At 48.1% G+C, this 113,578-nt stretch overlaps 2 protein-coding genes across 3 annotated transcripts in view; both read left to right on the top strand.

The window, feature by feature from the left end:
* CYP4F22 (cytochrome P450 family 4 subfamily F member 22) overlaps positions 1-41,518 on the top strand; it is an 84,616-nt gene extending 43,098 nt beyond the window's left edge. The window contains exons 1-13 of one of the 2 annotated variants that reach the window (XM_080799045.1): positions 10,811-10,864; positions 22,455-22,677; positions 25,214-25,358; positions 30,508-30,561; positions 30,675-30,802; positions 31,011-31,132; positions 34,368-34,635; positions 35,635-35,701; positions 35,812-35,941; positions 37,428-37,561; positions 38,469-38,533; positions 39,161-39,243; positions 39,632-41,518. In XM_080799045.1, the coding sequence (XP_080655171.1) occupies positions 22,456-22,677; positions 25,214-25,358; positions 30,508-30,561; positions 30,675-30,802; positions 31,011-31,132; positions 34,368-34,635; positions 35,635-35,701; positions 35,812-35,941; positions 37,428-37,561; positions 38,469-38,533; positions 39,161-39,243; positions 39,632-39,809 (1,596 nt within the window). In that variant the 5' untranslated portion in view covers positions 10,811-10,864; position 22,455 and the 3' untranslated portion in view covers positions 39,810-41,518. Of the gene's footprint in view, positions 1-10,810; positions 10,865-22,454; positions 22,678-25,213; positions 25,359-30,507; positions 30,562-30,674; positions 30,803-31,010; positions 31,133-34,367; positions 34,636-35,634; positions 35,702-35,811; positions 35,942-37,427; positions 37,562-38,468; positions 38,534-39,160; positions 39,244-39,631 lie in introns of those variants that run through there. The other variant, XM_080799046.1, reaches the window with a different exon arrangement.
* Positions 41,519-51,159: 9,641 nt separating this feature from the next.
* Positions 51,160-103,019, top strand: LOC308351025 (uncharacterized protein). Its single transcript, XM_080816497.1, has 25 exons — positions 51,160-51,217; positions 51,534-51,732; positions 56,082-56,226; positions 57,890-57,943; positions 58,047-58,174; positions 59,606-59,727; positions 60,513-60,783; positions 61,123-61,189; positions 61,388-61,517; positions 67,347-67,480; positions 67,562-67,626; positions 67,792-67,874; positions 68,278-68,451; positions 84,146-84,344; positions 86,251-86,395; positions 89,661-89,714; positions 89,807-89,934; positions 91,774-91,895; positions 92,681-92,951; positions 94,576-94,642; positions 94,841-94,970; positions 101,587-101,720; positions 101,818-101,882; positions 102,073-102,155; positions 102,559-103,019. The coding sequence occupies exons 1-25, from the start codon at positions 51,204-51,206 to the stop codon at positions 102,734-102,736; spliced, it is 3,162 nt and encodes a 1,053-aa protein (XP_080672623.1). The 5' UTR covers positions 51,160-51,203; the 3' UTR covers positions 102,737-103,019.
* The last annotated feature ends 10,559 nt before the right edge of the window (positions 103,020-113,578 follow it).

Below are 113,578 nucleotides of genomic sequence, written 5' to 3'. Positions count from 1 at the left end.
AGGAGGAAGGACCAGGATCCTGGGATCATGACCTGAGCCAAAGGCAGAGGCTTAACCCAATGAGCCACTCAGGCACCCCTGTGTTTAACATTTTGAGGGACCACCAAACACTTTCTATCTCTGTTGTCTCACAAAGCCAGTGAAGAGAGAATTCAAAGTGAAGAATTCTAAGTCCCCATTTGGCAGCCAAGGAAACTGAGGCTGGGAGAGGTGGCCCCATACCATCCTGAGGCTAATGGCCATCAGATTATTCCCTGTATGCTTAGTGACCACTGGGTGCTGGACTCTTGCTAAGGAAGGGGTTAGGATTGGGCCCCTCATAGTCTTTGCATCTCTGGACTCTGACAGATCTGGGTTTACCTCCCAACTTGGGCAAGTTGCTTCCTTCCTCTGAGCCTCCACCTCTCTACCTATAAATAATCCTAATCCTTCCTTTATTGTGGAGACTTAACATGGTACTGTAGGCAGAGAAAGGTACCTATATTATGCCTTTGATTTACGAAGGCTTGAACAAATAAGAACGTGGTCGACTGAGGCTTGGGGGTGTGAAGTAACTTGCCAAAAGTTGGCGATTGGCTCCACCCTAAAAGCATTTTTGAGAAATTTTCTGAAGCTTAATCTTTCTGGAAGCTAGTGAGGAGAAATTTCTAAGGGAAGTCCTCTTGGGTGGGGGGCAATTTGCTGCTAGGTTGCTTTGCTGTTTGGGGAGCTAACCTTTGATAACACAGAATCTTGCTGAATCAGCCTGGGGTAGCCTGTGGTCATGAACCACAACTGGTTCCCTGGTGGAGGTCACCTTTGCCCCAACCCACTCACTCCTCCTTTCTGGTCTATAGTTTATATCAGCACAGCAGGAGGCAGGGTGACTTCCGGTGCCCCAAACAGGCACAGGCCAGGCACTTCCTTGCTTCCAGGCATGGTCTCCTACTGGTCCTTCTGTTGTGGGGCACCCTTCTTCCTTCCCTCTCCTTTCTGCGGTGCATACACTAGAACTTTCAGGCTCTGGCTTCTACCAGCCCTTCTAATCTCCTCTCCTCACGGGTTCCTTAGTCCAGCTCACTGGCCTCTTGCTTCTTGACGATGCTACCCTCATTCCACCCTACGGCCTTTGTACTTGCTGCTCACTTTGCTTGGAATGTTCCAGTTCATGTCTTCCTATCATTCAGGATCACTCAAACATTACTTCCTCCTAGAAGCCTAGCCCTGACCACCCTGCGTAATCTTGTGAACTAGGTTCCCAGTCCCTCCTTGTGAGCTCATTCTATTTACCACGACCCTTACCTGACAATATCTTAGTCATTTGTTTATTTATCTTATGTATGCATTTGTTTATTTATTGTTGCCTCCCCCACTTGGAGGGAAACTCCATGGGAGCAGGGACCTGTCTTGCTCAGGGCTGCATCCCCAGGGCTGAGACCAGTGCCTGGCACATAGCATTCAGGTGTCTGTCAACATTCAGTGTCTGTCAACTGACTGACTATTGTTCTTCTTCTCATAAACATGAATTTTCTTCCCCTTAAACTGGTTCATGAGGTTAAATACCTTTTTATACTCAGCCTCCAAGTCTTGGGAGTCTCCTCCGATGGGCCCCAAGGGCTAAATTCCTGACTCTGTTCCTACCAAGCTGTGTGACTTTGGGCAAGCTACTGCCTATCTCTGGGACTCCAATTTTATTTTATTTTATTTAATTTATTTATTTATTTATTTAGAGAGTGAGTGAGAAAGAGCATGAGAAGGGAGAATGTCAGAGGGAGAAGCAGACTCCCTGTGGAGCTGGGAGCCTGATGCGGGACTCCATCCCGCCACCCCAGAATCATGACTTGAGCCGAAGGCAGTCGCTCAACCAACTGAGCCACCCAGGCATCCTGGGACTCCAATTTTCAAAGAAAGTTCTTAACCCCCCCCCCCCAATCTAGTGAAAGCTCTGGCTCCAAGTCTCTCCTGAAAAGATAAACGCACGATTTTGCCCATGATTTTAAGGGATTTAATGATTCCACCAAGTCCAGTGCTGGACTTCCCCTCCAGCTGATCCATATTGAGTCTGATTTATTCATTGACGCGGTTGGTCAGCAGGTATTCAAACAACACCAGTATTTTGGGCCTACCCTCATGGTGGGAGATTCTGGGGCCCCCAAATTTCCAAGCTCTGGACTCTGAGGTTTCCAACAGCAGGGAGGTGGGGGTGGGGGGTGGGCAGAAGGGACAATTTCAGCTAGACTCTCTGGTCTACATGGTCATGACTAGGTTAGCTAGAGGAGCCAGAGGGGCAGCTGGGGTACAGCTTGGGAAGGGGGCATAGACAAGCTCCTGGAAGAGGGATTGGGTTTTGAAGGATAAATGGGATGGTCTGGCAGGGAAGGGCGTTCCAGCGTAGGAAACAGCTTTGGGGGATTTGAGGGAGGGAGGAGAAATAATAACACACATTTACACAACATATTTTTAGGAAAAGATCGCTTGCAGGTGGCAGTCTCAGGCCCACCCCAAGAGGGAAGGAAGATGATTTTACGGTTGAGAAGAAAGAGGCGCAGAGATGCTAAGAGCCGCCCTCCAGGCCATATAGCAGGTAAGTGGTGGACTCGGGTCTAGACACCCCCAGGCTTCTTCTAACGGGGCTTTCTTATTGGCCGACAGACAAAAGAGTTGTTTCTGATAGGGTGAGGTATGTGGGGAGGGCCGAGCCTGATTAGTGGAGGGAGGAGTAGTTCAGTCGGCCAGGGAGCCCGAACGTGGAATTTAGTTGTCTGTGAAGCGGGAGAGGAGTGTCTGATTGACCGAAAGAAGGGAAGGCAGAGTCTGATTGGCCGAGGGCTAGAGAACATTTAATTGACTGAGGCGTAGGAGGGTGGAATCTGATGGGCTGAGGGGAAGTCGGAACGAGGTATCATTGATGCCCGCAGTACCTTTTAGCTTCCAATCCGCAAATCCCGCAAATCCCGTGTCCCTGGGCCCTGGTAGAGGGAGGTGGAGATTAATCCCCCACCAACTGTGGGGAAATGGAGACAGGTGTTTGTGGAGGAAGGGAGGGGGCTGGGTCGCTCCAGGCAGAGTCCAGGAAGGACACCTTCCTAGCCATACCTGGTGAGAAGCAATCTTGTTCGCATTCCCCTTCACGACCCCCTCCCCCAGCATTGTCTTTGCCCCCTCGGTGCTCCTGCTCTCCCCCGGAAGCAATCCCCAATGCCGGGAGCAAGCTGTCATCTCTCTAGCTTCTGAAGACCAGGGCCTCTCCTCCTGCCGCCCGCCCCGAGGGGTGTCCTGCACCCGCCTGGCTCCTTATTGCCACCATCTCCCCTTTTCCCTCTCTTCCCATTTTCCGTCTTTCTCTCCATCCCCTCCTTTCTTCTCCCCAAGTTAGTCTCCATTTCTCCATCGAAAACGCCAGCCTAGATGTGGCCCAGGCCCAAACCCTTGGCGTCACCCCTGACTTCCCTCCTCTCACACCCACATTCCGTCTGTCGGCAAGTCCCGTCACCTCTAAAGCAACCCCTAATCCTACCACCTTTCACAGCGCCATCCCTCCAGCGCGGCTCCTCCTCCGGCTCCTCCCGCCGCTCTGGCGCCCCCTTTCGTCGGTGCATCAGAGCCGGAGGGAACCGGGAAAATCCGTCAGGCCTCTGCGCAGTCAGCATCCTCCCCAGCTGGGAACCGTCCGTGGCGCCCTTTCCCCAGAGGAAAACTTGAAGTGCCTCCTAGGGGCACAATCCGTCCGGTCACCTCCCAGCCCCTGTGTCCTCCCACTCTCTCCATCGCTCACTCGGCTCCAGCCTCACTGGGCTCTTGGCTCTTTCTTCAGGCATGGTCCAGCCTCTGGTCCCTGCTCAAAGAGCACCTCAGGGGTCTTCCTCATCCCCTTGCCTCCCTGGATCGTCCTCCACGGCGCACATCCCATAAAATAAGCTTTTTGCTTATGTGTTTCCAGTTATGCTTTATTGCATCTCCACGGCAGAACAACAACTGGTACTTCCTGGGAGCTTGGCGTTTGCTGAATGAGCATGTGCTCTGTGCTCGCTGGGGCTGGGGGAAAAAGGCAGGGAGTGAGCAAGAGGCTGTCTACACGCACAGAGCTCCCAGCTAAACACACCGTTCCAAGAGCGAGTTTGCTGTGACTGAGGATGCACGGGGGCTGTGGCTGCATGGAGCGTGAGCTTGAACTGAGCTCAGAATTTAGGGAAGCCCTCAGAGAACATGGCCTTTGAGCTGATACCTGAAGGAGAAGTAGGAGTTAGCGGAGCAGGGGAGAGGGAAGAGAATTCCAGGCAGAGGGAACTGCATGTGCAAAGGCTTTGAGGGGGAGAGAGATGGCCTTGGAGGGTTTGGCAAGATGGTTGCAAGTGGCAGTGAGCAAGAGTGTGGTGAGTGATGAGTTGAAGGAGGTGTTTGCTGCTCCATTCACCCCACATCCCTGAACTGCTCTGGTCTTTGCTCCAAACCATGAATTACCTCCTGCCTTGTCTCCACCCTTCTGCCCCCTATTTTGTGTCCTGGGAGGCTGACTTGAATGGACCACTCAACCTTTGCCTTATGGCTTCCAGTTGGGTTCAACCAATAGGGAGCCACAGCAAGCACTGGAGGGAGGGAGGAGACTGAGGTCAGGGTATTAGTATCTCATCTCTTCTCCTGTGTGGTCCATGCAGGCTGCCTGTGCCCCTCAACCAACAGCTCTTGCCAGGCAGTCCTCTCTCTGCGCATAGCCCTATCAAGTCCAGGTTCTAGCAACTGCTTTTGCCCTGTAGCCCCAGGTCCCAGGGCTCTGGGGTGGTAATGGCTCCTGGATGTACTATCTTTTTGAAATAGTGCTTTTATTAAACTCTTTTCAAATTAGTGTTCTGTTTCTTGCTGGCTCTCTTTTTTACTGAGGTGAAATTCACATAATATAAAGTTAACCCTCTTGAAGTGTATAATTCGGTGGCATTAGTACATTCACAAATATTGTGCAACCATATCACCGCTGTCTAGTTCCAAAATTTTTCCATCATCCCAAGAGGAGCTCCTGCACTCATTCTCCTTGGATATGGGCTCTACTCCTCACGGCCCCTGTCCCCCTGTCACTGGTCATCCCTGATGTGCTCTGTCTCTAGATTTACTTCTTCTGGTCATTTCACAGAAATGCAGTTATACAATGCGTGACCTTTTGTGTCTGGCTTCCTTCACTCAGCATGATGCTTTCGAGGCTCACCCATGGGGTAGCATGAGTCAGAGCCTCATTCTTTTTTATGACTGAGTAATATTCCACCATATGGATGGACCACATTTGTTTATTTCTCCGTTGATGGATACTTGGGTTGTTTCCACCTTTTGGCGACTGTAAATCGTGCCGCTCTGAATCTGTGTGGACATATGCACATGCAGGGACACTGAGTCCCTGTTTTCACTTCTTTTGGTTATATACTTAGGAGCGGAATCGCTGGCTCATATGGTAATTCTATGTTTAGCTTTTTGAGGAACTGCTAAACTGTTTTTCATCGCGGCTGCACCATTTTACGTCTTCACCAACAGTGTTGGAGGAAACTGCTCTTCTTTTTGTCTCTGCCCCCAAAAAGTCTGCTGTGAGCTTCTGGAGGCCCAGGAAAAACTCTTCCCCTCACTCCTGCCATGCTCCTCCTTTGTCCACTTGCACACGTTTTTCTGGGACCATCTCCATAACCTGGCCACCACTTCTGTCTCACCCTCCCACTTCGATTATAGTTTGTTTGTTGCTACCAGGCTGAGGACTCTGATGCCTGGGAACCACGGAGCCCTGTCCCTTCCCAGGCCCTGGGCCCCTTGCCCTCTGGGCACAGGCCACTCTTCCTCAACCTCCCAGATGTGGCTCATCTCTCCCTCCAGCTTCATGCCTCTGCCTGCCCTCTCTCTAAACACAGCTGTGATCCATGCTTCTGTCAACGAATTCTCTGTCCACCTCCTCCCAGGTGACCTCACTGACCTACTCGCTGGGCATCCATGTACTCCCAGGACAGGTGACTCAGAGATGCTCTTCTCCTGATGGGCCCAGCTGCCTCCCCAGTGCCTCTCCTTGGCAGACAGGGTGTCAGCACTGCTGACGCCTGGGGCGGGATCATTCTCCTGGTGGGGGCTGTGCTGTGCATTGTAGGATGTCCAGCTGCACCCCTGGCCTCTGCTGACTGGATGCCAGTAGGTCCTCCCCCTCTACAGTGTGACAGCCAGAAGTATCTCTGGGCATTGCCAAATGTCCCCTAGGGGGATAATCTGCCCCAGTTGAGAACTGCTGGGATCGCCCAAATCCAACCACATGCCCCAAGTGTTGATGTCCGTCCAGCCCATGGTCTGTGCCAAGCCTGGGGCCGAGCACCCCGCAAACCCCATTTCATCTTGCGATCATCGCCTCCGTTTTATCTGTACAAATATGGGGGCTTACAGCAGCCACGTGACCTGCCCAAGCTAACAGCCAGGAAGCCTACTGGGCCCTTCAACTTGCTCCTCCTTCCCTGTCCCTATCTCTCTGAGGGCAGAGACACTGAGCTGTTACCCACTCCTCTCTTCTTCTCCATCTCTGCCACCTGAAACCCCACATCCAGCCAGGCACCAAAGCAGATGTCCTTCACATCCCTAAAAAGTCCACATCCCTGGGGTGCCTGGGCGGCTCAGTCCGTTGAACATCCAACTCTTGATTTTGGCTCACCTCAGGGTCCAGGGATCCAGCTCCGAGTGAACTCCGCAGCCAGCAGGGAGTCTACTTCTCTTCTCCCTCTGCCCCTCCCCCCTACTCATGCACTCTCTCGCTCTCTCTGAAATAAATAAATAAATCTTTAAAAAAACCCCACATCCCTGACAAAATCAATAAGCTCCACTGTGCTTTAAAACACCAATTAGGGGCGCCTGGGTGGCTCAGTGGGTTAAAGCCTCTGCCTTCGGCTCAGGTCATGATCCCAGAGTTCTGGGATCAAGCCCCGCGTCGCGTCGCGTTGGGCTCTCTGCTCAGCAGGGAGCCTGCTTCCTTCTCTCTCTCTGCCTGCCTCTCTGCCTACTTGTGGTCTCCGTCAAATAAATAAATAAAATCTTTAGAAAAAAAATAAAAATAAATAAAACACCAATTAAAGGGGGCTCCTCTCCTGCTCACGCACCATCCAGGGCTCCCCATTGCCTGCCAGATCAACCCTCAGCCACTTGGGCTGATTTTCAAGGCCTTTCACATCCTCTCCTGCACCCCCTCCTCGTCTCTCACGCCCCAGGGCTAGAGAGAGTCACCTGCCCAGCCACACCCTCGGGTTTCTCTGAGCCCAAGCCCCACCCCCTCTCCTGCATCTGTTGAAATCCAACCTCTCCCTCCAGTCCCAGCTCAGATGTCACATCCTTCACGTAGCCTTCCCGTCTGCCTCCTCCAAACACCACAGCTTCAATTATTTGTATTGCCTCTTCTTCCCTTAGAAATGCCGCCTCCTCTCACCCTCAAACAGGGCCCAGCACCCAGTGAGGGAATATGCCTGAGACGGAAAAGGGATAAAGACATCAGCCAAGTTTATCACCTGCCAGGACAAGTGGGCGTCTAACGCTGGCTTTAAAATTCCCTCAAAGTTTCGAGCCCCGCTGTGTCTTCTTTTCTGGAATTTGGAAGAGATTGCTGCCTAAGAGTTCCCAAACTTGAATTTGGGACTCTTTGGCTTTGTCCTTCATCTTTGTCTTAATCCAGACAGATGGCTTCTGATACCGAAATTTTAGTCATTCCCAATCTTCTGCCACCGGTTTTGATCTATCTACGTACTACCTTTTATTACTTAATAGTTTTCTTTCAGTGGTCTTCCTCTAAAGCCTTATTTTATTTTTTGAAAAGATTTTATTTATTTATTTGAGTGAGAGCACAGGCACAAGGGGCTGGGAGGGGCAGAGGAAGAGGGAGAAGCAGACTCCCCACTGAGCAGCAGCCACCCCCCTTAATCCCGGGCTCAATCCCAGGACCCCAGGATCATGACCTGAGCCAAAGGCAGACGCTTAATCAACTGAGCCACCCATATACCCCAAGCCTTATTTATTTTATTTTATTTTTAAAAAGATTTTATTTATTTATTTATTTGGCAGGGATAGAGAGAGAGAGAGGGGGATCACAAGCAGGGCATAGGAAGAGGGAGAAGCAGGCTTCCCCCTGAGCAGGGAGCCTGATGCTGGGCTCCATCCCGGGATGTTGGGATCATGACCTGAGCTGAAGGTAGATGCTTAACGACTGAGCCATCCAGGCGCCCCCAAACCTTATTTATTTTAAAGCAAAATTTGTATAACTATTATTATATCCACAGGCAATAGATTTGATATCTAGGGTGAGTCTATTTTTTTCTTCTACGGGTCAAAGCAAATGTTTCATTTAACAAAAATACATAAAATAGAAAATGAATCGAAAATATTCCTCCATGTGCCATCTAAAATTACCAGGCCAACATAATTTACATCAGACTTTGGACACTTGTGTCAGACTTTGGGGACCAGCTGGAGTATTTTCTGTGTGGTTCGGACTTGTGAAAATACATTTCTTCATTTCACTCGTCCCATCTTTTCTTCCCCCAGCTTCATTAAGGTGTAACTGACAAAAATTTAAGGTGTACAATGTGACACAACATTTATTCTTGTGTTTCAGGTTTCAGCTGGCCACCTGACACCCAACTCAGATAGCAGCTTCCCCTCTACCCCGTTGCAAAACCCTGTTACATCCTGCTTAAGCCTCCAATCCACAAGGGCAAGGATTGGGTCTGTTTTTATTCTCTGTCATGTTCCCAGTACCTAGAAACATGCTTGGGTCTTTCCACAGCAGGTCCTTTCAACTGCAGGGATTTATTCTAAACCAAGTGCTGCCTAGCCCTGATAAGCTGAGCCTGGGGTCTCACCCTCAAGGAGACCCTGGTCTCAGGGGGAGACAGAGTCAGCTAAAGCAGGACTTGCCTGATTGAAACTTGGGCATGGACGGGGCTGCGAAGCCACTGCTTTCTCAACTAGGGCATGCAGAGCATAGAGCTAGCTGTCAGGATTTGCTGGTGAGGCAGAAGGCTGGAAACTCCATGGTGGTTAGTAATAGTCCGCACGTACCTAGCACTTACTGTGTGCTCAAATACAAAAGTGCTCCCTATACCTCGAAGCAGGGTTTCTCAGCCTCACTGTTGTGGACATTGGGGCTGGGTCATTCTCTTTTGTGAGGGGCACATTCTCAGTGTGTGCATTGTAGGACTTTTCGCAGCATCCCTGGCTCTACCCATTAGATGCCAGCAGTACCCCAGCATCCAGGTGTGGTGGCCAAAGTGTCTCTAGACATTGTCAAACTGTCTCCTGGGGGACAGAATTGCCATGGGTGGCAACTGTTCCCCTAAAACATTACAGCCATCATCTAAGATGGACACACAGAGAGTAGCTGAGGGAGTCATTTGAACCCCCTGTCTCCAGAGTGCATGTCTAACCACTAGCTGCGTGGTTTTGTGTGTGGTCCCGGCCCCTGGCCCTGTCCTTTGAGACACTAGCACTGCTCAGGGTCTGCTCCGCCGCTTGGCCCCATCCCCCAGGCTAACCAGCCCCAAGATTAGACTTCCCAACTGGTTGGCCCCCGAAGTGAAGGATGGCTCATCTGTAGTCTATAATCAGTAATTTATTTGTGACCAATCAAAAGGCTTTGGAATGATCATCCTGGGGAAAAAAAAATCTGAATTTCCTTGTCCTTCCTTCGGCTTCTTTATGGTTTGCTGTGGTTTTGGCTTTGGAACTCACTGGGAGGAGGGTGATGTTTCTCAGGGGTTCAGGCTTCTCAGTGTCCGACCTGATCCTTGACTGACCCCAGCCAGTCACGCCTCTCCTCCAGCCCACAGCATGTGCCTTAGTTTCTCCAGATGAGCTGGCAGTTATGGCTGGAGCCTTTGATCTCTTTAGTCTCCCGTGGGTTGGGTTTTTTTTTTTTTTTCCCCTTTGACAGCTATTTCCTGGGTATCTAGTATGTGCAAGATCTTTTGGCCCCGGGGAGGCAGTGGAGAGCCAAAGACCAGCTGTGAATCCTTCCAACTGTCGGCCCATTTGCCCAGATCAGCCACCCGTCCAACCATCCACCCACCAAACCAGGAATGGTATCTCTGTTTCACATCCAGGGGTGGGGCTGACCCTGTCTGGACCCATCTGGAGCAGATAAACTGGCCAAGGACAACATTCTAGCGGGATGGTCAAGTTGGCTGACAGTGGGTGGGTGGGGTGGGAGGAGCAGGACCAGAGTCTGGTGCTCCTTGTTGAGGCTGGAGGTCTTCCTGGAGGAAGCAGCCCCAGGTGGTGGTGGAGCCCCAGGAGGGTGGGTTGCATCCAGAGGGAACAGAAGGGCTGGCTCCCAAGGGCCAATGGAGTCTAAGGATTCCTGGGAGCCCAGTGGGGCCTCGGGGTAGCTGACCTAGGGACCCCTTTCCAAGCTTGGAAGCAGGTCCTGAGATGGGGGCTTTGCGGGGTACTGGTGTAGAAGGGGGGGGTGTTAAGGAGCGGGCCACCGGGGGATCTGGGCAATAACTAGAGCTAGGCACCAGCAGAGGGGCAGGGAATGTGGTGGTTTCGGGCTGCTGGGTGTCCAAGTCTTTGTATCTCCACAAGTCTCTTCTGCTGTCTCTGCCTGTGTCTTTCTCTCCATCTCTCCACCTGTCAGTCTCTCCATCTCTGGATCCGTTCCTTTCCCTGTCTGACGTTCTCCATGCCTCCACGTCTCTGTCTCTGGTTCTCTCCATCTCTGGGGGCCCAGCCTTGGTCCCCGCCCAGAGGCTGGCCAGGCCGGGGGCGGGCCGGGGGCGGGCCTCGCGACTCGACCGGGCGGGGTTAAAGGGCCAGACCGCGGGACGGCGCGGTCAGAGCCGAGGTTGCGGTGCGGGCGGATCTGGACCGAGGGCGGGAGGCCGAGACCCGCGAGGTGAGTGAGCGCGAGGGGCCGTAACCGGAGCCCGGCCGCACCGCTGCGCGGTAACCCGAGGCGCCTGGCGCGGGTGCCCGCAGTGTGCCAGAGAAAGTCTGTCTGCGCCCGGCCGCGGCCAGGAAGCCCCGGGACCCCAGCGGCGGCTGCGGGTTCAGGACGTCAGTCTAGGGGGGACGTGGGCGTGTCTCTGACGGTCGCCGCGTGTGAGCGCTTTTTTTTCAGTGCTCGCCTCGGAGTCCTGGGAGTATCCTTTTTGGGTATCGGTGGTGGGAAGGGACCTCAAGAAGAAGCCCCTCCCCATCAGGACCGCTGAGGCCGTCTCCTAGGGCTGATTGGAGTCACTGGACATCGTCTCACTCATGGACTTTACGCTTGTGTTCCGGCTGCCTTCATGGCCTCTCTATCCACCCATGGTAGGCACAGAGCCTCCAAATGCCCCTTTATGAGAAGAGGAGATGCCCTCGCGGGCCCTCAGAGTTGGCAGTGAGGGTTGTGTTAAGCCCCGTAGTTAAGCCCCGTACTGGCTGATGTTTTTGCTGGATGCGGGAGAGATCCATGGTCCTTGGTGTCCCAGGGCTTCACCCTCTCTGCTTGGACCAGGGGGTGGCTAGCCAGCCCAGACCATGCCTGGTGGCTGAGGCCCGCCAGCTGGGGAGTCTCAGGCTGGAGGTGGGAAGGAGACAGGGAGACAGTGGGGGAGCTGGGATTTGAACAAACCCGTCCTGTCTGACCCCAAAGTCCTGTGCACTTTCCGATGGCCCCAGTCTGTCTGTACAGCCCAGCTTGGGTTTCTGAAAGGTAACATTAGCTCTGGGCTGGTGTCCAGTGGTGACCTGGGTTGGTATCCACAGAGGGGCTCGGATGATTCCGTAGATAGAGAGTGGGACCCCATTTCTTCTCCCTGGCAAGTGTTGGGCTCCATTCTCCAAATCCCAGATGGCTGGGCAACAGTAGTGAACATGGTGGCAGCCTCAACAGCAGTAAGAGGCATATTTGATCAAGGGCTTGCTGTGTGCCAAGTGCTGAGCTGAGTACTCTAAAAACATGGCATTATCATCAAAGCCCCGTGAAGTGGGTAATATAGTTCCTGTCTTACATACGAGGAAATTGAGGCTCAGAGAGATGCAGACCTTCCTCTGAGGTCACACAGCTAAAAGGCAGAGCCTACGGAATCCTTTCTGAGGCTCATGTCCAAGTGTGGCCACACTTGGTTGGGATGGTGGGCTGAGACAATTGCAGTTCTGGAATGATCTAGATTACTGGTAGTTTTTTTTTTTTTTAAACTTCGTTTTCTGTTAGGATCTCCTTTGGGCCAAGGAAGCTGCAGGCAAAAGCCTACATATGCCCAAAGCTGTAGTAAAACTCTCCTTCCCACCTCCATTGGCCAACTTGGCTCTGCCCTTAGAAATGCCCCTTGAAATTCTTTCTCAGAACCCCAGAAATTTGGAGTAAGCCTCCTCTCAGCTCAGACTTCTAGGCAGTTTGGGAGTCTCTGGTGTCAGGCAGCCCTTTGGCATAGAAGGGGGGTGCTGTGAGCAGGGATGGGGGTAGGTCGTCTCAACTACAGGTTTCCGGAGTGAGTGCAGGGCAGGGCAAGGGTATGGGGCAGTGGAGTCAGTGTTGGGGGTCTTGGCTGCCAGGCTGCCAGTGGGCTCCAGGACCTGTGGTTCAAGGAGAGGCAGATATGTGGTTTCTGGCGGGCGGGGGGGGGGCGCAGTTGTGTCCTGCATTCCTTCTCAGGAGCCCACACACCTTGTATGACAAGTCCCCGACAGGAGGCCGGGCTAACCTGACAAACCAGCGCTCCATGGGCGTGGGCCACTGAGCGAGTCGCTGGCACCTCAGTTTTCAGATAATGCCGGCCCCAGGAGGACAGGTGGGGCCACTTCTGCCAGGGTGCGTCCTTGCCTGGTGTCTGATGCACCAGAGGAGCGGGTTTGCCAGCCTCTTGGAGCATCCTGAGAGTGTCAGCTTTGAATTTCTCTCCCTCCAATAAAAGAGTGATAATGGAAATAGGAATGATGGCTAAAATTTGCATGCCTCCTGCCAAACCTCATCTCGCTGAAGTGTCCCAAACAACCTTAAGAAGTATCGGACCTGCTGTTATTAACCCATTTCACAGACTGGCAAACAGAGGCTGTGGGGAGGGGATCAGACTCTACTAAAGGCTGCTTACTTGGGGAGGGGGAGGGCTGTGATTTGAATCCAGGCTTGTCTGAATAAAAAAATGCACATTTTAAGAGAGATGCAGTCCCAAAACAACATTTTATTTTTAATTTTTTAAGTTGAAGTGTAAGGAGTTTTTGCAAGTTGAACCCATACATGTCACAGAACCCATATCAAGAAAGAAACAGCTCTCTGAGCCCCAGAACACCCTCTCCCTAACTGAAGCATCTTCATTCATTTTTCATTAATTTCAACTAATTAACTTTTTTAAAAGAAGTTTTGAAAAAACAACTTTTAAAGCTTTCATTTATTTATTTGACACACACAGAGAGATAGTGAGAGACAGAGCACAAGCAGGGGAAGTGTCAGGCAGGCAGAGGGGAAGGGGAAGCAGGCTCCCTGCTGAGCAAGGAGCCAGATGTGGGGCTTGATCCCAGGTCCCTGGGATCATGACCTGAGCTGAAAGCAGGCACTTAACTGACTGACCCACCCAGGCGCCCCATTGGAAAATCTTTTTAAGTAATCTCTACACCCAATGTGAGGCTCAAAATCATAACTCTGAGATCAAAAGTCACACACTCTACTGACTGAGCCAGTCAGGTGCCCTTCAACTAATTAACTTTTAAATAGGCTTTATATTTTAGAGCAGTTTTAGGTTTACAGAAAAATTGTGCAGAAAGTAGAGTCCCAAAACACCCCTCAACTTCCCACAATTTCCCCTACTGTTAACATCTTCCATTAGGATATGTTTCTTTTTAAAAAATATTTTCTTGTTTGTTTATTTACTTTTTACAGAATTTTAAAAAATATTTATTTATTTGAGAGTGAGAGCACGAGAGAGAGAGAGAGAGCATGAGCGAGCGCACAAGCAGGGGGAAGGGGCAGAGGGAGAAGCAGACTCCCCACTGAGCAGGGAGCCCAACATGGGACCTGATCCTAGGACCTTGGGATCATACCAGAGTTGAAGGCGGATGCCCAACCAACTGAGCCACCCAGGCACCCTGCTTATTTGTTTATTTTAGAGAGAGTAGTAGTGGGGGATAGGGAGAATGAGAGGGAGAGAGAGAGAGCCTTAAGCAGACTCTGCTGAGCGCAGAGCACAGAGCCAGACATGGGGCTCAATCCTATAACTCCAAGATTGTGACCTGAACCAAAATCGAGAGTTGGATGCTTAACAAACTGAGTTACCCAGGCACCCCTAGGGTGATATGTTTCTTACAACTGATGAACCGATGTAAACACAGTATGATTAACGAAAGTCCATTGTTTACATTAGAACTCATTCTTTGGGTTATACAGTCAACTGATTCATCTTTATTTTTATTTATTTTTTAATCTTTATATTTAATTAAAACATTTTTGAATGAGCATTATGTGCTCATATTATAGAAAGTCAAAAAGTCCCAAAGACGGACAGAGAAAGTTAAGTTTCCCTTCCCCTCCCACCTCTAGTTTTTCCAAGCCCCTTCCAGAAGTAATCATGATAAATTTCTCATGGGTCCTCAAAGCCCTTTTTTTTTTTCATTTTTAAATATTGAAGCAAACTTTATCTCATATAAAATAACTATTTAAAAAGGAAAAATTCAGGGGCATTTAGCACATTCACAGTGTTGTACAACCATCACTTCTATCTAGCTCCAAAACATTTTCATCTCGCCAAAAGGAGAGATCCCGTCCCTGTTAACAGTCACTTGCTTCTCCCCCCAGCCCCAGGCAACCACCAGTCTGCTTGCTGTCTTTCTGGATTTGCCTGAACATTTCATATTAAATGGGGTCAGACACGCTAAGCCTTTTATATGTGGCTTCTTTCACTCAGCGTAATGTTTTTGAGGTTCATTTTTGTTGTATCTATAGCAGGACCTCATTCCTTTTCATGGCTGAGTAATATTCCATTGCATGAATATGCCGCATGATACACATCCATTCACTTGTTGAAGAACCTCTGGGTTGTTTCTACCTTTTGGCTATTCTGAATAGTGTGGCTATGCATATTTATATACAACTATCAGAGTATGTTTTCCATTCTTTTGACTATATACCTAGGAGAGGAATTTCCAGTTCTTTTTTTTTTTTTTTAAGGTTTTATCTATTTGAGAGAGAGAGCAGAAGCAGGAGAAGCGGCAGAGGGAGAGGGAGAAGCAGACTCCCCACTGAGCGGGGACCCCCCCCTCTGATGTGGGGCTTGATCCCAGGGCCCCAACCCTATGACCTGAGCCAAAGGCAGACGTTTAACCGACTGAGCCACCCAGGCACCCCTTGGAACTGCCGATTCTATGTTTAACTTTTTGAGGAACAGTCAACCTATTTCTCAAAGTGGCTGTACCACCTCAAAACTCTTTGTAGCACTTTTTTGGTGGTGGGGGGGGCTTGGCAGGTGTGCTCTTGTTTGGAGGCGGGCAAGAGGAACCCAGGTACAGAAAGCAGAGGACTCAACTTCCCCAAATTAATGAGCTTTTCCCATGAGCATCAGATGGACTTCTTGCTGTTGTTACCATTTTGCAGATAGAAGATGGAGGCTGTCAGGATGACAACCAGTTGGCGATCTATCGTGTGTGTCTTTCTGCTTGGAGCAGAGTCTGTCCTGGGAAGAGCTGTAGCCCACGTCTGGCAGAGGGGGGTGGGCCCGGTACTTTAGAACTCCCCTCCCTGGCCCACCCTGGAGCAGGCTCCTTTCTTCGAGCGCTGGTCTTTTCTCTTGTGCAGCTCACTCCCATTTCAATTTCTTGGGAAGGCATTTCCTTTGTCAGGATATCAGCTGGGATTTTTCTGGGTGGGGGTAGAGGTTCTAGCTGTGACTCCATTCAGAAGACTCCCCACTGCCTTTGGCAGCTACTAGGAGGATGAAAGAAATGACCCAGAGTGCCACTGCACACAGATGGTGCTCAATAAGGGAGGTGGCTGATTGTGGTGAAAGCGGACTGTCTGAGCAGAGGTGGGCCTGGAGGATGAGGAGAAGCCTTCGTACACAGAGCTGGGGGAAAGGCATGCCAAGTGGAGGTAACAGCATGTGCAAAGGCTCTGAAAGGGGAATGAACTTGGCTGGTGATCAGAGTGGCTGGAGTTGAGTGAGCGAGGGGGAGGGCAGTGGGAGAGAGTTGGAGGGGTCCTACAGGGGCCAGGGACACAGGGCACTGTAGTCCGTGGGAAGGAATCTGAATTGTGTTTAGAGTGTTATGGGGAACCATGGGAGTATTTTGAACAGGCTGTGATCTGATTTAATTTTAGGAAGATCCCTTTGGCTGCTGTGTGGAAAGTGGACTGCTGCAGTGGGGCAGGAGGGAACTAGGGAGACCAATGGGAGGAGGCTACTGCACTGGTGGCCTGACACGGGTCGGGATAATGGGATGGAGAAAAGCAAATGGGTGTGAAAGGTATTTAGGATAGACTAGTGGCAGGATCTGATAACAGATTGAATGTAGGACAAGAGGGAGGAAGGAGGTGAGGTGAATATGACGGTCTGGGATATGCCCCTGGGGGACATCCAGGAGGTGGCTGGACCATTAGGAGCATTGTTGAGACGTGGGTGTCACCTCAGAGACAAGGTCACAAAAACCATGGGAGGGGGTGAGATTCCTAGGGTCCATAAAGAGAGAGAGAGAGGAAGAGATGATTCAGGACCAGTCTGAAGGAACTCCAACATTTACAAATTGGGTGAAGTGGGATCTTTATGGCTGCAGTCGAGGATGGGCAGGGGTCAGCTCCTGAAGGGCTTTGGATGCCAGACTGAGGGCAGTGGGGAGCCATGGAGGGTGTTAGAGCAGTGGAGTGAAGACAGACCTTCAGAAAGGTGACTGTGGTGTCTGGGATGGCAGCCAGACTGCAGTCAGGTTGCCCAGGGGTTAGAGAGGACCCAGAAGTCTTGGGTCTGCCAAAATGGCGATACCACCTGACACCAGGCCAGGAGAAGGTCACACTGGGGTGGATCCTAGAATCATCTTTTACAGTCACCTCCAGTTTCAGATAGGGAAACTGAGGCCCGGGCCACACAGCTAGTCAGTGGAGTCAGGATTAGATAGAACCCAGTTATGAGTGTGTGCGCACACATGTGCATTTAATAAGAAAGCCCCTTTCATTTAGGTTCTTCATTCAGGTGTCTGCCCAGCTAGCCCTCCGCAGAGAAACCCTCCTGGACCACCTTATCTAAAAGGATTGGTCTGTATCATCTTACGCTGTGTATGAGTTTCCTGTGGCTGCTGTAACAATTTACCACGGACTGGAGGGCTTAAAACAACACACATTTATTATCTCGTAGTTCTGGAGTCCAGAAGTCTGAAATCCGGGTGTTGGCAGGGCCGCACTCCCTCTGAAGGTTCTAGGGAAGAATCTGTTTCCTGCCTCTTCCAGCTTCTGGTGACTCCGGTGTCCCAGGGTCTGCCTCCATCTTTGCACAGCCTTCTCCTCTTCAGCGTGTCAGATCTCCCTCTGCCCCTCTCTCTCTTTTGTTTTAGAGAGAGAGAGAGAGAGTCTGAGCACATGAGTGGGGGGAGGGGCAGAGGCAGAGGGAGAGACTCTCAGGCAGACTTCCTGCTAAGCCCTATGTGAGGCTTGATCTCATGACCTTGAGATCAGGACCTGAGCCAAAATCAAGACTTGGATGCTTAACCAACTGAGCCCCCCAGGCGCCCCTATCCCTCTGCCTCTCTCTTGTAAGGACACTGTCATTCCAGCTGGGGCCAACCAAGACAGTCTAGGCTATTCTTCTCATCTCTAGGCCCTTAACTTAGTCCCATCTGCAAAGACTTTGCCACAGAAGGTCTCATTCCCAGGTTCCAGAGAACTGACGTCTTTGGGGGGCCCGTATTCAGGCACTCCCAAACCCACTTTATCTCCTTCAAGACATGCAGTGTGTTTACATGGTGTTCTGTCATGTCTCTTGGTGGCCACCTCTCTTAAGGGCCTGGACCATGTGTGTCCGGCTCTCCATTACATCCCCATGCCCAGAACAGAGTCACACACATGGGAGGAGATCAAACATGATTTGCCAACTGAATGACAAAGTAATGCAAATAGAACACTTGGTGAGAAGCCTGGCATGTGAGAGCATTAGAGGAAGGTCAAGTTCTGGATCATAATCACTGGCTGCCTTCCCTGGCATGCTGGGGGAGAATCACAACCCTCTATTAAATCGGTAAAGAAACAAATATCCACAGCTACTCCCTCGTGAGTGTGTCACCTGGAGCTGCCCATGACCTTCTGCCTGGGACTTGTGACTTGGAGCTCTCTGGGCTTCATTTTGAGAGGTTATTTGCTTCCCACCTCCACCCCTACCTGGGCCTTCCAGAGGGCATATCACCACACCAGCCAGTCTGTCTTTTTCAAAAGATTTTTGGGGGCACCTGGGTGGCTCACTCAGTTAGGTGTCCAACTCTTGGTTTCAGTTCAGGTCATGATCTCAGAGCTGTGGGATCGGGCCCCGCATCGGGTTCCATGCTTAGGGCAGAGTCTGCTTGGGATTCTCTCTCCCCTCTCCTTGTAAATAAATAAATTTTTAATAAACAAATAAATAAATCTTTAAAAAATTAAAAAAAAGATTTTTAATTGTGGTAAAATACACATAACATTTATTATCTTAAACATTTTAAGTGTACAGTTCAGTGGTATTAAGTACATTCACATTGTTGTGCAGTTGTCACCACTGTCCATCTCCAGAACTTTTCTTTTTTTTTTTGAAAGTACTTTTCCCAATTTATTTTTGTTTTTTATTTTTATTTTTTTTTTTATTTTCAGCGTAACAGCATTCATTGTTTTTGCACCACACCCAGTGCTCCATGCAATCTGTGCCCTCCCTAATACCCACCACCTGGTTCCCCCAACCTCCCACCCCAACCCCTTCAAAACCCTCAGGATGTTTTTCAGAGTCCATAGTCTCTCATGGTTCACCTCCCCTTCCATTTTCCCTCAACTCCCTTCTCCTCTCCATCTCCCCATGTCTTCCATGTTATTTGTTATGCTCCACAAATAAGTGAAACCATATGATAATTGACTCTCTCTGCTTGACTTATTTCACTCAGCATAATCTCTTCCAGTCCCATCCATGCTGCTACAAAAGTTGGGTGTTCATTCTTTCTGATGGAGGCATAACTTTTCATCTTCTTCAGTTAAAACTCTGTCCCTGTTAATCACTAACTCCAGCCCCTGGGCCCCTCAAGCCCCGCACTCCCCCAGCCCCTCAAGCCCACTATCTACTTCCTGTTTCTGAATCTGACTCCTCTAGAGACCTCTTTTAAGTGAGATCACCTAGCATTTGTTGTTTGTGTCTCTTATTTCACTTAACGTAATGTCCTCGAGGTTCATCCATGTTTTACCAGGTGTCAGAATCCTTTTTAGAGCCAAATAATATTCTCCTGTATGAATGGACCACATTATGGCCACCTTTTGGCTATTGTGACTAATGCTGCTATGAACATGGGTGTGCAGATATCTGTTTGAGTTCCTGCTTCTTTTTTTTTTTTTTTAGGATTTTATTTATTTATTTGTCAGAGAGAATGAGAGAGAGAGAGAGCGAGTGAGTGCACAAGTGGGGGTCGTGGCCGGCAGAGGGAGAAGCAGCCTCCTCTCACAGAGCAAGGAGCCTGATGCGGGACTTGATCCCAGAACCCTGGGATCATGATCTGAGCTGAAGGCAGATGCTTAACTGACTGGGATCTACCCAGAAGTGGGATTGCTGGATCATATGGTGATTCTATGTTTAATATATTAAAAAAAGATTTTATTTATTTATTTGACAGACAGAGATTACAAGTAGATGGAGAGGCAGGCAGAGAGAGAGGAGGAAGCAGGCTCCCTGCTGAGCAGAGAGCCCGACGAGGGGCTTGATCCCAGAACCCCAGGATCATGACCTGAGCTGAAGGCAGAGGCTTTAACCCACTGAGCCACCCAGGCACCCCTATGTTTAATATTTTTGAGGAACCACCATACTGTTTTCCACAGCAAAGTGGCACCATTTTACATTCCCACGAGCAATGCATAAGGGCTCAAGGTTTCTCTGCATGTTTGCCAGCTCTCATTTCTTTTCTTGATGGTAGCCATCCTTATGAGTGGTCCCGTCATCTGCATGACTTATAGTGTAAGTCAGACCAACTCAATGGGGCTCTCCAAATTTGGGATGACCCACCCATACATCTTCTGTATGGAGGATATAGTTGGGCATTGGCTGACAGAAGATCCAGTGGGTCTGAGACCCTAATGGAAGGAAACATGGGCAGGAGTGGATGGGAACTGGGGACTCAGGTGAGGACCTGGAGTTCAGGGTTCCTTTAGCTATGTTGCCCCAGGAGGTGGCTGGTTGGACTGAGTGGAAAGTAGAGATGAAGACAGGACCTATCCATTTTCAGGAATGTCTGAGATCTGTGAGCCCCCAAAGTGATGGAGTTTGGCCATTGGTGGGGGTTCAGGGGGCCTCTGCTAGCTCCCATCTCCCTTTAATTAGAGGAACTGAGATTCAGTTGTCCAGAAAATGGAGAGAAGGTAAGACCTAAGTGCCCTTTAAGATTCCATAAAACGAGGCATGCACTCCCTGAGTGTGGTGCATGGCACATTGCAATGCTCCATACCTGGTCACTGTGTTATTTTTTTTTAAGATTTTTATTTACTTGCCAGAGAGAGAGAGAGTACACACAAGCAGGCAGAGAGGCAGGCAGAAGCAGCGAGAGAAGCAGGCTCCCTGCTGAGCAAGGAGCTCGACGCGGGACTCGATCCCAGGACCCTGGGATCACGACCTGAGCCGAAGGCAGCGGCTCAACCCACAGAGCCACCCAGGTGTCCCTGGTCACTGTGTTATTAATACTGTTTTTTCCTACCCACTTTATTTGGGTTCCTTCAAGAGCTGACCCTCGGGCAAGGATTTGAGTGCAAGGAGCTTATTTGGGAAGTGACCACAGAACATATCAATAAGGAAAAAGGAAGTGAATCCCAAAGAATTGGAAACAGGGACTCTGACACGTACCTGTACATGCATGTTCATAGCTGCACATTTCACAGTCGGCAAAGGTGGGAGCAGTTCGGGTGTTCATCAACAGATGAATGGATAAACAAATTGTGATACATCCTGACAATGGAATATTATGCAGCAGTGCAAGACATGAAGTTCCAATGCACGCTATAATGAGGATGAACCTTGAACACATTACGCTGGGTGAAAGAAGCCAGACACAAATAGTCACATAATACATGATCCAATTGATATGAAACAAAGTGTCTGTAGAAGCAGAAAGCAGATTAGGGGTGCCTGGGTGGCTCAGTCGGTCAAGCATCCAGCTCTTGGTCTCAGCTCAGGTCTTGATCTCAGAGTCGTGAGTTCAAGCCCTGCATTGGGCTCTGCGCTGGGCATGGAGCCTACCTGAAAGAGAGAGAGAGAAAGCAAGCAAGCAAGCAAATTAGCAGTTGCCAGGGATTGAAGGTACAGGTGTATGGGGAATGGCTACTCATTGGGATGGGATTTCCTTTCAGGGTGATGAAAAAAATTTGGAGCTAGATGGAGGGGGTAGTTGCATGGTGAATGTATTAGATGCTACTGAATTGTACACAGTTGGTCTTTGGACAGCATGGGTTCGAACTGCATAAGTCCGCTTATATGTGGAATTTTTACAGTGCAGTCCCATAAATGGATTTTCTTTCTTAAGATTTTTGTAATCTTTTCTGTAAGAATATAGCATATAATACATATACAAAATATGTGTTAATTGACTTTATGTTATCAGTAAGGATTTTCCAGTCAATAGTAGACTATTTGTGGTTAAGATTTTGGGGAGTCAGAAGTTATATATGGAATTCTGACTGCTTTGTGGGTTTGGTACCCCTAACTCTTTCATTTTTCAGGGGCAGTTATACTTACAAATGGTTCACTTTATGTTGGGTGAATCTCACCTGAATTAAATAAAAAAGAAAAAGAGGCCAGGCAAGGGAAGGGAGGCATCTAATAGAGAAAGTTCCTGTGGTGGGCAGCTGGGTTTTAATCCCCCTGGGGAAGCCTGGTGGCTCATGTGGAGCCCACATCTCAGGGTCATGGCACCCCAAGGGAGAATGTATCTATCCAGCAACATTTATCAGTCATTGGTTAAGAGCTGCTTTCAACATGAGTGTGTGTGTGTGTGTGTGTGTGTGTGTGTGTGTGTGTGTGTTTAAATTTTCCAACATTCTGGCCATCCACATATGGGCAAGAAGTCAGGAGGGATGCCCTGCCAAGTCAAAGCTGAGGGCATGTGGACAGGGCACTGGTGCATTCATCTGGCTAGCTAGCTGAAGGTCACTGCTGGGGGAAGGTTGAGAGGTATCCTTGGGGTCTGGGACTCCTGTGTATTGAGCACCTACTGTGTGCCAAGTACACGCTGCTTCAATCCACAGGTCATCCTGTGTGTGTGCACACATGGCCAGAGGATGGCTCCTACTTGCACTGACCCCCTCATCCCATCTGTCCCCCCAGGATGCTGCCCATCACAGAACACCTGCTGCACCTCCTGGGAGTGGAGAAGACCACGTTCCGCCTGTATGCCGTGTCTGTGCTCCTCCTCTCCCTGCTCTTCTTCCTCTTCCGCCTGCTGATGCAGTTCCTGAGGCTCTGCTGGCGTTTTTACATCACCTGCCGCCGCCTGCGCTGCTTCCCCCAGCCACCCCGGCGCAACTGGCTGCTGGGCCATCTAGGCATGGTGCGTGCGTGTGGCTGGGCAGGGGGACTGGGCAGGTCTCAGGTATTCAGTAAGGATGATGGACCTGACCGTTTCCTCCATCCCTCAAGAATGCGGCTGGAGCCATGAACAGACCCATTTTACAGGATCGAGTATGACTGAGGCTCAGAGAGGGCAAGCAGTTTACCAGAGGTTACACAGCTCGATGAGGCAGAATGACTCTAAGGTTTTCTCTGTAACTTCAGGCCATTGCTTAGCAACAGGTACCAGTGCCTGTGAAAGTCGTCAGGTTCTGTGATCCCCAAGCAGGGGGCCGGGGGTGGGGGGATCTCCTGTCAACGTTGTTGCTCTGCCCCACCTCCAGTGTGCTTGTACCCTCTCTCTCATTCTCTTACCTTGCCTTTCATGTCTCACTTCACACACAGGTGTTAAGCATTAGATCAGGTGCTTTAAAAATATTAACTCTGTCCTCTTGACAGTCCTCGGAGGTGGTTCCCATGACTACCCCTGTTTTGCTCCTGAGACTATTATGGCACAGAGAGGTTAAGTAGCTGGCCCTAGGACACACAGCTTGCCGGTGGCAGAGTTGGGGTTCAAACCCAGGCCATCTGTCTCCAGAGTCCCTGCTCTTAGCTCTGTACCCTCTGCCACCTCTTGTTTTGGGATGATGAAACCTGCACTTTTCTAGAAGGGCTTCAGAGGTCAGAGGAAGCCAGACTCTTGAGGCTTTTAGGGTCCTACAGTCCAGCTCCTAACTGCCTATGGCCCTCATCTGGTCCCCCTTCCAGGCCTCAAGGAAACAGAGGGACAGTTGTGGAGAATTCCTGGTTCCGGCCTCATGCCAGGTGCAGACGTGGAATTCAGAGAGGCTGTTCAAGGGCGGTTGGACAGGGCCGGTTCTGAAGTCCAACCTTGACCCTGCAGGCCCAGCCTGCCTCCTGGGGCCATGAGTTCTCAGTGATTCCATGGTTTCTCTTGGGTGTAGATGGGCTCAGGGTGAACCTGGTTGAGAAGGAGACACAGGAGCCAGAGAGAAGTCATTTGCTGACTTGTTCACTCATTCATTTATTCATTTGATTGGCAATTGCTGGGCCTTGCATTTGGCCAGGCAGGGGGTTAGGTCCCTTAATATCTGAGCTCTCCCCTAATTCTCATAGCCTGTGGAATAGGGATGGATCTACCCAATATTATGGATTTGATCTTTAGAGCTCAGTGAGGTTAAGTGACTCGCCCAACGTCACACAGCTGCCGTGCGCAGATCTGAGCTCAGATCCTTCTGACCCTGGGCCCCAAATACTTCCGCCCTGTGTTTGTTAAGAGCATGCATTTTGGAGCCCGGGGGCCTCTGTTCAGATCCTGGCTTTGCCGCTGTGGCCAGAGACGCCAGTGCCTGCCTGGACCCTTCGGCCCATTTCTGGATGTGATGGCCTGACCTCCAGCTGCCAGAAGCCGCATTCTAGGGCTTGTTCTCACACTGTGCACTGTGGGCTTGAGAGTTGATGCCCCGGGAGTGACCCCCAGCCAGTGACTATGGGACGGTAGGAGTTGATGTGTAAACACTCCAGCTTACTTATCCTCTGCTGGGTTGACTTTGATTCACGTGTCCCCTAGAGGTCCCCAGGAAGACGGAGCACTGAGTTGCCATGGCCATAACTCTCTCGGCAACTCCTCCTTTACTGGCTGCCTTCCCTCCCTGTCTCACTTTCCTTAGTCCCCTGCCCACGTTTTTGGGGGATCCCCCTCCAAACGAACCACTAGCTCTAGCTAGAGCTCTTGTTTCAAGACCTGCCTCTGGGGAAGCCCAAACCAAGACACTGACTCACCTGTCACTTCAGACAAGTCATTTGGCCTTTCTGAGCAAAGGAAATTGGGGAAAATGGTAGCAACTTCGTCACATAATACTTGTGTGTGTTGAAGGTATGAGTATGTGAGAAAGGTATGAATATATGAAAAGTGTCCACAGCAGTGCCTAACACTGCAACCCTGTGTATGTGTTAAAAATAACAATACTAGGGGCACCTGGGTGGCTCAGTTGATTAAGCACCTGCTTTCAGCTCAGGTCATGATCCCGGAGTCCGGGGATGGAGTCCTGTATCAGGCTCCCAGCCCCTCGGGGAGTCTGCTTCTCCCTCTGACCTTCTCCCCTCTCATGCTCTCTCTCTCTCTCTCTCAAATAAATAAATAAAATCTTTAAAAAAATAACAATACTAGTAATTTTATTCCTAACAGAACAAGTACTCAATAAATGCCAATCGTTATGATTGTGCTTATGGTTACTGTTTTTTATTTCTTGGACACCGGCTATGTGTCAGGCCCTTGTGCCGGCTCTCTCATTTAGTTCATTTGTGAATTTTCTCAACCGCCCTCAGACAGAGATTCCATTCTTCCCCACTTCTCAGATGAGGGAATGCTGGCTTAGCCAGGTGCAGCCTTCATTCAGCCAATCCTACAACTATTCTGGGCTCATTTGGAGGACAGGGGAGGTGGCCGGAGGGAAAGGCTAGGGGCAGCTGGGGCTGGGCTCCTCCTCACTATCTTTCCCTACCACCTCCTGCAGTATCTTCCAAATGAGACGGGCCTCCAAGATGAGAAGAAGGTGCTGGACAACATGCACCATGTGATTCTGGTGTGGATTGGACCTGTATTGCCGCTGTTGGTTCTGGTGCACCCTGACTACATCAAGCCCCTAGTGGGCGCCTCGGGTAGGTGGGCTGGGCCTTTGAGTGACGGGTTAGCCCTGAACTCCCAGAGCTCACCTGGGCTTCTAGGCATGCAGGCTCTCCAGGGGAAGGGCCATTTGAGCGGGGATTTGAAGGATGACTAGGAGTTCACCAAAGCAGCCACAGTAATACAGGTAGTGGGAATAGCATGGGAAAAGATAGACAATATCTAAGAGTCCTGGGAATTTGAGAGGATGTCTACCCCCCTGGAAGTCAGAGCTAAACATGCTTGGATAGGCAATTGTTGGCCCAGGATTTTGTTAAATGGTTGCTGCTTAATTCTAAGCTATGGTAGCCCAACAAGTGGCTTCTGACATCCCCACTGTGGTTCTACCAGCTTCACCTGGGCTGCCCCTGATTGGTGGAAGAGAAGATATAGAAGGATTGTTTCTCCCTTCTGAGGTCCACACTTCTCCCAAGGTGTAGGACTCTCAGGTGTGCTTGGCAAGCTCTTGTTCAGCCTTTAACATGCAGATCCAATGACCGCCTTCTCCAGGAAGACCTGGGGGTGACCCTCCAGGCAGATCATAGCTTTCTCCTCTGGGCTTCTCCATTCTCAGTCTTAACCCTCTAAGGCTGAGTGTGTCTGCATCCAGCCCTGTCCCTCTCAGAGGAGTCTGGATCTGCAGTGTGGCCTTGCATGTAACTGGGCATCTCCAGAGGCATCAGGGCACTTGAGAGAGCGGGAGGAATGAAAGAGCTCCAGGAATTTTAGATCTCTGGCCCCAGCCTGGGCCTTTGCACCCATGTCTAGAGACCACCATCAAGGTTGCCACCCCGGAGCCATGAAAGCAGAAGGGGCTGCTATCCTTCCCTTCCCCAGCTATGCCCTCCCCACCTCTGCTGCGTTTGTGAGGGGGTGCCCACCTCACTGCACAAACGGGGAACCTAGACCCTGGGAAAGGTGACTCTTCCAAGGGATGGTACCAATTGTGGGAAGAGTCCTGGGCTGGGACTTAGGCAGGCTGGGCTCGGATCCTGCCTGGAGCCATACCTATTGTGTGACCGAGAAATTCATCTAGCCTCACAGGGCCTCAGTTTCTGCTCTGTATAATGGGTGGTTGTGAAGGCTCCAGATGATGTGGGTAGGTGCTCATGAGGGTTTGTTCTCTCCTGCCTTTCTCAATCCTGTTTTTTTTTCTTTCACCTTCTCTTCCTTCCCCCCTACTCTTAAGAGCTTCAGTTTCCTGAGTACTGTCCTTTCTGGTTGTGAGACCCCAAGTAGAATAGGGAGTGGAGCCCTCTGTGGCCTCAGCACGTAGTAGATGCTCAGGCCTCTGCCTCTCCTCTCCTCGCCCCTCCCCTCCCTCAGGATGGGCAGGACATCCACTACTGCCCCCTGCTGGAGGAGTCAGATGGGGGCTCTAGCTAGGGAGTGTGGGGCTGTGAGTCAGGACAGACAGGCCTTGCCCCAAGCTGTGGATCCCATCCCCCACTGGGACCTCCGCAGGACCATACCTGGGGAACCGGTTGCTCTGAGCCCAGATCCCCACGGCCCATGGAGCCTGAGAAAGGCACGGCTCCTCTCGGACCGCTCCTTCTTCGTCTTATATTAGGCAGTTGGGATAGAGAGGATTAATGGGCGAAAGGAGGTGAAAATGATTTATAGAGGCTGAAACGTGATATATAGGCATGTAATTATAGCTTGTCTTTCTACATTCATTTTTTATGGAGTTGGAACTCACATAACATATAATTAACCATTTCGAGTGTTCCCAATGTTGTGCAACCCTTGGCTCTCTCTTGTTTCAAACTTTTTCATGGCTCCATAAAACAGCCTGGACCCATTAAGTAATTACTTCCCATTCTCCTCTGCCCCCATCTCCTGGGACATCCCCCCAATCTCCTTTCTATCTCCACAGCTTTTCCTGTTCTGGATATATCATAGGAAAGGAAAGGAATTATACACAATGTGGCCTTTTGTGACTGACTTCTTTCCTTCAGCAAAATGTTTCTGACGTTTATCCACAGTGTAGTGATGACCAAGACCTTACCTCTTTTTTGTTTTAAATTTTTTTAAAAAGATTATTTATTTATTTGACAGAGAGAGAGAGAGAGATCACAAGTAGGCAGAGAGGCAGGCGGGGGGGGGGGGGGAAGCAGGCTCCCCGCTGAGCAGAGAGCCCAATGTGGGCTCAATCCCAGGACCCTGAGATCATGACCCGAGCCGAAGGCAGAGGCTTAACCCACTGAGTCACCCAGGTACCCTGACCTTACCTCTTTTTAAGACTGAGTAATATTCCATTGTTTGGATATATGGATATACCATGCTTGTTTATCCACTCCTCCACTGACAGACATTGGGTTGTTTCTGCCTTTGGGCTGTTATGAATGTTGCTATGGACATGCATGTACAAGTTTCAGTGTGGTTGTATGTCTTCATTTCTCCTGGGTAGATCCCGAGGAGTAGAAACGCGGGGTCAAATGGGAATTCTACCTTTAACTTTTTAAGGAACCACCAAACTGCTGTCCATGACAGCTAGGCATTTATTTTTTCACTAGTAGGACCTTGCTGGGGGCTGGAGATGCAGATATTTGTCTCACAAGTTCTTGACACCAGTGACCAATAATTATAATCATAGTTATAAAAATAGCCAGCAGTTGGTTAATTATTCATTTATGTGTACAAATATTTAATGAGCTCCTGCCATGTGCCAGGAACCTATGAGCTCATTGAGTTTTTGTAGGGATGCTATGAGGCAGGCAGGTTGTTCTGTTTCTCCTCTGGAAGCTGAGGAAGTGGAGGGACAGAGGGCTAAAGTGCCCAAGTTTACACAGGGAGTTAGAGGTAGGGCTAGGATTTAAACCCAGACCTGGTCCGCCCAGAGGCCAAGCTCTCAACCCCAGTGATATGATCCTTCCTACTGGGCACTGGGTGGGGCCTTTTCTTATATGATCCCCTCCAGGGTAGATGTTACCATCCCCTTTTTACTGAAGGGGACACTGGTAAGAAAGGCAGCCCAGACACAGACTCCTGGAATCAAGTAGTCAGAGTTGGAGTGGAGTAGGGACCCAAGGATGGGAGAGCAAGGGTTCAGCTGGGGAGACTTCCTGGAGGAGGTGTCAGTGAAGGATGTTTGGAGTTTGCCAGATGAGAAGTGTCAGGTGGAGGGTTTGCCAGGACAAAGATGCAGATGTGTGGAAGTGCCAAGGGAATTCAGGTGGCTTGTGGTGTCTGGAGGGAAGATGATATGTGGGGAGGAGTAGGCGATGAGACAGGAACTGGACTCAGAACACCCACGTGCAAAGCAAATAAGCGTGTGTTTTACCCTGGGGGCGTTAAGGAATGATAGGAGGTGTCTGAGCAGGACAGCCATTGAACAGGTCTGTATATCAGAAAGACCCTCAAGGGGCCTGGGCTGGAGTCCAGATCCCAGAGAGTAAAGGAGTGACTAGACTTCCACCTTCTTCTCCAGTGCTGCCTCTTCCTGGAAGCCTGTCTTGAATTCCAGCAGCCCTTTCTCTGTGCCTCCCTTTGCTTCTGGCACACTTTCTATCTTCTTGATAATTGCACGGTGTGCTTCTGCTTCCCTTTCTTGCCCCACCCGGAGCTCCTCCAGGCAGGGTGTGGAGCTGAGCCATCTCTGGTCCCTAGAGTTGCCTAGCATGGGTTGGGTACAGGAAGATGGTAGAAGAGATGTCCTGAATAGGAGGATGAGTGGACAGATGACTGTGTGCACAGTTGGCCAATTCCTAGGTAGTGTGTATGTAGGTGGCTGAGTCACGTCTAAGATAAAAGTGACATCACTTGAATTTCAGGTACTTCCTTCCTGGGTCTCAGCCCATTCTGTCCCACATCTACTCAACACATTGAAAGGGAATTCACTCACTAACCCATCCATCTATCCATCCGTCCATCCATTTTTGCATTCATTCAACCTTTGGTTGGATCATTCAATAAAAATTATTTAACACTAGGGGTGCCTGGGTAGCTCAACTGGTTAAGTGTTTGACTCTTGACTTCGGCTCAGGTCGTGATCTCGGGGCTGTGAGATCAAGCCCCACGTTGGGCTCTGTGATGGGCATGGAGCCTACTTGAGAGTTCTCTCCCAGGGTGCCTGGGTGGGTCAGTTGGTTGATTGTCCGACTCTTGACTTGAGCTCAGGTCATGATTCAGGGTTGTGGGATGACGCGCTCCGTGTGGAGTCCACTTGTTCCTCTTCCTCTGCTCCTCCCCCTGCTTTCTCTCAAATACATAAATAAAATCTTAAAAAAAAAAAGACTGTCTCTTCCTCTCCCTCTGGCCCTCCTCCCCCCTCCCTCTCTAAAAAACATTATTTAGCATCAGTATATCAGTGACCAGCACGCTCCCTCCTCTCGAAGGGACTGTAACTGGATGGATACAATCTAGAGGGACTGGTGGAGGAGGGATAGCATCCAAGCAGAAGCTTGAAGAATGAGGGGAGAGTGTTTGAGGCAGAGAGGGCATGTGGTAGAAAGACCTGGAACCAAGAGACAATGTGACTTTTTCAAGGAGATGAAAAAAATTCTGTGATGTTAGAAGATTGAGCATATAGAGAATGGAGGATGAAGGTGTTTTCAGAGAGGTCTGGACTGGGGTAGGTCATTCAAGGTTTTGAAAATGGTCTGAGCATCTGGTGGTTGCGGCTAATGGGTGTGAGTGAGAGGGGACATGGTCAGATCCAGCATCTGATAAGACCTCCTGGGACCAGAGTGCAGCGTAGACCGGAGACCGAGAGCACAGGAGGTGTAATTCAGATGGCCTGAGTTGGCAGAAAAGAGGGGTGATGAGGGTGAAAAGGGCCATTCCGGATGGAGAGCACAGCCTGGACAAAGGTTTGGAAGTAGGGCCAGCATGTGGGAGTATTTGGTGTATGTTGATGGGAGAGATAGGAGAAGCGTACAGGGCAAGATGGTGCATGGCCTTCAGTGCTTGCTTGAGCTTGAATTTTATTGCCAGGGTGATAGGGAGCCATGGGAGGTATCTAACCAGGGGACGCTCATGTTCAGATCAGCATGTTATAAGGATCTTTCTGGGGCAGGTGTGGAGGATGGACTGGAGGGGTGATGTGAAGGTCAGAGCTCAGAGAGGAGGCCCAAGGAGCTCATAAACAGAGGTCAAGGGTTAGAACTCTGTTTTGAGTCATTGCTACCTCTTCTTCCCCCACAGCTGCCATTGCCCCCAAGGATGACCTTTTCTATGGTTTCCTGAAGCCTTGGCTGGGTGAGTATGGGACTGGGTGAGTTGGGCTGGGGCTTCGGGGAAGAGAGGGTGGGGTTTCTTGTAGTGTTTCAGAGTAGAAGGAGAGGCCCTTAATTTCAGTCTTCTGGGCCCAGGAGATGGGCTGCTGCTGAGCAAAGGTGACAAATGGAGCCGCCATCGCCGCCTGCTGACGCCTGCCTTCCACTTCGACATCCTGAAGCCCTACATGAAGATCTTCAACCAATGCACGGACATCATGCACGTAAGTTGCAAGGTTTCTTGGGAAGAGGGTGTCCTGGGAGTGAGACTGGTCCAGGCTCTGACTAATGGATAAGCCAGGTGATGTTAGGAAGCTTCACTTCCTTTATCCTATAAAGTGGGCTTGTAGCGAGCTGGCAGCTAGGTCGTTGGAAGCCTGGCTTAAAGTCTGCGGTCTCTACATCCTTTTGCCATGCGTCTCTCTCTTCCAGGGTAAATGGCGGCGCCTGGCACAGGGCTCAGTGGTCTCCCTTGACATGTTTGAGCATGTCAGCCTCATGACCCTGGACAGCCTTCAGAAATGTGTCTTCAGCTACAACAGCAACTGCCAAGAGTGAGTGTGACCTCCTTGGGGAATATAGAGCCCATTGCTCTAGAGCAGGGTGGTGGGAGAAGAAAGGAAACTCTCAAGCATTAGGCATCCCTGGGCTGTTAGGCTCTGCCACAGATGGCCTATGTGTTTCAGAAAACTAACATCACCTCCCTGAGCCTATATCCTCACCCAAAAATGGAATCCCAATTCCTTCCCCATAGCCATCGTGTGAGTATTGAGATAATGAAAATTGATGGTTTTGCATATAGTAGTGCTTAATAAATGCTAGTTTCCCTCATTGCTCCATGAAGAGTAGTTTGGCCTTTGGAAAGTATCTCCCCATTTTCTGAGTTTTAATGTCCTTTTTTTGTAAAACAAGGATGACAAGCCTTGACCCTCTGAGAGATGTTTTAAGAATAAAATGATGTCAAGGCACATGGGTGACTCAGTCAGTTGAGCTTCCAACTCTTGATTTTGGCCCAGGTCATGATCTCAGGGTAGTGGGATCAAGCCCCCTGTTGAGCTCTGTGCTTGCAGAGCCTGCTTGATATCTCTCTATTCCTCTCCTTTTGCCCCTCCCCCCTGCCCCTGCTCTAAATAAATAGCACTTCGTCCTTAAAAAAAAAAAAAAAAGAATAGGGACACCTGGGTGGCTCAGTCGGTTAAGCAGTTGCCTTCAGCTCAGGTCATGATCCCAGCGTCCTGGGATCAAGCCCCACATCAGGCTCCTTGCTCGGCAGGGAGCCTGCTTCTCCCTCTGCCTGCCACTCTGCCTGCCTGTGCTTTCTCTCTCTTATCAAAAAAAAAAAAAAAAAGAATAAAATGATGCCACACTGCCCTGGTACACAGTAGATGCTCAGTGAATATTTGTTGAATGAATGAATAAGATGACCATTGTCCTGGTTCATTCATTAATCAGATATTTTTGTGTCCCTACTATGTGCAGGAGATTATGCTAGCTACTGGGAATATGGTGGTGAACAATAGACTAAGTTCCAGTTCCTTGGAATTTATAGTCTAAGTGGGTACATATCGAATAAGAGATGTTGTAAATGGCAAGTTTGTAGCACATAGTAGGTCTTTAATAATAAGCTTCTGCCTTTGCTAATCTGGGCTTTGTAGGGTTATGGGTTGGGTAAGGTCAGATGACCTTAGTGATTGATTAATTAATTAATTAAACTGGAAATATTTACTGAATACCTACTATGGGCCACTCTTGGACTAGGCACTATGAATACAGTGGTCAACAAAATAGAAGAGTTCTTGCTCCCCTGGAATTTGCATGTTGGTGGGAAGAAAGGCAGAAACGATGCTCAAATAAATAAGCAAGAAAACGACAAATTGACAAGTGTATGAAAAGAAGCATACTTCAGGACCAAGGACAGCCCCTTGCACACCTGTCCTAGTGATTTCATTTTTTTTTTTCATTTTTAAAGACATTTATCTATTTATTTGAGAGACAGAGAGAGCGAGAGTGAGCATGGGATATGGGGGTTGGAGGGGCAGAGGAAGAGGGAGAGAGAGTCTTAAGAAGACTCCATGCTGAGTGTGGAACCCGATGCAGGGATTGATCTCATGACCCTGAGTTCAGGACCTGAGCCAAAACCAAGATTTAGATACTTAACCAACTGCTCCACCCAGGCAACCCTTCATTTTTTTTTTTAAATTACAATGGTTTTACTGAGATATAACTCACATACCATATGATTCATCCATTTAAAATATACAATCCAATGGTTTCTAGTATATTTACAAATTGTGCAACCATCACCATAATCCATTTTAAAATATTTCCACCAAAGATAAGCCCTGTACATTTTAGCACTCACCCCCACTTCCCACATCTCCCAGTGTAGGCAATCACGAATCTTCCTTCTGCCCCCACAGATTTGTCTATTATGGAAATTTCATATTGATGGAATGATGCCAACTTCTCTGTCTGGTTTTGTTCACTCAGCATAATGTTCTCAAGATTCATTCATTCTGTGTCAATATTTCATTTTTTTAGGTTGCTGAATAATATTCCATTTACCACATTATACCACATTTTTTTAATCCATTCATCTACTGATGGACATTTGGGTCATTTCCACTTTTTGGCTATTTTATAAACATTGGTGTATGAGTATGTGAAAGTATGTTTTTAATTTTTTAAAAAGATTTTATTTATTTATTAGAGAGAGTTAGAGAGCATGAGAGGGGTGAAGGTCAGAGGGAGAAGCAGACTCCCCATGGAGCTGGGAGCCCGATGCGGGACTCGATCCCAGGACTCCAGGACCATGACCTGAGCCGAAGGCAGTCACCCAACCAACTGAGCCACCCAGGTGCCCCTGTTTTTAACTTTTTAAAGTCTGTACCTAGGAGCGGAATTTCTGGATTATGTGATAATTCTTTGTTTAGATTTTGAGGAACTGCCAGACCTTTTTCTCCAATGTAGATGGGGCATTTTATATTCCTACCAGCAGTGTGTGAAGACTTCAATTTCTCCACACTCTTTCCAACACTTGTTAATTTTTTTTAAACACTTGTTATCTGTCTTTTTGGTTCTAGCCGTTCCTAGTTGGGGCAAAGCGGCATCTCATGGTGGTTTTGATTTCCATTTCCCTAGCGGCTGGTGCTGTTAAGTATCTTTTCGTGTGCCATATGGCCATTTGTATATCTTTTTCAGCAAGACGTCTATTCATATGCTTTGCCCATTTTTAAATTGGGTTATTTGTCTATGGTTGCATTTTAAGAGCTCTTTCTATATTTTAGATTCAAGTTCGCCATCAGGAATGGGAGTTCTCCCACTTTGTGGCTTGTAGCATTTAGTCTTAGTGATGCTACGTCTATTTGGAAGTCCTAATCCTTTGGACCTGTTTTAAAATGTACCTGGGTTTTGGTTTTATTCAGGTATGATGAGGCCAACAAACAGATCAGATGATTGCCATTAAAAAATAATTTGTTGGGGCGCCTGGGTGTCTCAGTCGGTTGAGCGTCTGCTTTTGGCTCAGGTCATGATCCCAGGATTCTGGGATGGAGCCCTGCTTCGGGCTCCCTGCCCACTGGGGAGCCTGCTTCTCCCTCTCCCTCTGCCTGCTGCACCCCCTCCTTGTGTTCTTTCTCTCTCTCTCATTCAAATCAATAAATAAAATCTTAAAAAAGAAAATCTAGTCTAGGCAGGGCCTTTCTGTGTCACCTACGCACGGGGAGGAGAAGCTTGTCTTAGGGAGAAGGTCCATGCTCCTGTCTCTTCTTCCTTGCACCTCCCCAACAGGAAGATGAGCGATTACATCTCAGCCATCATTGAGCTGAGTGCCCTCGTGGTCCGGCGCCAGTATCGCCTGCATCACCATATAGACTTCATCTACTACCTCTCGGCGGATGGGCGACGTTTCCGGCAGGCCTGTGACACCGTGCACCGCTTCACCACCGAGGTCATCCAGAAGCGGCGGTGGGCGCTCCGTCAGCAGGGGGCTGAGGCCTGGCTGAAGGGCAAGCAGGGCAAGACCTTGGACTTCATCGATGTGCTGCTCCTGGCGCGGGTGAGGCTGGGCCCTGGAGGGTGGAGATTGGTGCAGGACCGTCTCCTGGAGGATTGCGCTGACCTTGTAAAATGATAAGCATCAAAAGCGACAGATCTGGGATGCAGGTGCAGCATGGCTAAGACTTACTGTATTAGTTTGTTAGGGTTGCCATAACAAAGGGCTACAAAATTGGTGCGTGTGGGGTTAAACCCCAGAAATTAATTTTCTCAAGGTTCTGGAGGCTAGAAGTCTGAGGTCAAGCTGTTGACTGGGTTGGTTTCTTCTGAAGCCTCTCTCCCTGGCTTGTAGATGACACCTTCTCGTGTGCCTTCACATTGTCGTCCCTCTGCTTACAACTGTGTAAATTTCCTCTTCTTCTAAGGACACCAGTCGTGTGGGGCCAGGGCCCACCCTAAAGACCTCATTATAATTGAATTACCTCTCCAAAGGCCCGGTTTCCAAATATGGTTACATTCTGAGGTCCTGGGAGGGGACTTCACCATATGAGTTCTGGAAGCAGGTGGGACACAATGTTGCCCACCAGACTTATGATGATGAAATAACGAGACTGAAGAAATGTGACAGTTGCAGAGATCGCTTCTGTGGAATTTCTGAGCAGTGCTTGGCTTCTAGATTCAAACAGTCCTGGGTTCCAGTTCTGGCCCTGATCCCTAATGGATACTTCACCCTAGGCCTCTGACGTTCCCCTCCGAGCCTCAGTTTCCCTATTTATGACATGACGGTAACGCGGCGTGGTCACAGGTGTTTGTTGGGCATCCAGCAGGCTGTCTGGTGCTAGCAGCTACTCAAGAAGTACAAACTCCCTTCTTCCCTTCACCTTTCACTCTCCCTCCTGCTTTCCATCTTTCTTAGACGAGCTGCATACCTCTGTCTGCCTGGCATCCTTCCCCCTGCAGCTTGGCTTGAGAGAGGGGCAGATATCTTGACTTGAGAGGAGCCTGGGATGTGGAGGGTGGTCCATGAAGTGGGCTGAGCATCCTCTCCGGTTCATTCCAGGATGAAGATGGGAAGGAACTGTCTGATGAGGACATCCGAGCTGAGGCGGACACCTTTATGTTTGAGGGTGAGGACGTAGGGTGAGGCTAGGGGAGGTTGGGAGGGGCCCCGCTGTCTGAAAATCGCATCATCGCTGTCTTCAGACAGCCTCTATTTGAGCTCCTCCTCTGTCTACAGGTCACGACACAACGTCCAGTGGGCTCTCGTGGGTGCTCTTCAACTTGGCCAAGTATCCAGAGTACCAGGAGAAGTGCCGGGAAGAGATCCAGGAAGTCATGAAAGGCCGGGAGCTGGAGGAGCTGGAGTGGTAGGTTTGGGGTCGGGGGGATGGTGGCCACAGGTTGAGTCTAGCGCTTGCATTTGCTTGCTCTTGCTCCTAATTAGTCTTGTTCCTGCTGGGTGTTGTTGAGTGGGGTGTTGTCCAAACAGATGTGTGGGTTCAGGTCTGTTCCACATGTCTCCCCATTCTCCTTGAACCAGCAGCTACCCTGGGCACATTCTTCTCAAGGCAGATTCCAGAAGCACAAAGAGCCACAGTTTAAAACCTCTGCTTGCATTGTAACATTCCATTTGGCTAAAGCAAGTCACGTGGCCAAGTTTAATATGAATGGGGCAGGACATACATTGCACTCGCCAGAGCAGAAGACACTGCAGAATCACATGCAAAGCTCTCGGGGTGTGTAATTCAAACACAGGTGTGGGGGGGAGGGCAGTGAAGAACCGGCAATAATAATCCAGTTTACTTCAGATGTGTGCCACGTAGAGCTGATTCTGGGTGCCTCAGAGAAAACACAGCATTAAATAGGATTGAACAGTGAGAAAGCTCTTTTCTCTTCAGTGTCCACCTTTTAGGTTTTGACGTCAAGGAGACACTCCCAGTTGGGTGCTGTTGTATCTTGAACTCCTTGCGAATCTGCCCCTCTCTTTTTAAAAAAAGATTTTATTTATTTAATTGTCAGAGAAAGAGAGAGCACAAGCAGGAGGAGTGGCAGGCAGAGGGAGAAGCAGGCTCCCTGCTGAACAAGGAGCCCGATGTGGGATCTGATCCCAGGACCATGACCCAAGCCAAAGGCAGATGCTTAACCAACTGAGCCACCCAGGGATCCCATGGATCTGCCTTTTTTAATGAAGGGAGAATATGGCTCAGTTTCTGAGGACTGGGTAAGAGATAGTCTAGCTAGAATTTAATGACTCTTCTGTTTTCCCCATTGGTGTTTATGTTATGGGTACTTTTATGCTAGGCATGCTGTTTGCCCTCTATGGTAGCGACATAAAATTTCTTTGAAAGAGAAAGAAAATGATCCAGATCATGGACCAAGGGTTATAATTAATCCAATTTGGGGCCCTGGAGTCCAATGGAAAAAAGTTAATAATAGTATAAGGAGGGAATGTATGGGTTTTTAAATACTGAAATCAACCCACACAGCCCGGTAAACTGCTGCTAATAACCCCCCCCCTCCGCTCCCCTCCCCCCCCGCCTATCCTGGCACCATGTCCAGCTGTCCTCTGACTGCCACAAAATTCATCAGTTAAAGGGTTAATGCTGGGTGTGCAGAAGCCTGTTGGTGCTGCTCTGATTGGTTGCGGGTCAGATACTTTGCACGCTAAGGATTAGTGATATGTGCATGCTTGATTGCAGATGCCGGAAGTTGGGGCAAATCTGAGATCCTGGACTGGTTTCCTGTGTGGTTGCTCCTGGATGCATGTGTGCACGCATATGCATGTTTGGGGAAGGGGGTGTTGCTGTGGCCTGGCCCCAAGTCACCCTCCATTCCATGTTCCGTGCTCCCCAGGGACGACCTGACTCAGCTGCCCTTCACCACCATGTGCATCAAGGAGAGCTTACGCCAGTTCCCGCCAGTGACCTTGGTCTCCCGCCGCTGCACAGAGGACATCAAGCTTCCAGACGGGCGCATCATCCCTAAAGGTGCTCATGAGGTCCCTCTCATTGCTGGGCTGATCTGCTGCCTAGGGGGGACGTGCTCATGCCTGCCCCAGGTGCACCCTCCCTGTAGATAGGGCATCTCTCTGGATGGCTCTTGCTTCTGGGATGAGGGAGGAGACCCAGCTGTGTAGCAGGGAGGCAGAGTTGGGTGAGTGCAGGTGGAAAGGCAAGAGTGGGTGGGGCTGGGTGGGCCCTGTGAAGGGGGCAGGTAAGGGGATGGATGGTTTCATTCAGTTGCCAGATATCCCTTGGAGACTAAGCTCAAGTGATGCTGGAATTCTAGAGAGGCCTCATTCCCAGACTCAGGACTTGAGTACCACCCAGTCTGAGGGAGACACAGCAGGGCCCAGACGTCCCAGTCACATGGGATCAGGGATGGGCTAAAGGGAAGAACAGGGGCTGGAATAGCCCAAAATAGGGAGTGATGACTTTATCTGGGGTGAAATGTAGGGAGGGCTGCTTGGAAGAGGCAACATGAGAGGTGAATCTTGGAGGTGGAAAATGAAAGAGAGCACATTCATGGAGCAGAGTCTTGGGGTGCAGAAAGACCTTGAATGCTAGATTGAGGCATTTGAACTTGATCTTCAGGATAGTAGGGAGCCAAGGGAAGTATTCGTTGAGCTGAGGAAGAACGATGTCAGATATATGAGTGAGAAAGATCCCTGTGTGGCCAGCATGACAGCTAGAAGGATGATGGAGACCTTTTAGGGAGCAACAGGGGGAGTGGACACAGCAGCAGAATTTTTCAGAGAAGGATGTGCAGGAAAGGGTGGCAGAGGGCTCATGGGAATAGCATAGCTCCAGGAAGAGCAGGGAAGGAGGAGGTCTTCAGAGAAGGCCATGGTTCCCCTCAGTCCCAATGGCCCCACTGACCGCACCCTCCCCATAGGAATTATCTGCCTGGTCAGCATCTATGGGACCCACCACAACCCCACCGTGTGGCCTGACTCCAAGGTGAGCCCCTGCGTCAATTCTCCCTTCCCTTAGCTTCTTCTTCCTCAGAACGGATGGCCCTGGGGGCAGTGAGGCCTCCCTACCCTGTGCGCCAGGGACCCAGATGGCCTGGCTGGGTACAGAGCTTGTCACCCTCTAGTCACCCTCCATTGGTTCATTAGGTCCACAAATATTTACTGAATACCTCCTGTGTGCCAGCCTCTGTGCTATGCACTGAAGACAGAGAAAGTTACTGTCTTTGTCCTCATGGAGCTCACGGTGACATTCAGGGGAAGAAAATAAGCAAAAACTATCGTTGTAGATACTGATATGTGCACAAAAGAAAGAAAAACTGGAGTGAGGTGGGGGGACCTTCAGCTCAAGTGGTGAAGAAAGGCCTTGGGGAGGAAGAGATATTTGAGCTGACACCTGAAAAGTGTGAAGAGCAGGGAGAAGCTTGTTCCAGGCCGAGGAGACAGGACGTGCAAAGGCCCAGTGGTTGTACTGAGCCTGGGATGTTTGAACAACAGAAAGAAGAGGGTGTGGTTGGATTGTAGTGAGATTTTATCTGTCCAGCTGAAGGATGGGGGCCAAGCTGGGATAGCTGGGCCAGCCCCCCAGACTCACCCCCAGGCTAATCCTGCCTAGGTGTACAATCCCTATCGCTTTGACCCGGACAACCCACAGCAGCGCTCCCCACTGGCCTACGTGCCTTTCTCCGCAGGACCCAGGTAACTCTTCTATTTCCCCCAATCCAAACCGAGCATAGGAGGAGCACGGAGGCCAGTGGAAGGTCAGATATGTGCCGGTCAGGAGCAGAGACCGCCTCCCACCCAGATGTGCTTTCTGCCAACCCAGCACCTTCTTCATGCTTTCAATGTACCAGAATGTCCCCAAATTAGACTCTGCGATAGTAACGCTGGGTATTGAGCACCAACTGTGTGCCAGGCCCTGAACTCTGGGCTTATATGCTCCCAAAGACTCTATGATGCCACTGCCCCCATTTTACCGATGAGGGAACTGAGGCTCCGAGGGGGAGGTCATTTACCCCGGGACTCCCCCCTTCCTGGCTCACACAGCGGCTGAGCCTGAGCCCCAACCCCGTCCCCCTTCCTCTAGGAACTGCATCGGACAGAGCTTTGCCATGGCCGAGATGCGCGTGGCCGTGGCGCTGACGCTGCTGCGCTTCCGCCTGAGCGTGGACCGAACGCGCAAGGTGCGGCGGAAGCCCGAGCTCATCCTGCGCACGGAGAACGGCATCTGGCTCAACGTGGAGCCGCTGCCTCCCCGGGCCTGAGCGCCGGTGCCTCCGTGCGGATCCAGGGGGCCCAAGCCCCGCCCGGAGAGGCCCAGGCCCCGCCCCCGAGGGCCCAGGCCCCGCCCCCAAGATCCCGAGGGCAGTAACCACGCCCTTCGAAGTTCAGGATGGGCTCCGGGAGGACCAGGCTCCGGGAGGTGCAAGCCACGCCCCTCACGACAAGTCTCCGCCTCCTGCCGGTCTGGTCACGCCCCTTGAGGTCCAGGTCCGGTCCCCTGAGTGCCAGTTCCGGCTCTCCAGCTTGAGGAAACAGGCTTGCTCAGGTCCCCTTGGGTCCAGACCCAGGATCCGGAGCATTCGGGGCCTCAGGCCCCACCCAGCCATCCGAGGACTTAGACCCAACACCTAAGGCCGCTGGGATTCAGGACCAGTTCCCTCCCCCCACCCCCGACTCGTGGATTCCAGCTGCCTTCTAAGTTGAAGACTTGGGAGCTGAAGCCTGAAGTTAGAGCCTTGAACCCGGACATCACCTTCTTGAGGCTCCCGGCTCGTTTGGGCGAACTCCTCTGGCATCAGGCAGCATCCCAGGGCTCGGTTGTGTGCTTCGGTTGTCGTTTTGTAAATCTAGACCCTCCCTCACCTGCCTCTTCCCTCCTCCCTTGCTGAAAGGCCCTTCGCTGAGTGTTCTGATTTTTGTAGAATAAAAGCAAGGGATGCAGACGGCCCCCACTGTTCACCCCCTAGCTCAGCCAGACGTTTCCCTTGGGGCCCAGGAAGGAAAGAAGGTCTCTGGCCGGTTGGGAGGCCCACGAGGGAAGCTATGGGCTAGGAGGCTGGGAAGCCATTTGCCCTCAGACATAAACTTAGGCTTTTGGGGACAGTTTGTGCATTCATTTAACTCGTCAACAGACCACATGTTAATTATTTGTTGGCATTGGGCCAGGAGCACAGCCGGGCCCAATTCCTGCCCTCGGGAGAACAGGGGACAGATGTACAAGTAATTCCACATGTAAGTTTATTTATAATCCAAGTGCTCCAAAAGAGAGGCCCTTGGTGCTCTGTGAACACAACAGCGGGGTGGCTCAGGGAGAGCTTCTCGGATGCTGAAGTGAGAGTACACGCTGAGTGGTCACAAGGGAGATAAGACCATGTCAGGCGGGAGGAACAGCATCTGCAAATGTCCCCAGGTGAGGGAGAGCGTGATATTCTCGAGGCACACACTCCAGGGTGGCTGAATCTGGAGGAGGAGGGGCAGAATGGAGGAAGGTTGTCAGGGGCCAACTGCCAGGAACTGTGGGTCACATCTCACAGCAGACCTTATGCTGAGGGCAATAGGGAGCTATAGAGGGTATGCGAGCAGGGTGCAGGACAGGACATGGTCAGATGTGGGTTGGCAGGGAGGTGGCTTGGAAGGGGGGGCATTTGGGACTGGAAATCTAGTGAAGAGGGAGACTGAGGTCTGGACAGGACAGGAGGGGTGACTAGCCACGGGGGCTGAGGCGACGGTGATTCCCGAGTCTTTGGCTGGGGAAACTGATGACGGCATAGTCCCCGACATGATGATACAGAAGATGGGGCGGTGATGATGTCTACAATAATTGTATTAATTCATCAAATATTTACTGAGCATCTGCTGTGAGCCAGGCCGTATTTGCGCCCTTACATAATTGACATTTGTTGTGGGGGTGGGGGCTGTTAACAGATGACAGATAATAAGTAAGCAAATAAATAAGTAAATTCACACAGGGCCTTGGAGGATTTTGACTTTTTATTGTGACAGAAATGGGGAGCCATGGGAGGGTTCTGAGCAGAGTGACAGATTTGTCATTTGGTCTTTATAGTATTCTTTTGGCTGCTAAGTGAAAAACCAAGGGTGGGACTAGGGAGACCAGATGGGGTGACTGCAATCCCCATTGAGAGAACTGGTAAGTGCTATGAAAAAATTGAGCTGGGTAAGTGTTGGGGGTGTTCAGTAATGCTGGTAAGGGGAGAGGTTGCTAGATCGTCAGTGAAACCCTCCCTGAGAAAGGGCCATTTCAACAAAGACTTTAGATAGGAGAGGGCAGGAGCCATGTGGATATTTAGGGGAAGAATGTTTGAGGTAGAGAGAAACAGCGCAAAGGCCCTGAGGTAGGACATGCTTGGGGTGTTTAGGGGACATTGAGGAGATCCGTGTGGCTGGAGGAGAAGCATGGAAAGAGATGAGGGCAGGCAGGGGATGGGAGCAGGTCACACAGAGCCTTGGAATCTACTGACTTTTATTGTGATAGAAATAGGGAGCTATGGAGGGTTCTGGGCAGAGGAGGGACAAAGTTTGTCATACAGTCTTTGGTTGCTATGTTGAATAGAGTCTGTAAAGTGAAGATGGGACTAGGGAGAGCAGATGGGGTGACCAGATTTGTCCAGGTGAGAGAGGACGATGTCTCCAAGCAAGCTGGGGGCTGTAGAGTGAAGACAGGTGCTTGGATTCTGATGTCTGGTTGCTTTATGAAGGTAGAGCTGGCAGATTTGCTGGTACTTTGAATGAGGGACTCAGGAGAAAGGCCCCCGGGTTTGGGTCTGAGCACTTGGAAAGATAGAAGTGACAGCTTGAGATGGAGAACGCTTAATAGAGTAAGGGTTTTTTTGGGGGACGGGGAGGGGCTGAGATCAGCATGTCAGTTTAGGCCAAGAGGCGTTGGAGATGTCAAGTGTGCAGTTGGATAGGCAGGTCTTGAATTCGGGAGGGAGTTCTGGGCTGGTGATACACATTTGGGATACCTCAGCACTTAGATGATTGTTTATAAAGCCCCAAGACTGGTGCGATCCCCGTGTGTGTGTCTGTGTGTGAGTGTCTATGTGCTCCTGTGAGCACCCTTGTGCGCACAAGATGGAGGGGTTTCAGGACCAAGCCCTGGGTGTCTCCGAAGTTGATATAACCATAACGAGATTTAAAGTTGGTTGAGTGCTTCCTTTGTGCCCTCCAAATATTCGCATGTAATTCTCACCGGTACTGTTCTTATGAGATGGGAACTGTCATTATCTCCTTTAATGGAGCTGAACATGAAGTTCCCTAGAGTGAGATGATTCACCCAAGGTCCGACAATGGTGTCCTCCTAGCGTGGCCACAGCGGGGTGGCTTACTCCTCAGGCTTCTAGTGCTGGTCTGGGTCCCTAGCCTCGGTTTGCCTATAAGGGGATGTCTGCAGGCGTGGGTGGGTGGGGGGCGTGTAGAGAAGGTGTGATGCTGGAGGCCACGGCTGTGTGTGTCCTGCGGCGCCCTCGGGTGGCGTGTGCTGGGATCGCCGGCCGGAATCCCCCGTCCAAGGCCACTCATCCTCCAGCAAAAAAAAAAAAACCTTGGTCTTGAGAGGCGACATATGTGGGTTCAAACCCCAGCTCAGCCCCTCTCTAGCGGTGGCCTTGGGCACGTGACTGGCGCCTTCTGCACCTGGTTCTCTTTTGCCAAGTGGATTTTTTCCATCATACTTCTCATGCATATTAACTTTCCGCTAAGCTCGGTGCTGGTGGGTGAATGAGGGAGAGAGGAGGGGAGGCATGGGGCTTGTGGATCCCCGGGACCTGCTGCATCTGCGTGTCCAGTTCTCCAGACACACGCAGGCCTGGGCCATTCACTGGTTGCTGTGGGTCTCCCTCCTCTCCTGAGTGTGTCGCAGGCTCCCTCTGCTGGATAGTTGGGGAACAGCAGGCTCTACAGCGTCTGGTCTCCATTGGTCCATATGAGGGTGTGTGCGCGTGACTGCATGTTTAGGTATGTGCACATATGTGTGAGTTAAGTGTGTGGATGTGTGCACGAGAGTGACCATATGTGCATGTGAGTGTGTGTACATGTGCAAGTGTGGAGTGTGGATGCATTGTGTGAGTACTTGTGTGCATAAGATTGTGCGTGTGCACGCATGTGTGTGTTTGAGAGCATATATGTATTAGTGATGTATCTATGAGTGTGAGTGTGTGTGTGACACTGTTTGTGGGTGTATTGGGAAGAGAAGAGGGAGAACCCCACTCACTGAACATTTGTAAGTGTCCACATCAGGCCACTGTCCAAACTCCACCCTGTCGGTGCATGTAGGATATTCTGGAGAAATAATGCCCTTGGCAATGGCCCTGAGTAATGACTGGTGGGTGCCTGTTCACTGCTGTGTCCCAGAGGTCCCCAGAGGGACTGAGTCCCAGGTGCCCCGATTGGGAACTTCTTTGACAAATCCTTGTTCCCCTGCTGCCTTCCCTTCTCTGTCTTACTCCATCTCACTGCCCTACTGGCATCTGCTGGGGTCACTTCCCCCCCAAAACAAACAAACAAACAAACAAACAAAAACAAACCAAAAACAATTTGCAGTTGAATTCCCGTCTCAGAATACAATTTTTTTAAAAGATTTTATTTATTTATTTGACAGATAGAGATCACAAGTAGGCAGAGAGACAGGCAGAGAGAAAGGAGGAAGCAGGCTCCCCGCCCAGCAGAGAGCCCCACATGGGGCTCGATCTCAGGACCCTGAGATCATGACCTGAGCTGAAGGCAGAGGCTTTAACCCACTGAGCCACCCAGGCGCCCCTCAGAATACAATTTTTGTACTTGTACTTGAATCCTTGCATTATAGTCTACTTCTGGGAAAATGAAACCAAAACACAGAAGTCACTCCTCCAATCCCCATAAGCCTATTACTATGCCATTTTTTAACCAAGAAGGAACCTGAGGCTTAGAGAGGGCAAGTCACTTGCCCAAGGTCACACAGCTGGAGAGTGGCAAAAAGGTAGGCTGTGAACATTGGCCATCTGACCCTAGCACCTGTTCCCTGGAGAGCTTCCTCCTTGCTAAGGACCAAGGGAATGAAGTGGGGGGGGGGCGGGATTCACAACCAGTAAGTTCCCTGATATGTGCACCAGAGACACCCAAGTCTCCTGGCTGGTGCTCATGTCCTCATTCAGTTATAAAATAAGGGAAATAATGATAAACACATTCTTGTTACTGACTGTGAGCCAGGGAGGGTTGTTATAAGTACTTTATTCATTTATCTCCACTCTCTCCATATATTACATTGGCTTGAGGTAAAAAAAAAATGCAAGTGTAGAAACTGAATCATGCTTTTGTTTATGCAAGTGTAGACATTTATTATTTTTTAAAGATTTTATTTATTTATTTGACAGATAGAGATCACAAGTAGGCAGAGAGGCAGGCAGAGGGGGAGGGGGAAGCAGGCTCCCTGCCGAGCAGAGAGCCTGATGCGGCTGGATCCCAGGACCCTGACATCATGACCTGAACCAAAGGCAGAGGCTTTAACCCACTGAGCCACCTAGGCACCCCAAGTGTAGACATTTAAAACGGAAATTCTCCCACAGTGGTCTCTGCTCTCTACTCCCAACCCAGCAGTTTGGGATGATTTTTTTTTTCCCAGTTTGAAAACAATTGCATATGTGAACATTTTTCAGTGTACATACAGACATTTTTGCACATATAACCATTTGTTTAAAGGACTGCCAATGTCGGGAAATGTATTTGTTCTAGTTAATTGTTACCGTATAATGAACTGCCAGGAAGTTTGTTGGCTTAAGGTGGCAAACTTTAGTTTGCTCGCTATGATTTGGGCAGAAAACTGGGGCAGATTTCTCTGCTCTATGTGGCGTCAGTGGGGACAGCTCTTTTGAGGCTGTAAGATCCACATCCGAGACAGCTCAGTCTCTTAGCAATTTGGCGCTGGCTGTTGGCTGGGGTCCTTAGTTCCTCTCAACGTGAGGCCTCTCCATGGGGTTGCCTGGGCTTCCTCTTAACATGGCAGCTGAGTCCAAACGGGTGTGTTCCAAAGGGATGAGAAGGAAGTCGCAAGTCTTATTTTTTTTAGTTTTTTTAAAGATTTTATTTATTTATTTGACAGAGAGGGACAGCGAGAGAGGGAACACAAGCAGGGGGAGTGGGAGAGGGAGAAGCAGGCCTCCTGCCGAGCAGGGAGCTGGATGTGGGGCTCTATTCCAGCACCCCGGGATCATGACCTGAGCCAAAAGCAGACACTTAACCCACTGAGGCACCCAGGTGCCCCAGGAAGTCCCAAGTCTTCCTACAACCTAGATTCACAAGTTCCCAGAGTCACAGAGGACAGCCTGGGTTCAAGGAGAAAGGAATGATACTTTACCTCTGTATCAGTCAGGGTTTTCCGGGGAAACAGAACCAATAGCCTTGAGCTCTCTCTGCCACTTACTCATTACCTATCATCCGTCTACCTGTCTATCTATCATCTATCTACCTATCCATCCATCTATCTATCTATTATCTATCTATCTATCATCCTATCTAGCCATCCATCTATCCATCTATCTACGACTATCATCTATCTATATACTGTGTATTTATCTTAAGATTTATATGTGATATAAAGATTATATATAAATTTCTATCTTAAGATTCACTTTCTCTTAGGATAAAAATATACACACATATATGTACATATATAAAGCTTTCTCTTAAGGCGTTGGCTCGTGTGACTGGGGGGCTGGCCAGTCTGAAATCTGTAGGCCAGTAGGCTGCCGGGCTGATACTCAGGAGCGGTTGCTGTGGTCTCAGGGCAGGATTTCTACTCTGGGAAACCTCAGTTTCTGCTCTTAAGACCTTTCACCTGGCTGCATGAGGCCCATTTACATCGACGTGGTGTGATTTACCCCTTTACTTAAAGCCAATTGCTTGTAGGTGTTAACTCCACGTACGAAACACCTTCACAGCAACACGTAATAAGTGTTTAAGTGAACAGTGGGTACTGCCGCCTAGTCTAGCTGACACAAAAAACGAATCTTCACCACCTCTCAAGGGGAGGGTTAGCAGAGTTCATTGCTGCCATCTGTAATCTACTACTTGGGGGCAAATGGTCTCTTTTTAGGACACTACACTTCCCAAGGGTAGCTTCTCCTAGTCTCTCTTCCGTGGCTTGGGGTGTTGGTGGCGGTCAGGCTAGTTTCTGGGAGCAGTCATCCCCCCATCATCAGGGAGGGAGAGAGAGGAGAAGGGAGAGGAGCAGGAGACTGGGGAAGGAGGAAGAGGAGCGGCAGGAGGGGGAGGAGGGGGAGGAGAGGGGAGTGGAAAGAGATGGGGAGGGGCAGGAGGGGAGAGGAGGGAGAGAGTGGAGAAGGAGGAGGACAAGGGACAGGTGGGGGAGGAGGAGAAAGAGGGGCAGGAGGGGAGAGGAGGGAGAGAGCAGAGAAGGAGGAGGAGGAGGGACAGGTGAGGGAAGAGGAGGAGGGGCAGGAGGGGGAGGAGGGAGGGTGTCAGTGGGTACAGTGCCTAAGGAAATACCCTTGGGGTTGTTCCTAGCTGTTGTGTGCCCTCCGAATTTTTCTTGAGTTTTCCTCTAGGTTTGCTGCCTCCTCAGCCAGTTCATTTGGTCTTCTGCTGCCTGGGCCAGGAATCTGGCAGCTCTGCCAGCTGTTTTTACCCTCAACATGACTTTAGGAGCCTGTCTGTTTCGACTTCTTGATTCTGTAGAGTGAAACCCCAAAGCCACTTTTTGGGCTAAATGGTCAGATTTTCCTAACCAGGGCTGGTTCCTGCTGCTCCCACTGCCCTGAGTGCAGGGGCCCCACCAGCCCTGGTTGTCTCAGCACGTCTGAGGACAAAAGCAAGAATGAACGTGTGTAAGACAAACATGCATGCCCCACCCTGTGCTAGGTCTTTGTAGTCCTGGCCTGACTTCAGGGGGTGGTCCTTATTCACGGTCCACTCCTCCCCATCATTCAGGTTTCTGCTCAAAGTCACCTCTACAGGGCAGCCCTCCTTGACTGCCCCTCTGAATATTCCCCCTTGGTCACTTGCTAGCATGTCTTGCTCTGTTAATTTCCTTCATCACCACCACCACCATCTGACTTGGTCTTATTTCCTGTTGGCTTCTTCCATCAGACATGAGCATCACCATCCAGACACCTCATCCTAGCACCAAGCTTAGGTACAGACAGGGTGCTCAGGTACAGTTTGTTGTTGGAGAATGAACTACCTGGGAGGTGTAAGTCCCCCGCTCCATTTTACTGAGGAGGACACGAAGCTCAGAGAGGGCAAGCGACCTGACCAAGGTCACACAGCCAGCGAGGAGCAGGGCTGGGATCTGAACTCTGTTGTGCTGAATCCAGAAGTGTTCCTTCCCAGTGGCCAGGGAAAGGAAAAGAGGGACCCCGGCCACCAGGCAGCCTGCATGCTTGCTCTAGGGAGACCCCAGGCTGACTCCTGGGATGTGCGACAGGAAAGAAAACCTGCTTATCTGTTTTGTGCACCAACTACGGGCTGCCCCCCTCCACCCCGTGCCAAATCCTTTTAGTATTTTAATGATAAAAATGATAGCAGCTCAGTGAGGGAGAAAGAATCTGAGACAAGTAGCAGGTTAGAAGGGTAAAGACTCCCATTCTACCCCCTCCAATTCCAATTCGATGTGGGGATTCTGCTGGAATTTTTTCAATGTGTATGCAAACATGTGCACACACAGACCCCTAGGCACCCCCGTAAGTTGTATATGTAGATGAAACCATTATTTACATATCCTTTAGAGTTGTACTTTCTCCTGTCCTCTCTGCCTGTGTCTGATAGGATGCTTACAGTCCTCTGTGCGGTTTGATTAAGCCCATTTTACAGACGTGAAGACTGAGGCTCAGATGGGTGGCAGGCTGTACCTGAGGCTGATGACTCACAGAGTGACTGCCACCTCTGATCTGACACATGCTTGTCCACTGCCTGGCTGTGAGTGGGGATAGAACGACCCCTAGAGATGGGTCAGCCTCTACCTCTCAGCGTGGGGCTGGCTGCCTTCCCTCCAACACTGGCTGGGCATCATTCCGTAAGCCAGGCTTGTGTGACTTGGCAGCTGGGACATTTCTTGTTGGATGAGAAATGGACGCTCCAGCCTCCTTTGACTCAGAGCAGAAAGTTCCCCCTGGAAGCTTTCTGCCTCCCACACTGGGTCTCTTACTCCCTTTCTGCCTCCTGTCACCTGATCCAGGAAGTGAGGAGTCCCTGATGGATGGATTCTGTCCTTCCATGGCCACAGAGGCTTTGGGGGTCTGCCGGCCCTCGGCCCTCTACTGCCCATAACTGGCATGACACAACCTCTCCCACAAGCTGCTGGGGACTAGTTCCAGACCAGTCCAGATTCAAGGAGAAGGGAAATAAATTCCTCCCCTTGCTGGGGACAATGGCAAAAGAAAATTACAGCCACTACATTTGTGGGTCTGGGTTAGAGCCTGAGATTCTGCATTTCTTTTTCTTTCTTTCTTTTCTCCTCTTCCTCCCCTTCCTCCTCCTCCCCCTCCTCCTTCTTCTTCAAAGATTTTATTTATTTGACAGAGAGAGACACAGCGAGAGAGGGAACACAAGCAGGGGGAGTGGGAGAGGGAGAAGAAGGCTTCTCGCTGAGCAGGGAGCCTGATGCAGGGCTCAATCCCAGCACCCCAGGATCACAACCTGAGCCGAAGGCAGACTATCAACGACTGAGCCACCCAGGTGCCCCTGCTTAAATTTATTCCTAAGTATGCTATTGTAAATGGGATTTCTTTTTTTAAGATTTTTATTTATTCATGGACAGAGAGAGATCACAAGTAGGCAGAGAAGCAGGCAGAGAGAGAGAAGGGGGCGGAAGCAGGCTCCCTGCTGAGCAGAGAGCCCGGTGCGGGACTTGATCCCAGAACCCTGAGATCATGACCTGAGCTGAAGGCAGAGGCTTAATCCACTGAGCCACCCAGGCGTCCCTGTAAATGGGATTTTTAAAAAATGATTTCAATGATTTTTTAAAAAATGATTTATTTATTTATTTATTTGCATGCGTGCGGACACAAGAATATGAGAGAGAGAGAGAGAGCAAGCAGGGAAAGGGGCAGAGGGAGAGGGAGGAGGAGACCTCTTGCTGAGCAGGGAGCTGGATGCGGGGCTCGATCCCAAGACTCTAGGGTCACAACCCAAGCCACCCTGTGATCGCGACCTGAACCATAGGCATACACTTAACGACTGAGCTGAGATTCTGCATTTCTAAGATGCTGCTGGTAATGCCAGTGCTCATGGGCTGAGGACCCCATTTTGAGTGGTCAGTTCTTAGAGCTCATGGCTACAAAAGCCCCTTTCTTCCCTGAATAGTTAATGAGCACCCACTAAGTGCCCGGCTTCACCTGTACCTGCGCTGTCCAGTGGGATGACTTGGCTGTACGGCTTTCTTTCCGCCTCTTTCTTCCTGTTCCTCCTCAGACCTCTCCAGCCGCAGAGCAGGAGGAATGTCCAGGGCAATGCACCTCAGCTTGCAGAGGGCTTCCAGCGGCCACTTGTGGCTGGATCACGCGGGGCTGGAGCGCATGTGTGAGTCCAGGAGGGGAAAGGCATTTCCCTGGCGTCCTGTCATTGCAGGAAAAATGTGGGTTCTAGTTCTCTTGCTCAGCAGGTCCACCCTTCAAACTCACCTTCACCTTGGAGTCTGACATGCGGAGACCTCATGAGGGGCTGAGACCACCTCTCAGGGAAATTCAGGACAGGATCTGGATACGATGTGCCCCCTCTCAGGGCCTCATTTGGCAACCCATTTCCCAGATGGTAAGACTGAGCCCAAGGGAGCTGGCACAGCTCATAGTCACAGTCAGGATGGGGCAGAACTCCACGTAGAGGAAGTTCTGCTTCCTCTGTCTGGCCCCACCATCTCCTGCCCCCTAACCCTCTGCAGCCTTACCTCCTCACCCCCAGGTGCCCCCTTCTGACTGGGTCCCTGACCCCCTGAATCTGATGCAGGTAATCCCCAGCCAGGCCAGTTCCTTTGTTCCTGCCCCAGCAGTCATGTCTTAGCCCAGGCCCTGGGCTGCTTGGAGGTAGGACTTGAACTCCTGCCAGGGTGTGCAGTCCGGAGGCCAGAGGCTTCCTGGTTCTGTGCTAAGAACTAGTGCAGGCCACCCTCCTGACTCACGCGTACGGAGGGGAGCCCCAGATATGTTTTGGGACTGATCCTGTCCCCCTGACACCTAAACTCTCAAGTTCAAGTTTTTACCTGCTGCACCCCAGCTTTGAAAAGGCAGGGGTGGCTGTTAACTTGGGAGCCCAGAGTCCCTTTTGCCCATCCCCCAAGTCACCCCCCCACGTGGGACGGGCTGAGTTCTGAGGATCCAGCACCCGGCCATGTGACCCTGGACTGGTTTCTCTGTGTATCCCGCTGGCTCTGTCCTCAGGTCTTGGGTGGCTGCCAGGTGGGGAGGTGGCAGACCGGCATGCTGCCATTGGCTGACCCAGCCAAGCCCAGCCTCCCCCAGTTCAGAGGTCAGGGGCTGGGGACAAAGACCTTCCTGGAAGTGGGGGGTGGAGCTTGTGTGGAATCAGTGCCTGTGGATGAAGATCGCCGGGTGGGGCGGGCTGGGCTGAGAGGGTTCTTGTGGCGAAGAGGGGGGGCGGGGTGGGGCAGTGCCCTAGGCAGAAGTGACTCCAGGAATCCGGCTGGCTGGAGGATGGTGGTTTCCTTGTAAGCGGATCTCCTGGCAACCTCCCACTGATGGCGTTCGGGTGCTTTTTCTTAAGTCTCTCTCTCCTGTTCTTCTCCCTCCTTCACCCCAGTCTCTCCCTCTTCCTCTGCCTCTTCCTCTGGAATTCTCCTGATCCTCCTCTCCCTTTGCCCCCAACCCCAGATGTTTGCCCAGTTCACAGTGCTCACTTTCTCCGCCGCTCCCTGCCCCTCCCATCCTGGGTCCTCTCTCTCTGACTGTGAGCAGTCCGGGGAGCTCACCTTTCTGCCCCATTCCTGGGTCTTAGGAGCTCACCCTCTGTTCTCCCTGCTCCAGGATGTCACAGCTGAGCCTGTCCTGGCTGGGACTGGGGCAGCTGGCAGCCTCCCCGTGGCTCCTCCTGCTGCTGGCTGGGGCCGCCTGGCTGCTGGCCCGCGTCCTGACCTGGAGCCACAGCTTTTATGACAACTGCTGCCGCCTCCGGTGTTTCCCGCAGCCTCCGAGGCGCAGCTGGCTTTGGGGTCACCTGGGCCAGGTGAGTGTGGGTGGGAGACGGGTCTGGGGTATCAAGGTGGATGGACTTCCTGAGGGGTCTGGGATGGGGATCAGGGATTTGGCTGGGGTCTGGGATGGCAGCAAAGGGCTACATGAGCTGGGTCCCCTGGTGCCCCTATAGTCTCCCCAGGGCCACTGTCCAGGGTCCACTCCCTGCCTGGCCTATCTTTGTTGGCCTCAGGCCAGCAGGTGCTCCTGTCTCCATAGGAATCAACTATGACTTCTGCCCCCCCGCCCCACCATGGGGGGGTCAGATGTGGGCTGTCTGTCCTTTTCCTCCCCTTCCTCCTTTTGTAATCTTGTCTTCCACCCCCAAGGAATATCAGTGGGCTCCATGGCTCAACCTGGATAAAAGTTGACCACTTTCCCTTTCAGAAGGAATCACTCTGGCCTGGACCTTAATGGCCAAACTTATTTCACTTAGTGCCCCCATTTGGCCAATCTTTACCTGCTCCAGCTTGGTTCCCACACCTGTCCCACGAGACGGCCAGGACTTCATCACCTCTCAGAAGCAGTCTGGCCTTGCGGACCACTGCATCAGCCCCAAACCTCCTTGTTCTCTGGGTTTTAGCATTTTAGCACACAGCCTTCCACTGGGCTCCACTGGCCTCCTTCTTCACCCTACCTTTCCATGTGGGGAGCCCTCAGGGCTCTAATCTGCCTTCCTTCTTCTCTGGCTCCCAAGGCCATCACCTTACCCCAGGCTCTGGGTCCCAAGTGAATTCCAAGTTCAAGTTCAATCTCTGCAGCCCCAGTCTCCCTTTCTTAGGTGGGGTCTCCTACGCATCTCATTCTACCAAGTCAGAGTCTGAACTCAGGGTCCCTTCCTGGTGCTGCCCCACCCTCAGTCTTGTCCATCCTTCTTTTGCCCACTTCTCACACTTTGGGGCCCCTGGCCCCCCTCTTTTCTCTCCTAAAGTCAGGTCCTTCAGCATGACCAGACGTGCTGCCTCCACAGCCTCTCTTCAGTCTGTCCCTTCTCTGCAGCCTCCTGCCACTTCTCCCGCCACATCTACTGGCATCTTTCTCCAGGAAGCACTCCCTCTGACTGCTCATGCCCCTTATTGCCACTCTTGTCCCCTGTCATCCTTCCTCTCTTGAGCCCTGGAGAGATTTTTCTGAAATTTAGCTTTTGCTAATGCCATTACTTGGCTGAAAACCATTCTATGAGACCGCCCATCGTTCTGAACATAGAGACTAAATGTTGCCAGGCCCACTGCATACCCCATACTCCAAGCTTCTGCTTTCTCTTCTCAACAAGCCAAACCCTTCCTACCTCAGGGCCTTTGCATATGCTGCTCCTGCAGCATACAGGAAGGGAAGCCCTTCCCGTAGTCACTGGGTCAATCCCTCCTTTTTGTCCAATCTTCAGCTCAAGTGTAACTTCTCCAAGCCTCCCTTGATTTCCCCCCACGAGAACTTGACCTCTGACTTGGTCCTGCTCAAGCTTAAACAGTTAATTGTCCAATTATCAGTGTATTATCTCTCTCTCCCACTAGACAGTAGCACTGGGGGATAGCCATGATATCTATAATGCCCAGCTCAGGAGCTGACATACAGTTGGAACTTAATAAATGTTTGATGATGTCATGTTGGAGGCCATGTCCTAGGTTTGGGTGAACTTACTATCACCTCTCTTGGTCATCCAATGCCAAAGGGATGGGTGTTCAGCTTCTCCCTTCCCCTCCTGCAGACAGCTCATTACAGAACAAGATGTCCCAAAATTGTGCTGAAGGTTGCCTAAAATTCTGGGTCTTGGAAATTTCTCAGCAAGCCCTGGAAGTAACAGAAATGTTATAAAGTTACCGCAGCTCCTATGTCCTCCTCTAAGGGCTTTGCCATGGAAACTGCTCTGGGTCACTCTTCTCTCTGCTAGTCCCTCTTGCTGTGTGTGTGACCTCAGCTGAATCACCCTCCCTCTCTGGGCCAAAGTCATCAAGAGTCTCAGGGTCCTTGGGGATCAGGGGGCAGTCAAAAAGATGAAAATGACTTATGTTCACCTGTCTGGAGCACCTGGGAGTATTTGTAAGGCCAGGATGAGGCATCCTGGAGGGATGGAGGACTGGAGAGGATGTCTTCCCAGGAGCTAACCCCCCACTTCTCCTTTTGGGGGATGTGGCCTTGGTTTCTTCATTTGTAAATGACATGACTGATGGGAGAGTCCATAGGTGCAGGGAGATAAAAGAGATAAATAGATAGACAGACAGACAGACAGACAGGATGCTCTGTGCACAGCCAGGCAGGAAGTAGGGGCTCATAGGTGGGAGCTGCCTTCCTGACTGATGAGCAGAGTTCACGTCTGTCTGCTGGCGTCTGCCAGGGCTGGAAGGTCTGCAGACCCTTCACTGTGTGGGAACTGGGGACTGTGTAGACTGGCCAGGACATGACAGGGTGTGGGAATGAGCCCCAGTACACGTCCTGAGGTCACCCTGCTGGCCAGAAACCTCTTCCATGGGGACATTGCTGAGGTTGGAACCCCTCCCAGGAGAAGAAGAATCTAACTTCTTAAGCCAAGGTCAGCCTCTCTGTGTGCAGAAAGCATGTCTTCTCCCTGTGATCTGGGGTGCACCCTTGGGACATGGAGAGGCCTCCAGGACCCTCCTGTCCCCAGAGTGAAGGAGCAGGAGGAAAGCAGAGATTCCCTCCATCCATGCAGATTCTGGACACTCTGTCCACTGTAGAGGCTACAGGGGGACATGCTGTGGCTCCTTCTGGGGAGGTGACGGCCCCTGTTTCCCTGTAGTTCCCCCCACCCCCCACCCCCCACAGAGCAGGGCTTGAGGGTCATAAGTCAGCTGGTGGCCACCTACACCCAGGGACTTATGTTCTGCCTGGGCTCTCAACATTTTTTGCAATCCTGACATTGACTGATCTGTCACCATGCCACAGGTACCCACCTGGAATATGTGGTAGTGGGCCCTGTAGCAGCATCGGAAGGCTGTAAGCCCCTCCTTACCAAGCTTCTGGGCAGCCTCTGTAGATGCCAAGGCCCTTCCTGCTCTCAGGTGCCCTCGGTCATTTCTTTCTTTCTGCACACTGCTTCGGGTTGCTTGGAGAGATTCAGCCCCAGGCTCTTTCCTGGAGGAACCCTAGTCTTGGGCACATAGAACTAGAGACATCCCCAATTCTGTGTGGTTAGAATGGGTCTGAGGGAGAGACAGGGGCTGCGGGAACCCAGGGGGAAGCAAGGCCTCTGCTGTGTGGGCAGGCTGGAAGACTTCTTGGAGGAGGAGTCACTGGAAGTGGGTCTGGAATGATGGGTAGGAATTTTTTTTTAAGAAAAAAGATAAAGTGTATACTGTGGAGAGGAACAGCCCACTCAATGGCCTGGAGGGGATAGAGCTAGCACCTGGTTTTTGAGCAACAAGGAGTTCAGTTCAGTGAGAGCAATGCTGGTGAGACGCAGGAAAAGGTGGAGGGGACAGCAGAGGCAGCAGGGGCAGGGACTTTATTCTGAGGGCTCTGGGGAGCAATGGAGGGTGTGGAGGTGAGGAGGCACAGACTCAGGGAGTAGGAGAGATGGAGAGAGAAACAGAGGTGAAGAAAGAGGGAGATACAAAGTGAGGGAGACAGAGGACATACACAGAGTGTAAAAGAAACATACACATACACAGATGCAAACACATATCTATCATCTATACATCCATCTCTCAACTCTCTCCATCTGTCCTTCCAGCCATCCATCAATTCACCCATCCATCTGTCCACCCATCCATCCACCCATCTATCCACACATCCATCCATCCATCCATCCATCCACACATCCATCCATCCATCGATCCACCTATCCATCCACCCATCCATCCACACATCCATCCATCCATCCATTGATCCACCTATCCATCCACCCATCCATCCACACATCCATCCATCCATCCACCCATCCATCCACACATCCATCCACACATCCATCCATCCATCCACCCATCCATCCATCCATCCATCCATCCATCTTCCATTCCTCCATTTTCTATCTCCACCTATCTCTATCATCTATCTATCTGTCTATGTATCATCTATCTATGTATCATCTATCTATCTGTCATCATCATCATCTAGCTATCTATCAACACCTAAAGAAACAGATGAAGAGAGTGAGGGGACAGGGAGAGACTTAGAGATAGACACACAAAAAGACAAACAGACCAACAGAAGGAAGCTGATTTAGTGAGATATAGAAGTGTAGACTAATAATGTGGGCAGAAGGGGAAGTGGAGGAGGAGGTGTGGTGGGTGGAGGGTTGCAGTGGACAGTTGTGAGCTCTGGAGTCTCCTGCCTGACCTGGCCTCATTCTTCCCACCCATCTTCCCCTGGTCCTCCCATCTCCAGGTGAGGAGCAATGAGGAAGGCTTGCGGATGATAGAGGATCTGGGCCACTACTTCCGTGATGTTCACCTCTGGTGGATGGGGCCCTTCTACCCTGTACTGCGGCTCGTCCACCCTACCTTTGTTGCACCCCTGCTCCAGGCCCCAGGTACCTCTCCCAGGATCCCCAGCCTAGCCACTCCCCTGCTCCTGCTCCCAGCCCTTCCCATTCATGGACAGACCAGGTTGAGCAAGGAAATGGGTAATGTTGACAGAGACCTGCTGTTAACCAAATGAATGACTCCGGGCAGGTCCCTGGATCTCTCTGGTTGCCAGTCCCTTTCAGTTTTGCATGGCGGAAATTCAACACTGTTGGTCTAAGTAAAGAAAGTGAATCTGTTGACTGAAAAGCTGAGAGAATATTGTCTTTAGGTATAGTTGACATGGTTGGATCTAGGTCTTCAAACAGTGCCGTTGGGAATCTGTCTTCATCTTGTAATTCTGTGTTCCTCTCTGACAGCTTCACTTTCATGCTGATAAAGACGAGTCCGAGAAGCTCAGCTCCCATGGAAATGTGAGCTCATTCTCTGCAGACCTGGAAAAAGTTGCAGGATTCTTTTAAATTGGCCTGGCCTGGGTCACAGGAACCAATTCTTCATCTAGTCACTGAGACTTGATTACTGAGGCTTAGGGTCATATGCTTAGCTCTGGAACAGTGAATGGGGTGGCATGGTCACCCTCCTAACTACTTGGATTGAAAGTGGAGGAGCAACGAGATGCTAGTTCCAGAAGGGGATGGATGCTGGGCAAGTAGATACCACAGATGTTCATCCACCAGCATCACAGCTGGGTGGGCATTTCTTGGGTGAGGAAACCAAAGCTCAAGGAGGCATAATAACTTCTGAAGGCCACATAGTATGCTGAAGCTTCCCTCTTTTGTGTGTTCTTGGCTGCTCTAGCTGCCTCTGCTGGGAGGAACTCTAAGCTGGAAAGGGATTTGGGCTATAAAGATGGCCAGAGTATTGTGGGGGAATGCCTACCAGACCTCAGGTCAGTCAACTGTCTGGTTGGCCCTGGGAGGCTGGTCTAGAGCCCAAGGGAGCAGTGGCAGCTCTTTGTGGTGGGTGGAGCTCAGCATCCGAGGGTGGCAGCATCCTTTGGTCTCTTGAAGGACATAGGAACTCCTTACCTAAGCATTTAATGGCCAGTATGAGGTGGAAGAGGATACTGAGGAAAGCTAGGTCATGCCTGGGCCATGTCTGGGACATTAATTAATGGGAACTTTAAATCCTGTCTGGACCATTTGTGGGTCACACTGAGGTCATGTCAGGTTGTCTTTGGGTCCATGTCAGAGCGCATTGTGTCCTGTCAGTGTGTGTTACACATGTTGTTTCATATCAGGACATGTTAACACATGGTGGGGCCATGTCAGTTGTTGCAGGAGATGTCAGGGGTTCTGGGGCCAATGAGGTGACCTAGGTCCCAGTAAAGACATTTTGTGGAGTGCTGATTCGTGTTTGGGGTTTTGAACATGTTGGACCAGGTAGGAGCCATGTCAAGATGTGCTGGGGTGTGTTGTGCCATGTTAGGGTGCATCTAAGTACATGGGGGTGTGTCTGCAGGTTCTGCCTTTGTTCTGCTCTGTGCTGCAGCCTGGTCTGGGCCCCCTTCATCTACCCACTCCTCTCTGTTTCCTCCGCTCTTGTTCCCATTCCTGCTATGCTGGGCTTGGAGGGGGTATGCAGACCCCTGGTTGGGATCGTCCACCTCCCAACCAAAAGCCCCTCCCCACCTTTTCTCCATGGCTCCTGATGGTCTATCTCTTGTGTCAGCCACCGTCATACCCAAGGATATGTTTTTCTACAACCTCCTGAAGCCCTGGCTAGGTGAGTAAGTGTTGGTGAAGGGGGTTGGTTGACCTCAAGGTTGACCTTGAGGTCTCAGGGGAAGGCACTGCCCTTGTCCATTCCTTGTGACTGCCTCTACTAGGGGATGGGCTCTTGCTGAGTGCTGGTGACAAGTGGAGTCACCACCGTCGCTTGCTGACACCTGCCTTCCATTTTGACATCTTGAAACCCTATGTGAAGATTTTCAACAAAAGTGCAGGCATCATGCATGTGAGTTCCTTAAATCCAGGGTCCCAGTTGGGGCCTTGGGAAAAGGGAAGTAGCCTCAGACACATTTGATCTGGAGTCCTGGCCTTGCTATATGGTTTTAGGGCCATTTCTTTTTCTCTCCAACCTTCTGTTTCCCCATCTGTAAAATGTGTGTGTGTGTGTGTGTGTGTGTGTGAGATAAGCCCGGCTTAAAGGGTGGTCAAGGTGATATAATGGAATCATGATCCTGGCACATAAAAGGTGCTCAGAACGTTTTAGTTTCTAGTCTGCTTCACTGAAACTGTAAAATTCAAGACATAAATGATGAAGATTGTATAGTAGCTCTTTCTGCAGAGCATTCACCTTAAAACTCACTGGGTTGAAAAAAAATGAATGTTTGTTGTTGCTCCCAAGATGATGAATCAGTAGAGTAGTTCTTATCTTGGCTGGAATCACTCACACATCTGTGGTCATGGGCGGGTTTGGGAGACAACTCTGCTTGTCCAGGCTCAGCTCTGCTGCATGTTTGTGCACGGGTCGAGGATCGCCTTGGTGAAACAGCTGGACACCTGCATTTGTCCCTTATCCTCCAATAAGCTAGCCTGGGCTTGATCACATGGTGGAGGCTCCAAGAGAATGAAGAGAAACATGCAATATCTCTTGAAGTTTAATTTCAGAACAGGCAACTATGACTTCCACCTTCTTCTGTTGGCCAAAGCAAGTCCCACATTCAGCTCAAGAGCTGGAGAAAAAGGTTCTACCTCTAATGGAAGACCTGCAAAACCTCATTGCAAAGGGTGAAGGTATAGGGAGGGACAAAAAATGGGGACATTTTTGCAGCAGTCACCTACCACTATGATAATGATGAAGATGAGGATGATGGCTAACAGTTATTCAGCACTTGCTGTATATCAGAAATGATGCGCCAGTTGTACTGCATATGTTGTCTAATTTAATTTTCACAACCATATGAGGTAGAGATGATTATTATTGCCCCATTACAGGTGAAGAAATTGAGGCTCAGAGATATTAGAGAGCTTGCCCATGTTCACATAGCTAGCAAGTAAACTAATACGTGAAGCTGGGATTTCAACCTGGTTTGTCTGACACCAAAGCAAGTCATCCTATTACTAAAGTTTGACAGATAGAGCCCAATGAACTTTAACAGGAGGAATGAGTTGACTAAGAGCACACACAATATAGGAGGCAGAGCCAGGTTTTGAACTCAGGTCTCCTGACTCCCGCCCATAGGGTCTTCCCCCCTCCCCGCCTTAATGAAGTCTTAATAGTAACAGTTTCCACTTTCATCCAAGCCTTGTTCTTCCTGGTGTTGGGTGTCTGGGGTGGAGGATCAGGAGGCTGGGTCTAGGGGAGTCCAACTTGGTGGTTGGGCTGAGGAGGAGCTCAGGAGTGGCAGGTCCCAGCCCCAGATTTGCCCCTTTCTCTGTCCAGGCCAAGTGGCAGCGTCTGGCCTTGGAAGGCAGTGCCCGTCTAGACATGTTTGAGCACATCAGCCTCATGACCCTGGACAGTCTGCAGAAATGTGTCTTCAGTTTTGACAGCAATTGCCAGGAGTGAGTCTGTCCAGGGCATGGGAACAAGAACCATAGACCCAAGGGAGTGGATGGGGAAGGGAGGTCAATCAGGGCAACCAGAAGGGACTTCCTGGAGGAAACGGATCAGAAGTAGACATTGAAGGACCAGAAAGGGAAAGAGAAAGAGTGATCATTTCAGGTAGGTAGAAATGTTTGATAAAGTCCAGGGGGCTAGGATGAGCAAAGCGTGCATTATAGTGAGGAGCCACCTTGGGAATGAGGTTGGAGGACTTGGCAGGGGCTATATCTTAAGGACATTCAAAATCCAGACAAAGGCATATGAAATTTCTCCTGAGGTTTCCGGGGAGGCATGGAGGGTGTTTGAATAGATGAGGGTCATGGTCAAAGCAGTTTTTGGACATCTGACTCTGGAGAAGACCAGCTGTTTAGTATACAACTGTTTAGTATACAGAATTCAAGGAGACCATGGAGAGGAGGAGGCTTGAATTTGGTGGAGAAAATGGGGCAGATTCGGGAGAGACTAAGGAAGAATGGGCAGGGTCAGATATTGTGTAGGAAAGAGAGGAGACAAGCATGATGCCCAAGCTCTACCCTGGAATCTGGGACCTGAGGCTGTCATAGAGGTGGGATGTAGAGGGAGAAGCATGCCTGGAGAATACTCTTGTTTTGAATAAAGGCCAGGGGGCTATGATGAGCAAAGCATCTGCCACAGTGCTTCTGGGTTTCTGGTTGGAAGGCACTCCTAGGGTTTCATGTGGGTTAAAAAGGTGTTTCTTAAGGTTCTCTCTGGCCTGGCCCTGCAGGAGTCCCAGTGAATATATTGCTGCCATCTTGGAACTCAGTGCCCTTGTGGTGAAACGGCAAGAGCAGATCTTCCTGCACGTGGACTTCCTATACAATCTCACTCCCGACGGGTGGCGCTTCCGCAGGGCCTGCAACCTGGTGCACAGCTTCACAGATGCTGTCGTCCAGGAGCGGCGCCGCGCCCTTATTAGCGGGGGTTCCCATGACTTCCTCAAGGCCAAGGCTAAGACCAAGACTTTGGACTTCATTGATGTGCTCCTGCTGGCCAAGGTGGGCTTCCCTGGGATCAGAATTCAAGAGATAGAATGGACCTTGACTTCAAATGTCACATGGAAGGGCTTGGACTTGACCTGCAGGGCACTGGGCAACCGCGGGAGGTGCATGAGGAAGGGAGAGATGGTTCAGCGATGTTTTAGGCATGACTGTGTAGAAGGCAGTGTGGAAGGGATAAATGAAAGGCTGGAGACCAGGGAGGAGACCTGTGGGGTGGGCTCTAGAGATGACGAGGGACAGATCCCACTTTGATGATGGAGCCTGAGGGACTGTTTCAGATTAGACTCAGACACCCTCAGAGCTGGCGTGATTCAAGAGGTCTTGCCCTTTTTCCAGGATGAAGATGGAAAACAATTGTCAGATGAGGACATCCGAGCAGAGGCTGACACCTTCATGTTTGAGGGTGAGCATCCCAGTGTGGGACTATGGGGGAGTGGGGGCAGGGGTCTGGCCGGGGTCTGTCCAATCCCAGGAACTTGGTAGGTGGGCCCTGGACCAGCCCACCCCACCCCATCCTCCCTGGGGGCCTTAATTAAAGGCGCTGTCCACCTTCTGGTGCTGAACAAGCCCAGAGACCCAAGCCTGTCTGGCTGCTTCTCAGGCCATGACACCACAGCCAGTGGCCTCTCCTGGGTCCTGTACAACCTTGCAAAGCACCCAGAATACCAGGAGCGCTGCCGGCAGGAGGTGCAAGAGCTCCTGAGGGACCGTGAGCCTCAAGAGATTGAATGGTGAGTGCAGGTCATCATGGTTTGTTCCTGAACCTCTCTCTTTGGCTTTGCTCCCCAGCTGGGGAGAGAAAAGAACTTATTGTTAACTCTGTCATATTGTTTCCTGGAAATAAGAGCAGAGCCTAGAGGCAGCCTGGTACCTAGCCTGGAGAGCAGGGAAAGCTTGTAGGCAAATGCAACAGAAAGATCTGAGTGTCCACATTTCTTTCTCTGCTTACTTGCTATGTAACTTTAATAACATCAGTTCCCTTTTCTCAATACCACTTTTCTCCTCTGTAAATGGGGGTGGGGCAGGGAATGTCTCCTCCACAGGACTGCTTGGAGAACTGTGACAATGGGTTTAGGACAGATGGCATCCAGCATGTGTGTGTTCAGTAATGAACTTTTCCTCCCCCTTGCTTTTCTGTCTGGAGTTGCATGTTTTGCCCAAAGATCCTCACTCCCCTTAATTTTTGTTCTTATATCTAATTACCACCTAACAAACTATTGCAGGGAGTCACAAGAAGTTTTTGGGTGTGAAAAAATTACCCATTTCTTTGTTCCATAAACTTGTCTAGACTGCTTGCCCTCTCCCAACTCTGTGTCCAGTCCCATTCAAGTCTTACCTGGGGAAATCTGGGGCGGATAGGCAAGAAGGTGGGTGAGGTTGGGCAGTGAAGCAGCAAACAGGGATTTACCACTCTGGTTTTGGGTAGTGGACCGTGCTCCAGGCCTTGGGGATGCCTTGTGCAAAGGCCAGGATAGAGGCATACAGGAGTGAGCCTGGCATGTTTGGCAGGAGGTAAAAGTAGACTGGATCTTCATGAAATTTAGAGTGTAAAGAATCAGAGGGGCTCTCAGTGAGGCTAGAGCTGGTAATGGAAGTCCTTTTAGGAATGCTTTGGAAACCATGTGAAGAATTTCCAAAGGTGGCAGTTCAAGTCCTTTGGGAAGCCAATATTGGATAAACGATAAAATAAAAGTGGGCAGGGATGCTGCCATTAGGGGAGTCTTACATTTGGGCAGAAAAGGTCAGGAAGTAGGGACCCATCATGCCCTGTCATTGGCTGGGAGCTGCCTAAGAAAGCATGAGCTTGGCTTGAATACTGCCACAGATCCCAGAGACCCTATAACTGATGCTGTCAGCCAACTGCACTCCTTGCAGCTGGACTGCAAGCTCTTTTTTGAAGGGAGATTCATGATTAACATAGGATGGCAATGGGGAGCCATGGGAGATGTTTGAGCAGAGGAGAGAAAAGTCAGATATTATAAAAAATATATGTAGTTATAGGGGCAAACTGGAGGCGATGAGCTGGAGCCTGGGAGCCCAGGGTGCAGATTTGGGGCCAAGGGCTGAAGGATGCAGAAGAGATATTAGACCGAATACTTTGGAAGTAGTGCCCTCAACTTCAAGGCTTTGCTCAGCACAGCAGCTCTGTGAAGTGGAGAAGTGTTTTTCTGCTTCTTCCAACTTCAAACAGTTATGCACTTGGTAAAAATTCTAACAATATGAAATGGCTTACCATGGATATAAGGCTTTGTCTTTTTTCTTTCTCAGCTCTATTGAGATATAGTTGACATATAATATTGTGTAAATTTAAGGTGTACAACACAAAGATTTGTATACATGTAAATTGCAAGATGAGTAGAAGGTTAATCTTTTCTATTATTTCACATAAGCCTCTGTCTTATGCCAGCACCCCAACCCCATCCCCACCTTTGATGGTTTCCTGTGTCCTTCAGTCTATGCCAACATGTATCTGTCCACCATTTCTTACTTCAGTTTTCTTTCTACAACTAAGAGTATACACAGAACATTCAGGCATGCACGTTGACAATGTAACTTCAAGATCTTTTCATTTTTTCCTCCAAGATATAAATTTTGGGAAATTAATTTGAATTACAAAATCAATAATGGGAAGAAGACTTTTTATTTTTTCTTGCACAAAATGAAACACTATGGAGATGATTAGGTTCACCTTTGTCGCCCTCCCTCCAAGCCTAATCAATCCCCTGTCTCCTGAGGGAACTCTGGGGGCATCAATTTGTCATACGTCCTTTCAGACTTTTCTGAAATTCTTATAGTTACATATTTATATTAATTATTATAGTTTAATAGAAATACATGCTCACACATTTGGTCACTTGTTCTTTTCACTCAATATTGCGTCTAGAGCTCCTTTCTGAGTGCTATATAGCATTGCATAAATTATTCAGCTCACCCCTCTGTTCAGAACATTTATGTGAAGATCTGTAGTTATGATAGATATTGCTGAACTGCCTTTCAGCATCTCTGTACGGATTTGGCCTGCAGTGTATGTTAGGACTAGTGATCCCTCTTTCCTCCTTTTTGATAGCCATATAGTATTCCACCACATGGATGTACCATGATTTATCTAAACATTCCTCTGTTGATAGACACTTGTAATTTGGGAGCTTTTGCTATAATAAACATGATGTAGGAAACATCCATGTACACTGACTTTTGCTCATGTGTGTGGATTTCTCTCCAGAACAAATTTCTAAAAGTGGTGTTACTGCATCAAAGACCATTTGAGTTTTCACAGTTTAATAGCTCTTGGCAAATCCACTCCTACAAATGGATTTTCAGAGTGCCAGTTTCCTTGCATCTTTGCTGACAGTGTGTTATGAAACTTTAAATAAGTGAATATAATACTTTGTTATTTTAATAAATATCACTTTAAGTAGGGTAAAACTGAGCACTATTTTCGTATGTTTATGAACCATGCATATTTCTTTTCCTGCGAAGCATCAGTTTGTGTAATTTGTCCTTTTCACTTTGAGTTTTTTTTCTTACTGATTTATAAGGACTCTTTAAATAGAAAGAGCATTAGTTGCTTTTTTATTTTTATTTTTTTATTTTTTTAATTTTTAAAATTTTTTTAATTTTAATTTTTTAAAAAGATTTTTATTTATTTATTTGACAGCGAGAGACACAGTGAGAGAAGGAACACAAGCAGGGGGAGATGCAGAGACAGAGGGAGAAGCAGGTTTCCCACTGAGCAGGGAGCCCGATGCAGGGCTTGATCCCAGGACCCCGGGATCATGACCGGAGCTGAAGGCAGACCCTTAACAACTGAGCCACCCAGACGCCCCTAGTTGCTTTTATATTATGCAAAAATTCTTTCCCAGGATGTCTTTTGACTTTAGTTTAGCTTTCATTCATTTATTTATAGTCACATTTATTAGCTTTTTAAATAGCTTCTTCTTTTTTTTTTTTTTTTTAATGCTTGGATAAGCCCTTCACACTAATGCTAAACTGTAAAACTTGTTTGATTTTCTTCTAGTGGATTTATTTATTTAAAAATGTTATTTAACTTAAATTTTATTTAATATTTTTATTATTATTTCTTACATTTAATCCTTTTTCCATATGAAATCCATACTGGTGTAAGTGCTGAAGTAGGAATATGTTTTTTTCTCCAAATGGCTAACTGATTATTTCAACAGAATTTGATACGTATTTTCGTATTTGTCTTAGGATCTTAAATAACAGTTTTACAATAAACTAAATTTGTTCACATATTAGGGTTTATCTCTGGGCTCCATTCTGTTCTATCTATTTGCATATTCAAACATAAGTACTAAGTAGTCTTCCTGATCATATTAAAAAACATTTTCATGCTTGATAAAGTTGGTCCTGTCTCATTACTTTGCATTTTTTTCTTGCATTTTAACTTATTTCATTTGATTCTGTGATTGGATTGGGTAGTTTGAAAAATACTCTTGACAATTTTAATTAGTTAGTTATTTGCGCATCAGGTGCCAAAGATGAAGTTAATCGTGGCCCTCAATTCATGACTAATTATCATCATTTTTCTATACAATACTTACTTATTCCCATTCGTCCCAATTCTCTACTTCCAGCCCTCCACCAGTATGATTCTAGAGCATTTAATCCTTTTGTTTGCATAATTTGTTGTTTTGGGTGGATGTATTTTAAAATTCACAAATATGTGTTATATCACAGATCAGGTCCTGCTGGTTCTTACCTTTTTCAGAAACATAGCACTATGATTTTATTAGACATCCCTGGTTCTGTGTTGCATTTAGGTTATTGCTTTGAAATGTCATATAGAACTTCCCTCTCCAGTCCCTCAGAGCTTTATACCCAGGAGGCTTCCATCTCATTACTGCAATGAACATCTTGGCGTGCATGTCTTTATCTACCTGTCTGAGAATTTCTCTGGGTTCTATGCTCAAGAGCCAGCTTGCTAGGTTGTAAAACACACATTACCTTTCCTGGACCACACTGATGCCTTCTAGAGTGGTGGCTCCTGCCCATACGTTCACTATCAGCGCATGAGGTCTCTCTACCCCTACACCTCAGCTACTTAATCCTAACCATCACCCACTTTGTTAATTCTCCCCTTGAGTAGATGTGAGATAATATTTCATTGCTAGATATTTTCCATTTCTCTCATAACCAGCGACTTGGAGCTTCTCTTCATGTTTTAAATCTCTAAGTTTGAGCTCCCGTGAATTCCTAGATCGTGTCCTTTGTCTGCTTATCTCTTGAGCCCCTGTCATGTCTCTTGTTGATTTGCAGGAATTTCTTGTATATTCAAGATGCTGTTCTAGATCCATCTAGCTATTGCAGATAATCTGCGAATCTCTCCTCTGTATGTTAATTTGGTCCCTGGTGTCTTTTGTTAAACAGAAATCCTTAATTCTGTGCATATTTTTCTTTTCTTTTTTTTTTTTTTTTTTGTCTTCCAGTTTATGTGTTGGGGGTTTTAAGAATTCCTTCCTACTCATAGGTCACAAAGATGTCTTCTATGTTATATCTTCTTTTAACTTTATGGCTTTATCTTATAAGTATAAGAGAAGACTCCATCTTGATGTGGAGTGCGTGATAATCCAGTTCTTTTTGTTTCCACATCATCCGTTGTCTGAGCCACCCATTGTCCATGGGTTGTGGGGTCTCCTTTACAGATGTTATATTTTTACATATTCATGTGCCTGTCTCTGAGCTCTCTATCCTGTCCCATGGGTCTGTTTTCCTGTTCTTGCAACAGTGTCATGCTGTTATTTTATTTTATTTTATTTTAATACCACACTTTTTCATGTGGATGAATTTCCTTTCTTCAATTTTTGTTTTTAAAATGACATAGCTCTTGAACTTTATTTTTCTTCAAATGCGATAATATTACTGAGTTCCAAAAAAACAACAACAACTAGATTTTTACTGGATTGCCTTGAATATATCAATTAACTTGCAAGGATCCACATCTTTATAATATTAGGTCATCCCACCTTGGAGTGTGGGTCTCATTTGTTCAAATAACCTGTTAAGTCCAGTATAGAGATTTTTTTTTCCCTTTTCAGCCAATTGTATACCTTAAAAAACTTAAAAAAAAAAAAACTTTCTTCTGCAAATGTGTTAATACTTTTAAGGATACCTGTGAATGGTGTGCTTTGCTCAGAAATGCTTCTAGGGTGCCTGGGTGGCTCAGTTGCTTAAGCCACTGCCTTCACTCAGGTCATGGTCCTGGGGTTCTGGGATCAAGACCTACATTGGGCTCCCCCTGCTCTGTGGGAAGCCTTCTTCTCCCTCTCCCTCTGCCTGCCAATCCCCCTGCTTGTGCTGTCTGTCAAATAAATAAATAAATTCTTAAAAAAAATTCTTCTAAAAATACCAGGCTAAATTTCCTTTTAGTGACTTTTGTGATTTTGATTTTCTAATGCCTAAGTCTTTGGCCCATCTGGAATTTATTTTGTTATAGAAGTGAGGGTCAGAGCAAGATGGGGAGAGGGTCTTCAAGGGCAGCAGGAGGGCTGGGGAGTCTTTGATTTGATCCCTGGATAATTGTTGGGGGTCTTCCTTAGGGACGACCTGGCCCGGTTGCCCTTCCTGACCATGTGCATCAAGGAGAGTCTGCGGCTGCACCCCCCGGTTACAGTCATTGCCCGCCGCAGTACCCAGGACGTCGGGCTCCCTGATGGCCGGGTCATCCCCAAAGGTGTCCACAGCATCAGGGGGAGGAGGGTGGTAGTCCCATCAGCTGAGACCTCACCCTGACTGTTACTCTTTTCCCTCATAGGGAACATCTGTGTCATCAGCATCTTTGGGATTCATCACAACCCGTCTATCTGGCCGGACCCTGAGGTGCTATTCCTCTCTCTTCTCCATCCCTCGACCCGATGAAGCAGCGGGGTCCTGACCGCGGAAGTCAGACACTCCCTTTCCACTATATCCACATCAGTCTTTTCTAGGGATGTCTGGGTATCTTGGGAAGCCCCACCCAGCGGCCTTGCCTCTCTCCACCCTTAGGTATACAATCCCTTTCGCTTTGACCCAGAAAACATCAAGGAGAGGTCACACTTGGCTTTTATTCCCTTCTCTGCGGGGCCCAGGTGAGCTCAGGGGGCATCGAGGTGGGAATGGGGTGGTGGGGCAGGGGTCTGGGACTGAGATCCCAGACAAGGCTGTCGGGGCGGGAAAGGGGGAAATTGAGGATGGCTCTCCTTCTCTCCCCTCCTCCAGAGGTTGGAGGTAAGGGTCTGGGAAGTGGGGGTAGGGCAGGTCCAACGAGGGGTCTGCGGTGTGGGGCGCGCCCCTTCCCCGTCTGCTGGCCCGAGTCCAGGGCTGGGGTCCGAGCCAAGCTCGGGGATAGGCAAGCCCACATGGGGGTCCCAGGCATGGTTTGCCGCCCTCCTGGATCCCTGCGGGCGGGGCAAAGGGTCCCGGACCAGGTTCTGGGCGCCATGGGGCCTGCTGGGGTCCCTGGCGAGTCAGAGCCCCGACTTGTACCCGCAGGAACTGCATTGGGCAGACGTTCGCCATGACCGAGATGAAGGTGGTCCTGGCGCTGACGCTGCTGCGCTTCCGGGTCCTGCCGGGCGAGGAGGAGCCGCGCAGGAAGCCGGAGCTGATCCTGCGCGCGGAGGGCGGACTCTGGCTGCGCGTGGAGCCGCTGAGCGCGGCACCCCGGTGACCCAGACCCTACACGCCTCACTTAGCGGATTCCCGGGAATGAAACTGTGCCGTCTCCTCTGTCCGAGCCTCATCGAGAGCCAGCAGGGGGCGCCAGGACCTGTGGGCACGCAGGGGTGGGCGAGGTGGGGTGGAGGGGAGGCTGGTGTCTGAGCCCAAGACCCTGACAGCCTTTCCAGCTGACCACAGGCCCCATGCTGACTGCGGGTTCTCTCAGAGTTTATAATAAGGGAGTTTATCCTGTAGGCAATAGGGAGCCATGGGAGGTGTTTTAGCAGGAGGGAGACCAGGGTTAAGGACTGACTTAAGGGGCATGTCTGAGGCTCTGGGTCACAGAGGAGAACCCGTGGTGGCACTACACTCTGATCACCCTCCTCTCTGTTCCTAGCTAATAAACCCAAACTTTTCTTACCTCAGAATCCTTTACTATGTTTCTGTAGTTACTCTGTTTACTTCAACACAGCAAATACAGATACTTTATCCTGTGTATCTGATCGTTGCAAACACTGTGTCTGTTATACAGCCTGTTTTTGGTGGTTTTCACTGGTAGGGTCGTTGTTCTTGTGTGCCTGGTTATCTTTGTCTGGGTGTTGGTTATGATATTTGAAATAACATTTGTAAAAAAAAAATAACATTAGAACTTGAAGAAGGTAGCTTTTCTCTAGGGAGGAAGTCTTGGAGCCTTGCTAGTTGAAGATTATGTTAAATGAAGTTCAAGGCTTGTGGTGCCCAAGATCAGGAAGGCACTTCAAATTCTAGCTGAGAACAAACTTGCAGGCTCCTCTAGTCCTCTCACCCTGAGGGGTGTAGCTTCTTGAGGTCTCCACTTATGTAAGGAGCGTCTTCTCACAATTCCTTTTTCCTGTATCACTGTAGGCTTTGCTTTTTCTCCCCTGATCATGAGGCCATCAAAACAGCTTCACATTTTCCTGACTTGAGAAATGCCTCCAGGGCAAATGTGTAGTACATGTTCTTTTAGCTCTAGGCTTCTATTTTCATTTGAGTGGCGTCTTTGTAATTTTTTACTGTCTTTTCTGGTATGTATTCATTTAAGAAATTGGAAAAGTATCCAGCTGTGAGAGTTCAATTTTTTAAAAATTGAAAGTTTAATCCAAATAACCTAGCTTGCCATTAGTGGGAACAGGAAATCTCAATTGGAATTTTAATGGTCACTCCACTCCTGAATGTATTGAGGGTGATAATTGCCTTTAAGTGTATAGATTCCTGGACCACAAAAAAGCTCACATCAAGTCTTAAAGGAGAAGACAGCACATCACCCAGAGATCCTGGAACCTGGGCTAAATGGAAGGAGCAGATCAACTTTGAGGTTGACTGCTCTGGGGTGTTCCTTGTATAGGAAGAGGAGTGCACATTGGATTTTTTGGTAGTCAACAGGATGGACAGTGTCAGAGACTGCTGTGTATCCTGACATTCCTTTTTGCAAAACTTCCTGTAATCCTTAATTTTTAGTTAGGTGCATGGTAGGCTAAATACAGATAGTATTTGAAAGCTTCTCTTGAAACTAGATTAGCTAAATGAGTATACCCTGTCCTATATGGAAAAGTCAAAGAATATCTGGTAATTCTGGAAACCCTCCTGAAGAGAAAGCTGGAATTCTCTGTCTAGTTTCCCCCTTTTTTTCTGCTTCTTGGGAGTGGTGTGTGTAGCTGGAGCTCCTTCTTGGATCAAGAGGACAAGACCACTCTTTAGGAAGGGTGAGGCAAATAACTAAATAGAGTGAGGGTCAGATGTCCCTGATCCAGGACCTCCTGGAGTCATACTACCAAGATCACAATCTCAGTGTGCTCTTTCCTAGCTGTGTGGGTCGGGGAAAATTTTTGATCTCTCTGAGGCTCAGTTCCATTACCACATAGTAATAGCCACCTTATTACACTGATGGGGAGATTGCATAAGCAAATGTGCAACATCAGTGAGTCAGTATCTGGTAAGCATAGGTACTCACTGAGGTTTCGTTTGTTCCTTTCTCTCTTCTTTTTGCATCACGTTCTGAAATTTAAAAAGCTTCAGTCACAAAAGTTAAATTTAAGTATTGGTAAATGTGGCAACCTTCTGTTGAGGAAAACTATCATTAGAAGACCCAGTTAGTTGTAAATATCCATAGTTACCTCAGAGAAACTCCAAGGGCCTTTGATGGCAAACTGGTCTTGAAGCTAGGAACGGAAAAAAAAAATTTTCCCCCTGGAGAGGCATGATCCGGGTTTCATTTTTGCCTAAATGTTTCAAGAGGTGGAGGTCATGTGGGTCTTCAATAGTGAGGTGGGGAGTGGATCTGCCTCCTTCAGCACCTGGGACAGTGGCTGTCCTTGGACTCCCTCCTCTCAGGAGCACCCACCCTGGAGTAGGATACAGAGTCCAGGACCTCAAAACCTTTCTGGGGCTCACAAAATGGGGTCCCTGGAGGCTTACTGACTGCAAAATATGAAAGGAACACTGTAACATGAATAAATATTTAGCATTTTCTAAGCTGAATATTACACATTTTTCTTTGCCGAGTTCTTATTAAAATATTTTTTGTATTCCCAAAATGATATGCCTTCATAGGAGAAAGCACAAAGAAGAAAAAGCAAGAAAAATCATTTTTATATCCATAATTCACACATGTCAAAATAATTACTGTTCATGTTTTCTCACATATACATCCAGCTTTTATTTATATATATAATCTTTATGCAAGTAAAAAAAAATGTTATTTACATCTAAGTGTATTACATTTACATGTAGTCTCCTGTTTAAAAATGCTCTTTTACTGGCTAATAAGCCCGTGAAAAAATGCAACATCATTAGTCATTAAGGAAATGCAAAGCAGTGCTTCCTGTGATACCACTTCATATCCATGAGGATGGCAAGAGTCTGAAAAAGGGAAAATAACAGGTCTGGTGAAGATATGGAGGAGCTGGAACCCTGATACAGTGCCGATAGGAATGTAAAATGGTGCAGCCCCTGTGCACAACATTTGGTGTTTCCTCAATAAATTAAACAGAACTACCGTATGAGTCACCAACCCCATGCCTAGGTATATATCCCAAAGAATTGAAAACAGGTGTTCAAACAAAAGCTTGTACATGAGTTCATGGTGGCACTATTCACAATTGTCAAAAGTTGCATATTTGGAAAACAATCCAAATATCCATGATCAGATGAATGGATAAACCAAATGTGATATATCCATAGCAAGAATTTTATGGGTTATGAAAAGTAATGAAGCACTGATACATGCTACAACACGGATGAACTTTGAAAAAGTGATACTAAGTGAAATGTCAGATACTGTATGATTCTGTTACATGAAATGTGCAGGATAGGAAGATCTAGAGACATGGAAAGCAGACTGGTAGTTGCAAAGGCTGGAGCGTAGGAGCGGGGACTGGAGGGTGCCTGTCCTGGTTAGGAGATCTTTTTGGGTAATGAAATGCTCTGGAACTAGTTAGAGGTGGTGGTTGCACAGTACTATGAATGTACTAAATGCATAAAATTGTACACTGTATAATGGCTAACATGGTGAATTTTATGTTATGTGAATGTTACCTCAACAACAAAGAATTCAATTTGGTCATATATTATTTTTTGTTAATCAGGTTTTTCCTATGACACTATATTGTGAACATCTTTCCATGACATTGAATCATTTTTCCATGACATAAAATGGGGTCTTTAAAATTCCTAAGGGTTAAGTTTTAAGCCACTTTTAATCTTTTAAAATGGTATTATATTAGAAAATAATTTAAAAATTTGTCTTGGGGGCATTTGGGTGGTTCAGTTGGTTGAGTGTCCGACTGGATTTTAACTCAGGTCATGATCTCAGGGTCGTGGAGTCTGCTTGACATTCTCTATTTTTTTCATCCTTTGCCCCTTCCCCCACTCACATGCTCTCTCTAAATACATAAATAAATACAATCTTAAGAAAAAGAAAATTTTGTCTCATTTTGCAAGAATTTTCTTCATGCACATTGATGGCTTGAGCTATGGTTATCAATTATAAATCGTGTTACTCTCAAATAACCTTTTTAAAAAAATAATATACTTTATTGTTAGTACATTTTCATTTTTATTTTTAAAAAAGATTTACTTATTTATTTTAGAGAAGGGGGAGAGCAGGGGAAGGGCAGAGGGAGAGAGAAACTCAAGCAGACTCCATGCTGAGTGCAGAACCCAACATGCGGCTTGATCTCACCACCCAGAGATCAGACCTGAGTGAAATCAAGAGTCAGATACTTAAAAGATTGTGCCATGCAGACGTTCCTGTTTTATTTTTATTTATTTTTTTAAAAAATAGTTTCCATAATGGGCATGGAGTCCAGTACAGGGCTTGAACTCAAGACCCTGAGATCAAGACCTGAGCTGAGATCAAGAGTTGGATGCTTAACTGACTGAGCCACACAGGAGCCCCTGTACAGTTTTCATTTTACAGAATAATCAAGCATATACATATAGTTCTATATACTCATCCCACCCCAACACCCAACACCCATTACAGAATTTTCCCTCAATCAAATAACTTGATATCAAAATTTTATTTATAGAGTAATAAATACACATACAGTTGTGTAAGATGTGGGTGCACCCTTCATGGAACATGGATGGCCTTGTGACTCCACAGACCCTGATGTTTTTGGTCCTGTGAACAGCAGGACACCACTGAGAAGGGAGAAGGGAATATTTCAGCTTCCCCAGGTAAACACTGATGTCATCCTCACACCAGACTCATGGATGAAGAGAGATTAACTCACTTTCTCACGGTCATTTGGTTAGTGATGGAGTGAAGGTGAATTTGGTCAGCTTGACCTGCAAAGGAAATGATTTTCAAGGTGTGTCTCAGCCATAGATGCCTCAGGTCACCTGGGAACCACTGATCTATATTCTCCACCTCCAGAGTCTGGCTTCTTTCACTTAACATAACGCATCTGAGATTCACCCATGTTGTTGTATCAGTACTTTGCTGCTTTTCACTGCTAAGCAATATTCTATCAAAGGGATAAGCCACTCTTTCTTCAGGAGGTGAAAAACATATGGATTATTTCTAATTTGGGGCTATTATGAAAAAAACTACTATGAATATTTGTGTGCAAGTGTTCATTGCTCCTGGAGTGGGATGGTTTGGCCATCTTGTATGTGTACGTTTAACATGAAAAGAAACGACCAAGCTGTTGCCAGAGTGTCTGGCATTTGTAATAATAGGTAATGTATGAGGGTTCTAACTGTGCCACATACTCACCGGCCCCTGTTATTGTCAATTCTTCCCCCAGTCATCCTTATACGTGTGTAATATTTCACTGTGGTTTTAGTTTGCATTTTTTAATGATTAATGATGTTGGGCATTTTTTCATGTGCCTGTTTGCCATCCATTTACCTTCTTTGGTGAAATGCCTGATCAAATCTTTTGCCTGTTGATTTTCCTTGTGTTGTCTGCCTTCTTGTTTTTGGATTTGGAGATTCTTTATGTATTCTGCATATAAGTCCCTCATCAGATGTGGGATTTGCAAGTCTTTTTTCCTAGTCTGTGGCTGACCTCATCATCTAAGTTTCTTTCACAGAGCAAACTTTTTAAAATAAAATACAAGGTAGCAATATTTTCATTTTATGGATTATGCTTATGGTGTTGTGTATAAGAACTATTTTGTCTGACACAAGATCACAAAGATTCTCTTCTATTTTTCCTCCTAAAATTTTTAGATTTTACAAAATTCAGTTTTATGAGCCATATTAAGTTAAATTTTGTGTAAAGTGTGAGGTATGATTTCACTTTTTTCTTTTTTTTTTTTTTGCATGTGTATGTCCAGTTGTCCCAGTACTATTTTTGAATACTATCCTTTGTGCATTGACTTGCCTTGCACATTTAAAAAAAAATAATTGACCAAATTTGGGCGGGTTTACTTCTGAACTCTATTCTGTTTCATTGATTTTGTCTAATTGTTGACCAATACCACGCTTTCATGGTTATTGTTATTTTATAGTATGTCTTGAAAGGGATAATGTGAATTCTTCCATTACATTTTCCTTTTTAAAAAGTTTTTGGCTATTCTAAGTCTTTTGTATTTTCATGTAAATTAAAAATTTTTTTAAAAGATTTTATTTATTTATTTCACAGACAGAGATCACAAGTAGGCAGAGAGGTAGGCAGAGAGAGAGGAGGAGGCAGGTTCCCCATGGAGCAGAGAGTCCAATGTAGGACTCGATCCCAGGACCCTGGGATCATGACCTGAGCGGAAGGCAGAGGCTTTAACCCACTGAGCCACCCAGGTGCCCCTTCATGTAAATTTTTATAATCAGCTTATCTATTCTTATAAAAAGTTCTGCTGGGATTGGGGTTGTGATTTCTTCAAATCTATAAATCAATTTGAAGAGAATTTATATCTTTTTTTTTTTTAAAGATTTCACTTATTTATTTGAGAGAGCATGCACAAGAGAGCACAAGAGCATGAGCAGAAGGAGGGGAAGAGGGAGACGGAGAAGCAGGCCCCCCATTGAGCAGGGAGCCAGACATGGGGCTCGATCCCAGGACCCCAGGGATCACGACGCGAGCAGAAGGCAGTCGCCCAACCACTGAGCCACCCAGGTGCCCGAAGAGAATTTACATCTTAATAATACTGAGTCTTCCAGTCCATGAATATTGTTTATCTCTCCATTAATTAGGGTCTTCTTGGGTTTCTTTCATTAGTTTTTTAGAATTTGCACCTCCGAGATCTGGAACATATTTTGTTAGATTTATACCTTGGGTATTTCACTTTCTCTGGTGTATAATCCTTTTAAAAATGGCATATGAAAATATCTTTCCCAATTTTATTGCTACCATAAGCAGATTTGGCACACTTGTTCTGTAAAGGATCATATAGTAAATGTTTTAGTCTTGTACATTCCATTCAGGATCTCCTCCTTTTCTTGCTCCTTCTCCTTTTAGAATCCCCTTAAAATATAAAACCACTTCTTAGCTTATAGACCATAAAAAACAGACCACAGGCCAGACTGGGTCCATGGACCATGGTTTGCAGACCCCTGGAATATGGAAATTGAACTTCTATGTTCTACAGTCTATGTAGAATATGTCCCATATAGAATTTTGTATATTGATCTGGAACCTGAACTCTATTGGATAACTCTCATTGGAATACAAATAATGCTGTTATTTCGTCAGTCTTAAAAAGTCCCTTCCATCGATCCACTTTCCCACCAACTGATGCACCATTTCTTTCCTTCGCACCCTTCAAAGTGTGATCTATACTTGTAGTGTTAAGTATCTCTTCTCCGACTACAAACAGGCTTTGGCTAAGGACCATGAGTGAATGAGAGATGGGGAAGAAAGGCACGAAGCTCATGGGTCCCCAGGACTCTGTTGCACTTGTGTTTATAATTCTAAGGACGCTAGCCTGCTCTCACTGGCATCTGTCGCGCCCTCTGCTCGACAGTTTGGGGACAACAAACTCTAAGGTTTCAGGTCTCCGTTAGTTCAATCTGCTTGCATCTGTGGGACTATGTTGTGTATCTGGTGTAAGTGTATGTGTGACTGTGTGTGCGTTCGTGCTACTGTGTGTACACATGTGTGAGTATATATGTGCATATATGCATGTACTTGGGTGTATGCGTGTGAATATGTGTGCATATGTGTTTGTGTGTGGATGTGTAATTGTGTGCATGTGTGGGTGCATAGGTGTTTGATTGTGACTGTGTGTGTGTAAGTGTGTGACCATGTGTGTCTTAAAGTTACTAAACCCTGTAACTGGCAGGGAACTTAGATGACTAAATAAGGGTGAGGTTTTTTTTCTCCCCCCTAAGATTTATTTATTTGAGAGAGACAGAGAAAAAATGCGCAGGGTGGTGGGGGCAGGCAGAGAGAGAGAATCCAAGCAGACTCCACACCAAGCGTGGAGCACAAGGCGGGCTTATCCCAGGACCCTGAGATCATGACCTGAGCTGAAACCAAGAGTCAGAAGCTCAACCGACTGGGCCACACAGGCATCCCTAAGCGTGAGTGTAAGAAGGAGCCCTATGCAAAGGTATGGGCAGGACCAAGAGAAATTTCCCATCAGGGCTAGTTCAGTGTCCTGGGGGTAGCAAGAGCTGAGAGCTGCCATCACCCCCAGGTCCATGGGGCCAGGGAGTACCTAGCTATTCCTGGAATCTAGAGGGCTTTGCAGACATGGAAAGTGCTGTCATGAAAATTCTCTCCTTTGGCAGATGATGGATGTCATTTTTCTAATATTCTCCAATTGCCTGCAGGTGCCTGCCACTGACCCAACACCATTTCATTACTTGACCCAAAGAGGCTGCAGATAGGTGACCAAAGACTCCTCCTGTAGCCCTGGGTCTTGACCAGGGTGGGTGTCTGCTCCAAATGCCTCCCCAGATGGCGGTTCACTCAGCTCCTCTGCACCATGGTGACCCCCTTGCCTGCTGGCTAAGCAGACATCAGAATGAGGGGTGAAATCCTGCCTCCTTCTTTGAAAGCTCTACTGCTTTTATTGTGATGTTCTTGGGGTCCCCTTCCATTGGCTGTTGTATGCAAAATTCCCTTTTACACTCCACAGGGATGATCTCTGTTGACAGCAACCCACCTCCTTGAGTGGTGGGGGTGGTCTGACTACTCTTCAGAGCTGGTATCATCCCCAAACTCCTGTCCAGGGGAAGTTTATGTCAACTCTTTTGGGGTCTCAGGACTTTCCTGGTTTCCTCTCAGCCTTATTTTTCCAAAGCCAGCTCCTTTGCTCTCCTGGTACTTCTGTCAAGATGCTGACAGCTCCAACTTATGGATCTGACCCTTGCTATGCTTCAGGGACTGGTTGGGTTTCCTTATCTTTATTATGGAAATGTAGCAACTATTTCCAGCTTGAGTGTTGGGCCAGATATCATCACCATGGATCCCCTGCAGGACTGGTTCTAAGTGAAATTGCCTCACTGTCTTTGTTTTTCTCAGCATGTCTGAGGAAGGAAGTAAGAACGACACAGTTTTTAGGCCATTTGATTACCCCACTCTGTGCTGGGTCTTTACAGTCCTGGTGTGGTTTTAGGGGTGGAGAGTGATGTTTATTTGCTGTTCACTCCTCCATGTCATTCAGGTTTCTGCTCAAAGGTCATCTCCACAGGACAGCCCTCCCTGATTTTCCCTTGGTCACTTGCAAGCATATCTCGCTCTGTTAATTTTCTTCATTACCACCTCCATTTGACTTGGTCTTATTTCCTGTTGGCTTCTCCCATCAGACATGAGCACCACCACCCAGACACCTCATCTGTCTTGTTCATCCCAGGTCTCAGGTCCTAGCACCATGCCTAGGTACAGACAGGGTGCTCAAGCACAGTTTGTTGTTGGAGAATGAACTACCTGGGAGGTATAAGTCCCCCTCTCCATTTTACTGAGGAAGACATGAAGCTCAGAGAGGGCAAGCGACTTGACCAAGGTCACACAGCCAGCAAGGAGCAGGGCTGGGATCAGAACTCTGTTGTGCTGAATCCAGAAGTGTTCCTTCCCAATGGCCAAGGAAAGGAAAAGAGGGACCCCGGCCACCAGGCAGACTGCATGCTTGCTCTAAACCCCAGGTTGACTCCTGGGACCTGTGTCTTCATGGTGACGCAAAAGAAAAACTTCTTCTCTGTTTTGTGCACCAACAACATGCCGCCCCCCCACCCTTAATGTGCCAAATTTTTATTTCTTTTAAAATTGGTATTTTAGTGATAAAATTTATAGCAGCACAATGTGGAAGACAAAAAACGTTAGAGACAAGTAGAAAGTTAAAAGGATGAAGACTCCAATTCTACTTCCTCCAAATCCACTGTGATGTGCGGATTCTTCTGGAATTTTTTCAATGTGTATGCAAACATGTGCACACACAGACCCATGCGCATGGGACCATTACTCATATGTCAATTTTTTATTGAGATATAAATCATGTTTATACATTGTTACATTGACATGTAATATTATATTAGTTTCAGATGTACACACGATTTAATATTTGGGTATATTGGGAATTGATCACCACAATAAGTCTAGTTAACATCCTTCGTCACACGTAGTTACTAGATTTATTTTGGTGGTGAGAACTTTTTAAAGAATATTTATTTATTTATTTTAGAGATGTTTATTTACTTATTTATTTGTGAGAGAGAGGGAGAGAGAGAGAATAAAAGTGCTGGGAGGAGCAGAGGGAGGGGGACAAGCAACCTTGTACTGAGCACAGAGCCTGATAAAGGGCTGGAAATCTCATGACCTTGAGATCATGACCCGAGCCAAAATTAAGAGTCAGTAGCCCACCCACGGCTCCGATTATTTATTTATTTCACAAAGAGAGCGAGAGGGAGAGGGTGAGGAAGAGAAACAGATTCCCTGCGAAGTCCAGAGCCTGATCCCAGACCCATGAGATCACCTGAGCCCAAAGTGTCCAATGTTCAACAAATCAAGCCACCCAGGTACCCCTAGAGATGAAACATTAAATATTTACTCTCAGCAACTTTCAAATATACAATACAGTGTTCTTAACTATAGTCAGGAAGCTATCTATACATTGTATCCCTAGGACTGACTTATTTCATAACTGGAAATTTGTACCTTTTCGTCCCCTTCATCCATTTCACCCACTCCGTATACCCCGCCTCTGGCAACCATCAATACGTCCCCTGTTTCTGCGAGTTCACTTATCTTTTAAAGATTCCATATAAGTGAGATCATGTGATATTTGTCTTTTTCCATCAGGCTTATTTCACTGAGCACAATGACCTCAACAAGGTCCATCCATCCATCCACGTTGTCACAAACGGCAAAATTTCTTTCACATATCACTTTTTAAAAAGATTTATTATTATTATTTGTTTATTTGACAAACAGAGATCACAAGTAGGCAGAGAGGCAGGCAGAGAGAGGGGGGAAGCAGGCTCCCTGCTAAGCAGAGAGCCCGATGTGGGGCTCAATCCCAGGACCCTGAGATCATGACCAGAGCCAAAGGTAGAGGCTTAACCCGCTGAGCCACCCAGGCGCCCCTCACATATCACTTTGAAATGTACTTTCTTCTCCTCTCTCTGAAATGTCTGATAGAATGCTTGCAATGCTACGCAATGTTTTTTTCAAGCCCACTTTACAGACATGAAGACTGAGGCTCAGAGGGCTGGCAGGCTGTTCCCAAAACTGGCAACTCACAGAGAGACTGCTATCTCTGGTCTGACACACACTTGCCCGCTTCCTGGCTCTGGGTGTGACTGCTGTCCCTCCAACACTGGCGGGGGATATTCCATAAGCCAAACCATGTGATTTAGCAGCTGAGACATTCTTAGTTGGGTGAGAAACACTGGGGATGCTCCAGCCTCCTCTGGCTCAGAGTAGAAAGACCCCACCTGAGGCTTTCTGCCTTGGGAATCAGGGGGAGCCCTGGTCTGATAGACTCTGCCTTTGTGAACTGCAGAGACCTGCTGGGGTTTTAGTCCTTAGTTCAACACCTACATAGGGCTTCAATATGAGGCCAGATTTTGCTGCCTACCTCGACCTTGGTCAGTTGTGTGGTCTTACCTGTTGTGCTCTTAGCCCCAGTGTCAAAAGAACATGAATCCACTTGCCTTTTTGTGTGGCATTGGTATCTTTTACATCATGCTTGCCCTTGGTGACTCGCCTTCTTCCTTCAGATCTCTGTTCACCCTGCTGCCTGGCACAAGGTGGGACCCTGACCCCTGGCACATCACTTATGTGATATGTTCTTGATCATTTGTTTGATCACTGGCCTTATCCCCCACAAGATGTGAGACCCTTGACAACAGGGACTGGGTCCGTTGTGCTCATTGCAGCATCTCAAGTGTCTAAAATATGCTCAACACAGAAGAGATGTTCAAAAACTTATGGTTGTGTGGACAGCCCCTGGAGATTTAGATTTTTCTCCTTATTTTAAAACTGAGAAAAAAAAAGCCAACCCTGGGAATCAGAGAAGTGAAGCCTTTCCCCTCCCCACTTTCCCTGCAACCTGTCTTAAAGCAACGTTTCTGAAAACTCGAAGGCGTGTGCACAGTTTTCCTGAGGATCTACTTAGACACAGTTTGGAGTCAGTATTTCTGGGTAGGGGTGCAAGATTCTGAATTTCCTACCAGCTTTCAGGTGATACCTATAGTGGAGGTCTGAGGACCTCTTGAGTAGCCAATCCTTAGAGCACATGGCTGCAAACCTTTCTTTCATTCCCAGATAGTCAATGAGCATTGACTGTGTGCAAGGCTTTGCTGTCACCTGTGCTGTCATATTTACCTAATCAGCTGTGGGGCTGGAGCAAGTTGCTTCCCCTGTCTGAACCTCCGGTTCCTCTTCTGTAAATACAAACTCATGAATGTGATATTGCAGGGCTGTTGGATAATTACACAGCAACAACAGTAGCAATAACAGTGACTGGCACTTACTAAGCCCTTCCTCTGTCCTATGTGTTTTATGTGCACTGTCTTTTTATTAAATTTAATTTTTTTATTTTTTTAATTTAATTTAATTTTTTTCAGTGTTGCAAGATCCATTGTTTATGCACCACACTTACGTGCACTGGCTTTTGAAATTATTCCTGCTACTTTAGGAGGTGGTGCTAATGAAATGTCCATGTGCAGATGCAAGGAGCTCCGTCCGGTGGTTCAGGGAACCCAGGGTGAAGTGGGGATGCCTGGTGCACAGCCAGGCTCCACCAGCTGTAGGACTTTGGGCCAATGAATCACTCAAAGAGCTTTCAGCCTCAGCTTTGTCATCTGTAAAATGGGTGGGGAAAGTGGTGAATAGATCTACAGGGCTTAAGACAAGATCATGGCTCATGTGGGCAAATGCCATTCCTGCTGTAACTCCCGTTCACTACTGGCACACAGTAGGTCCACAGTGAGCAGAGCCCCTCTGCGCTTTGAGGGCTCTTTCTCTTGTGTGCTCAGGATTCTGCCTGGATTAGCGTACTCTGGGATGCTCCCTGACCCCTCCGTGGATGGACCTGCCAGCAGGGGTAGTCTGCCTCCATGGAGAGGGAGAAAAAGCAGGGCAGGTGGGGGTGTTGCAACCCACTCCACTGAGGGCTTTAGGACCAGTCACCTGAACTCCTGGCCCATGGGAGTGAGGGAGGGGGTAGCTTGGGGCATCACCAGCATCCTACCAGTGTCAGGAGGACTCTTTCCCCATTCTTTGCTTAGTAGCTTTGCCAGGAGCCCCAATCCCTCATGTCCTCTCTCATCTAAGAGCACCCCATAGATGGTTCTAGACAAGACCAGGGAAGGGGCACTAGTTCCGTTGATTGATGCATCCTGGATGTGAGAGGATAATCTACTGGGCAATGGGAGTGTCTTAAGAATTCTCCTTCTGGGTCACCTCATTGCCTGAGATTCCACCATGTAAATGTCCCCGGATTCAAAGGGCACTGTCCCTTATGAACAGTGTGGAGCAGCATGGCAGAGGGGAAAGGCTTGGGCTTGGGGAATATGACAGACCTGGCTTCCTTCCAGCTCTGCAACTTGGGCTAGAGGCTTGCCCTCTCTGAGCCTCAGTTTTCTCTGCTGTTAGTTAAATAGGTATCCTCCCTCCTGTGGACGTCATCTCCTGGGTCTCTCTTCCTGATTCAGGGCACTGGCTCAGAAGCTGAGGGCAGGGTGAAGCATTAGCTCATTGGCAGATCATCTGGCACACAGTAGGATTACTTTATGTAGCGCACCTGGCACACCGAAGGAACATTTTGTGCGCAGTACCAGGCACCCAGTGGACATGCTTTATGTGGAGCCCCTAGTACATACCCCAGTAGGCACTCTTTATGTAGTATGTCTGGCACTCAGTAGGTATGCTTTATATAGAACACCTGTCATACTGTAGTCAGATTTATGTAAAGTACACAACAAATCGCAGGTACACTTTGTGTAGAGTACCTGGCACACAGTAGGCATGTTTTATGTAAAGTATTTTGCACAGAGTAGGCTCACTTTCTGTAAAGCACCTGATGCATAGTAGGTGTGCTTTATGAGGGCATCTGGCACACAGTAGGTATATTTTACATAGAACACCCAGCACACAGTAGGTGCGCTTTGCATAAAGTACCTAGCACATGGAAAATGTGCTTTAGTTAGAGCTCCCAGCACTTAGGAGACATGCCTTAGGGAGGGTACCCAGCGCACAGTAGGCATGCTTTAGGTAGACCACCGGGCATACATAGGATTTGTGGAGAGTACCTGGCACACAGTGGGAGCACTTATATAGCGTACCTGACACATAGTAAGCACAGTTCATGTAGAGTTTCCAACACACTGTAGGCATCCTTTTTGAGGTTCCCAGCACACAGTAGGCACACTTTACACACAGTCTTCTGCAAGAGTAGGTTTACTTTATTGGAATGGTGGCACACAGCAGCACAAATACTAGAGTCAATCCTTTCTCTTCAGCCTGTCTTTTTGGAGGGTTCTGATCCTTTCCATCTTCCTGTGGAACTGTCTTCTGTCCTAATCTCAGGCCCTCATCGGACCACCCCCCATTTTCCAGATGGTAAGACTGAGTCCAAGGGTGCTGGCACAGCTCACAGTCACAGCCAGGATGGGGCAGAACTCCACGCAGAGTCTCCCAGCTCTGCTTCCACACCGTCTCCTGGCCCCTGACCCCCTGCAGCCTTACCTCCTCACCCCCAGGTGCCCCCTTCTGACTGGGCCCCTGACCCCCTGAATCTGATGCAGGTAATCCCCAGCCAGGCCGGTTCCTTTGTTCCTGCCCCAGCAGTCATGTCTTAGCCCAGGCCCTGGGCTGCTTGGAGGCAGGACTTGAACTCCTGCCAGGGTGTGCAGTCCGGAGGCCAGAGGCTTCCCAGTTCTGTGCTAAGAACTAGTGCAGGCCACCCTCCTGACTCAAACAAATGGAGGGGAGCCCCAGATAAGTTTTGGGCCTGATCCTGTTCCCATGACACCTGAACTCTCAAGATTTGGCCTAATCCTGTTCCCATGACTCCTGAACTCTCAAGTTCAAGTTTTTACCTGCTGCACCCCAGTTTTGAAAGGACAGGGGTGGCTGTTAACTTGGGCGCCCAGTGTCACCTTTGCCCATCCCCCAACTCACCCCCCACCCCACGTGGGAGGCACATTGAGTTCTGAGGATCCAGTACCCAAACTCTCTTGATAACACTGAAGTCCCCCTCCCCCACCCACCATTTGGGCCACTGCCAGGTGGGGAGGAGGAAAGCAGACAGGCAGGATTGGCTGGCTTAGCCTGGCCCCTGGCAGCATTGTCCCCTAGGTCAGGGGCCAGAGGCAAAGACTTCCCCAGAGGAGAGGAGAGGAGAGGAGAAGAGAGGAGAGGAGAGGAGGTTGTGTGGCTAAGCTGCTCCTGACTGAAGGTACCAGGCTGGGTGTCCTGGCCCTGGGTGGGGAAGGATGCTGCCCCAGGTGGGGATGAATCCAGGGAGCAGCTGTCCTGGGGTAAGAGGGGCTACCAGTGGGAGGTTAACTATCTTTCACTCTGTCTCTGTTTCCCTTTTCCTCCCCCTCACTCTACCTCTTCCTCTGGAATTCTTCTGATTCTCTTCCCCTTTGGCAACCACCCCCCCTGCCCCACACAGTTTGCCCCATTCCCAGTATTCACTTTCTCTGCCCCTTCCTGTCTCTCCCATCCTGTCCCTGTCCCTGTCCCTCTCATCCTGGGTCTGCTTGTGAGCAGTCTGGGGAGCTCACCTTTCTGCCCCATTCCTGGGACTTAGGAGCTCACCCTCTATCCCCTCTGCCCCAGGATGTCACAGCTGAGTCTGTCCTGGCTGGGACTGGGGCAGCTGGCAGCCTCCCCGTGGCTCCTCTTGCTCCTGTCTGGGGCCGCCTGGCTGCTGGCCCGCGTCCTGACCTGGAGCTACAGATTGTATGACATCTGCTGCCGTCTCCGGTGTTTCCCGCAGCCTCCGAGGCGCAACTGGTTCTGGGGTCACCTGGGCCTGGTGAGTGTGGATGGGAGATGGGTCTGGGGGATCAGGGAGGATGGAGTTCTTGAAGGATCTGGAATGGGGATCAGGGCTTGGGCTGGAGTCTGGGCCAGGGAAGAAGCTGGGAGGCTAGCAGAGCTCCTCTTTACTCGCTCATTCTTCTACTCTGCCATCCCAGGCCATTTGCATATCTTTGCCCTCCCAACTTTAGCCTGTTTGGATTCACTTCCTGCCTCTCTTCCCTGCATTAATGTCCCTCTGAACAGCTCCCATGGCAGGCTGCATAGGCACAGTCCCCTGGGGCTCCCAAGGCTCATAGGTAACTTGGACACCTTTTCAAGGGTGCTGTATGGGGGGGGTGTCCAGCCCCTGCCTGGCCCATTCCCTTGTGTCTGCTCCCTTGCCTACAGGTATTAGCTATGACCTGACCACCCTGACCCACAGGGGTCTAGCTTCCCACCCATACCCCTTCCCAGGGCAGCTTCCTCTGCCCTGCTAAGATGTCCCAATGGGCCCATTACCCAACCTGAATAAAGTTAACTGCTCACTTCCCCTTGCACAAGCTTTCTTTGACCCCTCTTCTGCACCCCAGATGTTGACTTTTGATATGGGTCTGCTATGCTTAATTAGAGAGTTAATTGTCCAATTACAACTAGATAGTTGCTCTGGGGAGCAGACACCTGAATGCCCAGCCCAGGGGCTGACATACAACAGACACTCTAAGTGTTTGATGACATAGATGGTAAATTTGCAATCACCTGCCATGGTCAAGGCCATGGTGAGCCTTGGATGAGCAGTTAGCTGCTCACATCCCCAGGCATGCTGAAGTAAGGGCATAGCTCACTGTAACTGCTCAGGATTAGGACCATGACTGGAGGAAGGACTTCTTGTGATTTTAGTGCTTATCGCTTAGGTTGGAACGGGATATTCCGGGGCACATTGTGAAGGTTGCCTGAGATTCTGGGTTTTAGAACGTTCTTAACAAACCCTGGGGATAGCAGGAACATTATCAATTTACTGTTTCCACTCCCCCTCCAGGGCTTGGCCATGGAGGCTGGTCTGGGTCACTCTTCTCTAGTTCCTCTTGCTGTGTTAGCTCAGCTGAGTCACTTTCCCTCTCTGGACCAACCTCATAATTGCCTCAGGGTTCCTGGGGAGCAGGGAGCCGTCTGAAAGGTGAAAAGGTGCTTTCTGTTCACCTGTCTGGAGCACCTGAGAATATTTGTCAGGCCAGGATGGGGCATCCTGGAGGGATGGAGAGGGACTGGAGAGGATGCATCTCTAGGAGTTAACCATGCCCCCAATTCTCCATTTGGGGGATATGGCCTGGTTTCCTCATTTGTAAAGGGCTCAAGTGATCAGAGTTCATAAGCTCAGGGGCGATAGATAGATAAAGAGAGAGATAGACAGGATGCTCTATGCACAGCCTGGCCAGGCAGTAGGCACTCAAAGGTGGGAGCTGCCCTTCTGACTGATGAGCAGAGATACATTCGTCCCTTGGGGTCTTCCAGGGGCTGGAATGTCTGCAGACCCTTCACCGTGTGGGAGCTGGGGGTATGTGGATTAGCCAGGACATGACAGGGTGTGGGAATGAGCCCCAGTACAAGTCCTGAGGCCACCCCGCTGACCACAAACCTCCCCCATGGGAACCTAGCTGAGGTTGGAATCACTCCCAGGAGAAGAAGAATCCCACTTCTCAAGCCATGGTCAGACTCTCTGTGGGCACAGAGTGTGTCTTCTCCTTGTGACCTGGGATGCAGCCTTGGGACACGGAGAGGCCTTTAGGACCCTCCTGTCCCCAGAGGGAAGGCAGAGGTTCCCTCCATCCATGCAGAATCTGGACACTCTGTCCACTGTAGAGGCTGCAGGGAGACCTGCCGTGGCTCCTTCTGGGGAGGTGACAGCCCCTGTTTCCTTGTAGGCCCCCCCCACGGAGCAGGGTTTGAGGGTCATAAGTCAGCTGGTGGCCACCTACACCCAGGGGTTTAAGTTGTGGATGGGTCCTATCTGGCCCCTGGTGGTTTTGTGCCACCCCGACATGGTCCGGAGTGTCACCAGCGTCTCAGGTACTTATGCGGAGCTTGTGGTGGTGGGTGCTTTGACACACCCCAGAGCTTCCAACCCCTCCATCTCCAAGCTTCACTGCAGCCCCTGCAGGTCCCTGGGCCCTCCTCCCCTCTTCTCTCTCAACCATCCTCCTCTTCCCTTCTGGTATTTGCCAACCCCATTCTCTCCCTCTCCTCCCTCCACTGCTCAATCCAAGGCTCTGTCCTGGAGGAAACCCCAATCTTGAAGAGATGGATCTAGACAGAGAGATTCCCAAACCGATGAGGTAAGGAATTGGCCAGAGGGAGATAGCTGTGACAGCCCAGAGGAGAATCAAGGCCTCTGCTGGCGCAGGCTGGAAGACTTCCTGGAGGAGTTACTAGACCTGGGTCTGGGAAAAGACCAAAAATCTTTTTTTTTTTTAAAAGATTTTAGTTATTTTATTTGACAGAGAGAGAGAGATCACAAGTAGGCAGAGAGGCAGGCAGAGAGAAGGGGGAAGTAGGCTCCCCGCTGAGCAGAGAGCCCGACTCGGGGCTCGATCCCAGGACCCTGAGATCATGACCTGAGCCGAAGGCAGAGGCTTAACCCACTGAGCCACCCAGGTGCCCCAAGACCAAAAATCTTTTTAAAGGACAGGGCGGAGTGATGCTGCAGACACTGATAGCATCTGAGTTCCCCTGCTGGGCCTGGTCTCACTCTCACCCATCCCCAGGGCCAGAGCAATGAGGGTTGTCACCTGGTGGAGTACCTGGGCTGCTATTTCTGTGACATCCATAGACATTCTGGTGGGTTGGTTCCTTCCACCCTAGCCTACAGTTGTCCACTGCAAGGTCATTGCCCTCCTGCACCAGGCCCCAGGAATCTCCCTGAGGAGAGCCCACTCCAGCCTGGCTCCCTTCCTTGTCTTCTGCTTCCTCTACCTCCAGACAGACCAGGCTGAGCAGGGAAATGAGCAGCATCTGACAGAGACCCTGGCTTTTTAACACCTGAATTCTGGTTGACTCTGGGAAGGCCCCCCGTTCTCTCTGGATGCCAGAGTCTCTTTCAGTTGTGAGTGGTAGAAACTCAATCCTATGTGGTCTAATCAAAGAAAGGACATCTATTTACAGTGAAATCCAGGGATGTTGTCTTCAGGTATGGCTGGATCAAGGTCAAACAACATCATCAAAATCTGTCTTAATTTTTTGGTTGCTGTTGTTGTTTCCCACCGTGATAGCTTCACTCTCATTCTTGTAAAGATGAGCCCCAGAAGCTCAAGCCCTGGGGAAAAGTGACCGTATTCCGAACAGTTACAGGAAAAGTTGAAGAATTCCCTTTCATTTTCCTGGCCTGCATGCCAGGGTCAACTTTTAATTAATTAATACATTTTATTTATTTATTTGAGAGAGAGAGAGAGAGAGAGAGAGAGAAAATGCATGAGCAGGTGGGAGGTGAGAAGGAGGGAGAGAGGGAGAAGCAAACTCCCTGCTGAGCAGAGAGCCTGATGTGGGACTCAATCCCAGTATCCCAGGATCATGACCTGAGCCAAAGGCAGATGCTCAACTGACTGAACCACCTAAGTGTCCCAATTTTTCATTTAATCACTGTGGATCTGATTGTCTAGTCTTGGCAAGCACAGGTTCTCAGAGCTATTCTTTTGGGGCTCAAAGCAATTCCGTGGCTAAGAATGGAGACTCTGCATTCAGACAGACCTGTGCTTAGATCTCTGGAAGGCACTCGGTACCTGGAAAATTTTAGGCAAGTAACTACATCATTCAGAGCCTCAGTTCTCTTATCTGGAAATTGGGGGTAGAAGAGAAGCCAGGTGACCTTGATGTTTAGGATCCAAAATGGGGAAAGACCCCATTTGTTCTTGTAACCAAGGGACCCCAGTTGTCAGGAGGGATCCCAGGAGGGATCCCAGGAGGAGGCTGGGATGCTGAAGGGTATTCATGGGGTTCAGGTCTGGGTCTTTGTCCTGCACGTACTTCTATCCTATGGCCACCTAGAAAGAGTATGAATTGGGCCCTCTTTGTTCCTCTCCAGATTCAGAGCTCAGAGGAAGGTCTGCTGTACACACAGGACCTGGCAAGCACCTATGGGGATGTGTGCTGCTGGTGGGTGGGTCCCTGGAACGCAGTGATCCGCATCTTCCACCCCAGCTGCATCAAGCCCGTGCTCTTTGCTCCAGGTAGACACACCATGACCATGGCTTACTCACTGCTGAGGTCTCTGTGCTGCTTCCAGCTTGGCTGGTGACCCAGTTGCAGATAGGAGGGGCTGTGGCAGAGATGCCACTGTCTCTGTCTCACCTGCACCCCCACTGGCCAGACCCGCAGTCATGTGTGCTCATGCCTAGGGTGTGATTATGCAGTGTGTGCTGTATGACCATGTCTGGTGACATTTATGTTTCCACCTGCTTCTGGTTACAGCCGGTGTACATTCTGCTTGATTATACCTGGTATATGTTTACACCTGCTATCAAGTGAAGGTGCCCTTTGTTATGTCTGGGGCTCGGCTGTGGCCAAGGATATTTGAGACATGTGTGGGTTCTGTCTGGTTTTTGTCCGAGATGCCATTTGAGATGTCCGGTTCTCCTGTTGGTCATGTCTGGGGCATGTCTGGGGTTTGTCTGAGGTCTGTGACCCAGAATCCTTCTGAGAAATGCTGAGGCTTTGTGTGAATCTTATCCAGATCCTGTCTTAGGATATGTCTGTGTCATACCTAGTACATAGCTGTGACATTAGTGGGGTCATATTTAAGTCTTGTCTGAGGCTGTCTGAAGGACACACTGATGTATCAAATTGTCTTTGGGTCCATGTCAGAGCATGTTGCATCCTGTCAATGTGTGTTATGCACATTGTTTCATGTTAGGATGTGTTAACACATGGTGGGGCCATGTCAGTTGTTGCAGGAGATGTCAGGGGTTCTGGGACAGATGAGGTATCCTAGGTCTCTGTAAAGGCATTTTGTGGAGTGCTGACTTGTGTTTGGGTGTTTTGAACACATTGGACCAGGTAGGAGCCATGTCAAGGTATGCTGGGGTGTGTTGTGCCATGTTAGGGTGCATCTAAGTACACGGGGTTATGTCTGCAGGCTCTGACTTTGTTCTGCTCTGAGGTGCAGCCTGGTCTGGTCTCCCCTCACCTACCCACTCCTCTCTGTTTCCTCTGCGCTTGTTTCCATTCCTGCTATGCTGGGCTTGGAGGGGGTATGGAGACCCCTGGTGGCAGCTTCTATCCCCCGAACCAAAGCACTTCCCCTTCCCCTCTTATGAACCCTGATGGTCCTCCTTCATGTCAGCTGCCATCGCACCCAAGGACATGGTCTTCTACAGCTTCCTGAAACCCTGGCTGGGTGAGTAACTGTGGGTAAAGGGGACTGGGGACAACCTTGGGGGCCGAAAGAAGGCAATGCCCTTGCCTACTCCTCGTTGCTGTTTCTATTAGGGGATGGGCTCCTGTTGAGTGCTGGTGACAAATGGGGCAGGCACCGCCACATGCTGACACCTGCCTTCCACTTCAACATCCTGAAGCCGTATGTGAAGATTTTCAATGACAGTGTGAATGTCATGCATGTGAGTCTCTTGAACCCAAGGTCCCAGCTGTTGTCTTGGTGGTGATGGGGGCTCTGTGACATCTTGTCTGGAATACTGGCTCTTCTAGATTAGCTTTGGGGCCATTGCTCTTCCTCTCTGAGTCTCAATTTTCTCAGCTGTAAAATGGAAGTAATGGTCCCCACATTGCAGGGCGGGTCAAGATAATGTAATATATTCATGTTCCTGGCACACAATAGGTTCTTGGAAGGTGTTAGTTTTTATGTTTCCCTTGCAAAGAAGCCTTGGAACCTGAGACACAGTTGAATGTCATGAATATCATACAGTAGTTATTACTGAACTAATAATGAACCACTTTCAAAATCAGTGTTTTCAAACAATGAGGGTTTATTAGTGCTAACAAGTCTATGAGTCAGTTGTCAGGGTCTTCTGGACATGGATGGGGTCACAGGTACCTTTGACTAGCTGTGGGTCAGGTATATACTTTGCAGATCTGGGCATTCACCTGTTTGGGGCTTGGCTGGCTGCAGGCTGATCTAGGATGGTCTCAGCTCAGACAACTGAACTTTCTTTAATGTGATTCTCTCCTTCCAGAAGGCATCTCAGATTTGTTCACATGGCTGAGGCAGGGTCCCAAGAGGCTGAGAGGAAGTTTCAATGCCTCTTGAGATCTAGGTTTAGGAAGATCACTTCATTGTTTTCACCATGGTCTGTTGGTCAAAGCAAGGCAAAAGACCCGCATAGAATCAAAAGGTAGTGAAAAAGACTCCACCTCTTAATGGAAATTGCTGAAAAATCACATTGCAGAGGGTGTGGCTATAGGGAAGTGAAGAAAAGGAGGTTGGGGTTTTGCAAAGTGCCTGGGATTTTTTTCATACTTGCAAGCTGAGGAGTGAGATTGTTATCATTTTGTGGATTCTGTCAGAAGACAGGAGACTCCTGTTTCAGAGACAAAGGATGGTTTATTACTCATAGTACAGCAAGCACACATGCTTCTTGATTGCATTTTTTTCTCTAAGTCACCAAATCCCATGAGGCTAACACAGGGGGCTTCAGTGTTTATGCAGTATGTCATATGACAAGGCAGGGGTTCTAGGTTTAGGGACTCTATGACTTTTTGGAAATTAGAAGGAAGTCTGACATTTGTCTAGCGGGAAATATTACCTTATCACTAAGGGTATTTGCTGCAAACACAATTCTGAGAAATGGCTCAAGTAAAGAACATCAAGGTCTTGCATTTTTTTGGCACCAGCTAGAATGTGCAGGGGTATTCAGGACCCCAGGACTACCCACGGACTATCTTTTCTTAATTTATAACAATTAAAATGATGAAAACCAACATTTATTCAGAACTTACTCTACGCCAGAAGCTGTGTGTACATTCCATGGTGTATGGTGTCTCATTTGACTCTCACAACTCTATGAGGTAGAGATAATCTTGTCCATTATAAGTGATCAAAATGAGGTTCAGAGAGGTTAGGGAGCTTGCCCATGTTCACACAGCTAGCACATGAGCTAATAAGTGGAGCTGGGATTCCAACCTGGTTTATTTTTCACCAGACCAAGTCATCTTAACTGTTACTAAAGCTTTGGCATGTGGCGACCAGAGAGGGCAAGAATTGACCAAGGGCACATAGAGTATGGGAGGCAGAGCCAGAATTTGAACTCAGGTCTCCAGACTCCCAGGCATGGGGCCTTAATAGTAACAGTTTCTACTTCTACCCAGGCCTGGTCCTCCTTGAGGATGGGTGCCTGGGGCCAAGAGGCTGGGTCTGGGGAATTCCATCTTGGTGGTTGGTGTTCAGGAGGGCTTCAGGGGAGGCAGGTTCCAGGCCCAGCTCTTCCTCTTTCTCTTCCCAGGCCAAGTGGAAGCGCCTGGTGTCAGACGGTAGCAACCATCTGGACATGTTTGAACACATCAGCCTCATGACCCTAGACAGTCTGCAGAAATGTGTCTTCAGTTTTGACAGCAATTGCCAGGAGTGAGTCTCTGCCCTGGGAATGGGAACATAAGCCATAGACCCAAGGGAGTGGATGGGGGAAAGGAACATTGATCAGCACAATCAGAAAGGACTTCCTGGAGGAAGTAGACATTGGATCAAAAGTAGACATTGAAGGACATTGAAGGACAAGGAAGGGAAAGAGAAAAAGTGATCCTTTCAGGTAGGTAGAAATGTTTGATAAAGGGCACGGGGCCATGATGAGCAAATCATGTGCCACAGTGAGGAGCCACCTTGGGAATGAGGGTGGAGCAGTTGGGTGGGGCTGTATCTTAAGGACTTTCAAGATGCAGACAAAGGCATATGAACTTTATTCATATACCATTCCATATCATGGAAGGCGGTAAGCCGATGAGGGTCATGGTCAAAGCTGTTCTTGGACATCTGACTCTAGGGAGGACCAATTGCTGTGTAGATGGTGGATGGTATTGAAATTGAACTCAAGAGTAGGGAGGTGCCTGGGTCCGTTGATCAAATGAGAGAAGGTAAAGTCTGAGCTGTATGGAGAAAGAGGAGAAATGCATAATGTCTCAGCTGGGGTGGAGTGCTTGGGGCATGGGGGCAGTTCACAGAAATGGGAACCAGGGAGAGAAGAAGTTCTGGAGAGTTATGTCTCCTGGATCATCCCCATCAAGTACCTGTGGGGCCATCTGTTTTCTGATACTCAGTTTTCTGATGGGAGGTAGCTCCCAGCTTCTGGTGGGAGGCCTTTTCTCAGTGTTGAGGTGAGCTAAGTTGTTGCCCCTCTTCATGTCCTCATCTTGCAGGAAGCCTAGTGAATATATTGCTGCCATCTTAGAGCTCAGTGCCCTCGTAGCAAAACGGCATCAGCAGATCCTTGTGCACACAGACTTCCTGTATTACCTCACCCCAGATGGACAGCGCTTCCGCAGAGCCTGCCGCCTGGTGCACAACTTCACAGATGCTGTTGTCCAGGAGCGGCGCCGCACTCTCCCTGCTCAGGGTGTTGAGGACTTCCTCGAGGCCAAGGCGAAGACCAAGACTTTGGACTTCATTGATGTCCTCCTGCTGACCAAGGTGTGTTTCTCTGGGATCTGAATATAAGAGGTAGAATGGACCTTGATTTCAAATTTCAGATTGAAGAACTTAGAATTGATCTAGAGGGCAATGGGGAGCCATGGAAGCTGCTTGAGGAAGGGAGGGATGGATTATGGATATGTTTTAGAGAAGACTATGTGGAATGCAGCCTACAGTGGACTGTTAAGTCTGACAGTGGGGTGAGCCTGAGATTTTACTCTACTTAATAAGGTGGTCGTGTGTGTGTGTGTGTGTGTGTGTGTGTGTGTGTGTATTTATATACCAGAACCTTAGATCAGAGAAGCCCATTTATTGCTCACAGAAGTAAGAGTAGCCAGAATGGCTACTTTGTAGGCATGGTTCCTCTTTCTGAAATCCTTCTGAGACCTACAGGATGCTTGTATGTGGACATGCATCCATGCTTCCATCACAGGAGCGGTAACTCTACATTACTAATCCTGGAACTTATGAAGGACTGCTGACACATCTGCCCCTTCTTCTTCTGTGTGTGTGTGTGTGTGTGTGTGTGTGTGCGCGCGAGTGCGTGCGAGTGAGAGGGAGAGACAGAGAGAGAGAGAGTTTTAAAGTATAAGCAAGTCACTACTGGGTATTTACTCCAAAGATATAGATGTAGTGAAAAGAAGGGCCATCTGCACCCCAATGTTCATAACAGCAATGGCCACAGTCACCAAACTGTGGAAAGAACCAAGATGCCCTTCAATGGATGAACGGATAAGGAAGATGTGGTCCATATATACTATGGAGTATTATGCCTCCATCAGAAAGGATGAATACCCAACTTTTGTATCAACATGGATGGGTCTGGAAGAGATTATGCTGAGTGAAATAAGTCAAGCAGAGAGAGTCAACTATATGGTTTCACTTATTTGTGGAGCCTAAGGAATAACATGGAGGACATTAGGAGAAGGAAGGGAAAAGTGGATTGGGGGAAATCGGAGGGAGAGACAAAGCATGAGAGACTGTGGACTGTGAGAAACAAACTGAGGGTTTTGGAGGAGAGGCGGTGGAGGGGTGGGTGAGCCTGGCGGTGGGTATCAAGGAGGACACGTGTTGCATGGATCACTGGGTGTGGTGCATAAACAATGAGTCTTGGAACACTGAAAAAGTAAAATAAAATAAAATAAAATAAAATAAATAAAGTATAAGCAAGTCCTCTTCACTGAGAAGGCAATGTCTGTAGGTTCTGTTGGCTTATTGCCAGGGTAGATGCGGAATCTCTGGATTTACTATCCTAGAATGTGAGCAAATGTCTCTGGAGCAATGCTCAATCTCTAACTTCCAAGGGAAGTTGTCATTCAATCTCCTGTAATCCAGGTTGCCGGTAACTTTTTTTTCCAGAAAGTTTTCATCATGTAGAAACATGAAAATATTCATGAGTCATTGATTCCTCCCATGAGGGACAAAGGACAGGGTAAAGAGGCCTGGGAGGAGGGCTGTGGTGTGAGGTCTCTGGTGGTAGTGAGCAAAGGAGATGTAAGAGTGCAGGGTGGGCTTGGGTCTCTGGATGGACGGTGGAGGTTCAGAGGTTGTCTCAGGTAGGCTCAGGAGCTCTCAGAGCTATGTGATGTGGTGCATGTGTGTGTGGTGTCTTATTTCTCTCCAGGATGAAGATGGAAAACAATTGTCAGATGAGGACATCCGAGCAGAGGCTGACACCTTCATGTTTGAGGGTGAGCATCCCAGTGTGGGACGATGGGGGAGTGGGGGCAGGGGTCTGGCCGGGGTCTGTCCAATCCCAGGAACTTGGTAGGTGGGCCCTGGACCAGCCCACCCCACCCCATCCTCCCTGGGGGCCTTAATTAAAGGCGCTGTCCACCTTCTGGTGCTGAACAAGCCCAGAGACCCAAGCCTGTCTGGCTGCTTCTCAGGCCATGACACCACAGCCAGTGGCCTCTCCTGGGTCCTGTACAACCTTGCAAAGCACCCAGAATACCAGGAGCGCTGCCGGCAGGAGGTGCAAGAGCTCCTGAGGGACCGTGAGCCTCAAGAGTTTGAATGGTGAGTGCAGGTCATCATGGTTTGTTCCTGAACCTCTCATTGGTTTTGTTCCCCAGCTGGGTAAGGGGAAGAATCTTCTGGTTAATTCTGTCATTATTGCTTAGTGAGAATAGGAGCAAAGCTCAGAGGCAGGGTCTGTGCCTAGTCTGGAGAGCAGGGGAAATTGAGAAAGATTTGGGTTGCTGACAGAATAGTGACAATGTATGAAGGCCAATGATGCCACTTACTGCGTTTTTATTAAGTGAAATTCCATTCCATTCTCTTACTTTTCTCTCTTAAATCAATTTTTTTTGGCCTGAACATCCTCACTCCTTAAATGTTTGCTTCTCTCTTGCCTTCTAATTCCTTCCATATTGTTCCATTCAGGATTCATAGGGGATACGTGGTTTTCGAATCATTCAGTTCTTGTCCAGGAATACCAGCACCTTCATCCATCCAGCCTCCATTCAGAGAACACTGCCACACTACCATTCCATTCCCAGTTCTATACCTTCTCCGATTCATACTAGCTCATTCTGTGTGCTGGAGACCCAAGAAGGACCAGCCCTGGCCCTTGTCTTCCAAGAGCTCCAGACTTGTGGGGGAATTGTCTCAGGTCAGGAACTCCTGGTCTGCCTGGGCTGGACTAGGGTGGAGAGTATGAGAGGCAAGTCTAAGGGTAGAGAGAGTGCCTCTGCTGGGACCCTAAGTGATGATTGGTAGATATTTGAGTGTAGTTAGGGTGCAGTTAGTTCAAGAAGACAGAGTGGGCAAAAGTGAAGAGGAGGAGAGGAAGGGAAGAGGGAAAGGGAGAAGAGAGGGGGAAGGAAGGAGAAAGGGAGAGACAGAGAGAAGGAGAAAAGGAAGGAGGGAGAAGAGAGAAAGAGAAGGAGAGGCAGACAGGCAGACACAAAGGGGGAGAGAGAAATAAAAAGAGAAAGAGACACTGACTCATGGTGAGGTGACATGGCTGGGGAATGGTAGCAGAGACTGGTTGTGGGAGACTTTAGAATCAATGTCATTGGCCTTAATTGTTAACCCAAGGGCAATGGGGGAACTGCGGGGATTATTTGAGCAGGAGGAGGACAGGTCAGATCTGGGTACCAGGAAGATCTTTCTAGGGCTAGTGTGGAGAACATACTGTAGAGGACAAGCTGTAGCATGGGGACTGGGGAGGGGATTTTTTTTTAAAGATTTTATTTATTTATTTGACAGACAGAGATCACAAGTAGGCAGAGAAGCAGGCAGAGAGAGAGGAGGAAGCAGGCTCCCTGCTGAGCAGATAGCCCTATTCAGGGCTCGATCCCAGGACTCTGGGATCATGAGCCGAGCCGAAGGCAGAGGTTTTAACCCACTGAGCCACCCAGGCACCCCCTGGGGAGGGGATTTTGAGGCTTGGGTCAGGCCAGGGGCTTGGGGCTGTTGAGCAGGCATTGGACTGGACAGGCATCTTGTAGGTAACGTTTTCCATGCCATGCCTTCACTCAGCATAGCAGCCCTGTGAGGTAGAGTAGAGAAACACTTTTATGCTGCTTCAACCAAGATTTCAAACAAAACTATACACTTGGTTAAAAAAAAAAAAAAGGTCTATAAAAAGAGAATTTATAATCCGGGCACCTGGGTAGCTCAGCTGGTTAAATGTCCAACTCTGGATTTTCACTCAGGTCATGGTCTTGGGGTTGTGAGTTTAAGCCCTGTGTCTGGCTCCACGCTAAGCATGAAATGTGCTTAAGATTCTCTCTCTCTCTCTCCCTGCCTCCCTCTCTTCCTCAAATAAATTAATAAATCTTTAAAATAAAGAGAAGGTTTATAATAGAAATGAAGTTTTTCTTAATCCTCACCCTAAGAGTAACTCCTGTTAATGATTTCCTGTGTGTCCTTCCAGAAGACGACTATCCTTATACCTACATGAAAACTATCTCCCTACCCACGCCAATGGGAATTAAGGTCTACACGTTAGCTAAGAGTCTTTGAGATCTTTTCATTTTCTCAAAACACAAGTGTTGGAAAAGTAGTTTTGAATTACAAAAACAATGATGAGAACAAGTTCTTGCCCTGAGACCTAAAGAAGACTACAGTTATCATTGACGTCCTCCCCCTCAGCTGAATCTCCTTCTCTCTCTCCCCAGGGATTTCTAGATTCATTGATTTATCATGTGTCTTTCCATAACTGTCTATCTATACATCTGTCTATCTCTCTATCATCTCTATCTGTCATCTCTCTCTCATCTTTTTGTCCTTAACACTTTTTGCATTTCCATATACATACAGTTTGTGACTTGTTCTATTCACTCAACATGTGCCTTATGGCTCTTTCTTTCTGTGTGCTGCATAGCTGTCCATAGTTTACTTGGTTCACCCCATTATGAGGTCACTCATGTTAGTATTCTCAATTATACTGGACATTGATGAATTGCCTTCCAGAGTCTCTGTGCTGATTTACCTTTCAGCCTGCAGTGTGTGATAGGACTTCAGAGCTCTAGTTCCTCCTTTTTGATTGCTGTGCAATATTCCACCATATGGCTTTACCATAATTTATCTAAACCTCTCCCATTGGTGGATACTTGGATTGTGTCTAATCTTTTCATAAAATAAATATGGGGTAGTCAACATCTGTGAACACTGACCCATGCTTACACATGTGAATGTCTCTCCAGTGCAAATTTCCAGAAGGGCAATTGTTGAGTCAAAGTCCAAGTTTTTTTCATTTTAGTAGCTATTGCAAATCTGTTCCTGTCCACTGAAGTTGATGTTGCCAGCTTTCTCATACCTTTACCTTTGTTATTATTGTATTGAATTTTATTTTATTTTATTTTTAAAGATTTTACTTATTTATTTGAGAGAGGGAACGAGAGAGGGAAAGAGAGAGTGTGAGAAGGGGGAGGGTCAGAGGGAGAAGCAGACTCCCCACCAAGCAGGGAGCCCAATGCAGGACTTGATCTTGGGACTCCAGGATCATGACCTGAGCTGAAGGCAGTTGCCTTACCAACTGAGCCACCCAGGCGCCCCTGTATTGAATTTTAAATCTTAGCCAATTTTTCATATTTCCTCTTTTTAGGAATGTTTCTTTAAATTAAGGGTCTTAACATCTTTTGCACATTTTGGGGGGCTACTCCCAAAATTTTTTAATATTGAGGTATAATTGACATACATTCTATTACTTTTAGGTATACAACAAATGAGTTGATATTTGTATATATTGCAAATGATCACCACAATTATTCTAGCTAATATTTGTCACCACATGTAATTATGGAATTTTTTTTCTTGTCACGTGAACTCTTAAGACCTATTCTCTTAGCAACTTCCAAATATGCAATACAGTGTGATTGCCTACAGTGTTATCGTAGTCAATACACATTCTGAGTTAGAGTTTTCGTCTTCTTTGGATAACTACCCAGAGGTGAGATTGCTGGATAGTGTGGTGGTTCTGCTTTTTAATTTTTTTTGAGAAAACTTCATACTGTTTTCCACAGTGTCTGAATCAATTTACTATCCCACCAGCAGTGCACAGTGTTCCTTTTTCTCCACAACCTCATAGGCATTTATTATCTCTTGTGTTTCTGATAACAGCTATTCTAACAGTTGTGAGGTGTGTGATGAGACCTCAATGTAGTTTTGACTTGCATTTCCCTGATAATTAGTGATTTTGAGCACATTTTCATGCACCTATTGGCCATCCATGTGTCCTCTTTTAAAAATGTCTATTCAGGTCCTTCTTCTGCGCACCTTGATAAGCCATTTGTATTTCACTTTATGTGAGCGGTACTCACCTTTTTTGTTGTTTCTTTCTGAGTTTTTCTTTTTTCATATTTACTTATAATGACTCACTTAAAAATAATCCTTTTCTGTCTTGTGTTGCAAAAGATAGCCTTTTGACTTTTGAGGGAGCACTTTTGGTTAATTTTTATGGAGACACCTTTGTCTAAACTTTCTTTCACAACCCTACTGTCTGTCTTTACTATAGGGTTTTGTGGGCTTCCCTTACCAGATGGTAAGGCTTCACTTACTCACAGCTTCTGTTGCATGAGTCTCCTTTCCTGTTCTTGCAGCACAACCACACTGTGTGTTTGTTTGTTTGATCACTGCATCTTTGTGGTAGGTCTTAATGTCTGGTAGAGTGAGTTTCTCTTCCTTAATCTTTCATTTTTATTTTTTATTAAAACTTTTTAAAAAAGATTTTATTTGTTTATTTGAGAGAGAGAGAGAGCAAGAGCAGAAGCAGGGGAGGTGGCAGATGGAGAAGAAGAATCCCCACTGAGCAAGGAGCCCGACTTGGGGCTCGATCCCCTGACCCTGGGATCATGACCTGAGCTGAAGGCAGATGCTTAATTGACTGAGCCACCCAGGCGCCCCTTCATCTTTATTTTTATTATTTTAAAATATTTATTTATTTATTTGAGAGGTGGGGAGGGGTTGAGGGGGAGGGAGCCTTAAGCAGACTCTGCGCTAAGCATTGAGCCTGACATGGGGCTTGATCCCACAACCTGAAATCATGACGTGAGCCGAAATCAAGAGCTAGATGCTCAACCAACCACCCAAGCACCCCCTAATCTTTTGTTTTTAAATTGACCTAATTCTTCATGATCTTTTATCCTCCCAGAAATGTTTTAGAGTAAGGTGATCAAGTTCCTAAAAATATCTGGTAGATTTTCACTTGAACTGAATATATTTTATTGGTTGAGTTGAATATATGATTGACTTGTGGAAAAATATGAACACATACCATCCTAGATTGTGGAAGGAATACTCCCATTTTTGAATATCTGAATACTCTTTAGTCTTTTAATAAAATCTAAATTTTTAAAATTAGATATCTTATGCATATTTTGTTAAATTAACCCTAAGATACTTCTGTTGCTATGCTGACTCATATCTTCTATTTGTATTTAGAGAAGTTTAAAAATTCATTGGAACATGCAGATTTCAATCTCTATATTTTTGGGGGGGCTAAGACTAATCCAGGTATTTATATCATCATCATCATCATCAATCTTTCCCCTTAACTTTTCTAATTGATTATTATTTCAACGTGGAAAACTAATTTTTTAAAAAAGATTTTTAATTTACTTATTAGTCAGAGAGAGAGAGAGAGAGAGCGCACAGGCAGACAGAGTGGCAAGCAGAGGCAGAGGGTAAAGCAGGCTCCCCGCCGAGCAAGGAGCCCGATGCGGGACTCCATCCCAGGACGCTGGGATCATGACCTGAGCTGAAGGTAGCCACTTAACCGACTGAGCCACCCAGGCATCCCGGAAAACTAATTTTTTAATATACATATAAATTGTGTCCAGTGGACATAGTAAATGCTAAGTATGGAGTCCCATATTAAATTCTTTTTAAAAAGCTCTTGGAATAACTGGGGAGCTACCCAGAGAAAAGTTCATTCAACCTGCTCCTCATGTCTTGTAACAGATAACATCAAGATGGAATCAAATATTTAAAATAAAAAATAAAAGTGTCTTAAAAGCTCTAGAGGAAACTGTAGGAAATTATTTTATAGTTCCAGAATATGGATGCCCTTAATCTTTTTTTTTTTTTTTTTTTTAGTTTTTATTTATTTATTTGTCAGAGAGAGAGAGAGAGACTGAGAGAGAGCACAAGCAGGGGGAGAGGCAGGCAGAGGAGAAGCAGACTCCCCACTGAGCAGGGAGCCTAATGCGGGACTGGATCCCAGGATCCTGGGATCATGACCTGAGTCGAAGACAGATGGTTAATGATGGAACCACCCAGGTGTCCCAAGGCTGCCTTTATTCTTGACACAGATCTCAGGAACTATACAAGAGGAGATTGTTCTACTGTTGAATGAAAAAATACAGAGCAGTGTGTGTAATATATAGTATGCTACTCTAAAAATTTTTTAACGCAAAAAGTCACTCTGAAGGGACAAATAAAAAATAAGAACATAGGCAAACTGTGAGAATGGGAAATGAACAGTGTTGAGTCAGAGGGGTGGTGTTTTTATAGTTTTCCGGTTTGAACTACTTAACGATATCAGCTGTTAAAGATTGAAATCACCACACAATTTGAAGGGGATCAGAGAAAAAGAATCCAACCCCCTTACTTTATCTTCAATGTTTATAAAATTTTCTTGTGTTTTCTATTATTATCTTGTGTTATCTAGTATTATCTTGTGTTTTCTAAGCATAGAATCACTATCTGCCAAAAATGACACATTTACCCCCACTTTTCAGATTGCATTAACTGTCCTTTTTTGCTCTTGTCTAATTGCATTAGCTAGTATCTCTAGTACCATGATAGAACTTTGGCTGTGTTTTGGTTGTTTCTTACTTGTTTGGCTTTTGATTTTGCTCTCTCGCAATAGACTATGTAATTTTTATGCAAATTTGTAAACCTTTTTATGGTTGGCTTTTGGGTATTGTGTTTTGCTCAGAAAACCTTCTAAAAACACCCAGCTAAATTTTCCCTCTTACTTCTGTGATGCTGCTTTTCTTTTTTCTTTTAAAAAACCACTTTATTGAGGTGTGGTTGACATATCAAAAGCTGTACATGTTTAATGTACAGAACTCAGTGAGTTTGGAGATATTTGATCCACCTGGAATTTATTTTGGTATAGGGAGAGAGGATCGCATGGGGCATGTTTTTGCTGCCTGGATAATTGTTGGGGGTGCTTCCTTAGGGACGACCTGACCCAGTTGCCCTTCCTGACCATGTGCATCAAGGAGAGTCTGCGGTTGCATCCCTCAGTCCCAGTCATCTCCCGCTGCTGTAGCCAGGACATTGTGCTCCCAGATGGCCGGGTCATCCCCAAAGGTGCCCACAACCTCAGGGGGAAGGAGACTCCTGGGCAGGAAGAGGGGCCCATCAGGCAGGGGGAAACTCTTCCTAACTGGCTCCTTGTCTCCCACAGGTGTTACCTGCCTCATTAGTATTTTTGGGACCCACCACAACCCATCTGTGTGGCCAGACCCTGAGGTGCTGCCTCCCCTTCCAACCCCACAGTCCACCCTCCTCCTTGTCAATTCTCCTAGGGCAACCTAGGGGAGGGCGCAGGGTTCTGACCTGGCAAATCAAACATCACCTCCCCCAACCATACACGTCTGCCTCTCCCAAGCTGGCTGTTCTGGAAACCCCAAGCAGCAGCCCTGCCTCTCTCCGCCCTTAGGTATACAATCCCTTTCGCTTTGACCCAGAAAACATCAAGGAGAGGTCACCCTTGGCTTTTATTCCCTTCTCTGCGGGGCCCAGGTGAGCTCAGGGGACATCGAGGTGGGAATGGGGTGGTGGGGCAGGGGTCTGGGACTGAGATCCCAGACAAGGCTGTCGGGGCGGGAAAGGGGGAAATTGAGGATGGCTCTCCTTCTCTCCCCTCCTCCAGAGGTTGGAGGTAAGGGTCTGGGAAGTGGGGGTAGGGTAGGTCCAACGAGGGGTCTGCGGTGTGGGGCGCGCCCCTTCCCCGTCTGCTGGCCCGAGTCCAGGGCTGGGGTCCGAGCCAAGCTCGGGGATAGGCAAGCCCACATGGGGGTCCCAGGCATGGTTTGCCGCCCTCCTGGATCCCTGCGGGCGGGGCAAAGGGTCCCGGACCAGGTTCTGGGCGCCATGGGGCCTGCTGGGGTCCCTGGCGAGTCAGAGCCCCGACTTGTACCCGCAGGAACTGCATTGGGCAGACGTTCGCCATGACCGAGATGAAGGTGGTCCTGGCGCTGACGCTGCTGCGCTTCCGGGTCCTGCCGGGCGAGGAGGAGCCGCGCAGGAAGCCGGAGCTGATCCTGCGCGCGGAGGGCGGACTCTGGCTGCGCGTGGAGCCGCTGAGCGCGGCACCCCGGTGACCCAGACCCTACACGCCTCACTTAGCGGATTCCCGGGAATGAAACTGTGCCGTCTCCTCTGTCCGAGCCTCATCGAGAGCCAGCAGGGGGCGCCAGGACCTGTGGGCACGCAGGGGTGGGCGAGGTGGGGTGGAGGGGAGGCTGGTGTCTGAGCCCAAGACCCTGACAGCCTTTCCAGCTGACCACAGGCCCCATGCTGACTGCGGGTTCTCCCAGAATCAAACCTGTGGTTACTCCAGATTTCCAATCAATAGATAGAAAATAGAACAAAGAAAAGCATGCTAAAACTCTCGCCTCTCCAGGTGGTCTCTCTCAATTCAACACCTGGCAAGGGGGCTCCAGACCCCTGCCAGCCCTCCATCCATATGATGTGGTTTGAAGTTTGGGGTTCAGAGCCCACCGCCAAGAAAGAATTCTTGACATCTTTGGTGCAAAAAGGTGATTTAATTAAAGCACAGGGACATGAGCTGCTGCTCTGGGACTGTGAGGAGCAAGTGATTATATACTTTGTGACTTGGGGGAGGTAAAGATAAAGGGAAATTTCTAAGTTGAGTTTCCTAAGGTAAAGAGTCGCAGGATATTAGAGGCCCAGGTATTATCAAGCTAAGGTGGTTTTTTTTTTTCTCTAGCAGAGCATTACTATTAAGATAGTTGGGAGTTTCCTGGACGAATGTATACTCTGCCTGCTTGAAGTATTTGCCAGTGGGCTGCAGGTCGTAAAGAAATTTAATTTTATCTATATTTCCTTCTGCCTTAGTTCACCACATCAACCCCCCCCCCCCCCAGTTTTGGCCCTAAAATCTTTAAGGTTGCTGAGGATGGAAGGCTTCTCTTCTGTAACTTCTTCCTGCTGAATAGGGGCATAGAGATGTCCTTACCTTTGGGTCGACATTGGTCAGTTGGAAATAGGAGTTAACCTATTAATATAGGAGTTACTAAAGGCAGAGGCTGCCAATCCAAGGTAGACAACACATGTGAACCTCCTTGAGTAGAAAGGATTATCTGTCGACTGGAAGTTATGGCAGTGAAGGAGTCTTGGCACCAGGCAGGAAGACATGAGAAAGGACAACAAAATAAGGTTAATATTATAATAAGAAAGAGAAGCCTAAAAAAATCCAAAACATTGATAATTGACCAAAATCTTTCTCCAGTCCAGGAGTTTAACCAGTCACTGAAGGAAAGAGAGAGAGATCATTTAAAGTGCAATTTGAATATCTATATCTTTTAGCAATATCTTTTGGTGATATCTTTTTAGTGATATCTGGAATCTTTTGGCGATATCTGAAATTCATACCCAACATTTTGTTTCTATGGTCGCGCATGTTCCATCTTGTGCAGTTAAAATACCTAATACCATTTTGAGAGTCATTTAAGGCCTCATTGACATAGCAAGTGTTGTTAGCCATCATATACTCTGTTTTATTTAGCAAGCAATCAGGTAATTAATAAGAGGCACCTTTGTGGACACAAAAGAAAAAAATACAGTTTAATGGTCTGAGCAAATTATAAACCCAGAGTCAAGTGCTTAAAATCCAATAGCTACAAAGATGTATTGTTGAAATATTTTCTTTCTGTAATAACCCTCATTTTTAATCTGAGATAGCCAAATCAGGACCAATTCATTTGAAAAACATGTCCAGTTTTTATAAACGTGGCCTAATTATTTATACAAGCTTAGCAGGAATAATGTTTCGCCATATAGATCTTTCAAAATCTGCTTTGCTGGAACTTTCAAAAGGAATCTCGACTGAATTTTGTAGCTTCTCTAGGCCAGAAGCCAAGCCAAGTGCTTGTCATCAGACATGGCTGCAGTACCTGTAGATTTGGGTGAATTCCTCTCCATGAGGTCCCCAAAGTATTCTGAGTTTCCTGCACCTGCCAGGAAGTGATGTTCTCTACTTACCTGGTGAGGCTACTGGGAACTCTGTAAGCAGGTATCAGGCCAACAGTTCCAAGGGGCTTTATGGTTCTTCATTTCATAAAGTCAACGTTAGTTTCTTAGAGCTGTTTGGTCATACCTGAGCCTATGAATGCTTCTCTCAAATATGGCTTTCCAGTCAAAGCCTTGGTAAAATAACCAGTGTTTCCAATGGGGTCCTGTTACAAGGAGAGCAGATTCTTCTTTTTTTTTTTTTTAAAGATTTTATTTATTTATTTGACAGACAGAGATCGCAGGTAGGCAGAGAGGCAGCCAGAGAGAGGAAGGGAAGCAGGCTCCCCGCTGAGCAGAGAGCCCGACATGGGGCTCGATCCCAGGACCCTGGGATCACGACCCGAGCCGAAGGCAGAGGCCTTAACCCACTGAGCCACCCAGGCGCCCCAGGAGAGCAGATTCTTATTGAACTTATGCAAATAGCTGTAATTGCCCTTAAAAGAAAGAACATTCGCTGAGACCTTCTGAATTTCAGAGGGTTCAGGTAGAGAGAAAAGTTAAAGTCTTCAATTTGTTCACAGATGAATATTTTTTTCCTATTTCTGTAAGTCATAGATACTTTAAGAAAAGGTTTCCTTAGTCTGGAAAAGCAAACATTAAGAGAACCAGGAATGTTTCAAACAAGGGTCACAAAAGCTGTCATCTTCCTCAGTTTAGTTAGTTCCATGTTACTAATTCTTGTTCAGTTTGAATGCAGCTTTTAGTTAGTTCTCAAAATTTAAAAAAATTTTAAAGATATCAAACCCTATATTTATCAAAAACCCCTTTTTATGAATCTCCTTGAAGATGAAACATGTTTCACAAGAAAATACAAACAATAACTATGTATGACAAAAGACTAAAAAATGGATATAGTTAAAGATCTGATGAGAGGTTACAACTAAGTGGCAAGGAAATCCAGTTATTTCTGACAACTAACACTTCAATAATTAGGACATCAGGTGATGGCCTTATATGAGAATATATTAAAACTTTAGGAATTTCATCTATCTCTAGAATAGCTATAGCATTTACCCAAGCAATACAACCCAAGGCTTATCACTGACAGAACTTTCCAAGTAACTTAACACACCAAATAAAAAAGCCAAGGAGTCAAAGACTTACAATTAAAACCCCAGGGAATTTTGTTTAAAAACCTCAAAAAGTTATAAAGCATATGCTCAAATAAGATTACAGATCATTACAGAATTTAAACCTTAATTATTTGTTTAACCAAGGTGGCAAAAAAGGTATTCCAAAGGTAAATATGTAAGCTTATATTGTTGTTAACAAAACTCAGATCCCATAATATTGAGAAGCTTTAACTAAGTGATCAAAGACCTGATAAAGATGAAACATAGAAAGTGGTTTTCTGGGCAGACAAAAGAGGAAAAAAAACCTTTGTTTCCATTTTCTTTTTGGGAACAGGCCAACAATCCAAGAAAACTTTGTTTCTTGAACAGAGAGAAAAGCAGCATTTCTATCTTATATCAGTGTACTTTAAAAATTATTATTATTACTATTATTATTATTAAAGGTTTTATTTATTTATTTGAGACAGAGTGAGAACACAAGCAAGGAAGAGGATCAGGGGGAGAGGGAGAAGTGGACACCTGCTGAGCAGGGAGGCTGATGTGGGGCTCAATCTCAGGACACTGAGATTGTGACCCAAACTGAAGGCAGATGCCCAACCACCTGAGCCACCCAGGTGCCCCTATTATTATTATTTTTTATTAACATATAATGTACTATTTGCTCCAGAGGTACAGGTTTCTGAATCATCAGTCTTAGACAATTCACAGCACTCACCATACTACATACCTTCCCCGATGTCCGTCACCCAGCCACCCTATCCTTCCCCCCTATCCCCCAGCAACCCTGTTTTTTTTTTTTTTTTCTGAGACCAAGAGTCTCTTAAGGTTTGTCTCCCTCGCTGGTCTCATCTTGTTTCATTTTCCCCTCCCTTCCCCTATGATGCTCTGTCTTTTTTCTCAAATTCCTCAAATCAGTGAGATCATGTGATAATTGTCTCTCTCTGATTGACTTATTTTGCTTAGCATAATAGCTTCTAGTTCCATCCACGTTGTTGCAAATGGCAGGATTTCATTGAATCCAATTCTTAACCACAAAATTTAAATGCAAGTAAATAAAAGTGTTGGGAAGTAAACTTCCCACTAGCACTAAAGGAGAGGAATCTCAAGAATGACTGCTTAAATGGAAATGACCACATTTGGGAGGAAGCTGTGGGAGTTTGGAGGCTAAACTGACCAGAAGACATGAGGCACATCGGCTGAGATTAGTCTTGGGAGTGTCCATGGCCTTGAACAGAAAATCACCTTTGGAGAGGCTGCTCGTTGCTCATCCCATTCTGCACCTAGATGCCTGGCTTCTTTCTCCCACCATTTTATTTGATGATACATTATCTGCAGATTTCAGTCTCTGTGCTGATCTAGGAAGGAACAGAAATGTGGGAGGTCTGAAGGGCAGCACTTTCCTTTCAAGGACAGGAAGAGATTAACTGAGCACAGTGGGGACAGCTCAGGGCGGAGTGGACTGCAGCTGGTCTGAGGGCATGTGTGTGTCTGTGGGCTGCATTAAAGCTCACAACCCTGGGATCTGAGCCAGGCTGCAGGAAACAGGTGAGATAAGAGCTGGGCGATGTACACCTTTACTCCACTCTGACAGGCTGGACTATGGGTTTATGGTTCTTCTCCTTTGACCCATTTAGCTTCCACTCCCAATATTCCTCTGTACAGATGGCTCAGCTGTGTGTGAAGAATTTTAAGCCAGTACCACAAGCCACGATTTATCCTAGGATCCAGAGTCTAGACAGAAGGAGCAGAGGTGAAGGTTTAATCTCTTCTCCCTTATCAGGAAGGAAATCAGCATCAGAAAATTCACTATCAGTGGGGTCAGAGGGTGAACCTGGAAATCCATGGGTGAAAGTGTGTCCACGGGGGACCGGGAGTGCTCCACTTTCCCTTGAATGAATTTCTCCCCAGGATGATGGGAACAAAAATTTAATCCCTGGAAGTTCCTTGCCTGACAGACACTCTGATTCCATTTCTGGTGGTTGCTTTCCTCAGTGTTACTCTGACAAAAGGGAAGAGGCTGACCTGCTGAATCCAGGGTGACTGAAGTGACCCAGGCCCCCCAGTGTCCATCCCACAAATGAAGGAGTCCACCAACCTGGGGAAGAGATTGGAGAAGAAAGAGTGGTCATAGAGTTTGGTGGACTGACTGCTGTGGGAATGGGATGGAGGCAGGGGGGAGCTATGCCCCCATCTCGATCTCCAGCTTGGGAAGCACCTCATGTGACCCATCAGCTGAAGCTGGAGTTGGAACCGGCAGGATTGAGAGCCTCCCTAACAAAGAGCAGGGAGTGAACGGGGTCAGAAGACCGGGGTAACTGAGGCAGGCAGCATGGCTGTGAGACTTAAGTCCTGGAGCTGGATTAAATCCCAGCTACCCCTTACACCATGCATGGCCATGGGTGAGGGACTAAACTATGAACCTCAGTCTCATTGTGCGGTGGGGCTTTAGAAGAATGCACCTCAGAAGATGACCCAAGGACAGCATTTAGTTCAAGGGATGGCACAGGGAAAGTTGTTCATGAATAGAACTGGCATTCTTTTTTTTTTTTTTTTAAAAGATTTTATTTATTTATTTGACAGAGAGAGAGAGAGAGAGAGATCACAAGTAGGCAGAGAGGCAGCCAGGGAGAGGGGGGGAAGCAGGCTCTCCACTGAGCAGAGACCCTGATGCAGGGCTCGATCCCAGGACCCTGAGATCATGACCTGAGCCAAAGGCAGAGGCTTTAACCCAATAAGCCACACAGGCACCCCTAGAACTGGCATTCTTATTCATAGAGAATGGTCACCTGTAGGAGGAAGGGGATCATGGTGTGTGTGGGGGGGGGGTGGAAATAGGGGACAGGCTTGGGGAAGTGGCTGGAAGGAGTGATGAGAGGATGCAGGGAGGAGAGGAGAACTTGTAGAAACAGAGGAAGCAAATACTGTTATCCACAGGTGCACAGACTTGGATCTGGCCCCAGGCACTGGCAGCAGCCCCTCCTCCCTCTGAGGCAGGCCTTACCACCTGAGCTTTCCAGTGTCAGCTACTGGCAACTCAGCTGAGCTCACTGGGGTTGTTTCTGGCTTCCTGAATGTGGAACAGGGGCCTGATGAGAAGATGAAGAGATCTGGTCCAGTGCGTGTTCAGCAAATTCTCCATCCTTGGATGTCAGATACCTGGGTTGGAAGAAAGAGGCAGACTGTGGATCTGGCCAGGTTCCAGGGTTCAGAGAATTCTGGAGCCAGGCTTGGGGCTGAGGGCTGAGGACCATGCATTTGCCCTCTCCCCATACCTCCCAGACTTCTACAAGCAGAAATAGTACATATTTTTTTTATTGTGTTATGTTAGTCACCATACAGTACATCATTAGTTTTTGATGTAGTGTTCAACGATTCATTGTTTGCATATAACACCCAGTGCTCATTACAACATGTACTCTCCTTAATAAAACAAAGCATGCGGGTGGCGGGAGAGAGAAGCCCTCTTTCCCCTTTGTGGGCTCTGCCATTTAGGGTAATTGAAATGAGACTTGTCTACATAAACAGAGAAGGAAATAAAAACACATGTGAAAATTGGAAATTTCAAAGCAAGAGAGCTGTGATGCTATTATCTGAGTCCTAGGGTTGCCTCCCCCAATCCCTGCATGTCCCAGTACAGGAGTCACTGGATTCCTGGTTTTGGTTTGGGGTGTTTTTGCCCTCAAATTTACATTTCTGTCCCTGACAACTGAAACAGTCTCTGTTCAATCAGAAAGGGATTTAGGAGTCTGTCACTCCTTCCACATCCAATGGGGGAGTCATCTCCCCACTCACACGGGAGTGTGCAAGGCGTCTGAAGCTGGCTTCCCCCTTGGGTGGGTGAGGGATGCTTTTAACCATCCTCTGTGGATGCTTTTAACCATGAGAAAACTCTTCCGTTCATGGGGACTCCAGGTCTCAGACATTCATCAGGTGTGTAGTGCAACAATCTCATAAACATGGGAGGCATTCAGTTCAATGCCTAGAACACACTGCTTTAAAATCACGACATGCTGAGGCACCTGGGTGGTGCAGTTGGTTGAGTGTCCAACTCTTGATTTCGGCTCAGGTTGTGATCTCAGGGTCCTGGGACTGAGCCCTGCATCAGGCTCTGCACTCAGCACAGAATCTGCTTGGATTCTCTCTCTCCCTCTGCCCCACCTGCTCATCTTTCTCTCAAATAAATAAAATTTTAAAATCACAGCATGTTTTTAATTCCCTTGAAGACACAAATATAAATGTGTAACGCTTTGATTACTTGCTCCTATTCTCCTAATCTTGAGTATTATTTCCTTCCCACTTCAAGATGAATGCCAGGAGGGCAGGGACCTCATCTGCCCTGTTCTGTGCCTGAGTTCCCAAGCTTGGAGCCAAGGAAGCACTCAGCAAATGCTGGTTCTCAGGACATGGGGTGGTTGGCTGGTTCACACACCTACAGGACTCTACTGAGTGATAAATTGATATGCGTGGTGATACAAAAATTCTCCAAAGGTCTGACATGCAACAGAACCCATTTTACATTTTTTTTCTAAGTCACAATGACTGTACAAGAACTTTGGTCAAACCAAAAGTCTGATTTATGACCTGCTGGTCATGCATTGTGTATCTGTTTTGTGAATGATTGGCTTAAAGGAAAACCATCTCGTCCTTGAGAGAGGGATCAATGCTCCTGCTTCCCGAATTCTTTTATGATAAAACTCATGAGTCCTGCCTATGTACTATGCACCCCATATAGGGCTTGCTAATCTAGAATCTGTAATCTTTTGAGCTTTACAAGATATAAAAAAGTATACAACCTTGATACAACTGTTCATTCTCAGGAGCACTTTCCTCCCTGTGAAGAGTGTGTTTCCCAGGCAGCTGTCCTAACTTGTGCTGAAAGAAAACTCTTTCTTATTTTGGAGATTCTAAAAGGTTCGTTCCTTTTGCATGGACACTACCTAGCACTTACTGAAGTCTCTCATTACAAGCACCACACAGCACTATGAGGCAAGTGCTATTACTATTAGGTTTCCCATTTGCAGATGGAGGCTCGGAGAGGCCAATTTATGTCACCAAGTTCACACAGCCAGAAAGTGGCAGGATCAGGATTTGAACCCACATCTGCTTGATGTGAGTCGGTGCCCTAAAGCAGGTAGCTATCGATGCTATCACACAAATCTCTGCTTGCCTATCGATCTGTGTTTAAGAATCTGAGGAGAAATGAGCAGTTCACACTGCTGGCCAGCTGGTCTCTCTTTAAGAAATGAAAACAATAAATTAAAGAAAAAAAAAAAGAAAGAGAAAACAACAAGTCACCAGAGAATTCAGCTAAAGTGACATCATGGGGTCTCCTTAGCAGCAATTAGAATTCATCTAAACCTGCCACCTCCAGCCCCACCCCAATGCTCTCTGTGCCATCAGTCAAGCCTCCTGGGTGTGCTTGCTGGAGAACACGGGTAGATTAAAAATATTATACACATGACAGGTATTAAAGAGCCCAGTGGGACATGCTCCCAGCACAATCTGCCAAACTCTGCTGGCATAGCAATCCCTAGAAACCAATTTCAAGTTTTGTTAGCGAACAAGCCATGGGATTCTCAGTGGCACTTAAGGGCTCATTAAAAGTTGGTTCACAATTCCCCAGCTCCATTTCATTTGTGGATATTAAAGAGTCCCTGAGGATCAGCCACAGAGCTGCAGGCAGATGAGATCTGATGCACAGCTCAGGGCTAAGGTGGAGACAGAGCCACAGATTCACTCCACTCTGGAGATTCGTCCTTAGTTGGTTTTCTAACTTAGGCTCAAGCCCAAACTTGGGCATTTGATTAGCGCCAAGAGACATAAGTGGGAATTGGAGATGACATTCTCTTCCCCCAGGCCACATGATTGCCAGAGCTCCAAACAGCTAAATGTTACAACATGCACATGGGTCCTGGGCAGCAGAACCCAAAGTTTACAAAGCTCCAAGGGCTGAATGTGGCCACTGTGAGCCCTCCATGCTGCAGAGTAAGATCTCCAGGGCTCTGAAGGCAGCTAAGAATTCTACTTCCACAGTAATGCTGACTGTACTGCATTATAGATATTACTTGATCAACACCTCCCCACTAGACTGGCAGCCCTGAGAGGGTAAAACCATTCGGAATTTGCTTAGTATTGTGTTCCCACAGCTGGGCACCTAACAAGTTCACCTAACAGTTCAATAAAACTGACTGAGAAAAGAAATGAAGTCTCTCATTACAACCCTATGGAAAGCCTGTGTGATGCAAAATTCCACTGAAATGTGAATGGCTATTCCCTAATTTATCTGAAATTCACTGACATCATAGCCAGTATCCCTCTTGTAAAATGTATGTCTGTTGGGAATATGAGGGTAATGTACTCTGTAATCTGAGCACCATCTGCCATTCTAGGCCATTTTGAGTCACTCATACCTCCTTGCTGCTCAAGATCCAGTCATGTTGGCCTTTTTTTGTTCCTGGGATGGACATTCATCTTCCCACCTCAGGTTTTTTGCACATGCTGTTTCCTCCACCTGATGTACCTTTTCCTCTCACTCTGTTCCCTGGAGCAGAGTGTCTTAGCTGAAATGTCACTTTATCCATGAAACCACCGCCTCCCACCCCCAAAGCCTACTCCCAGCCTCCCAGCTGTCTGTGGATTAGGTTGTTGGCCTCTTGTAGCCAATTGCCTTCCTTTCCTCAAACTCATCACCATCTTGTCTAAATTCAGTTATTCATCACCTGTCTTCTCCCCTCTACTGTCATATCCATAGGATCAGGCATGTTAGTCCTGGTCACTGTGGGCTTCCCAGAGAAGGGCTCAGGTGTTGCATACATAACTATTTGATACATGCTAGCTGGGGCTGGATGTCCTCTGAGCTGGAGATAAGAGTTATCTGGGGCACAGTGTTTGGGTACCGAGGCTGGTCATGCTTATCAAACTAATCAGCTAGTGTGGCCTGTTCTGACTTTACCCAGGTATCAAGGAGCAGATCAAGCATGAGGCTTCCTCCCTCCGTGTACCAACACACTGCCACCTAGCAAAATGAACGGGGACTTCTTAAGCAAGACGATGACCAAGGATTTGTTTTTCAATTTAACTGTCCAATTCTTAGTGGGTATTTTGTCCTATACACGTTTGAAGTGTTCCTAGTACGTGCTGAGATGGAAAGTGACTGGACCTAAGTGTCACCTCTACGACAAGGGGGGACAATGGGGGACAGAAAAGTGAGTCCTGGAGTCATTCAGATCCTGGGAGATAAACATCATGAAGGGGCAGCAGACTCCCAGGACGCTACAGCCCTGATGACTTCCCTGAAACTCATGGAGGTAAAAAGATCCACTGACAGTTAATGAGTCCTGGAAATTCACTGACAGTTAATGAGTCCTGCCAAGTCCATGTGTCTGGGATCAGTTGGAAGACTCATGGGTAACTACTCCCCCACTTGCCCGGGAAGTAGGGAAGTAGGGAAGTAGGTGCAGGACATTACTCTTGGGGATGGACTGGGTCTGACCCATCTCTCTGTCTGCAGCTGTGAGTACAGATTCCGGCACCCAGTGGGGGCTGATGAATGTCTAGGGTAGGAAATGACTAGGACAATATTTCTTGGTCACCCCTGCATCAGACCCAGTGCAGAGACCCAGAAATGCACAAATCCTGCCTGGCAGAACAGCTGAGCAAAGCTATAAGGCTGTGCTTTAAAGGGACTTTGGTTTTGGTCATTTTATCTTCAGTGACCACAGACTGCTTGGCACACAGTAAGCGCACAAGAAATACCTGTGAGAAAAATGAAAGCACGGTGCCCACGGTTCAAGAAAAATGTTGAAATGGGTGCTGAGGTGGGTAGAGTTCACCGTG

The sequence above is a fragment of the Martes martes genome (genome assembly GCF_963455335.1).
Source record: "Martes martes genome assembly, chromosome: 1".
NCBI classification, from domain to species: domain Eukaryota; kingdom Metazoa; phylum Chordata; class Mammalia; order Carnivora; family Mustelidae; genus Martes; species Martes martes.
This window is presented reverse-complemented; position numbering and strand designations above follow the sequence as displayed.

What these genes read in the sequence shown, in the direction of transcription:
- LOC308351025 (XM_080816497.1), top strand. An exon ending in TTTGACAGCAATTGCCAGGA is followed by an intron (nt 59,728 to 60,512) that starts GTGAGTCTGTCC and finishes CTGGCCCTGCAG; the next exon opens with GAGTCCCAGTGAATATATTG. An exon ending in ATGTGCTCCTGCTGGCCAAG is followed by an intron (nt 60,784 to 61,122) that starts GTGGGCTTCCCT and finishes CCCTTTTTCCAG; the next exon opens with GATGAAGATGGAAAACAATT.